The 144,179-nt window shown below is 41.0% G+C and overlaps 6 protein-coding genes across 8 annotated transcripts in view; 3 read left to right on the plus strand and 3 right to left on the minus strand.

Annotated features, from left to right (window-relative positions):
- Positions 1–20,995: 20,995 nt before the first annotated feature.
- Positions 20,996–80,833, minus strand: LOC134823987 (uncharacterized). The gene is made up of 64 exons (XM_063835588.1): positions 80,763–80,833; positions 79,721–79,816; positions 79,443–79,568; positions 79,175–79,281; positions 78,576–78,714; positions 76,873–76,989; positions 76,665–76,749; positions 76,270–76,432; positions 75,977–76,078; positions 73,895–74,669; positions 73,504–73,771; positions 73,131–73,262; positions 72,254–72,380; positions 71,926–72,056; positions 71,652–71,782; positions 71,259–71,394; positions 70,587–70,724; positions 70,308–70,376; positions 69,799–70,181; positions 69,424–69,584; positions 69,147–69,273; positions 67,053–67,153; positions 66,591–66,698; positions 66,099–66,203; positions 65,852–65,987; positions 65,542–65,649; positions 65,272–65,358; positions 64,662–64,814; positions 59,453–59,572; positions 58,925–59,101; positions 58,699–58,810; positions 54,888–55,003; positions 53,906–54,008; positions 53,693–53,766; positions 53,399–53,536; positions 52,916–53,224; positions 52,498–52,652; positions 51,768–51,883; positions 51,464–51,587; positions 51,060–51,191; positions 50,655–50,845; positions 49,659–49,795; positions 48,072–48,206; positions 47,053–47,140; positions 46,723–46,838; positions 41,896–42,005; positions 40,974–41,124; positions 39,686–40,041; positions 39,126–39,418; positions 38,895–38,991; positions 32,840–32,996; positions 31,915–32,129; positions 30,184–30,326; positions 29,937–30,009; positions 29,464–29,764; positions 27,498–27,676; positions 26,557–26,658; positions 25,753–25,856; positions 24,128–24,302; positions 23,856–24,017; positions 23,550–23,669; positions 21,721–21,851; positions 21,477–21,562; positions 20,996–21,288 (listed from the first exon to the last, which is right to left on the minus strand). Exons 1-58 carry the CDS (start codon positions 80,806–80,808, stop codon positions 25,818–25,820), a joined length of 8,916 nt encoding a protein of 2,971 aa, XP_063691658.1. The 5' UTR covers positions 80,809–80,833; the 3' UTR covers positions 20,996–21,288; positions 21,477–21,562; positions 21,721–21,851; positions 23,550–23,669; positions 23,856–24,017; positions 24,128–24,302; positions 25,753–25,817.
- LOC134823989 (uncharacterized) lies at positions 44,615–46,309 on the plus strand. The gene is made up of 5 exons (XM_063835591.1): positions 44,615–44,656; positions 44,824–44,880; positions 45,043–45,097; positions 45,324–45,425; positions 45,851–46,309. Exons 2-5 carry the CDS (start codon positions 44,830–44,832, stop codon positions 46,162–46,164), a joined length of 522 nt encoding a protein of 173 aa, XP_063691661.1. The 5' UTR covers positions 44,615–44,656; positions 44,824–44,829; the 3' UTR covers positions 46,165–46,309.
- LOC134823988 (hemicentin-2-like) lies at positions 60,643–63,814 on the plus strand. 2 transcript variants are annotated; one of them, XM_063835590.1, is made up of 4 exons: positions 60,643–60,844; positions 61,178–62,497; positions 62,659–63,251; positions 63,724–63,814. In XM_063835590.1, exons 1-4 carry the CDS (start codon positions 60,787–60,789, stop codon positions 63,808–63,810), a joined length of 2,058 nt encoding a protein of 685 aa, XP_063691660.1. In that variant the 5' UTR covers positions 60,643–60,786; the 3' UTR covers positions 63,811–63,814. The 2 variants fall into 2 exon arrangements, with proteins under 2 accessions (XP_063691660.1, XP_063691659.1); XM_063835589.1 differs by lacking the exon at positions 63,724–63,814 and having other exon boundaries at positions 60,695–60,844; positions 62,659–63,460.
- A 13,443-nt stretch (positions 80,834–94,276) lies between the features above and the next one.
- Positions 94,277–122,030, minus strand: LOC134824392 (uncharacterized). The gene is made up of 20 exons (XM_063836291.1): positions 121,962–122,030; positions 114,667–114,823; positions 111,801–111,886; positions 111,525–111,620; positions 111,185–111,274; positions 110,616–110,729; positions 109,256–109,429; positions 108,967–109,083; positions 105,963–106,094; positions 105,568–105,682; positions 101,953–102,045; positions 99,542–99,640; positions 98,757–98,897; positions 98,519–98,612; positions 97,580–97,675; positions 97,201–97,339; positions 96,122–96,310; positions 95,462–95,971; positions 95,233–95,290; positions 94,277–95,129 (listed from the first exon to the last, which is right to left on the minus strand). The coding sequence occupies exons 1-20, from the start codon at positions 122,028–122,030 to the stop codon at positions 94,810–94,812; spliced, it is 2,889 nt and encodes a 962-aa protein (XP_063692361.1). The 3' UTR covers positions 94,277–94,809.
- Positions 122,031–134,423: 12,393 nt separating this feature from the next.
- Positions 134,424–134,981, plus strand: LOC134823955 (bifunctional endo-1,4-beta-xylanase XylA-like). The gene has a single exon (XM_063835552.1). The coding sequence runs from the start codon at positions 134,424–134,426 to the stop codon at positions 134,979–134,981; it is 558 nt and encodes a 185-aa protein (XP_063691622.1).
- Positions 134,982–139,779: 4,798 nt separating this feature from the next.
- Positions 139,780–144,179, minus strand: part of LOC134824393 (kinesin-II 95 kDa subunit-like) — an 86,953-nt gene continuing 82,553 nt past the window's right edge. For both annotated transcript variants that reach the window (XM_063836293.1, XM_063836292.1), the window contains exons 16-19: positions 143,269–143,331; positions 142,972–143,078; positions 141,206–141,318; positions 139,780–140,819 (exon numbers count right to left, since the gene is read on the minus strand). In XM_063836293.1, coding sequence (XP_063692363.1) covers positions 140,662–140,819; positions 141,206–141,318; positions 142,972–143,078; positions 143,269–143,331 — 441 coding nt within the window. In that variant the 3' untranslated portion in view covers positions 139,780–140,661. The remainder of the gene's footprint in view (positions 140,820–141,205; positions 141,319–142,971; positions 143,079–143,268; positions 143,332–144,179) is intronic.

Consider the following 144,179-nt stretch of genomic DNA (forward strand, 5'->3'; position numbering starts at 1 on the left):
CGGGGATACTCGCGGCCAACAAACGTTCGGTGACGTACTTGTACTTCCTTTATATCCATCACTGGGCTACTAATGTCCATCCCAGCGACATGACCCCGTCCAAGGGGAAGTGGAGCCCCCTATTTATTCAAGGTAATGGCTGATCTGCCGACCGATGCGGGGGGACACTCTGCTGTCCACGAAAAGAGCTGGTGCTTCACCGGGGAGCGGTATTGAACGTGGTGACCTTCGTCGGGGTAGATCACCTCTTCTTCTGCAGGCCGACCAAACCAACAATGTCTTTATCGAACTTTCCGCGGGCTCGCCAATCTCGGGAAAAGCAGGATGGGACCCAACTCGGGGGGGGCAGGGCCCCACCTGACGTCTTCATCCGATCCTTTACTAAGAAGAATAGAGTGTCGCATCCTTCCCCCGAAAAGGATCAACCACGAAGTCATTTTAATCCGGGCTGCACGGGAAAACGTCCAAAAACTCCGTCCGGCTCCAAAATGCTGGAGGACTTGTGCTTTTTGGTGGGGTTGTTGGACGATGATAGGAGGGGGTTTCTCGTATGACGGAACCAAAAGGAAATCCCCTTTATCACGGCGGACAACTTGAACTAGAATAAATCGTCGAGACGACAAAAGGATATGTGGTTGACCGGGACGAGGAGACCGACAGCCAACAAACTTTCGGTGCGTATTTTGACTCCCCTTATACCACCTCGGCCACAATGCTCCATCGCCTAGCGACAGTGACTCCCCCTTCCAAGGAATGGAGTCCCCTAGTGATAAAGGGTAAGGGCTGATTCTGCCGACCGATCGTGCCGGAACCGCGCCACGAAATAAGGGGTGCTGTCACTGAGCAGGGATTGAACTGGTGCCCTTTCGTCGAGGTAGATCCCTCTTCTTCGCATGTGCCGACCAACCGACAAGTTTTTATCGAACTTTCCGCAGCTGCCACTCGGGAAAAGACAGGAGGGACCACTCGGGGAGAAAACGGACCACCTATCGCTTACCGGATCCTTTACCGAGAAGGAACTGAGAGTGTCAGCACCTTGCCCTGCAAAGGAAAACTCAGGAAGTCAGTTTTTATCCTGCTGCAAGGGAGAACGTCCAATAAACTCCTTTTGGGCCGGTTCCGAAATGGCGGGAGACTTGTCCTTTGTCGTGGTTTTGAGACGAATATGGATGGGTTCTCGAGCGGGAACCGAAGAATCGCCTTACACTGCGGCGAACTTGAACAGAAGTAGAATCGTGGGATGAGACGAAAAGGATGATTGGTTACCAGACAGGATGATCTCACGGCCCAAACAAACGTGCCCGGGACAATTGAACTTTGCCTTATATCCATCACTCGGCTCACTAAGTCCCCCTCGCCTAGCACATGACCCCCGTCCAAGGAAGGGAGCCCCTAGTGATTAAAGGGAATGGCTGTTTTCTGCCGACCGATGCTGCCGGACACCTTGCTGTCCACGAAATAGACGGTGCTGTCCCCCTGGGGGGCGGGTGATTGAACGGGTGACCTTCTCAGAATCACCTCTTCTTCGCGTCCGACCAACCAGACAATGTCTTTATCGAACTTTTTCCGCCTCCGCCAATCTGGGGAAAAAAAAGCAGGAGACACAACTCGGGAGCACGGACCACCTGATCGTTTTCATCCGGATTTTTTACTAGAAAAGGGAAACTGAATGTCAGCTCCTTGCCCGCAAAGATCAACCCCAGGGGAAAGTCAGTTTATCCGTGCTGCAGCGGGAAACGTCCAGATAAACTCCTGTGCCGTCTCCGAAATGGCGGAGGATTTTGTGCTTTTTTTGTCGTGGTTGTTGATGGAGATGAGGAGTGGGTTCTCGTATGACGGGAACCGAAGGAATCGCCTTATCCGGCTGGACGAATTTAAACAGAAGTAAAACGCGGTACGACGAAAAAGGGATAGGTGGTTGACCAGGACGAGGATGATCCGACAGGCAGACAAACGGTCGGTGACGTATTTGTACTTCTTAAACCATCCTCGGCTCACAATGCTCCATCGCCTAGCGACGTGACTCCCTTTCCGAAGTGGATCCCCAAGGATTCAAGGTAATGGCGATTCTGCCGACCGTTTCGGCCGACACTCTTGCTGTCCAGCAAATAGAGCGGGTGCGTCACCGGGAGCAGGTGATTGAACGTGGTGACCTTCCGAGGTAGATCACCCTTCTTCTGAGTGCCGCCCAAACCCAAAAATTCTTTATCGAACTTTCCGCAGGCCGCCAATCTGGGTAAAAAATAAAGGGATCGACAAAAACTCGGGGAGCACGGACCACCTGATCGCCCTTCATCCGGATCCTTTACATCAAGAAGGGGAACTGAGAGTGTCAGCATCCTTGCCCGCAAAGGATCAAAACCAGGCGAAGTCTTTTTTATCCGGCTGCAGCGGGAGAACGTCCAGATGAAACCCGGTCCGGCTCCGAAATGGCTGGAGGATTTTGTCTCTTTGCGTGGTTTTGAGACGATGATGAGGATGGGTTCCGTATACGGGGACCGAAAAAATCCCCTTATCACTGCGGGACGAACTTAAAACGAAGTAGAATCGCGATGACGACAAAAAGGGTGGTGGTTGCCAACGAGGAGACCGAGGCCAGACAAACGGTCGGGACGTACTTGTACGCCTTATACCCACTGGGCCACAAATGTCTCCATCGCCTAGCGAAAAGGCTCCCTGCCAAGGAAGTGGAGTCCCCAGTGATTCAAGGTAATGGCTGATTCTGCCGACCAAATCTCCCGGGACACTCTTGCTGTCCAGCAAAAAGCGGGGTGCTGTCCCGGGAGCAGTGTTTGAACGTGGTGACCTCGTCGGGGTAGATCCCCTCTTCTCTGCGTGCCGCCCAAACCAACAAGTTTTCTTTATCGAACTTTCGGCAGGCTCGCCAACTCGGTGAAATGACGGATCGGACAAAACCCGGGGGAGCACGGACCACCTATCGTTTCACCCGGGGATCCTTTACTTCAAGAAGGAACTGAGAGTGTCAGCATCCTTGCCCGAAAAGGTCAGACCAGGAAGCAGTTTTACCGTGTGCTACTGGAAACGTCCAGATGAAACTCCTGTGCCGGTCTCCCAAAAGGGTGGAGGACTTTGTGCTCTTTGTCGTGGTGTTGATGGACGATAGGAGGGGATGGGTTCCGTAGACGGGAACCGAAGGAAATCGCCTTACACGCGGGGAGAACTTAAAACTAGAATAGAATCGTCGGATAAACGACAAAAGGGATGTTGGTTGACCAGGGGAGGAGACTCGACAGGCCAGACAAACGTGGGGTGACGTTTTTTGACTTGCCCTTATATCCATCCCCGGGGGCTCACAAATGCCCCCATCGCCTAACCTACGTTCCCCTTCCCAAAGGAAGGGGGGAAGGGGGGGGGGTCCCATGATTCAAGGTTGGCTGATTCGCGACAGAAATGGGGGTGCCGGAACATCTGGCCGTAGCGAAAGGCGGGGGGGCGGGGCAGGGAGGTGATTGAAACTGGTGACCTTCGCGAGGTAATCCCTCTTCTTCTGCTGTCCCGCCAACCAACAATGTCTTTATCGAACTTTTCCGCAGGCCGCCAATTCGGTAAAATGCGGATCGACACAAGGGGAGACGGACCATGGGGGGGCTTCAAGGATTTCATAAGAAGGAACTGGAGGTAGAGTTGCCCTGAAGGATCAATGGGTATTTTAGTGTGTAGGGAAGGGCTCCTGGGGGGAATGTGGAGGACTGTGCTTTTGTCGGGGTTGTTGGGCGAAGGATGGGGGGGGTTTCTCGTATGATGGAACCAAAAGGGGGATCGCCTTATACTGTCTGGAGGAACGAAAGAGTGAATGTTCTGGGAGACGAGGATGGTGGGTTGACCAGGAGGATGATTCGACAGGCCAGAAAACGGTCGGGGTGATTTATTTACTTGTGACATATCGGTGCTAAGCTATCGCTAGGAAGTTGACCCTGTCAAGATGTGGAGGCCCTATATTAAAAGGAATGGTGATCTGGAGATGCGTCCAAATTGCGCAGCGAAAAGAGCTGGTGCTGTCACCTGGAGCAGGTGATTGAACGTGGTGACCTTCGTCGAGGTAGACACCTCTTCTTCTGCATGTGCCGACCAACCAGACAATGTCTTTATCGAACTTTCCGCAGGCTCGCCAATCTCGGTGAAAATGACAGGATCGGACACAACTCGGGGAGCACGGACCACCTGATCGTCTTCATCCGGATCCTTTACATCAGAGAAGGAACTGAGAGTGTCAGCATCCTTGCCCTGCAAAGGATCAGACTCCAGCGAAGTCAGTTTTATCCGTGCTGCTAGCTGGAGAACGTCCAGATGAAACCCCTGTGCCGTCTCCGAAATGGCGGGAGGACTTGTGCTCTTGTCGTGGTTGTTGATGACGATGATGAGGAGTGGGTTCTCGTATACTGGAACCGAAGGAATCGCCTTATCACTGCTGACGAACTTGAACTAGAAGTAGAATCGTCGGAGACGACGAAAAGGATATGTGGTTGACCAGACGAGGATGATCTCGACAGGCCAGACAAACGTGTCGGTGACGTACTTGTACTTGCCTTATATCCATCACTGGGCTCACTAATGTCTCCATCGCCTAGCGACAGTGACTCACATGCCAAGGAAGTGGAGTCCCCCTAGTGGGATTCATGGAATGGCTGATTCTGGCCGACCGATGCGGCCGGACACCTCTTGCTAGTCCAGCGTAATAGAGCTGGTGCTGTCACCTGGAGCAGGTGATTGTATACGTGGTGACCTCGTGTCGTGCGAGGTAGATCACCATCTTCTTCTCTCTGCATGTGCCGACCAACCAGACAATGTCTTTATCGACTTTCCGCAGGCCTCGCCAATCTCGTGAAAATGACAGGATCGGACACAACTCGGGGAGCACGGACCACCTGATCGTCTTCATCCGGATCCTTTACATCAGAGAAGGAACTGAGAGGGTCAGCATCCTTGCCCTGCAAAGGATCAGACTCAGCGAAGTCAGTTTTATCCGTGCTGCTAGCTGGAGAACGTCAGATGAAACTCCTGTGCCGGTCTCCGAAATGGCTGGAAGGACTTGTGCTCTTTGTCGTGGGTTGTTGATGACGATGATGATGGAGTGGGTTCTCGTATGACTGGAACCGAAGGGAATCGCCTATCACTGCTGGAGACGAACTTGAACTAGAAGTAGAAATCGTCGGATGACGACGAAAAGGATGATGTGGTTGACCAGGACGAGGATGATCTCGACAGGCCAGACAAACGTGTCGGTGACGTACTTGTACTGCCTTATATCCATCACTCGGCTCACTAATGTCCTCCATCGCCTAGCGACAGTGACTTCCCTGTCCAAGGAAGTGGAGTCCCCTAGTGATTCAAGGTAATGGTTTGATTCTGCCGACCGAGGGCGTGCCGGACACTCTTGCTGTCCAGCGAAATAAGCTGGTGCGTCACCTGGAGCAGGTGTTTGAACGTGGTGACCTTCGTCGAGGTAGATCACCTCTTCTTCTGCATGTGCCGACCAACCAGACAATGTCTTTATCGAACTTTCCGCAGGCTCGCCAATCTCGGTGAAAATGACGGGAAACGGACACAACTCGGGGGGGCACGGACCACCTGATCGTCTTCAACCGGATCCTTTACATCAGAGAAGGGAACGGGAGAGTGTCACATCCTTGCCCTGCAAAGGATCAGACTCAGGCGAAGTCATTTTAATCCTGCTGCTAGCTGGAGAACGTCCAGATGAAAACCTCCTGGGGCCGGTCTCCGAAATGGCTGGAGGACTTGTGCTCTTTGTCGTGGTTGTTGATGACGATGATGATGGAGTGGGTTCTCGTATGACGGAACCGAAGGAACCCGCCTTATCACTGCTGGACGAACTTGAACTAGAAGTAGAATCGTCGGATGACGACGAAAAGGATGATGGGGTTTTGACCAGGAGGGAGGATGATCTCGACAGGCAGACAAACGTGTCGGTGACGTACTTGTACTTGCCTTATATCCATCACCGGCTCACTAATGTCTCCATCGCCTAGCGAAAAGTGACTCCCTGTCCAAGGAAGTGGAGTCCCCTAGTGATTAAAGGGTAATGGCTGATTCTGCCGACCGATGCGTGCCGGACACTCTTGCTGTCCAGCGAAATAGAGCTGGTGCTGTCACCTGGAGCAGGTGATTGAACGTGGTGACCTTCGTCGAGGTAGATCACCTCTTCTTCTGCATGTGCCGACCAACCAGACAATGTCTTTATCGAACTTTCCGCAGGCTCGCCAATCTCGGTGAAAATGACAGGATCGGACACAACTCGGGAGCACGGACCACCTGATCGTCTTAAATCCGGATCCTTTACATCAGAGAAGGAACTGAGATGTCAGCACCCTTTGCCCTGCAAAGGATCAGACTCAGCGAAGTCAGTTTTATCCGTGCTGCTAGCTGGAGAACGTCCAGATAAACTCCTGTCCCGGGTCTCCGAAAGGCTGGAGGACTTGTGCTCTTTGTCGTGGTTGTTGATGACGAGATGATGGAGTGGTTCTCGTATGACTGGAACCGAAGGAATCGCCTTATCACTGCGGGAAACGAACTTGAACTAGAAGTAGAATCGCGGATGACGACGAAAAGGATGATGTGGTTACCCAGGACGAGGATGATCTCGACAGGCCAGACAAACGGTCGGTGACGTACTTGTACTTGCCTTATACCTCCACTGGGCTCACTAATGTCCCCCATCGCCTAGCGACAGTGACTCCCTGTCCAAGGAAGTGGAGTCCCTAGTGATTCAAGGTAATGGCTGATTCTGCCCGACCGATGCGTGCCGGACACTCTTGCTGTCCAGCGAAATAGAGCTGGTGGCGGGTCACCTGGAGCGGGTGATTGAACGTGGTGACCTCGTCCCGAGGTAGAAATCACCTCTTCTTCTGCATGTGCCGACCAACCAGACAATGTCTTTATCGCACTTTCCGCAGGCTCGCCAATCTCGGTGAAATGACAGGATCGGACACAACTCGGGGAGCCCGGACCACCTGATCGTCTTCATCCGGATCCTTTACATCAGAGAAGGAACTGAGAGTGTCAGCATCCTTGCCTGCAAAGGATCAGACTCAGCGAAGTCAGTTTTATCCGTGCTGCTAGCTGGAGAACGTCAGATGAAACTCCTGTGCCGGTCTCCGAAATGGCTGGAGGACTTGTGCTCTTTGTCGTGGTTGTTGATGACGATGATGATGGAGTGGGTTCTCGTATGACTGGAACCGAAGGAATCGCCTTAATCACTGCCTGGACGAACTTGAACTAGAAGTAGAATCGTCGGATGACGACGAAAAGGATGATGTGGTTGACCAGGACGAGGATGATCTCGCAGGCCAGACAAACGTGTCGGTGACGTACTTGTACTTGCCTTATATCCATCACTCGGCTCACTAATGTCTCATCGCCTAGCGACAGTGACTCCCTGTCCAAGGAAGTGGAGTCCCCTAGTGCTTCAGGTAAATGGCTGATTCTGCCGACCGATGCGTGCCGGACACTCTTGCTGTCCAGCGAAATAGAGCTGGTGCTGTCACCTGGAGCAGGTGATTGAACGTGGTGACCTTCGTCGAGGTAGATCACCTCTTCTTCTGCATGTGCCGACCAACAGACAATGTCTTTATCGAACTTTCCGCAGGCTCGCCAATCTCGGTGAAAATGACAGGATCGGGACCAACTCGGGAGCACGGACCCCTGATCGTCTTCATCCGGATCCTTTCATCAGAGAAGGAACTGAGAGTGTCAGCATCTTGCCTGCAAAGGATCAGACTCAGCGAATTCAGTTTTATCCGTGCTGCTAGCTGGAGAACGTCCAGATGAAACTCCTGTGCCGGTCTCCGAATGGCTGGAGGCTTGTGCTCTTTGTCGTGGTTGTTGATGACGAGATGATGGAGTGGGTTTCTCGTAGACTGGAACCGAAGGAATCGCCTTATCACTGCTGGACGAACTTGAACTAGAAGTAGAATCGTCGGATGACGACGAAAAGATGATGTGGTTGACCAGGACGAGGATGATCTCGACAGGCCAGACAAACGTGTCGGTGACGTACTTGTACTTGCCTTATATCCATCAATCGGCTCACTAATGTCTCCATCGCCTAGCGACAGTGACTCCCTGTCCAAGGAAGTGGAGTCCCCTAGTGATTCAAGGTAATGGCAGATTCTGCCGACCGATGCGTGCCGGACACTCTTGCTGTCCAGCGAAAATAGAGCTGGTGCTGTCACCTGGAGCAGGTGATTGAACGTGGTGACCTTCGTCGAGGTAGATCACCTCTTCTTCTGCATGTGCCGACCAACCAGACAATGTCTTTATCGAACTTTCCGCAGGCTCGCCAATCTCGGTGAAAATGACAGGATCGGACACAACTCGGGGAGCACGGACCACCTGATCGTCTTCATCCGGATCCTTTACATCAGAGAAGGAACTGAGAGTGTCAGCATCCTTGCCCTGCAAAGGATCAGACTCAGCGAAGTCAGTTTTATCCGTGCTGCTAGCTGGAGAACGTCCAGATGAAACTCCTGTGCCGGTCTCCGAAATGGCTGGAGGACTTGTGCTCTTTGTCGTGGTTGTTGATGACGATGATGATGGAGTGGGTTCTCGTATGACTGGAACCGAAGGAATCGCCTTATCACTGCTGGACGAAACTTGAACTAGAAGTAGAATCGTCGGATGACGACGAAAAGGATGATGTGGTTGACCAGGACGAGGATGATCTCGACAGGCCAGACAAACGTGTCGGTGACGTACTTGTACTTGCCTTATATCCACTCACTCGGCTCACTAATGTCTCCATCGCCTAGCGACAGTGACTCCCTGTCCAAGGAAGTGGAGTCCCCTAGTGATTCAAGGTAATGGCTGATTCTGCCGACCGATGCGTGCCGGACACTCTTGCTGTCCAGCGAAATAGAGCTGGTGCTGTCACCTGGAGCAGGTGATTGAACGTGGTGACCTTCGTCGAGGTAGATCACCTCTTCTTCTGCATGTGCCGACCAACCAGACAATGTCTTTATCGAACTTTCCGCAGGCTCGCCAATCTCGGTGAAATGACAGGATCGGACACAACTCGGGGAGCACGACCACCTGATCGTCTTCATCCGGATCCTTTACATCAGAGAAGGAACTGAGAGTGTCAGCATCCTTGCCCTGCAAAGGATCAGACTCAGCGAAGTCAGTTTTATCCGTGCTGCTAGCTGAGAACGTCCAGATGAAACTCCTGTGCCGGTCTCCGAAATGGCTGGAGGACTTGTGCTCTTTGTCGTGGTTGTTGATGGACGATGATGATGGAGTGGGTTCTCGTATGACTGGAACCGAAGGAATCGCCTTATCAACTGCTGGACGAACTTGAACTAGAAGTAGAATCGTCGGATGACGACGAAAAGGATGATGTGGTTGACCAGGACGAGGATGATCTCGACAGGCCAGACAAACGTGTCGGTGACGTACTTGTACTTGCCTTATATCCATCACTCGGCTCACTATGTCTCCATCGCCTAGCGACAGTGACTCCCTGTCCAAGGAAGTGGAGTCCCCTAGTGATTCAAGGTAATGGCTGATTCTGCCGACCGATGCGTGCCGGACACTCTTGCTGTCCAGCGAAATAGAGCTGGTGCTGTCACCTGGAGCAGGTGATTGAACGTGGTGACCTTCGTCGAGGTAGATCACCTCTTCTTCTGCATGTGCCGACCAACCAGACAATGTCTTTATCGAACTTTCCGCAGGCTCGCCAATCTCGGTGAAAATGACAGGATCGGACACAACTCGGGGAGCACGGACCACCTGATCGTCTTCATCCGGATCCTTTACATCAGAGAAGGAACTGAGAGTGTCAGCATCCTTGCCCTGCAAAGGATCAGACTCAGCGAAGTCAGTTTTATCCGTGCTGCTAGCTGGAGAACGTCCAGATGAAACTCCTGTGCCGGTCTCCGAAATGGCTGGAGGACTTGTGCTCTTTGTCGTGGTTGTTGATGACGATGATGATGGAGTGGGTTCTCGTATGACCTGGAACCGAAGGAATCGCCTTATCACTGCTGGACGAACTTGAACTAGAAGTAGAATCGTCGGATGACGACGAAAAGGATGATGTGGTTGACCAGGACGAGGATGATCTCGAAGGCCAGACAAACGTGTCGGTGACGTACTTGTACTTGCCTTATATCCATCACTCGGCTCACTAATGTCTCCATCGCCTAGCGACAGTGACTCCCTGTCCAAGGAAGTGGAGTCCCCTAGTGATTCAAGGTAATGGCTGATTCTGCCGACCGATGCGTGCCGGACACTCTTGCTGTCCAGCGAAATAGAGGCTGGTGCTGTCACCTGGAGCAGGTGATTGAACGTGGGACCTTCGTCGAGGTAGATCACCTCTTCTTCTGCATGTGCCGACCAACCAGACAATGTCTTTATCGAACTTTCCGCAGGCTCGCCAATCTCGGTGAAAATGACAGGATCGGACACAACTCGGGGAGCACGGACCACCTGATCGTCTTCATCCGGATCCTTTACATCAGAGAGGAACTGAGAGTGTCAGCATCCTTGCCTGCAAAGGATCAGACTCAGCGAAGTCAGTTTTATCCGTGCTGCTGAGCTGGAGAACGTCCAGATGAAACTCCTGTGCCGGTCTCCGAAATGGCTGGAGGACTTGTGCTCTTTGTCGTGGTTGTTGATGACGATGATGGATGGAGTGGGTTCTCGTATGACTGGAACCGAAGGAATCGCCTTATCACTGCTGGACGAACTTGAACTAGAAGTAGAATCGTCGGATGACGACGAAAAGGATGATGTGGTTGACCAGGACGAGGATGATCTCGACAGGCCAGACAAACGTGTCGGTGACGTACTTGTACTTGCCTTATATCCATCACTCGGCTCACTAATGTCTCCATCGCCTAGCGACAGTGACTCCCTGTCCAAGGAAGTGGAGTCCCCTAGTGATTCAAGTAATGGCTGATTCTGCCGACCGATGCGTGCCGGACACTCTTGCTGTCCAGCGAAATAGAGCTGGTGCTGTCACCTGGAGCAGGTGATTGAACGTGGTGACCTTCGTCGAGGTAGATCACCTCTTCTTCTGCATGTGCCGACCAACCAGACAATGTCTTTATCGAACTTTCCGCAGGCTCGCCAATCTCGGTGAAAATGACAGGATCGGACACAACTCGGGGAGCACGGACCACCTGATCGTCTTCATCCGGATCCTTTACATCAGAGAAGGAACTGAGAGTGTCAGCATCCTTGCCCTGCAAAGGATCAGACTCAGCGAAGTCAGTTTTATCCGTGCTGCTAGCTGGAGAACGTCCAGATGAAACTCCTGTGCCGGTCTCCGAAATGGCTGGAGGGACTTGTGCTCTTTGTCGTGGTTGTTGATGACGATGATGATGGAGTGGGTTCTCGTATGACTGGAACCGAAGGAATCGCCTTATCACTGCTGGACGAACTTGAACTAGAAGTAGAATCGTCGGATGACGACGAAAAGGATGATGTGGTTGACCAGACGAGGATGATCTCGACAGGCCAGACAAACGTGTCGGTGACGTACTTGTACTTGCCTTATATCCATCACTCGGCTCACTAATGTCTCCATCGCCTAGCGACAGTGACTCCCTGTCCAAGGAAGTGGAGTCCCCTAGTGATCAAGGTAATGGCTGATTCTGCCGACCGATGCGTGCCGGACACTCTTGCTGTCCAGCGAAATAGAGCTGGTGCTGTCACCTGGAGCAGGTGATTGAACGTGGTGACCTTCGTCGAGGTAGATCACCTCTTCTTCTGCATGTGCCGACCAAACCAGACAATGTCTTTATCGAACTTTCCGCAGGCTCGCCAATCTCGGTGAAAATGACAGGATCGGACACAACTCGGGAGCACGGACCACCTGATCGTCTTCATCCGGATCCTTTACATCAGAGAAGGAACTGAGAGTGTCAGCATCCTTGCCCTGCAAAGGATCAGACTCAGCGAAGTCAGTTATATCCGTGCTGCTAGCTGGAGAACGTCCAGATGAAACTCCTGTGCCGGTCTCCGAAATGGCTGGAGGACTTGTGCTCTTTGTCGTGGTTGTTGATGACGATGATGATGGAGTGGGTTCTCGTATGACTGGAACCGAAGGAATCGCCTTATCACTGCTGGACGAACTTGAACTAGAAGTAGAATCGTCGGATGACGACGAAAAGGATGATGTGGTTGACCAGGACGAGGATGATCTCGACAGGCCAGACAAACGTGTCGGTGACGTACTTGTACTTGCCTTATATCCATCACTCGGCTCACTAATGTCTCCATCGCCTAGCGACAGTGACTCCCTGTCCAAGGAAGTGGAGTCCCCTAGTGATTCAAGGTAATGGCTGATTCTGCCGACCGATGCGTGCCGGACACTCTTGCTGTCCAGCGAAATAGAGCTGGTGCTGTCACCTGGAGCAGGTGATTGAACGTGGTGACCTTCGTCGAGGTAGATCACCTCTTCTTCTGCATGTGCCGACCAACCAGACAATGTCTTTATCGAACTTTCCGCAGGCTCGCCAATCTCGGTGAAAATGACAGGGATCGGACACAACTCGGGAGCACGGACCACCTGATCGTCTTCATCCGGATCCTTTACATCAGAGAAGGAACTGAGAGTGTCAGCATCCTTGCCCTGCAAAGGATCAGACTCAGCGAAGTCAGTTTTATCCGTGCTGCAGCTGGAGAACGTCCAGATGAAACTCCTGTGCCGGTCTCCGAAATGGCTGGAGGACTTGTGCTCTTTGTCGTGGTTGTTGATGACGATGATGATGGAGTGGGTTCTCGTATGACTGGAACCGAAGGAATCGCCTTATCACTGCTGGACGAACTTGAACTAGAAGTAGAATCGTCGGATGACGACGAAAAGGATGATGTGGTTGACCAGGACGAGGATGATCTCGACAGGCCAGACAAACGTGTCGGTGACGTACTTGTACTTGCCTTATATCCATCACTCGGCCCCCCCCCCCCCCCCCCCCCCCCCCCCCCCCCCCCCCCCCCCCCCCCCCCCCCCCCCCCCCCCCCCCCCCCCCCCCCCCCCCCCCCCCCCCCCCCCCCCCCCCCCCCCCCCCCCCCCCCCCCCCCCCCCCCCCCCCCCCCCCCCCCCCCCCCCCCCCCCCCCCCCCCCCCCCCCCCCCCCCCCCCCCCCCCCCCCCCCCCCCCCCCCCCCCCCCCCCCCCCCCCCCCCCCCCCCCCCCCCCCCCCCCCCCCCCCCCCCCCCCCCCCCCCCCCCCCCCCCCCCCCCCCCCCCCCCCCCCCCCCCCCCCCCCCCCCCCCCCCCCCCCCCCCCCCCCCCCCCCCCCCCCCCCCCCCCCCCCCCCCCCCCCCCCCCCCCCCCCCCCCCCCCCCCCCCCCCCCCCCCCCCCCCCCCCCCCCCCCCCCCCCCCCCCCCCCCCCCCCCCCCCCCCCCCCCCCCCCCCCCCCCCCCCCCCCCCCCCCCCCCCCCCCCCCCCCCCCCCCCCCCCCCCCCCCCCCCCCCCCCCCCCCCCCCCCCCCCCCCCCCCCCCCCCCCCCCCCCCCCCCCCCCCCCCCCCCCCCCCCCCCCCCCCCCCCCCCCCCCCCCCCCCCCCCCCCCCCCCCCCCCCCCCCCCCCCCCCCCCCCCCCCCCCCCCCCCCCCCCCCCCCCCCCCCCCCCCCCCCCCCCCCCCCCCCCCCCCCCCCCCCCCCCCCCCCCCCCCCCCCCCCCCCCCCCCCCCCCCCCCCCCCCCCCCCCCCCCCCCCCCCCCCCCCCCCCCCCCCCCCCCCCCCCCCCCCCCCCCCCCCCCCCCCCCCCCCCCCCCCCCCCCCCCCCCCCCCCCCCCCCCCCCCCCCCCCCCCCCCCCCCCCCCCCCCCCCCCCCCCCCCCCCCCCCCCCCCCCCCCCCCCCCCCCCCCCCCCCCCCCCCCCCCCCCCCCCCCCCCCCCCCCCCCCCCCCCCCCCCCCCCCCCCCCCCCCCCCCCCCCCCCCCCCCCCCCCCCCCCCCCCCCCCCCCCCCCCCCCCCCCCCCCCCCCCCCCCCCCCCCCCCCCCCCCCCCCCCCCCCCCCTAATCCCACTAAGGACATTGCCCCTGCCAAGGATGGACCCCCTGGGAAATCAAAATTGGGTGCTGCCCCTGAGCGTCCGGAAACTCCTTCCGGTCCAAAGGCGGAGACTTGGTGCTTTCCGGGATGGTGGTTTAAAGTGGGCTCGTGAGGAGACAGTCCCTTTGCATTCCCGCCCAACCAAAAAATTTTGAATCGTCCGAGCGCGAAAATTGGTAAATGACAGGATGGGCACAACCTCGGGAAACTTTTCCCCTTTGTCTTCCTTAATCCTACATGGGAAAAACTAGAGGCAGACCCCTGCCGAAAAGGGTTTAGCCCAGGAAGAAATTTATGGCTGTTCTGCGGACTCCGGAACTCGGGCCGGTCCCCGAAATGGCTGGGGTTTGCCCTTGCGTGGTTTTGATGACGTGGGGTTGTGGGTATCCCTTTTTTCCGTGCCCCCAAAATTCTTTATCAACTTTTCGGCGACTTGAACTAGAAGAAATGGAAACCGGAAAAGGGGACAGGCCCCCATGTTTTCAGGGGCCACAAGGGGTGAGATGTCCCCCCTTCCTAAAATCAGCTCCAAGTCTTTTACCGGCTCTGCGGAAAGTCCAATAAAAGGGGGCCCGGTTCCAAAGGTGGGGACCTCTTTGTCGGGGTTTTGATGGGGGGGAAGGAGTGTTTGGACTGGCCAAAGGAACCCTTTTCAAGGAAAACAAATGCCCATGAACGGGGGGGGTTTGCCAACGGTATTGACGGCAAAAACAAACTGGGGGACATTTGACCCAAAATTCCATCCCGGCCCTAATTTTCCCCCGGGGGGCCCCTTCCCCCCGGGGGGAAAGCCCCAAAAGGGTTGGTTTTCCCCGCTCCCGGAACCGGTCCAGGAAAAACTGGTGCGTCCCAAAAGCAGGTTTTTGCTTGTCGTGGGTGATCCCTTTTTCGCTTGGCCGAAACCCGAACAAGAACGTTTTCCCGCGGCCCCAACTGGGAAAATGCAGAAAAAAATGGGGGGGCCCAATGATCGTCCACCGGCCCTTTACATCGGGGGGGGTTACATCCTTGCCCTAAGGGGCCCAGGGGGTTTTATCCGGCCAAATGGGCTGATTTAAAAAACCCTGTGCGCCCAAAAGGCGGAGGTTTTGGCCTTGGTCGGGGTTTTGATGGTGGGGGGGGTTTTTGTGACTGGCCAAAGGAACCCTTTCTGCTGGCAAACAACAGAAAAAATGTCTCGACGGGAAGGGGGGGACCGGAAAAGGGAAACGGCCAAAAAAAACTGTGGTGGTTTTTCCCCATTCCATCCCGGGACTAATGTCCCATCCTCGCAGGCCCCCCCTTAAAAGGAAGTAGTTAGTTTTTGGTAGGGGGCCCCGAGGGGGACCCTTGCGTCCCGAAAAAAGCGGGTTTTGGCCCCGGGAAAGCAGGTGTTTAAACGGGTCCTTTCGCCGGGGGAATCCCCTTCTTCGGGCCCGACCAAAAAAGGGGTTTTATCGAAGAGGTCCCCAAACCGGGAAAATGACAGGGCAAAAGGGGGGGGAACGCCCCCTTTTCCTTATCCATTTTTCCAAAAGGAAGGTCGCCCCCTTCCCCCCAAAAGGATAGCCGCAATCAGTTTTTCCCGTCTGGGGGAAAAGCCGTGAAACCCTGGGCCGTCCCGAAAGGCTGGGCGTCCCTCTTTTGGGGTTTGTAAAGGGGAGGAGTTTTCTTTGATGGAACCGAAAAATCCCTTATCATTTTGGGAAAAAAAGGGAATCTCGGTGAAAAAGGGAAAAGGGACCAAACGGGATAACCCCAAAAACCGTTTCGGATCTTTAGTTTAATCCATCCTGCCCTAAGTCCAGCCTAGCAAATAACCCCCTGTCCGGAAGGGTCCCCAGATTAAAGGGGGCGTTCTCCGAATGGGTGGGCCCTCTTGTGTACGAAATGAGTGGTCTGTCCCCGGACGGGAAGAACGGGTCCCTTCGCGATGAAAAAATTTTCTGTTTTGCCGAAAAAAATGTTTTACGAACTTTCCCCGGCACCCGTCGAATTTTTAAAATACACAAACTGGGGGCCCAACCCCCATCGCTCATGGATCCTTTTCAAAAGGGAATGGGTGCCCAAAACCCCCCGAAAGCGACTCACAAAGTCTTTTTTACCTCTGCAGCGGAAATGTGCCCCTTGGGCGGTTAAATGGGGGGGTTTGGCCTTTTCTGTTTTTGGACGAAGAAGAGGGGGTCTTAATTTCCGAAGGTCGCCATCCTGGGGTTTGAAAAAATTTCGGGAACGACAAAAGGTTTTTGACCAACGGGGAAAAAGGGCCAGAAAAAACCGGCGGGACGTTTTGATTGTTACCCCCTTGCCCAAAAGTCTCCACCCTGGGCGGCTCCCCGAAAGTGGACCCCCTGTGTTCGGTTTTTTTGGGCCGAGATGGGGGCCTCTTTTCCCAAAAAAAAGACGGTCTTCACCTGGGGGGGTTTAAGGGGGACCTTCGCGAAGATATTTTTTCCCGGGAGGGCCCGACCAACCAGACAATGTCTTTATCGAACTTTCCGCAGGCTCGCCAATCTCGGTGAAAATGACAGGATCGGACACAACTCGGGGAGCACGGACCACCTGATCGTCTTCATCCGGATCCTTTACATCAGAGAAGGAACTGAGAGTGTCAGCATCCTTGCCCTGCAAAGGATCAGACTCAGCGAAGTCAGTTTTATCCGTGCTGCTAGCTGGAGAACGTCCAGATGAAACTCCTGTGCCGGGTCTCCGAAATGGCTGGAGGACTTGTGCTCTTTGTCGTGGTTGTTGATGACGATGATGATGGAGTGGGTTCTCGTATGACTGGAACCGAAGGAATCGCCTTATCACTGCTGGACGAACTTGAACTAGAAGTAGAATCGTCGGATGACGACGAAAAGGATGATGTGGTTGACCAGGACGAGGATGATCTCGACAGGCCAGACAAACGTGTCGGTGACGTACTTGTACTTGCCTTATATCCATCACTCGGCTCACTAATGTCTCCATCGCCTAGCGACAGTGACTCCCTGTCCAAGGAAGTGGAGTCCCCTAGTGATTCAAGGTAATGGCTGATTCTGCCGACCGATGCGTGCCGGACACTCTTGCTGTCCAGCGAAATAGAGCTGGTGCTGTCACCTGGAGCAGGTGATTGAACGTGGTGACCTTCGTCGAGGTAGATCACCTCTTCTTCTGCATGTGCCGACCAACCAGACAATGTCTTTATCGAACTTTCCGCAGGCTCGCCAATCTCGGTGAAAATGACAGGATCGGACACAACTCGGGGAGCACGGACCACCTGATCGTCTTCATCCGGATCCTTTACATCAGAGAAGGAACTGAGAGTGTCAGCATCCTTGCCCTGCAAAGGATCAGACTCAGCGAAGTCAGTTTTATCCGTGCTGCTAGCTGGAGAACGTCCAGATGAAACTCCTGTGCCGGTCTCCGAAATGGCTGGAGGACTTGTGCTCTTTGTCGTGGTTGTTGATGACGATGATGATGGAGTGGGTTCTCGTATGACTGGAACCGAAGGAATCGCCTTATCACTGCTGGACGAACTTGAACTAGAAGTAGAATCGTCTGATGACGACGAAAAGGATGATGTGGTTGACCAGGACGAGGATGATCTCGACAGGCCAGACAAACGTGTCGGTGACGTACTTGTACTTGCCTTATATCCATCACTCGGCTCACTAATGTCTCCATCGCCTAGCGACAGTGACTCCCTGTCCAAGGAAGTGGAGTCCCCTAGTGATTCAAGGTAATGGCTGATTCTGCCGACCGATGCGTGCCGGACACTCTTGCTGTCCAGCGAAATAGAGCTGGTGCTGTCACCTGGAGCAGGTGATTGAACGTGGTGACCTTCGTCGAGGTAGATCACCTCTTCTTCTGCATGTGCCGACCAACCAGACAATGTCTTTATCGAACTTTCCGCAGGCTCGCCAATCTCGGTGAAAATGACAGGATCGGACACAACTCGGGGAGCACGGACCACCTGATCGTCTTCATCCGGATCCTTTACATCAGAGAAGGAACTGAGAGTGTCAGCATCCTTGCCCTGCAAAGGATCAGACTCAGCGAAGTCAGTTTTATCCGTGCTGCTAGCTGGAGAACGTCCAGATGAAACTCCTGTGCCGGTCTCCGAAATGGCTGGAGGACTTGTGCTCTTTGTCGTGGTTGTTGATGACGATGATGATGGAGTGGGTTCTCGTATGACTGGAACCGAAGGAATCGCCTTATCACCAGGACCAACTTTGTTCTGGCTGTCTTTAGTCACTGAAGAACTAGATGAACTATAAATAGTGTTAGCAGTGCTTTTTTCTATAATTTCGAATTCTTCATCATCACTACTTCTCGACGAACTTAGATATTCTTTTTCCACGCTATCTGGTACCCAATAGCTCTCAAATGAACTCTCGCTCTCATATGATGTGTCTTCTAAAAGCATTGCTTCATAATCAGTTATTTCTGAGTCTTGATCTATTGTATTTGCTTCGTCGTATGAACTATTGTAATATGTTGAATATTTTTCCAGTGATGAGGTGGAACTGCTTGAACTTACACTTCTTGATTTTAAGCTAAATCTTCTTTTCGAGACAGGTGTGATATGGTCTCTTGACCAGTCTTCTAGGGTGTGGAGAGTTGCTTCACTTTTAGATCTGAAGGTCAGGTTCCCTGGGCTGATCCTTCTGAAGTCCCTCCCTCTGGACCGCAGTGCTACCTCTCTGCCTTCTTCATTCCCTGATCAAGTAGTTACCATGGTTACTGATCAGTAAGTCTTAGGAAATATTTGATAGCAACACTGGTGGGAATAGATTTATGTTTTTATTACATATTTAATGGTATTACTATCTCGAGAGGTCAAGTACAGCTTATTTAATAAAGGTTCTTATTAAGAATGAGGTATATTTACATTTGTCACAGACAGCACAGCTTCTACCGTCCATAACGCCTTTAATGTAACAAGGATGGCACATCACGTGACCACACACGTTAGTTTTCAGTAGTTGTCCCCAAGGGAGCTCTTTGAAGTGTCGTTCACATATTCCACATATTTCTTCTGAAAATAAGATTCAAAAGATTGTTTACTAAATTCATTGTATATTAAATTCATTCGGATAAATTTTAAGTGTCTAAACTTTAACGTTTGCTATTTGAGGATACCCCGAAACAGCTTCTTAGCACATCAAAACATTTACGCATGTAATAATATTTGTTTCACTCATTTTTCCCGTGATTTTAATCTTCCTCATTTTTTGATTGTCATTATCGTTTCAGAATATTTTGAAATTGGTATTGTATAAAATGTTAATTTCCAGTAAAGTCCGAAATGGAGATACACTAACCAGGGTCTCTAGAAGAGACTGATAACGAAACATTGCTGACTCTATCAGGATCTCTTAACTCCTCTTCTTCATCTCCTTGTGTGCTTACCTGATGATTAATGGAGTAGATATTTAGAATGCAATCAGTCAAACCAGGTAAAGTTAACATATCTTACTGTTATACCAGGTAAAGTTAACATATCTTACTGTAATACCAGGTAAAGTTAACATATCTTACTGTTATACCAGGTAAAGTTAACATATCTTACTGTTATACCAGGTCTTTGTTCCCCCCAATCTCCCCACTGATTACTCCGCTGAGGCTGCGACTGAAAATACCACACTTATAACTAAACGGTTATTTTGTAGTTTGTAACTAAAGGATTATTTAGTGAATGTTCTAAACTATTTGATATATGCGGAATTGTAGTTTTACTGGTAAAGTACTCTTATAATAACTTAATAATATTATTATTTATAATTTAATCTTATAATAATATTAATCACGTGATACAGTATGGTCGCCCATACTGTATCACGTGACATACCTGTGGTCTTTGGGGCACCGAGAGAAGAGTAAAAGTTTTCCAGAACTTTCTGCTGTTTTTATCAGGCATATCTTGGGTTATGACCAAAGAGAAACTACACCCTGCTACTAGAGTAAAAGAGAAACATCCAATATAAACATCCAATATAAACCTGCCCTGCTATTAGTTATATTGCAGTCTTGTTTTGGGCGGATTTTACTATTGAGTACACTAAAATAAATAAGTAACTGAAAATAAAAAGGCAAAGAATTGTTTATAAGTTTATAATTGCACTCAGCACGATAAGAGTTTCGTATTTTCCTTGGTCTAATGATTTATAAACAACTATCAAGTAAAAGGATAAACCACACTAATCAGTAGAGATAAAGACGAAAGGTCCGTTTTTTCAATTGTTTAAATCAAAACATAGTTTTGAAGTTCATTTAGATCTTGGATTTAAATTAACGATACTGAGCGAAAAATGTAAAACAAAAGTTTGAAAACTAAAAGTTAAATATTAATCAACACGAATACAAGGTGTACATTGCGGGTGTTACTGCATGTTTGTTTATATTGCAGTTATTAACCGTTCACACAGTGCCAAGCCTGCAATAACATTGTCATTACCTTAAATATAAACATATGATAATCTACACGGTGTTACGGTTTCTGGTTCACTAGAGATAAGCCATCGTATCAGCTGTACATGAACATAATATATCATACAAAATAAAATGAACTTGTTGGTTTCACTGGCATGCTTGTATCTTTGTATCAAAAAGGGAAGGATACTTTCTGTCCTTACACAGGGCCAACAACATGTTATGAAATGCTGTCTGCTACATGCCCAGCTTCTACACAAAAATGTGTATCAGTCTACATGACTATCAGTCTACATGACTATCAGTCACTAATAGTATATATATACTAATAGTATACGGTGATTTTAGTTTTATTCACATGTTTTTATTTTTGCCCCATTTTCGGTCAATTTTTGCCCGATTGACCGGTTATTTGCACTTAGGATTTATGAGCGTTTATTTGTTGAGAAGTCGAAGAAGGATTGTAAATTAGTAAGTTACTGATAAAAATTAGTTTCAATTGAAGCAAATGGCAATTTAATTTAAAATGCTTTCTGTTTGTTGTTGGTTAAACAGGAATTACGAAACGTTTTTGAATTGCTTTTGAAAATGAGTGAGAATTGATCTTAACACAACGAAAATAAATTTATGTAAATGCTTGTCTAAAAATAATCTAAAAGTTCAATTGCATATGTATCTAAATATGATATTTTAAAAACAGTGTTAAATCTCTCCCAAATGTGTCAAATGTTCAGAAATGTCCATAAAAATGTTTACATGACAAGGCCGGATTCTTCCTCCTCCTCCTCTTCTTCTAGTTGAACAATAACGTCTGAGGATTTGTTGAACTTCTTACCACCCACTTCGAACTTCACCGACACTCTGAAACGGAATGTCTTTTATCAAGATTGATCATGTTACATAATTATTATGGCCAGTTGGTAATCTAGCTAGGCACACTTGGGGCACACTTGGGGCACAAAATTGAAATTCCTGGGGCACACTTCATTTCATCTATTATCATTAAATGAAATGAAAGTCATCAACTGCATTTATAATGAGTAACCTACCTGTATGTTCCAGCCTCCTTGGCAGTAACTCCCGTGATAGTTAGTGATGTCTTGTCCTCGCTCAGCGAGTATCTGTCTCCGTTCAACTGAGGGTAGATGAGGATTGTTAGAACAAGCACATAATTTTATTGTCTTAAAACGTTCCACTATTTAATTCACTATTTAATTCACTATTTATTTCACTATTTCCTTGTAAGTGTGAGTGGAAATAATTAATTATTTATGATTCCCATTAATTAATTACCTTCTTGTTGGGCACTTTAACCCAGGTAATCTTATCCGCAGCTGGTGTTGGTACAACGTTAATCTCAACATTTATAGTAACATCTCCTCCCTCTTTAACTGTGTAGAACTTCTTACCAGCTTCAACAGCACCTGCACAATAACCAGCTTAGTTAACAACTGAATAATTAGCTTAGTTAACAACTGAATAACCAGCTTAGTTAACAACTGAATAACCAGCTTCAACAGCACCTGCACAATAACCAGCTTAGTTAACAACTGAATAACCAGCTTCAACAGCACCTGCACAATAACAAGCTTAGTTAACAACTGAATAACCAGCTTAGTTAACAACTGAATAACCAGCTTAGTTAACAACTGAATAACCAGCTTAGTTAACAACTGAATAACCAGCTTAATTAACAACTGAATAACCAGCTTAGTTAACAACTGAATAACCAGCTTAATTAACAACTGAATAACCAGCTTAGTTAACAACTGAATAATTAGCTTAGTTAACAACTGAATAACCAGCTTAGTTAACAACTGAATAACCAGCTTAATTAACAACTGAATAACCAGCTTAATTAACAACTGAATAACCAGCTTAATTAACAACTGAATAACCAGCTTAGTTAACAACTGAATAACCAGCTTAATTAACAACTGAATAACCAGCTTAGTTAACAACTGAATAATTAGCTTAGTTAACAACTGAATAACCAGCTTAGTTAACAACTGAATAATTAGCTTAGTTAACAACTGAATAACCAGCTTAATTAACAACTGAATAACCAGCTTAGTTAACAACTGAATAACCAGCTTAATTAACAACTGAATAACCAGCTTAGTTAACAACTGAATAACCAGCTTAGTTAACAACTGAATAACCAGCTTAGTTAACAACTGAATAACCAGCTTAGTTAACAACTGAATAACCAGCTTAGTTAACAACTGAATAACCAGCTTAGTTAACAACTGAATAATTAGCTTAATTAACAACTGAATAACCAGCTTAGTTAACAACTGAATAATTAGCTTAGTTAACAACTGAATAACCAGCTTAATTAACAACTGAATAACCAGCTTAGTTAACAACTGAATAACCAGCTTAGTTAACAACTGAATAACCAGCTTAGTTAACAACTGAATAACCAGCTTAGTTAACAACTGAATAACCAGCTTAGTTAACAACTGAATAATTAGCTTAGTTAACAACTGAATAACCAGCTTAGTTAACAACTGAATAACCAGCTTAGTTAACAACTGAATAACCAGCTTAATTAACAACTGAATAACCAGCTTAGTTAACAACTGAATAACCAGCTTAGTTAACAACTGAATAACCAGCTTAGTTAACAACTGAATAACCAGCTTAGTTAACAACTGAATAACCAGCTTAGTTAACAACTGAATAATTAGCTTAGTTAACAACTGAATAACCAGCTTAGTTAACAACTGAATAATTAGCTTAGTTAACAACTGAATAACCAGCTTAATTAACAACTGAATAACCAGCTTAGTTAACAACTGAATAACCAGCTTAGTTAACAACTGAATAACCAGCTTAGTTAACAACTGAATAACCAGCTTAGTTAACAACTGAATAACCAGCTTAGTTAACAACTGAATAATTAGCTTAGTTAACAACTGAATAACCAGCTTAGTTAACAACTGAATAACCAGCTTAGTTAACAACTGAATAACCAGCTTAATTAACAACTGAATAATTAGCTGGATAATTAGCTGGATAATTAGCTGGCTAATTAGCAATGATTAGCATGTTATTAATTTGAGTCATTACCTTCAATTAAAAGGAAAGATAATGAATATGCTGAATAGTGTACTCACTGTACAAGATGACCTCTACTAGTTCGCTGGTTTCAGTGCTGGGTATAAACAAAGCGTACACTCCCGCGTTCTGATCAGCAATATTATTGATGTTCAGCAACATTTTGTCGTCTGACATTTCTGAAAATAGGGTAAATTTTAGGTGAATGTTAGGTGTATTGTGGGCATCAAGGTATATGCTTTGCCTTGTTGGCTACATGGTAGTGTGAATCCATTAACTCGGATACAGAATCACAATCTAACATAAATTACTGAATCGGTCTTCTGATAGAATAAATAGTAAAATAAGATGAAAATAGTGTGTACCTATGTTACTGAGACCGTCAGCAGGCAGTTTAACCGAGTTTAACTTGGTCCACTCCACCTCGCTGGAATCGAAATCTTTCTCCGAGTTGAGGGTACAGTTGACCACGGCCAGTTCTCCGTATTTAGCGTGGACTACTTTAGGCTCACACGAGGTCTTTCGGTCTGAACAGAGCTTCAATTAGATTGACAGGAAAAATAGAATTCTTGGTAGTAAGTTGTGGTTGAGGCCGAGAAAGTGAACTAAATAAAGTGGCGTATGTTTGATAACTCACTATATACACAGTATGCCATGTCCTGGACCACAGGGTTAAGCTGGTAAGCGTAGTAATCTCCACAGTTCTTCACCCGTATATTCTCCTTACTAGTACACGCCTGGTTAAGCCCCTCGCTGTCAGTCTTTATGCACACTTCTCTGGTAACCACTCCCTCCTCGACGTTAGGGTGACCCTAGAAATAGTGTTAACTTTAGTGAGGAGACAGTGTTAACTTAAGTGTGGTCACAGTGTTAACTTCAGTGTGGACACAGTGTTAACTTTAGTGTGGACACAGTGTTAACTTTAGTGTGGACACAGTGTTAACTTTAGCGTGGTCACAGTGTTAACTTTAGTGTGGACACAGTGTTAACTTTAGTGTGGTCACAGTGTTAACTTTAGTGTCGACACATTGTTAACTTTAGTGTGGTCACAGTGTTAACTTTAGTGTGGTCACAGTGTTAACTTTAGTGTGGTCACAGTGTTAACTTTAGTGTCGACACATTGTTAACTTTAGTGTGGTCACAGTGTTAACTTTAGTGTCGACACATTGTTAACTTTAGTGTGGTCACAGTGTTAACTTTAGTGTGGTCACAGTGTTAACTTTAGTGTGGTCACAGTGTTAACTTTAGTGTGGTCACAGTGTTAACTTTAGTGTGGTCACAGTGTTAACTTTAGTGTGGACACAGTGTTAACTTTAGTGTGGTCGGACATATAGTTTATTGAGATAAAAGAATTAAAAGTCTAACCAACTAATTAAAAGAAGTAAATTAACCAGTGTTACCTGGTTACCTGGTTACATGGTTACCTGGTTACCTTGTTACCTGGTTACCTGGTTACCTGGTTACCTGGTTACCTGGTTACCTGGTTACCTGGTTACCTGGTTACCTGGTTACCTGGTTACCTGGTTACCTGGTTACCTGGTTACCTGGTTACCTGGTTACCTGGTTACCTGGTTACCTGGTTACCTGGTTACCTGGTTACCTGGTTACCTGGTTACCTGGTTACCTGGTTACCTGGTTACCTGGTTACCTGGTTACCTGGTTACCTGGTTACCTGGTTACCTGGTTACCTGGTTACCTGGTTACCTGGTTACCTGGTTACCTGGTTACCTGGTTACCTGGTTACCTGGTTACCTGGTTACCTGGTTACCTGGTTACCTGGTTACCTGGTTACCTGGTTACCTGGTTACCTGGTTACCTGGTTACCTGGTTACCTGGTTACCTGGTTACCTGGTTACCTGGTTACCTGGTTACCTGGTTACCTGGTTACCTGGTTACCTGGTTACCTGGTTACCTGGTTACCTGGTTACCTGGTTACCTGGTTACCTGTTTACCTGGTTACCTGGTTACCTGGTTACCTGGTTACCTGGTTACCTGGTTACCTGGTTACCTGGTTACCTGGTTACCTGGTTACCTGGTTACCTGGTTACCTGGTTACCTGGTTACCTGGTTACCTGGTTACCCCTGGTTACCTGGTTACCCTTGGTTACCTGGTTACCTGGTTACCTGGTTACCTGGTTACCTGGTTACCTGGTTACCTGGTTACCTGGTTACCTGGTTACCTGGTTACCTGGTTACCTGGTTACCTGGTTACCTGGTTACCTGGTTACCTGGTTACCTGGTTACCTGGTTACCCTTGGTTACCTGGTTGATGTAAGCAGCACGCTTGGCACCACACGAGTACTGAGGGGCAGGAGGCTTCTCAGCCATCATCTGGAATCCAGTAGTGAATCTGTACCAATCCTTACCTGGTGTATTCACACATCAATAATCAGTATCACTAAAACGTTCTTCAATGTTCAGTTATAACGTTAATCCAAGCAACAGAAGGCGATTGTAATAATTTAAATTATAAGAGTGTTACAGTGTTACAGTATTACAGTGTTACAGTATTACAGTGTTACAGTATTACAGTGTTACAGTGTTACAGTGTTACAGTGTTACAGTGTTACAGTGTTACAGTGTTACAGTGTTACAGTGTTACAGTGTTACGGTGTTACAGTGTTACAGTGTTACGGTGTTACAGTGTTACAGTGTTACAGTGTTACAGTGTTACAGTGTTACGGTGTTACAGTGTTACAGTGTTACGGTGTTACAGTGTTACAGTGTTACAGTGTTACAGTGTTACAGTGTTACAGTGTTACAGTGTTACAGTGTTACAGTGTTACAGTGTTACAGTGTTACAGTGTTACAGTGTTACAGTGTTACAGTGTTACAGTGTTACAGTGTTACAGTGTTACAGTGTTACAGTGTTACAGTGTTACAGTGTTACAGTGTTACAGTGTTACAGTGTTACAGTGTTACAGTGTTACAGTGTTACAGTGTTACAGTGTTACAGTGTTACATTGTTACAGTGTTACAGTGTTACAGTGTTACAGTGTTACAGTGTTACAGTGTTACAGTGTTACAGTGTTACAGTGTTACAGTGTTACAGTGTTACAGTGTTACCCTTGTTGTAGTCGGTGTGTAGGTCGTCTTGTGACTCGGACACGTAAAACTGGTTCCTCCACTCCTCTGATAGTGGGTTAGCGTGCAAGCACACATCAGTATCTGCCAGGGAGGATTTCATCAACATGGGTACAGTTTCATTAACAATAGTCTAGTTGTATATTTAATTTTAATTCAAGGAAATTTATTTGTGAAGAATAGCCTTATTGTAAATTTCAACACACAAGTTCTTTTTCTGCGTAACTCCTAGCAGATCGAACTTGTTTAACATTACTTACGTTATTAAGATAACACTCCAAAGGTAACAGATTTATTGCAGGGTTAAACTTAATGGGTAATTAAGATAACGTACCAACACTCCAAAGGTAACAGATTTATTGCAGGGTTAAACTTAATGGGTAATTAAGATAACGTACCAACACTCCAAACGTAGTGGTAGTTAGGAGTAGGCTGGAGCCAGTATACGTAGTGTACTAATTAAGATAACGTACCAACACTCCAAACGTAGTGGTAGTTAGGAGTAGGCTGGAGCCAGTATACGTAGTGTACTAATTAAGATAACGTACCAACACTCCAAACGTAGTGGTAGTTAGGAGTAGGCTGGAGCCAGTATACGTAGTGTACTAATTAAGATAACGTACCAACACTCCAAACGTAGTGGTAGTTAGGAGTAGGCTGGAGCCAGTATACGTAGTGTACTAATTAAGATAACGTACCAACACTCCAAACGTAGTGGTAGTTAGGAGTAGGCTGGAGCCAGTATACGTAGTGTACTAATTAAGATAACGTACCAACACTCCAAACGTAGTGGTAGTTAGGAGTAGGCTGGAGCCAGTATACGTAGTGTACTAATTAAGATAACGTACCAACACTCCACACGTAGTGGTAGTTAGGAGTAGGCTGGAGCCAGTATACGTAGTGTACTAATTAAGATAACGTACCAACACTCCACACGTAGTGGTAGTTAGGAGTAGGCTGGAGCCAGTATACGTAGTGTCTCCGCAGTCCTTTACTCTGATCTTGATGACGTGTGTAGTTGAGCCAAACTTAGCTGTCCTCTCCACCTCACCATCTTCAGGTGCTGGCAGATCTCCCTCCATCCAGGACGGGTACGCTCCACCTGGAACAAATTGTTAATCTACTGAGGGTACGTGGAACCTGGGACATATTGTTAATCTACTGACGGGTACGTGGAACCTGGGACAAATTGTTAATCTAGTGACGGGTACGCGGCATCTGGGACATATAGTTAATCTACTGACGGGTACGTGGAACCTGGGACAAATTGTTAATTTAGTGACGGGTAGGCGGAACCTGGGACAAATTGTTAATCTACTGACGGGTACGCGGCACCTGGGACAAATTGTTAATCTACTGACGGGTACGCGGCACCTGGGACAAATTGTTAATCTAGTGACGGGTACGCGGCATCTGGGACAAATTGTTAATCTACTGACGGGTACGCGCGGCACCTGGGACAAATTGTTAATCTAGTGACGGGTACGCGGCACATGGGACAAAATTGTTAATCTAGTGACGGGTACGCGGAACCTGGGACAAATTGTTAATCTAGTGACGGGTGGGCACTCGGTAAAAAACCTCATTTTTATAACAAATGGATATAAGGATGCATTGTATCACGTGGTGACCCCCTAGTAGTAGGCAGTGCGCCATCGACAATAAGACGCGCGCGCTGACCATTGAATGTTTTTTTTGCTCTTATTTCGGCCAGCACATTATTTTGGAAACAATCGAAAAGTTATTATACTTCCCATATAACAATTTTGTTGAAATTTGGTCAGCTTACGTAAACACTTATGTTCTACTGAACCTAATTTAGTTTGAGCAATTTCGATGCTCAGAATTTGAGTTATCAACGAATTTATACCTATTTTGTCATTTTTAGACCTCTTAATCAAGGCCAATCTCTCCCAACTAAATTAGGTTCGGTAATTAAGTATGATTGGAAGGTTCTAACAAATTTTCAGCATGATTTATGTTCAGGAACCGAAGATATGACAGAATAATACGACAAAAATCAACGAATTTCGTCAAATTACGCGACTTTTACACCTAATTTTGCTCCAAAAGCCGCGCACCATCAAATATGGCACCTAGGCGAAATTTACTGATCATTCCGAAAAGGTATGATAAATTTGCTACTGTGAAAATTCTCACAGTCTCTAGAAAACGATGGTACAAAAATTTTGAAAATCCGAGCAAGTTTATTTTTATCGTGCACCGCCTACTAGTAGAGGGCTCTTACTAAATCGCTCGCCCAAAAATTTCACGTGACTTTGGTTTTTTTGGTTTTGCAGCCGTACAAAACGGTTTTACATAAACCCTAATCCCAACCCTAACCCTAACCATAACCCCGAAGCTATCCATAATCTTAACCACAACCCTAACCCTAACCCGAGCCCTAAATAATCGAATTCACGATTTACTAGCCTGTCACGTGACCAAAACGGTTTTTTGCCCATAACTCTCCAGGGAAGCATTTTAACCTTACGTCATGGGGGGTGATTCGGAATCAGCGTCCAAAAATACACCGATCTAGATCACTTCCATGCCTAAAGGGCCTTTTCACAAGAATTTTCTTAAAATTTGGGCGAGCGATTTAGTAGGAGCGCTAGTAGAGTTTCGGCGATACAGGGGGAGCCGCGCACGCGTGCGCGGCGGGTCATACAACGTATGACAAAGGATGCATAGATTTCTAAGTAATTAATGGCTTGGCTGGTAACAACAGCACCGATGATCTTGAAGTTAGACTACAACTAAAGAGCATAGTAATATTGAAGGTAGACTACAACTAAAGATCATAGTAATATTGATTAACCAGGTAACCTGGTAACCAGGTAACCAGGTAACCAGGTAACCAGGTAACCAGGTAATATTGCTGCTCACCTCCGTAGTTATTGTCAGGCTGGTAGGTGGGCATAGTACCGTGTCCAACAGTAAGTCTGTACCAGCCCTTCTTAACGGTATTATCGTTAGAGTTACTCTGAGATCTGATTGTAGGATTAATAATAAGTCTCCACCTATCATCCAACTCTCTAGCGTCCTTGCACTGGTCCTGGGCTACACAGAAACCGTAATTATAGTTGGCTGGTTTCTGCATCTGGTAAACGTAGTAACTACCACAGTTCCTAACTCTGGCAAACTTGCAGGCCTGCCCTTCGTTTGTCATACTCGTCGAGAAACAGATCTGCAGAGAGTTGGTCACTTTCACTTTCACTTTCACTATAAACACTATAATCACTTTGGTTCAGTTTGGTGTGCGATACTTTGACATATTAATAGTCAAACTCATGCATATTTATCAAAAATATTAAAACGACACAAGCTTGATAATTATGTAATCAAGTGTAATTTCATACATTGTAGTTTTTGATTCCTTCTTGTCGGGTAGGGTGAGTTCCTTGCAGATAACCAGGATAGACGAACCCACAGCTGGAGATATGGTTACTTAGCTAACAAACGAAAAAGTAACCAGATATATTATTATCTTTCTTAAATCGAGGAAGATCAGTTTCGCAAAGCGATCTCATGAACATATCAGTAAGGAAGAGAGAACTAGCAGTGTACGTGACAGAAAGAGCAACAAAGCAGCAGTGAAAAGTTTACCTGTTGATAGACATGGAGTATTCCGGCATTTTACCCAGGAATGCAGTGAAGCGGTACCAGTTTCCTGGTGTTAGCTGGGTGTCGTCATGTCTAGCAGTGGCATCGTACACATTAGTCTCACCTCTCCACTCCTCGTCCAGCTCCTGATAACAAGTACACATTAGTCTCACCTCTCCACTCCTCGTCCAGCTCCTGATAACAAGTACACATTAGTCTCACCTCTCCACTCCTCGTCCAGCTCCTGATAACAAGTACACATTAGTCTCACCTCTCCACTCCTCGTCCAGCTCCTGATAACAAGTACACATTAGTCTCACCTCTCCACTCCTCGTCCAGCTCCTGATAACAAGTACACATTAGTCTCACCTCTCCACTCCTCGTCCAGCTCCTGATAACAAGTACACATTAGTCTCACCTCTCCACTCCTCGTCCAGCTCCTGATAACAAGTACACATTAGTCTCACCTCTCCACTCCTCGTCCAGCTCCTGATAACAAGTACACATTAGTCTCACCTCTCCACTCCTCGTCCAGCTCCTGATAACAAGTACACATTAGTCTCACCTCTCCACTCCTCGTCCAGCTCCTGATAACAAGTACACATTAGTCTCACCTCTCCACTCCTCGTCCAGCTCCTGATAACAAGTACACATTAGTCTCACCTCTCCACTCCTCGTCCAGCTCCTGATAACAAGTACACATTAGTCTCACCTCTCCACTCCTCGTCCAGCTCCTGATAACAAGTACACATTAGTCTCACCTCTCCACTCCTCGTCCAGCTCCTGATATCAAGTATACGTCAAATTAGAATTATTTAAATTTTCTTGTGAGATTGATATGAAGTGACATGACATAATTTAATCAGATAACTATCGTGTCTCAACACTGAAATCCATAATTCTAGAACAATTCCAAATCAGTTACAACTTCGAGCTGCGGACTTTCAACCGCGGACTAAATTAAACCCGGTAACTAACAGTGTAATGAACTAATAATGTAACTAACAGTGTAATGATCTAATAATGTAACTAACAGTGTAATGAACTAATAATGGAACTAACACTGTAATGAACTAATAATGTAACTAACAGTGTAATGAACTAATAATGTAACTAACAGTGTAATGAACTAATAATGTAACTAACAGTGTAATGAACTAATAATGTAACTAACAGTGTAATGAACTAATAATGTAACTAACAGTGTAATGAACTAATAATGTAACTAACAGTGTAATGAACTAATAATGTAACTAACAGTGTAATGAACTAATAATGTAACTAACAGTGTAATGAACTAATAATGTAACTAACAGTGTAATGAACTAATAATGTAACTAACAGTGTAATGAACTAATAATGTAACTAACAGTGTAATGAACTAATAATGTAACTAACAGTGTAATGAACTAATAATGTAACTAACAGTGTAATGAACTAATAATGTGACTAACACTGTAATGAACTAATAATGTAACTAACAGTGTAATGAACTAATAATGTAACTAACAGTGTAATGAACTAATAATGTAACTAACAGTGTAATGAACTAATAATGTAACTAACAGTGTAATGAACTAATAATGTAACTAACAGTGTAATGAACTAATAATGTAACTAACAGTGTAATGAACTAATAATGTAACTAACAGTGTAATGAACTAATAATGTAACTAACAGTGTAATGAACTAATAATGGAACTAACAGTGTAATGAACTAATAAGGGAACTAACAGTGTATAAGTCAGCGTTACACATGGAAGTAACGCCCTCCTGCACGCAGTATTTCTCATAGGTAGTAGTAGGGTAGAGCCTGTAGACGAAGTGAGCACCACAGTTCTTGACCAGCACATCTCTAGAGGTGGAGCAGCACTGATCAGCATCTCCGAAACACACCTTCCTCTCCACTATACCCTCTCCTACATCAGGATGTGGTTGGGACAGGTAACCTGGGGGATAGTCCGGCAAATAAGACATTGTAAGACTTTACAAAGTTGTAGTGTATAGTTTAGAACGGCTGATTGAGGAGCACTACCCGGAGGCATTACCCGGCACTAGCGCCTTAAAATCTTTTATTACATTCAAAAATTAATGTATGCACACATGTATAAATATGATAACGCTATTAGCGTATAAATATGATAACGCTATTAGCAAATTTAGATAGTACTATTACAAAGTTTCTGGTATCTGGATTAGCAAGTTAGTTTAGTGAAACTAACCTGGTTTGACTAAACTAACCTGGTTTGACTAAACTAACCTGGTTTGACTAAACTAACCTGGTTTGACTAAACTAACCTGGTTTGACTAAACTAACCTGGTTTGACTAAACTAACCTGGTTTGACTAAACTAACCTGGTTTGACTAAACTAACCTGGTTTGACTAAACTAACCTGGTTTGACTAAACTAACCTGGTTTGACTAAACTAACCTGGTTTGACTAAACTAACCTGGTTTGACTAAACTAACCTGGTTTGACTAAACTAACCTGGTTTGACTAAACTAACCTGGTTTGACTAAACTAACCTGGTTTGACTAAACTAACCTGGTTTGACTAAACTAACCTGGTTTGACTAAACTAACCTGGTTTGACTAAACTAACCTGGTTTGACTAAACTAACCTGGTTTGACTAAACTAACCTGGTTTGACTAAACTAACCTGGTTTGAGAGATCCACAAGATTCAGCAATAGGGCACTTCTCAGGCATCTTCTCGAATCCGTTTGTGAACCTGTACCACCCACGGGGCAGGGAGCGGTCATCTGTTTGGGCGATCTTGCCCCAAGCGTTCACAAGTCGGTGACCCTCGTCGAGTTCCTGAATAGTGTGCTGTTATTGTCAACCTTTTTCAAAACTAGTTCCTGAATAGTGTGCTGTTATTGTTAACCTTTTCAAAACTAGTTCCTAAAGAGTGTGCTGTTATTGTTAACCTTTTCAAAACTAGTTCCTAAAGAGTGTGCTGTTATTGTTAACCTTTTCAAAACTAGTTCCTAAAGAGTGTGCTGTTATTGTTAATCTTTTCAAAACTAGTTCCTAAAGAGTGTGCTGTTATTGTTAACCTTTTCAAAACTAGTTCCTAAAGAGTGTGCTGTTATTGTTAACCTTTTCAAAACTAGTTCCTAAAGAGTGTGCTGTTATTGTTAACCTTTTCAAAACTAGTTCCTGAATACTGAATAGTGTGCTGTTATTGTTAACCTTTTCAAAACTAGTTCCTGAAGAGTGTGCTGTTATTGTTAACCTTTTCAAAACTAGTTCCTAAAGAGTGTGCTGTTATTGTTAACCTTTTCAAAACTAGTTCCTGAATAGTGTGCTGTTATTGTTAACCTTTTCAAAACTAGTTCCTAAAGAGTGTGCTGTTATTGTTAACCTTTTCAAAACTAGTTCCTGAATAGTGTGCTGTTATTGTTAACCTTTTCAAAACTAGTTCCTAAAGAGTGTGCTGTTATTGTTAACCTTTTCAAAACTAGTTCCTAAAGAGTGTGCTGTTATTGTTAACCTTTTCAAAACTAGTTCCTAAAGAGTGTGCTGTTATTGTTAACCTTTTCAAAACTAGTTCCTAAAGAGTGTGCTGTTATTGTTAACCTTTTCAAAACTAGTTCCTGAATAGTGTGCTGTTATTGTTAACCTTTTCAAAACTAGTTCCTAAAGAGTGTGCTGTTATTGTTAACCTTTTCAAAACTAGTTCCTGAATAGTGTGCTGTTATTGTTAACCTTTTCAAAACTAGTTCCTAAAGAGTGTGCTGTTATTGTTAACCTTTTCAAAACTAGTTCCTAAAGAGTGTGCTGTTATTGTTAACCTTTTCAAAACTAGTTCCTAAAGAGTGTGCTGTTATTGTTAACCTTTTCAAAACTAGTTCCTGAATAGTGTGCTGTTATTGTTAACCTTTTCAAAACTAGTTCCTGAATAGTGTGCTGTTATTGTTAACCTTTTCAAAACTAGTTCCTAAAGAGTGTGCTGTTATTGTTAACCTTTTCAAAACTAGTTCCTAAAGAGTGTGCTGTTATTGTTAACCTTTTCAAAACTAGTTCCTAAAGAGTGTGCTGTTATTGTTAACCTTTTCAAAACTAGTTCCTGAATAGTGTGCTGTTATTGTTAACCTTTTCAAAACTAGTTCCTAAAGAGTGTGCTGTTATTGTTAACCTTTTCAAAACTAGTTCCTGAATAGTGTGCTGTTATTGTTAACCTTTTCAAAACTAGTTCCTAAAGAGTGTGCTGTTATTGTTAACCTTTTCAAAACTAGTTCCTGAATAGTGTGCTGTTATTGTTAACCCCATTTGCTCCCCATTGCATCTGGTCCGAGTCTGTTAGCACAGATCACCTGGGAGTGGTAACACCATAAAACCGTTAATTGCCTGTCAGTGCTATATCACTGGGGGGTCGGTTGCTGTGGTGGCGAGAGGATGCAATTGCTGGGTGGTGCTCGGTGATGCTGTCTTGTGGCAGGGTCATCTGTGTGTCACTCACGGTTCACCATTTTGTCCAAGTCTTGGTTGCCCTGTGTAATCGAGCATTTGCTTGGTGATCTTGTCTCTGACATGATCACTTACGGTTTAATTTTGATTCCCTATGGGCTTCAGAAGCTCTTCATGCTTTAATTTAACGTATCGAACCTAACCACCAGCTTGCTGGTGTCTGGACGGAGCGCTAACTTCTTGATGTCGGTGCTGCCTCTGGATCGGGTGCGAAGGTCCGGCAAACCATCCACCTTAAATCAAACCGCTACAGAAACGTCTACAGTGTCATTCAATAGTATTATACGTGGAGGCGCAGGTGGAGTGATGACGGCGACTAGGCAAAGCCGAAAGGACCCTAGTAGCTTGATGTCTGTTTGCAACTCCCGTAAGAGCCGACGTAAACACTGTAAATACAGAATTCCTTCATCAGATTTGTCATTTGTAAACAGACAGTCAAGTATGTCTAATCCTGTAAATATTGTAAAGAATCCTCTCTGTATCAGTACATGGAATGTTACTTCTCTTGTCAGTAATTCCAGTAAGATGTATCAATTAGGAAAAGGTGTTGATGATTATGGACTAGAGCTCCTTGGGGTAACTGAAACACATATGGCTGGATCAGGAACTCAGACTTTGAGCAATGGGGCTGTTTTGGTTTATTCTGGCAGGAGCGATGGAGTACGGAGAGAAGGAGTTGGTGTTGTTCTTTCCAAAAAGATGAAGAATACTCTCATATCATACACCCCTGTATCAGGACGGGTTATGACTGCCCGTTTACATAGCAAACACATCAACATTAGTGTTACAGTTGTGTATGCTCCAACTGAGGATGCAGAAATCAGTTTAAAAGACTCATTCTACAAGGAATTGAATGATGTTCAATCGGGACTACCTGCCCATGATATAAAAATAGTTTTAGGAGATTTTAATGCTCGTGTTGGAAGGGATACTGATGCTCACCCTGGTGTTATAGGAAAACACTCATATCACACAGAATCAAATGATAACGGAAAACGGATGCTAGATTTCTGTACTATGCACCAGCTGACGATTGGAGGCACACTCTTTGAACACAAGGATATCCACAAGACAACATGGAGATCCCCAAATGGTAACACCGTCACTCAAATTGACCATATGTGTATTTCGACGAGATGGAGCCATTCTTTGCTTGATGTCAGGAGCATGAGAGGAGCAGATATAAATACTACTCACTATCTGGTTAGAGGATATGTATCTATTAAACTTAAGTGTCCTCAGAAAAGAAAGAAGCGTGTAAGACAGCCTGCTTTAGAGCACCTGCGTGATAGATCTAAGAGCCAGGAATATAGTAACAGAATAGCTGAAGAGTACTATAACAACGATCAGGAGCATGGAAACTCTCCTTTAGAAGAACAGTGGCAAAATTTAAGAGATATAATAACTGATGTTTCATTTGAAGTTCTGGGTGAAAGGGGCCGGAAAAAGAGAACAGAACATCTCTCAAGGGATACTAAGAATCTCCTAAAAGAACGAGGGGAGATTAAAAAGAAACCCAGTACTGCTGAGAACCGTGCTAAGTACTCGCGGATTAACGGTCTTGTTAGGCAGAACTGTAAAAGAGATGATAATGCTTGGGCTGTTAGAATAGCTGAGGAATTAGAAGATGCTGCCAAGCAGGGTCAACAAAGAGATGTTTGGCAGAAAATAAAATCCCTAACAAACAAGAGAGTAAACAGATCTGCGGCAGTGCGGGATAAGAATGGGACGCTTATATCAGATCCCGAAGCTCAATCACATCGCTGGGCCGAATATTTTGAAGAACTCTTGACGCCAGCAGCAAATGCGGTGGATTTCTCTATATTGGATCAGGATGAAAAGTTACTTTCTTTTGAATACCTTAGTAATGATGATGAACCACCGTCCTTGTTTGAAATTGAGGAAGCTATCAAGAAGTTGAAGAACTACAAGAGTGCTGGAATTGATGAAATTTCAAATGAGCAGTTAAAGTACGGTTCTCCTGGACTTCTGCCTTGGTTAAAGGATCTTTTTGAAACTGTGTGGAAAAGTGAGGATATTCCTAATGATTGGAGAAAAGGAATAATCACCATCATCCCAAAGAAAGGGGACCTCACATATTGCAACAATAACAGAGGTATAACTTTACGCTCAACTATATCAAAGTTATTCCAAATTGTGTTGTTAAAAAGACTGAGTAATGGGCTTGAAAAATTACTCAGAGAGAATCAGTGTGGTTTCAGGAGAAACCGTTCTTGTATAGATCAGCTGTACTCACTTCATTGTATAATACACAATTGTATAGAATTCAACGTCCCTTTGTACATAAACTTTATTGATTTTAAAGCTGCTTTTGATTCAATCAATCGTGACTTTATTTGGAAAGCTTTTGAACATTATGGTCTTCCGACAAAATATATCAATGTTTTCAAAGCGTTCTTTAGAGCAACTGAAAGTGCAGTTCGTGTCAATGGAGAATTGACAAGATGGTTTGATGTCGATTCGGGGACTGGACAAGGTGATGTGCAAGGGCCCCCTATTTTTAATCTTGTACTTAACTGGGGATTAGAACTTGCAGAGAAGTTTAAGAATATATCCCGTGGTTTTACACTTCAGTACAGACAAAGTTCCAGACAACCGGAAAAATGTGTCATTGATCTTGACTATGCTGATGACATCGCAGGAATGGATGACACTGTTGAAGGACTGCAAGAAACTACGGACAATATTGCGAAATACTGTGGACTTGGGGGTTTAAAGATGAACGCAAAGAAAACAGAGATCATGGTCATTGGGAAAGATACATCGCAGCACCCACTCCCAGAGAATAGGACCATAGATATAACTGTCGATGGAAACTCTGCAAAGCAGGTCACTCAATTCACTTATTTGGGTGCCAAAATTACATCAGATGGCAAGATTGATAAAGAAATAAGTGTCAGGATTGGAAAAGCAACCGGAGCTTTTAACCAACTCAACAACATTTGGAAGAATAAGAACATAAGCATTAACAACAAAGTGCGAATCTACATCGCAGCTGTTCTTACCATTCTGACCTATGGATGTGAGATATGGAACACGACTCAAGTGCAGACAAGAAGATTGGAGTCTTTCCATCAGTACTGCTTAAGAAGAATCCTGAGAGTGAGGTGGTTCCATCGAGTAAGTAATGAGGATGTTTTAAGAAGGGCATCGATAACTGCCCTTGCTGACATAATAACAACAAAACGGCTGCGTTGGTTTGGACATGTCAGTAGAATGCCTGAAGATCGGTTGCCCAACTATTTACTTGAATGGAAACCCAAGCATGGGAAGAGATCAAGAGGCAGGCCTAGGAAGAGCTTAAATGATGTATTCATTGAGGATGCTGAGCAGAGATTGGATCGTAATGGACTCACGATTGATTGTATGAGAAGATTAGCTGCAGACCGAAAGGGATGGAGAAATGTTACCCGCCGAAGTTGTATAATACAAAGTAATGACGCAGTCGACGCAGACTAATCCTTTTGGATGGAGATCTCGCCATGTAACATGTATGTATTGTTAACCTTTTCAAAACTAGTTCCTAAAGAGTGTGCTGTTATTGTTAACCTTTTCAAAACTAGTTCCTGAATAGTGTGCTGTTATTGTTAACCTTTTCAAAACTAGTTCCTAAAGAGTGTGCTGTTATTGTTAACCTTTTCAAAACTAGTTCCTAAAGAGTGTGCTGTTATTGTTAACCTTTTCAAAACTAGTTCCTAAAGAGTGTGCTGTTATTGTTAACCTTTTCAAAACTAGTTCCTAAAGAGTGTGCTGTTATTGTTAATCTTTTCAAAACTAGTTCCTAAAGAGTGTGCTGTTATTGTTAACCTTTTCAAAACTAGTTCCTGAATAGTGTGCTGTTATTGTTAACCTTTTCAAAACTAGTTCCTAAAGAGTGTGCTGTTATTGTTAACCTTTTCAAAACTAGTTCCTGAATAGTGTGCTGTTATTGTTAACCTTTTCAAAACTCCATCTTTAAATTTAGAAGTAACGGACTTGTAATTAAACTAGAATAATACGGATATTTAATGATAAATGTAGCTGTAAATACACTGTACACTGTACACTGTACACTGTACACTGTACACTGTACACTGTACACTGTACACTGTACACTGTACACTGTACACTGTACACTGTACACTGTACACTGTACACTGTACACTGTACACTGTACACTGTACACTGTACACTGTACACTGTACACTGTACACTGTACACTGTACCCTCCGCTCTACTTACAGCAACGTCGGCCTTGCATACATCAGTATCAATACACAGTCCCCAATTATTCCACCAGTTAAAGTTCATGTTATAAACCATGTAGCTACCACAGTTCCTGCAATTTAAATACATAGTATCACAATTACAAGTTAAAACAAATAAAGAAGATGTACCTTCAAAAACGGGCAATTCAAACTCCCGAATCATAAATCATTTTGCAAGGTTTTAAAATAGCAATAAGAAACTAACTTGACGTATATGTCAGCCCGCTGGCCATTATAATTAGTGGCAGTAGTAGTGAAGGCAATAGTCCTCTTAACAACCCCATCCTCAGCAGAAGGGTGCGCTGTCAACATCCATCCTGGGTATTGGGTACCACAGGACTGGTACTCCTGCTGTATCTCCGTTATCTTGTTGTCTCCCACTCCTGTGAATCTGAACCATCCTCTGTAGGGAGAGATTTCCATTTTCCTGTAATCCTTCTTGTAGTCAGTTCCTTCTGTCTTTGTGTAGGCTAGTCTCCATGTTTCTCCGTCAAATACCTAGCATGTTGTATTATTAATGGGGTATTATTATGGGGTATTATGGGGTATTATGGGGTATTATTAATGGGTATTATGGGGTAGTATTATGGGGTGTTATTAATGGGTATTCAGCTTAAAGTTTACTTAGATACTCATTCGCCAAATCACCAAGTTTGAGTGTCCCCAATACTAACTTATTAGTTGCCAGGTTACTATGCTTAGTAACCAAGTGACAGACAATATGTTGCCAGGTTACTATTATGCTAAGTAACCATAATAACTTACCTCGTGGCTGTTAGCATCGCATACGTCCTCCTCTACACACATTTTCCTATTATCATGACGTACTGGAGCGTACAGGTACCTCATCTTACCATTGCAGTTCTTCATCTTGAGAGGCATGGGCTGGTAACACTGTTCATTAGCCATAGAGTCCCTGTAGCAGGCCCTACTGTCAATAACTCCCTCATTAGGTCCAGGAGCAGGATCCTCAACCCAACCAGCGTAGATAGCTCCACAGAAGTACTGAACAGGGGGCTGGTGAACAAGTATATTCTTGTGGATGTTCACTTCCATCCATGAGGGGATCGTGTAAACTCGGTAGTCAGCAAGGAATGATGCGTCGTTATAGTGACCGGTTCCTAAGGAATGATGCGTCGTTATAGTGACCGGTTCCTAAGGAATGATGCGTTGTTATAGTGACCGGTTCCTAAGGAATGATGCGTTGTTATAGTGACCGGTTCCTAAGGAATGATGCGTTGTTATAGTGACCGGTTCCTAAGGAATGATGCGTTGTTATAGTGACCGGTTCCTAAGGAATGATGCGTCGTTATAGTGACCGGTTCCTAAGGAATGATGCGTCGTTATAGTGACCGGTTCCTAAGGAATGATGCGTTGTTATAGTGACCGGTTCCTAAGGAATGATGCGTTGTTATAGTGACCGGTTCCTAAGGAATGATGCGTTGTTATAGTGACCGGTTCCTAAGGAATGATGCGTTGTTATAGTGACCGGTTCCTAAGGAATGATGCGTTGTTATAGTGACCGGTTCCTAAGGAATGATGCGTCGTTATAGTGACCGGTTCCTAAGGAATGATGCGTCGTTATAGTGACCGGTTCCTAAGGAATGATGCGTCGTTATAGTGACCGGTTCCTAAGGAATGATGCGTCGTTATAGTGACCGGTTCCTGACCAGAGGATTGATTTTATTAAATCACTTTGTTACGTTAACTGTTACATTTATTCAGGTTTACCAACTTCTCTTTTCTTATCAGTTCAATTTGTTTCTGGAATTTCGTGCAATTGAGGATTCCACTAAAGGTTTCATTTTAGCACATTGCTTGTCTAATTAAAAAAAGATAATAGTCAGCTTGAAGTTGAACTAAGTAATGAGAGTATCGGGTAAGTATTATCTAAACATTGAACTTGTAACGAAAGACAGCTCCGAGTGGGAATGTTGAGATCTAATTACAACACTACAAATCTATTATATTTATTAAGGACGTTACAGAAGGAATTAATTTAATGTAGTTGGAGGAGTCCTAACTCTCCTCATGTCTGAAAATTGCCACTAACCGTGTCTCTGGTCAGTGAAGTGCTTTATAGAGGAATCAGGGATATTACACACATCATCTGGTGACTCGTCAATACAGTAGCCATAAAGGTGAGTCGTGGTGACTAGTCTGTAGAGGTAGAACTGTTTGTTGTTCCTTTCACAAGATACCACCTGTGAGTTAGTTAGTTAGTTAGTTAGTTAGTTAGTTAGTTAGTTAGTTAGTTAGTTAGTTAGTTAGTTAGTTAGTTAGTTAGTTAGTTAGTTAGTTAGTTAGTTAGTTAGTTAGTTAGTTAGTTAGTTAGTTAGTTAGTTAGTTAGTTAGTTAGTTAGTTAGTTAGTTAGTTAGTTAGTTAGTTAGTTAGTTAGTTAGTTAGTTAGTTAGTTAGTTAGTTAGTTAGTTAGTTAGTTAGTTAGTTAGTTAGTTAGTTAGTTAGTTAGTTAGTTAGTTAGTTAGTTAGTTAGTTAGTTAGTTAGTTAGTTAGTTAGTTAGTTAGTTAGTTAGTTAGTTAGTTAGTTAGTTAGTTAGTTAGTTAGTTAGTTAGTTAGTTAGTTAGTTAGTTAGTTAGTTAGTTAGTTAGTTAGTTAGTTAGTTAGTTAGTTAGTTAGTTAGTTAGTTAGTTAGTTAGTTAGTTAGTTAGTTAGTTAGTTAGTTAGTTAGTTAGTTAGTTAGTTAGTTAGTTAGTTAGTTAGTTAGTTAGTTAGTTAGTTAGTTAGTTAGTTAGTTAGTTAGTTAGTTAGTTAGTTAGTTAGTTAGTTAGTTAGTTAGTTAGTTAGTTAGTTAGTTAGTTAGTTAGTTAGTTAGTTATTTAGTTAGTTAGTTAGTTAGTTAGTTAGTTAGTGGTGGAGATACTGAGATGACAGCTATATTTTAGTTCGTCATATGTTTTATTTAATACAACATTTCTGAATGTTTTTATTTAGACTCAGTGAGTTGTCATGTACCTTGATATTCTTGGAAGCAGCACAACAGTTTCCTTTAGTGCTGGTTAAGAAGCAAACCTTCCTGTCCACCACTCTGTCAGCGGGGACGGGGTGTTCTCCCTCCATCCAACCTGGAGGGATTGTTAATGTTAGCGGGGTGTTCTCCCTCCATCCAACCTGGAGGGATTGTTAATGTTAGCGGGGTGTTCTTCCTCCATCCAACCTGGAGGGATTGTTAACGTTAGCGGGGTGTTCTCCCTCCATCCAACCTGGAGGGATTGTTAATGTTAGCGGGATGTTCTTCCTCCATCCAACCTGGAGGGATTGTTAATGTTAGCGGGGTGTTCTCCCTCCATCCAACCTGGAGGGATTGTTAATGTTAGCGGGGTGTTCTTCCTCCATCCAACCTGGAGGGATTGTTAATGTTAGCGGGGTGTTCTCCCTCCATCCAACCTGGAGGGATTGTTAATGTTAGCGGGGTGTTCTTCCTCCATCCAACCTGGAGGGATTGTTAATGTTAGCGGGGTGTTCTCCCTCCATCCAACCTGGAGGGATTGTTAATGTTAGCGGGGTGTTCTCCCTCCATCCAACCTGGAGGGATTGTTAATGTTAGCGGGGTGTTCTTCCTCCATCCAACCTGGAGGGATTGTTAATGTTAGCGGGGTGTTCTCCCTCCATCCAACCTGGAGGGATTGTTAATGTTAGCGGGGTGTTCTTCCTCCATCCAACCTGGAGGGATTGTTAATGTTAGCGGGATGTTCTTCCTCCATCCAACCTGGAGGGATTGTTAATGTTAGCGGGGTGTTCTCCCTCCATCCAACCTGGAGGGATTGTTAATGTTAGCGGGGTGTTCTCCCTCCATCCAACCTGGAGGGATTGTTAATGTTAGCGGGGTGTTCTTCCTCCATCCAACCTGGAGGGATTGTTAATGTTAGCGGGGTGTTCTCCCTCCATCCAACCTGGAGGGATTGTTAACGTTAGCGGGGTGTTCTCCCTCCATCCAACCTGGAGGGATTGTTAATGTTAGCGGGATGTTCTTCCTCCATCCAACCTGGAGGGATTGTTAATGTTAGCGGGGTGTTCTCCCTCCATCCAACCTGGAGGGATTGTTAATGTTAGCGGGGTGTTCTTCCTCCATCCAACCTGGAGGGATTGTTAATGTTAGCGGGGTGTTCTCCCTCCATCCAACCTGGAGGGATTGTTAATGTTAGCGGGGTGTTCTTCCTCCATCCAACCTGGAGGGATTGTTAACGTTAGCGGGATGTTCTTCCTCCATCCAACCTGGAGGGATTGTTAATGTTAGCGGGGTGTTCTCCCTCCATCCAACCTGGAGGGATTGTTAATGTTAGCGGGGTGTTCTTCCTCCATCCAACCTGGAGGGATTGTTAATGTTAGCGGGGTGTTCTCCCTCCATCCAACCTGGAGGGATTGTTAATGTTAGCGGGGTGTTCTTCCTCCATCCAACCTGGAGGGATTGTTAATGTTAGCGGGATGTTCTTCCTCCATCCAACCTGGAGGGATTGTTAATGTTAGCGGGGTGTTCTCCCTCCATCCAACCTGGAGGGATTGTTAATGTTAGCGGGGTGTTCTCCCTCCATCCAACCTGGAGGGATTGTTAATGTTAGCGGGGTGTTCTTCCTCCATCCAACCTGGAGGGATTGTTAATGTTAGCGGGGTGTTCTCCCTCCATCCAACCTGGAGGGATTGTTAACGTTAGCGGGGTGTTCTCCCTCCATCCAACCTGGAGGGATTGTTAATGTTAGCGGGGTGTTCTTCCTCCATCCAACCTGGAGGGATTGTTAATGTTAGCGGGGTGTTCTTCCTCCATCCAACCTGGAGGGATTGTTAATGTTAGCGGGATGTTCTCCCTCCATCCAACCTGGAGGGATTGTTAATGTTAGCGGGGTGTTCTTCCTCCATCCAACCTGGAGGGATTGTTAATGTTAGCGGGGTGTTCTCCCTCCATCCAACCTGGAGGGATTGTTAACGTTAGCGGGGTGTTCTTCCTCCATCCAACCTGGAGGGATTGTTAATGTTAGCGGGGTGTTCTCCCTCCATCCAACCTGGAGGGATTGTTAATGTTAGCGGGGTGTTCTTCCTCCATCCAACCTGGAGGGATTGTTAATGTTAGCGGGGTGTTCTCCCTCCATCCAACCTGGAGGGATTGTTAATGTTAGCGGGGTGTTCTCCCTCCATCCAACCTGGAGGGATTGTTAACGTTAGCGGGGTGTTCTCCCTCCATCCAACCTGGAGGGATTGTTAATGTTAGCGGGGTGTTCTCCCTCCATCCAACCTGGAGGGATTGTTAATGTTAGCGGGGTGTTCTCCCTCCATCCAACCTGGAGGGATTGTTAATGTTAGCGGGGTGTTCTCCCTCCATCCAACCTGGAGGGATTGTTAACGTTAGTGGGGAGTTCTTCCTCCCCCTCGGTCTGAGAGAATTATTCTATAATGAGAATAACTAATCAACTTTGTTTTATAATCACACAACGTAGAAAGATGGGGATTGATTGATATCAGTTTGATGATGGGTAGGGTGGGAAGGGGACGCGGCATTTTTTCCGAATTGTAAGACGTATTCTTAAAAGAAAAAACGTATTTCATTCCATATTGAAGTAGCCTGAATCCAGAGTTGTAACTTTGTGGGTATATAAAATTACATATCTGAAGTGTGTTATCCTCATTGGATACCTGGTGCTGGTAAATGTGGTGTATACTGTATAGTGGGTACTATGATGTGGGGCACGTGTACAGGGTATTATAGTCACTGCTCCTGTCTTCAGTTAGTTGTACAGTTATATACATTTGGTTTGTGTTTTTTTGCAGTGGTTGGCACGTGGTTATTTGCCCCTTCTATGCTAATTTCCAGTGATGTTAACAATGATTTATGTGTATTAACATATTTATCTAATTAATTAATTATTTAATTAATTAAACCTCCTCCTCCAGACCTGTATGGTGGAGAGTATAACCCCTACAACCCCTAACAGAGGACCCGTCACCCAGGTCACATTATCTAGTTGTTATCTAGTTATATCTAGATATTATTTAGTTGTTTCTTTCTCATTGTCATTAAAAATCAAGTTAGACTGTATTGCACCTCATTTAATTCTAATTTTAAAATATTTTGATTTTGTAATCAATTTGTTAAATTTAAAACGAAACTAGGAGTGGACACTGACAAAAGTAGAGTATGAGCTGGAGAAGCAGGAACTAAAGATAGGTCACTATTTTAGAGTTAGGTTTTAAAGATAGGTCACTATTTTAGAGTTAGGTTTTAAAGATAGGTCACTATTTTAGAGTTACGTTTTAAAGATAGGTCAATATTTTAGAGTTCTTTATTATTATGGAGGGTCAGAATTCATATTAAATTTTAGGGTTACAGTCATTTATTAGGTAACTATAACTTTAATAATAGAATACTTGTACTAAGTACTATATACCTCCAGTGCGACATGATATTGGAGGTGTTACAGTGAGCAATGGCGGTAGTGGCAGTTTCGCTGCCTCAGGGAGCAATGTCCAGTCAACAGAGTTAACTGTTAACTCTGGTAATTACACCTAATTAGTTACACCTAATTAATTACACCTAATTAATTACACCTAATTAATTACACCTAATTAATTACACCTAATTAATTACACCTAATTAATTACACCTAATTAATTACACCTAATTAATTACACCTAATTAATTACACCTAATTAATTACACCTAATTAATTACACCTAATTAATTACACCTAATTAATTACACCTAATTAATTACACCTAATTAATTACACCTAATTAATTACACCTAATTAATTGCACCTAATTAATTGCACCTAATTAATTACACCTAATTAATTACACCTAATTAATTACACCTAATTAATTACACCTATCACTTTTACTTGTAACATGGTACTGTCTGTAGTTCTCGGTTTTACAATTCTTATGACCGAGTAAAAGTAGTAAATATAACACTGCTCAGGATTAGAAGTAGTATACGGAGTGTCCATGAAGATGGTGGTGCCAGTTGTATCTGATGACGGCGTACCCTCTATCTCTAACACACCAGACACCCTGTTAGCCGGGCAATCCAACCAGAGTTACAGCAGTTACAAAGGTTCTTGGAACTGTAGAGCCGACCCAGGGCAGACAAAGACTTGCAGGGCTTACATTAACGAGTTCAAGGTGACCACACCTTACAAACAAACCTGGCGAGAACCAGGACAAGAGAGTTACTCTGAAAGTACTGGGGTGCTGGTTCAGCAGCTGTGGGGACAACCCATCCTCATAAACTAGATCTGGTGGCCAACCAATAACCGTCTACATAACACTGGGCTATTCTAAATCTAAAGATTGGATGCAGGGCGCAGGCCATACAAATTAGTTTAGTCTAAGTTTTTTCTTTGTTTTTTTTTCAAGATACATATTGTATTTGCAATTATCTACGTGTTTTAGTTGTACCAATATTTAGTTGTACAAGATGGGATTATTATTGCCTTCTTAAAGTACTGTAATAATAATTGATCAGTATGAAGAAATTTAAAATCGGCTAAGAAATAAGAGCTTTAGGACCTGAATGTTGGACCCCGAAGTGGGGTCAAAATCACTAAATAAATAAACATTGATAGCAGGATTAAAACGGTTCCTGCTAGTAATTATAAACCTTCGGCACAATTTAATGTATCGCTAAAAATGAAGCACTGTTATGAACAATTCGGTAAGCTGGGCTGGCAGTTGATAGGTATGACAAATTCGGAAACGTTAGACAGTCTAACACATAGTTTTCCCGGAAGGATATTAAAAAGTTAAGACTATTGATCAGATAAGTGAAAGTGAAAGTGAAAGTGAACTTACCTGGATTCCGTGTACCACACGACATGTAACCAGGACATTCAGTTGGCAAGCGACCAAGTCCTGTTGTGATCTTGACCCATTTGCTTCCCAAAGTATTATCGGTTTTCTGTGTTGTGCTGTAAGGAAAATACAAAATTTTCTTTTAGTTAAGCAATAATCAATATGTGTGCTGTTTCGCGGAAAAGGGTAGGAGTAATTGATAAAAAGTAATTGATTGTAATTGATAAAAAGTAATTGATTGTAATTGATAAAAAGTGGGTTACACTGACTTGACTTTCTGGCTAACTATTAAGTAACAGCCTGGAAAGAAGAGTTCTGTAATATTGGTACCTGTAGTAACCGGTGGTGGATGTGTGTTGGAGCCGGTGGTTCTCTTCCCTTCCCCACTCTTCTGCCGCTATATCACATACGTCAGCATCTGGAGAACAGAAAACCCGTTATTTACATTTTAAATGTATCTGTTGGTTAGAGGAATAAGTTTTGAATATCTTCCACTTTTGGGTGGGCCAAAAGTCAGTACCCATATGTTGGCCTTAGTAGCTCAGTCACTGAGTGCCCAATTGAAATAATTCTTTCTGGTATGACTTACTACCACCACTGGTTCGAGGAATTTGTCAAATTGAAAAATATTGGTGTTCATTTTAAAAAAATTAAGGTTCATTTTCGCATTTATTTGATAGTTTGGATAGTCGGATCGAGCCAAATTTTATTGAATAGTGTTTGGCAATTCGAATTACGTTTGTCTTGAAAAATGAGAGCTGTAGCTTCTCAGATCACCGAGATACGAAGCATAACGAGTTTATTCATTACGTGTGATCAGGTGATTGGCTTACCTAATCACGTGATAAGGTGACCCCGTTAACCACCCGTTAAACATTATGGGAATCGTTAAGGATGCCCAATTAAGGTGTCGTGTCTCGGTGTCACATAATCACCCAGTCAATTTTGTTAACGAGATACACAAAATGCTTGATAACTTCGTCATTTCAAATCCGTTTCACATCATTTTTTCAGATCAGATGCAACATTTAATAATCTACCGTCTTTGAAAAAATTAGGCGTCCAGCATGTTCAGAGAGAACAATATAGATGTTTTAATATTGAATGGGCTGGGTTTAAAATATTCGAATTTTCAAATTTTGGCGACCGAATCCTCGAACAAGTGTGTACAGTATGCCATCTGCAAAGCAACAACTCTCAAATATAAAACACAGCGGAGGTATAAGACCCAACGTATGGGTACTGACTTTTGGCCCACCCTGTATATATTGTATACCAGTTTAATGAGTCATCAGAGTGTAATTATAATAGTGCTAGCTATCATGGTGTTAGCTGATAATAATAATTACCTGCACAATATCCGTAATGATAGTTGGGGGTAGGTAGAAGATGATAGACGTAGAATCCACCAGGACACTTCTTAACTTTCGCGGGTTTCTCATAGTTACACGTAGAAGCTTCACTATGTACGAAACAATATTTTCCTGAATAAAGGGGTTCCTTATTTAAAAAATGTTTTTCTAGGAGTGAAAGAGTAATATACAAAATTTTCATCTGAATTAGTCTTAAAGTTTATAACTTAAGTGGATTTACCAAATCGTTAAGGAAATATTTAATATAACTTGTTTTAATCGTGATTCAAAGGTAGTTTTAAGAGAACTGGTAAACTAATATAAGAGAACTGATAGACTAATATAAGAGAACTGATAGACTAATATAAGAGAACTGATAGACTAATATAAGAGAACTGATAGATTAATATAAGAGAACTGACAGACTAATATCAGAGAACTGATAGACTAATATAAGAGAAATGATAGACTAATATAGGAGAACTGATAGACTAATATAAGAGAACTGATAGACTAATATAAGAGAACTGATAGACTAATATAAGAGAACTGATAGACTAATATAAGAGAACTGATAGACTAATATAAGAGAACTGGTAGACTAATATAAGAGAACTGATAGACTAATATAAGAGAACTGATAGACTAATATAAGAGAACTGATAGACTAATATAAGAGAACTGGTAGACTAATATAAGAGAACTGATAGACTAATATAAGAGAACTGATAGACTAATATAAGAGAACTGATAGACTAATATAAGAGAACTGATAGACTAATATAGAGAACTGATAGACTAATATAAGAGAACTGATAGACTAATATAGAGAACTGATAGACTAATATAAGAGAACTGATAGACTAATATAAGAGAACTGATAGACTAATATAAGAGAACTGATAGACTAATATAAGAGAACTGATAGACTAATATAAGAGAACTGATAGACTAATATAAGAGAACTGATAGACTAATATAAGAGAACTGACAGACTAATATAAGAGAACTGTTAGACTTATATCAGAGAACTAATAGACTAATATCAGAGAACTGATACACTAATATAAGATAACTAATAGACTAATATCAGAGAACTGATACACAAATATAAGAGAACTAATAGACTAATATAAGAGAACTGACAGACTAATATAAGAGAACTGATAGACTAATATATGAGAACTGATAGACTAATATCAGAGAACTGATAGACTAATATAAGAGAACTGACAGACTAATATAAGAGAACTGATAGTCTAATATCAGAGAACTGATAGAATAATATAAGAGAACTGATAGACTAATATCAGAGAACTGATAGACTAATATAAGAGAACTGATAGACTAATATAAGAGAACTGATAGACTAATATAGAAGAACTGATAGACTAATATAAGAGAACTGATAGACTAATATAAGAGAACTAATAGACTAATATAAGAGAACTGATAGACTAATATAAGAGAACTGATAGACTAATATCAGAGAACTGATAGACTAATATCAGAGAACTAATAGACTAATATCAGAGAACTGATAGACTAATATTACATTTTTGAAGAGTAATATGAATGTCTAACCATTAACAATGTCCCCGGCTTCAGCAGGCATCTCCCCGTTGTACCATCCAGAGTTTCTGTTTCCACAGCTGGTCGCATCTGGTGCAAATCTAGGCATAACTCCAAGTCCTGACTCTATCCTAACCCATCTTGGACCGCTGGATAGAGATTTGGATTAGGTCAAAATTAGAAGGTGGTCCAAATTAACACAATGTTAATTTCTGTGTGTGCTTCCTACTAGTTATTTGAGGTTCACCTTCTCTTGAGATTTAACCTTATATCTACTAAATGTTACGACGTAACCCACTCAAGACATGTTCTTATGACCCGGTTTTGTCGTTGTAGTTAATAACTCACCCTGTGTGGTCGTTGTTGTTGATAACTCACCCTGTGTGGTCGTTGTTGTTGATAACTCACCCTGTGTGGTTGTTGTCGTTGATAACTCACCCTGTGTGGTCGTTGTTGTTGATAACTCACCCTGTGTGGTCGTTGTCGTTGATAACTCACCCTGTGTGGTTGTTGTCGTTGATAACTCACCCTGTGTGGTCGTTGTCGTTGATAACTCACCCTGTGTGGTCGTTGTCGTTGATAACTCACCCTGTGTGGTTGTTGTCGTTGATAACTCACCCTGTGTGGCCGTTGTCGTTGATAACTCACCCTGTGTGGTCGTTGTCGTTGATAACTCACCCTGTGTGGTCGTTGTCGTTGATAACTCACCCTGTGTGGTTGTTGTCGTTGATAACTCACCCTGTGTGGTCGTTGTCGTTGATAACTCACCCTGTGTGGTCGTTGTTGTTGATAACTCACCCTGTGTGGTCGTTGTCGTTGATAACTCACCCTGTGTGGTTGTTGTCGTTGATAACTCACCCTGTGTGGTCGTTGTCGTTGATAACTCACCCTGTGTGGTCGTTGTCGTTGATAACTCACCCTGTGTGGTCGTTGTCGTTGATAACTCACCCTGTGTGGTCGTTGTCGTTGATAACTCACCCTGTGTGGTCGTTGTCGTTGATAACTCACCCTGTGTGGTCGTTGTTGTTGATAATGGTGGTATACCACGGACTCCTCGTGTCTCCAGTCATCCTATCGTGGTTGTTACAGGGATCCTCCTCCACACAGTAGACCCCGTTGTAGGACGTCAGAGGTACTACGTTGGGAACGTGGTAGTAAATGTAATCATCGTTCATACAATGACATTCCATAATAGTACCCTGAGATATGGGTGTTTAGTCAGGGAGTTGAGGTACCTGACAACAACCTGAACAATAATTAAGTACAAAATAAATACTTATCACTTTCACTTTCACTTTCACTTTCACTTTCACTTTCACTTTCAATTTCAATTTCAATTTCACTTTCACTTTCACTTTCAATTTCACTTTCATTTTCACTTTCAATTTCAATTTCAATTTCACTTTCACTTACGGATCTCCCATTCCAGCGGTAGGTGATGTCTGAGTGGACTTGTTCAAGCCCTTGTTGCGAACAGGTTCCCTTCTCAACGTGTTCTCCAACCATGTAGATAGGGTAATCAGCACCACACACGTTCTTTTTTACCTGTGTGTTGTTTTATTTGTAAAGATGTGTTACAGAGGAACACAATAATCTTAGTTCACATCTACAAATATTATTATTATTATTAAATCTAAATTTAAATTTTAATTGAGCCAGAAGATATGTTAACAAATATGTTAACAAATATGTTAACAAATATGTTAACAAATATGTTAACAAATATGTTAACAAATATGTTAACAAATATGTTAACAAATATGTTAACAAATATGTTAACAAATATGTTAACAAATATGTTAACAATGTGGCAGTACCGGGTGGTTAGCCATCCTCTTAGCGTGAGCGGTAAACTTGTACCAGCCCTCCGGAAGGTTCCTGTCAGCTTTACCGGTTCCAGCCTGGCGTTCTCCTCTCCATTCATCATCCAGTGGTTTTGCTCTGATACGAGGGAGGGAGTTAAATCTATTTTAAATAAACAAACTATTCTAAATCTTGAAGTATTATTAAATGTATATTTAATTAATCCAAGACTACTCGACCGCATGAGAAGTGTGGAAACACAAATAAAAGTTGCATTGGTTCACGTTGAGGTTCCTTTGTGACTCTGATTTTACTAACGATTTGCAGACGTTGTCCATTGAATCTTCAACACAATATCTAGCGTAAACGTAAGGAGGGGAGGTTGTGAGGTAGTACAACATCTTATTGTTTCCGCAGTTTCTCACATTGATTTCCTGAAGTATATCACCATTTAGAGAAAAGGACTACCAATCATAATAACATTGTTTTACTGATACTGGATACAAATCACACTATAATGTATAATGTATAATGTGTAATGTATAATGTATAATGTATAATGTATAATGTATAATGTATAATGTATAATGTATAATGTATATTGTATAATGTGTAATGTATAATGTATAATGTATAATGTATAATGTATAATGTATAATGTATAATGTATAATGTATAATGTATAATGTATAATGTATAATGTATAATGTATAATGTATAATGTATAATGTATAATGTATAATGTATAATGTATAATGTATAATGTATAATGTATAATGTATAATGTATAATGTATAATGTATAATGTATAATGTATAATGTATAATGTATAATGTATAATGTATAATGTATAATGTATAATGTATAATGTATAATGTATAATGTATAATGTATAATGTATAATGTATAATGTATAATGTATAATGTATAATGTATAATGTATAATGTATAATGTATAATGTATAATGTATAATGTATAATGTATAATGTATAATGTATAATGTATAATGTACATTATACAATGTAAAATGTAAATTAGCAGTCCCACCTTCTGCCACTGACAAGTGTTGACACCGTTAACCACACAAAGTGTTCTCTGTACGACTCCCTCTCCCGGGCTAGGATCAGCCCCGTTTAGCCATGTTGGGTATGTTGTCCTGCAGGACTTGGGCATTGGTGCAGTCTTGGGCATCACCCCGTTACCTACCAGGTTTTATTTATTAGACTCGTTATTTCTAGCTACCAGTATTTGTTACTGAAGGTAACAGAATATTATTGAAACACTTAATGAGAGCTATTTTTCCTTTTTTTTCTTTTTTTTTATAAATTTTTCCTTGATGAAACATCAAAACTCCCATTAAATCTTTGAACCACTTTGTTATTTTACTGGGATGTAACATTACACAAGGCGTATAATGTAATTAATAACTAACTAATGTAACTGATAACTAACTAATAAAACTAACCGACAGTAAACTGGTACCACCCCTCAGTCAGCCCATTATCGTTAATCATAGACACACTACGAGTGTAAACACTCCTGTCGTCCTGGTCAAACTCCCTGGGATCAGAGCCACAAGGGTCACTGGCCACAGTGTATGCCCGGCTTGCTAGTGTTGGAACCAGTTTGTAGATATAGTAGGCTCCACAGTTCTTTACTTTAATAGACTTGGAGGTCTGTTTGCAGTTGGCGCCTGCTCTGAAATATACGTTCCTAGTTGCTGTCTCCCCAACATCAGGATGTCCTCCTTCCATCCAACCAGGATATTCCGTACCTGATAAATAATAAACATCAGCCTTCTTCCATCCAACCAGGATATTCCGTACCTGATAAATAATAAACATCAGCCTTCTTCAGGATTAGTGATTGGGTAGTCGGTATTAGATTTATATAAATGCTCCAGGGACACACGTTATAAACAAAACTATTTAGTTAAATAAAATGTTACCTCCGTATTTCTGGGGAGTGCACTCTTCGTTTATCTTTTTGAGTCCGTTGTTGAACCTGTACCAACCAATCGCGAGGGAGCTGTCGGACTGGCTGTCGGTTGTTGCCTTCCAGGCTAGTCTATTGTCATCCTCAATCACTGCAATAGTTCAACACTATGATGCTTATTATATAACCAGGAAATAGGGGTCATATCTTAACTAGTGGATACGCAAAGTGTCATATCTGAAGGTTTAGTGGATACGCAAAGTATATATAATGTATGATGTATAATGTATAATGTATGTATACGTACCCTCGTATGATGAAGAATCGCACACTTCTGTCTCAACGTTGTAAGTAGTACGGCCGGCACCTTGATACGGCAACCTGAAACAACGAAATGGTCATACCGTACTCACGTTAATCTATTTGATTGTTTACAATCAAGTAAACTTGATGAAGGAATGCTGAGTAACTAAATCACATGTGCTGCAAGTTTGTGAGTAGTTGGATGAGTAATGCTCACCAGTACACAAGGTAATCTCCACAGTTCTTCACTTGACCCTTTTGATTTATCCATGCGCAGTTATTACCAGTGTATCTCCACATTATCGTGAACTCTTTCGGTCCTGTAAACATTACATAAATCAACCGTTTCATTAGTCACACATTGAATATTGGAGTTGCAAATGTTGAAAGTGTTGTAGTACCACTTGTAAACACTGAACAAGATCACGTGATAGTACCACTTGTAAACACTGAACAAGATCACGTGATAGTACCACTTGTAAACACTGAACAAGATCACGTGATAGTACCACTTGTAAACACTGAACAAGATCACGTGATAGTACCACTTGTAAACACTGAACAAGATCACGTGATAGTACCACTTGTAAACACTGAACAAGATCACGTGATAGTACCACTTGTAAACACTGAACAAGATCACGTGATAGTACCACTTGTAAACACTGAACAAGATCACGTGATAGTACCACTTGTAAACACTGAACAAGATCACGTGATAGTACCACTTGTAAACACTGAACAAGATCACGTGATATTACCACTTGTAAACACTGAACAAGATCACGTGATAGTACCACTTGTAAACACTGAACAAGATCACGTGATAGTACCACTTGTAAACACTGAACAAGATCACGTGATAGTACCACTTGTAAACACTGAACAAGATCACGTGATAGTACCACTTGTAAACACTGAACAAGATCACGTGATAGTACCACTTGTAAACACTGAACAAGATCACGTGATAGTACCACTTGTAAACACTGAACAAGATCACGTGATAGTACCACTTGTAAACACTGAACAAGATCACGTGATATTACCACTTGTAAACACTGAATAACCAGTATTGGTTGCTAGGTAACAGAATTGGTTGCTAGGTAACAGTATTGGTTACTAGGTAACAGTATTGGTTACTAGGTAACAGTATTAGTTGCTAGGTAACAGATCACGTGATAGTTTAAATAACGCACCTTCATCAGGAGTGGGCTCCACCAGATCCAGAGCGTATGAAGGATAGTAACCACCTCCGTGCAGGTAGTCAGGACAGTGAGAAGCCATCCTGCCCCGACCTGTCGTGAATCTGTACCTGTAGGTTAAATAACGGTTAGTTACTGGTAATGGGAGGGGGCTTAGAGTAATCAAGAGCAAGATGTTTTAAAGTGTTAATATTTGTCCTGCGCTTGTTACTTTGTGATGTGCTGGTGATATTCCTTATCTGGAGGCCCTAGCGTTCATTTTAATGTCCGTCCAAATAAATTCCGACAAGGTAGTTAAATCAAAGTATATTAAATGAATGCCTTTGAGCGTTCATTTTAATGTCCGTTCAAAATTATGTCCGTTCAAATAACGTCCAATGAGCTAGTTAATTGCTGAAAGGTTGAACTTACCAGCCAGGAAGGATATGCGTGTCTGTATTAGTATGAGTAAAGGTTGAACTTACCAGCCAGGAAGGATACTCGTGTCTGTATTAGTATGAGTAAAGGTTGAACTTACCAGCCAGGAAGGATATGCGTGTCTGCATTAGTATGAGTAAAGGTTGAACTTACCAGCCAGGAAGGATATGCGTGTCTGTATTAGTATGAGTAAAGGTTGAACTTACCAGCCAGGAAGGATACTCGTGTCTGTATTAGTATGAGTAAAGGTTGAACTTACCAGCCAGGAAGGATATGCGTGTCTGTATTAGTATGAGTAAAGGTTCAACTTACCAGCCAGGAAGGATATGCGTGTCTGTATTAGTATGAGTAAAGGTTGAACTTACCAGCCAGGAAGGATATGCGTGTCTGTATTAGTATGAGTAAAGGTTGAACTTACCAGCCAGGAAGGATATGCGTGTCTGTATTAGTATGAGTAAAGGTTGAACTTACCAGCCAGGAAGGATACTCGTGTCTGTATTAGTATGAGTAAAGGTTGAACTTACCAGCCAGGAAGGATATGCGTGTCTGTATTAGTATGAGTAAAGGTTGAACTTACCAGCCAGGAAGGATATGCGTGTCTGTATTAGTATGAGTAAAGGTTGAACTTACCAGCCAGGAAGGATATGCGTGTCTGTATTAGTATGAGTAAAGGTTGAACTTACCAGCCAGGAAGGATATGCGTGTCTGTATTAGTATGAGTAAAGGTTGAACTTACCAGCCAGGAAGGATATGCGTGTCTGTATTAGTATGAGTAAAGGTTGAACTTACCAGCCAGGAAGGATATGCGTGTCTGTATTAGTATGAGTAAAGGTTGAACTTACCAGCCAGGAAGGATATGCGTGTCTGTATTAGTATGAGTAAAGGTTGAACTTACCAGCCAGGAAGGATATGCGTGTCTGTATTAGTATGAGTAAAGGTTGAACTTACCAGCCAGGAAGGATATGCGTGTCTGTATTAGTATGAGTAAAGGTTGAACTTACCAGCCAGGAAGGATATGCGTGTCTGTATTAGTATGAGTAAAGGTTGAACTTACCAGCCAGGAAGGATACTCGTGTCTGTATTAGTATGAGTAAAGGTTGAACTTACCAGCCAGGAAGGATATGCGTGTCTGTATTAGTATGAGTAAAGGTTGAACTTACCAGCCAGGAAGGATATGCGTGTCTGTATTAGTATGAGTAAAGGTTGAACTTACCAGCCAGGAAGGATATGCGTGTCTGTATTAGTATGAGTAAAGGTTGAACTTACCAGCCAGGAAGGATACTGCGTGTCTGTATTAGTATGAGTAAAGGTTGAACTTACCAGCCAGGAAGGATATGCGTGTCTGTATTAGTATGAGTAAAGGTTGAACTTACCAGCCAGGAAGGATATGCGTGTCTGTATTAGTATGAGTAAAGGTTGAACTTACCAGCCAGGAAGGATATGCGTGTCTGTATTAGTATGAGTAAAGGTTGAACTTACCAGCCAGGAAGGATATGCGTGTCTGTATTAGTATGAGTAAAGGTTGAACTTACCAGCCAGGAAGGATATGCGTGTCTGTATTAGTATGAGTAAAGGTTGAACTTACCAGCCAGGAAGGATATGCGTGTCTGTATTAGTATGAGTAAAGGTTGAACTTACCAGCCAGGAAGGATATGCGTGTCTGTATTAGTATGAGTAAAGGTTGAACTTACCAGCCAGGAAGGATATGCGTGTCTGTATTAGTATGAGTAAAGGTTGAACTTACCAGCCAGGAAGGATATGCGTGTCTGTATTAGTATGAGTAAAGGTTGAACTTACCAGCCAGGAAGGATATGCGTGTCTGTATTAGTATGAGTAAAGGTTGAACTTACCAGCCAGGAAGGATATGCGTGTCTGTATTAGTATGAGTAAAGGTTGAACTTACCAGCCAGGAAGGATATGCGTGTCTGTATTAGTATGAGTAAAGGTTGAACTTACCAGCCAGGAAGGATACTCGTGTCTGTATTAGTATGAGTAAAGGTTGAACTTACCAGCCAGGAAGGATATGCGTGTCTGTATTAGTATGAGTAAAGGTTGAACTTACCAGCCAGGAAGGATACTCGTGTCTGTATTAGTATGAGTAAAGGTTGAACTTACCAGCCAGGAAGGATACTCGTGTCTGTATTAGTATGAGTAAAGGTTGAACTTACCAGCCAGGAAGGATACTGCGTGTCTGTATTAGTATGAGTAAAGGTTGAACTTACCAGCCAGGAAGGATATGCGTGTCTGTATTAGTATGAGTAAAGGTTGAACTTACCAGCCAGGAAGGATACTCGTGTCTGTATTAGTATGAGTAAAGGTTGAACTTACCAGCCAGGAAGGATATGCGTGTCTGTATTAGTATGAGTAAAGGTTGAACTTACCAGCCAGGAAGGATATGCGTGTCTGTATTAGTATGAGTAAAGGTTGAACTTACCAGCCAGGAAGGATATGCGTGTCTGTATTAGTATGAGTAAAGGTTGAACTTACCAGCCAGGAAGGATATGCGTGTCTGTATTAGTATGAGTAAAGGTTGAACTTACCAGCCAGGAAGGATACTCGTGTCTGTATTAGTATGAGTAAAGGTTGAACTTATCAGCCAGGAAGGATATGCGTGTCTGTATTAGTATGAGTAAAGGTTGAACTTACCAGCCAGGAAGGATATGCGTGTCTGTATTAGTATGAGTAAAGGTTGAACTTACCAGCCAGGAAGGATATGCGTGTCTGTATTAGTATGAGTAAAGGTTGAACTTACCAGCCAGGAAGGATACTCGTGTCTGTATTAGTATGAGTAAAGGTTGAACTTATCAGCCAGGAAGGATATGCGTGTCTGTATTAGTATGAGTAAAGGTTGAACTTACCAGCCAGGAAGGATATGCGTGTCTGTATTAGTATGAGTAAAGGTTGAACTTACCAGCCAGGAAGGATATGCGTGTCTGTATTAGTATGAGTAAAGGTTGAACTTACCAGCCAGGAAGGATACTCGTGTCTGTATTAGTATGAGTAAAGGTTGAACTTATCAGCCAGGAAGGATACTCGTGTCTGTATTAGTATGAGTAAAGGTTCAACTTATCAGCCAGGAAGGATATGCGTGTCTGTATTAGTATGAGTAAAGGTTGAACTTACCAGCCAGGAAGGATATGCGTGTCTGTATTAGTATGAGTAAAGGTTGAACTTACCAGCCAGGAAGGATATGCGTGTCTGCATTAGTATGAGTAAAGGTTGAACTTACCAGCCAGGAAGGATATGCGTGTCTGTATTAGTATGAGTAAAGGTTGAACTTATCAGCCAGGAAGGATATGCGTGTCTGTATTAGTATGAGTAAAGGTTGAACTTATCAGCCAGGAAGGATATGCGTGTCTGTATTAGTATGAGTAAAGGTTGAACTTACCAGCCAGGAAGGATACTCGTGTCTGTATTAGTATGAGTGGCACTGTAGTCTGTACTCCTCCATTCCTCCCCTAGTTCTTCATAGTCCTCACACATTGCGTTAGCACCGCTTACTGTCAAGATATTAGTGTAAGATCACGTGACTGTTCACTTGCTCAGTTAGGTCCACGTGAGAGCAGCAACTTATTTGTTAAGCAATATTACAAGTAACTGAGTGATGAACTAACCCACACAGGCTCCGTAGTAAGTAGTTGCTGGTTCCAGATGGTACAAGTAGTGACCACCGCAGTTCACCACCTGAGCCTTCTTGCAGTTGCTCTCAGCGCCGTTGCCGGTGTCGTAGCATATTTTAGTGTTTACTGTGCCCTCTGAGGCGGCAGGGTGTCGACCAAGTGTCATCCAGCCTGGGATGGTATTATGTTAGTACTACTAGCATCACTGTGCTTAATTGTTGGGGAGAGCGGTAATATGACATGTAAAATACTGCGTTTTTTTAGGCCCCTTATTGTAATCTTTAGTTGGTAACTTTTGTAAAAAACCTTCCTGATTTTGTCAAAAGTTGGAAAGTGTTACTGAAGGTGTTACTGGAGGTGTTACTGAAGGTGTTACTGGAAGGTGTTACTGTGCAGTAGGGTGTCCACTAGGTAGGTTCACGAAACCACTTTTCGTTCAAATAATTAGAGATCACCTTTAATTAGCAGCTAATTAGCAGCTAATTAGCAGCTAATTAGCAGCTAATTAGCTGTACCACTTACCTTGATATTTAGCTCCACATGTAGCCTCCTCTCTGGTGTGGGCCAGCCTCTCGTTGCCAATGGTTACCTTGTACCAACCAATAGCCTGGTTGTCTGTTCCGCCCGATGTCACTGGTGCACCTGATCAGCATCGCTATTAATAATCTACCAGAAATAAGTTATCATTAGAAGCTACCAACTTTTCTTTGGCATGTCTTTACTGTATATTTATAAGTTTTACACGATTGATATCAACGTGCAACTATGATGAACCTCGCTGCAAACAGATTTTAAACTTTACTTAGTTACGACGTTCATAAAACACGCAGGCTGTAGCTTCTAACAATTATGTAGCTTCTAACAATTATGGACACACTCACATAATACAATAAAACCCACATTTACCGCGAAATTTGGGGAAAGGAAATAGTCGCGGTAAATCGGGATTTTACTGCACATATATTGCCTCAGAGTAGGAGCAGTGGCATACGGTGGCTGGATTCTAAAGATTTTATACTTTTGCTGTAAGATACTGAGTTTTAAAATTAATGTGATCTAGAGTTGGTCGGAGCGGGCTAAGTTTCACGGTCTTTAAATTTTAACCAAAAGTAAAGAAATAAGAACAAATTATATTTTACATCTAACTGATAACGATCATGCTACTCATATAATATGATTCGGCGGTTCCCCATGCGTCTTAAAATAGATCCTGATATCCTCCAGATTTGTTGCTAGCCATAATTCCTTGTGACCAGAAATATAATACCAGGTTGTAACACATTACAACACATTACAACACATTACAATACATAACAACACATTACAACACATTACAACACATTACAACACATTACAACACATTACAACACATTACAACACATAACAACACATTACAGCACATTAAAACACCTTACAATACATAACAACACATTACAACACATTACAACACATTACAACACATTGCACATGATGGAGGAGATCAGGCAGCTTACCACAAATAAAACAAGTCCTTTATAAAAGGACTCTTAAAATATGTTGCCCACGTGAATTGGTATGTAACTGTAAGTATGTAGATTATAAAGTTTTTCAAACTGTCGCCAGTTAATATTCTAGCCATTGTACATGTGACTTGCATTAAAATTTGCAGCTATCCGCAACTGTAACGCAACCGATTTAAAATAAGTGCAGTCATGTCCAACTAGTGAGCGTGCATGTTAGATCTTCTGTTACAAGCATTGCTTTGAAAACTGGTTGGAGATGTTTCGCTGAGCAAGAATACTCCAATAGCTGTTATTCATACACTTGATTATTTGTTAGCTTTACTCTGTTGGGTGTTGTATTTGTTAATTCATGTTATGTTAGTACTGGTGCTTATATTGCTGACCGGGCTCCGAGTCGAAGCTGAAGATGGAGGTAAGTTGGTAATATCATGAAGTAGCTTTATCAAAATAACTTCGCAACAAATGACGTCACCGCGGTCGCACCTTACTTAAATTCACAAAACAACCTCTAAAAGTCTAAACACCCTCTAAATACCCTCTAAATACCCTCTAAATACCTCTAAATACCCTCTACACACCCTCTACACACCCTCTAAACACCCTCTACACACACTCTACACACCCTCTACACACCCTCTAAACACCCTCTACACACCCTCTATACACCCTCTAAACACCCTCTAAACACCCTCTAAATACCCTCTATACACCCTCTAAACACCCTCTAAATACCCTTTCTCTGCAGGTAGCGTGGCGTTTTACTTTAAATCAGAGCCGGCTGACTCGTGGGTTGCTCTAGGAGGTGCCCTGACCCTCTCCTGTGGTACCAGTACCACGGTAGAGAAGACTTGGACCTGGACCCTCTACTCGTCCACCTCACACGATACCGGGACAGTACTGGAAGGAAGTGGGGACACTCTGGAATACGGACCCGCTGATATGGAGCTAGATAACACCTTCGTTACTTGTTCAGCTGATGTGTTCGGAACACAGCTTATCAGCAGATACGCGCTCATTAGAGTTTCCTTTCTTGAGACAGAGTTTCAGGAGGAGCCGTCTGACCTGACAGCACAGGCCAGTAGCGACCATATTAGGTTGGATTGTAGTCCTCCTAAAGGGAGCCCCTCTCCTTATATCACCTGGCAGAAGGATGGAGAAGATATGGATCTAGGGAACACTTACGTGGACCCTCTTGGAGGTCTCAACATTCTGAATGTGGATGAGAGCTTTGGTGGAAGTTACACTTGTGTAGCTAACTCCCATCAGGGCCACGAACCAGTTACAAGCAGAGCTGGGGTCCTCACCATAGAAGGAACAGCTACTACCAGCCTCCTCCCCGTTACTTACGATCTTTCCTTTGCTAAGTCTCGATATAGAATATCTGCTAGGAAGGGCGACACTGTGAGAGTTCTCTGTGGGTTTATTGGTAACCCGACACCCTCTTTTGCTATCATGGTAGGTTCTGAGGAGCTGAGTGGAGCGGGAGTAGGTGCTCACGGCACGTGGGGTACCCTGCAAAGTTTAGGTGAAATATCAGCCGTAAAGTGTGAAGGGTCCTCTCAGGGGATTAGCCAGACGATGAATATACCTATTGACGTAACTGGAACCCTTCAAGTAGCAGGTGGAATAGCGGTCAACAACTTGGAAGGAGAAGAGACTACGATGGTGTGCTCAGAGTCAGGAGCTAACGGAGATCCTACCTTTTCCTGGTACAAGAACGGAGCCAAATTAGTAGGGGAAACAGCTCGCTATCTGGAAATACTAAACCCCTCCAGAGCTGATAGCGGCATGTATCAGTGCTTTGCTGCAACTGTCTATTCCAAGGAACAGTCGACCTTCGCTGTAACCATCAGTGCTCTGGACCCTGTTCCAGTTAAAGTGACAGTCACATCTGATGAATACGGACTACTAGGAGAGAACGCACAGCTAAGTTGTGTGGGACAAGGAAACCCAGTTCCCTCCGTCACGTGGCATAGAAAAGAAGCTAACAGTGTTAACGCTATTGCTATAGACAATGTCGTCTACAAGGAAACCTTTACTGAGGTCTTGGCTCTACTCAATATTGGTTTGTACTAAACATCAAGATCATTTTTCTGACTTGCACTTTTGACTGTCTTGAAACAATTTTGATTATTTTAGCTGATCTTCAAATTTTTCAATGACTGGAAATATTACTACTCAGTATCAGCTATAAATACTTATAAAACTTACGTAACATCATTTCAGAGAACCTGAGCATGGCAGAGGATGGGATAGAGTACATCTGCAAAGGAGGGAACACTGATCTGTACGACTCGAGTATAATCTACAAAGCTGACTCTAGTATTACCCTACAAGTGGTACAAGCAGTAGAGCCCAGTATTAGTCTGCCCAGCACTAGTGTCATTAAAGGCGGCACCCCTCTAACTCTGATTTGCAGTGTAGAGGGTTCCCCTCCTCCCACTATTGAGTGGTTCATGAACGGGGACAAGATTGAGGAAGCGGTGGAGGAAACCTATGTGACAGATGGACTCGGTGGAGTGTACGTGTGTAAAGCAACAAACATGCTGGGTACTGTGGAGCAGGAGGTGATAGTGGAGTCTAAACCAGAGTTTAGTGGAGGAGAAATATTCCTCATCTTGCTTATCGTGGCGTTCCTGTTGTTGGTCCTGATTGTTTTACTCCTCATCTTGGTCAGGAGAAACGAGCTGGAACGTAGAATGAAGGAGGCTCGCGCCAGAGACGAGCTGCTAATTGAGAACGAGAAGAGGGCAGGATTGACTCCTTCACTCCCTCCAACTCCTAGATCTGAGATACACCCCTCAGCTGCCGTAGCAGAGGTTCCACCCTTCACATTCCCTGCTGAGGGGCTAGATGGGCCGGCAATGAGTGAGGTGGAGTGCCAGACTCCTCGCAGTATCCTCTCACCTCGTCCTGCCACACCACAATCTCAATTACCTCCAGTCTGATAACCTCTCTTCTTAATTGACTCAATCATATACGCTTAATGAGTTATTGTCCTACCGGACTTATTGACTCTTGAAAATGGACTTTTAAATATTGAAGAAGAAGCTTTATATTGGGAAAGTATTCAAGCTTAATCATAATAGTTTGATTATATGAAGCCATATTTAGTACGCTTACTCTTGCTGCCATATAGTCAGTTAATTTAGATTTAGTGTTAAAAATAAAACCTGTTTAGCATAACAGGTCAAGGTTTGTTATTGAAGGGAACATATTTTCCTATTAAGATTCCAATGATTATTTGATATAATAATAATAGAAGATGAAGTTGCAACTTCTTGCGAGGAGTTGCACTCCACCTCACTCTTAGTTACCGAGCGCAGATTTAATTCGTCTTTTCAAGTACGATTTCATTTGAAGTATTCTTTAGGTTAAGTTGTTCAATTGCTGTAATTTTTCAATTTATTAATAAACTGTTATCAAAGTGGTTTCTTTAGTTAAAATAGAGAGCCACTACTTGCTGCCCACGACAAACTGTAAAGTGTAAACTTATAAACTACTATCACGTTCTTAAGATGTAACAAGATGTGTGAAACATCTTTCCAAAAGCCGCTATTTATAGCCGTACTAAGATGCATGTACAGTGTGCATTGTGCAAGAACAGCACAATTCAGATAAGTAGATTAAAGTTGCTTGTTGAATGGGCAGGATAAACTACAGATGGTGTTATTAACTAATATGGTAACACAACTAAACACCTGTAATCTATTAATAACCAGTACCTGCTAGTCTCCAGGTATCATCTAGAGGAGTGCCCTCTACACTACCGCACAACTAAACACCTGTAATCTATTAATAACCAGTACCTGCTAGTCTCCAGGTATCATCTAGAGGAGTGCCCTCTACACTACCGCACAACTAAACACCTGTAATCTATTAATAACCAGTACCTGCTAGTCTCCAGGTATCATCTAGAGGAGTGCCCTCTACACTACCGCACAACTAAACACCTGTAATCTATTAATAACCAGTACCTGCTAGTCTCCAGGTATCATCTAGAGGAGTGCCCTCTACACTACCGCACAACTAAACACCTGTAATCTATTAATAACCAGTACCTGCTAGTCTCCAGGTATCATCTAGAGGAGTGCCCTCTACACTACCGCACAACTAAACACCTGTAATCTATTAATAACCAGTACCTGCTAGTCTCCAGGTATCATCTAGAGGAGTGCCCTCTACACTAGCGCACAACTAAACACCTGTAATCTATTAATAACCAGTACCTGCTAGTCTCCAGGTATCATCTAGAGGAGTGCCCTCTACACTAGCGCACACGTCAGTCTCCACACACATAGCGTAGTGAAGATTTGGTGATCTGTTCAGATAGTAGATTTCCTTGTTAGCGCACTTCTTCATTGAGATTACTTGACAAGAACCTGAGGGAAGAGTGGTCAGGAGATCAGGGCCAGGTTTGCGCGCCGAGTTGGACTTGTCGGCGTCTTATATCTTTAAGTTGTATGTGTTATTATATACACGGTCTTACAATATTTGACACAAATATCACCCGTTAATACTCATTGTTCACCCGTTAATACTCATTGTTCGTTAAATTTCCGGGCTTAGTTAGTTAGCTGGACAGTACGTGGCGTATACCTTACCAAGAGGGTCAACAGTTTATTTATTAAGGAACAAATAGTCTAACTACAAGTTAAGACAATAGTTTGTAGCAGCTATAAGTTACAAAGGAACGGGCTGTTGTTCTATGTGGATGTTTGACTGTAACTAATGTAAGGAGGTGAAGGTATGTAAGGAGATGAAGGAATGTAAGGAGGTGAAGGAATGTAAGGAGGTGAAGGAATGTAAGGAGGTGATGTGAACACCAAGTTAACGTACTCTGGTCAGCTGTAGCGCTGGTCCTGTAGCAAACTTTACCAGGTACAATACCATCCTCTTCCTTGGGCTCGACAGAGTTTATGTAACCTGAGGGGGAGTTATCAGTAAAGTTAAAAGTTGTAGTCAACACAAGTTTGAAGTCGTTATCCACCGGTTTGGGCCAACATTTCACGTGCATAAATGAATACTGTAAATCATCGCATGTATTAATAAAAGCGCTGTAGCTTAAAATTTGTAGTTATAAAGAGTAAATAAGCTAAATATTGTAACCTGGGTAAGTAGCTCCACAATCGTACAGATCTGAGGGAGAGTAAGCAAGACGCTTGTTACCGACCTTCACCTCGTACCATCCGGAGGTCAGAGATTGCCATTCGTTCCCTGCAGTACAGATATACGTTTAATTTAATTGTAATTAATATTATTCGTTCCCTGCAGTGCAGATACGTTTAATTTAATTGTAATTAATTATTCGTTCCCTGCAGTGCAGATATACGTTTAATCTAATTGTAATTAATTATTTGTTTCTTAGAAAAACATCTTAGAAACACTCGTAATGTGTAGATAAGAGTGCTCTACTGACCAGTCCTTTCTCCAGCCCACTGCAGAGCGTTGGTGGAGTAGATATTCTTTATTTCACTAGACGTGCACACATCCTCCTCTACGCAGTAAGCTAGTTGGTTATAGTTTATTTTGAACAGTCTGTATACCCAGTATCCCTGAGAAAGTGGTATTGTTAGCGCCCTGTCCGCTTTCACGGCAACTTCTCACATACCAGTAAAATGGAAATATCATAGTTAAAGGAAATGCTTTGGCTCCAGTTTACTCACGTCACATTTAAGTGCTAAGTTCCTGTAGGTAGTGCCAGTAAATCCTGTTGTATGCATTCTCAGAGCGAACAGAGCGTCACCACTCTCCTCATCTTTCTCCAGAACCTGCATACCAGTCAGTGGTTACTAGTGGTTACCAGTCAGTGGTTACTAGTGGTTACCAATCAGTGGTTACTAGTGGTTACCAGTCAGTGGTTACTAGTGATTACCAGTCAGTGGTTACTAGTGGTTACCAGTCAGTGGCTACTATAAGTGGTTACCAGTCAGGGGTTACTAGTGGTTACCAGTCAGTGGTTACTAGTGGTTACCGGTCAGTGGTTACTAGTGGTTACCAGTCAGTGGTTACTAGTTTGTTAAGAACATATTAGATTATTAACAATCCATCCAAATATTTAATACAGATCTTCAACCTAGTTGGTAATTACAATTTATATTTCCGCTACATAGATGAGCTGAAATTACTTACTACTACTACTACACGCTACTACTTACGTCACTGATAAGAACTTTGTATGTTCCACCACAATTGTTATCCTTGACTTGGAACGCAGTGAGACGACCCAATCCACTCATGAATCTGTAGTAACCATCTTCCACCACCTAGGGTAAATCAGTGTTAATTTTTTTAATCAACACTTTCTGGATTACATAATTTTCCATTTTCTACATTGGTGAATTGGTGATAGACCTTCTATCAAGTACACAGTTGGTTTGTATTATTTTATATTTCAGAAGAGCTTAGTATATACTATATATATATATAGTAGTATATGTAGTATATATAGTATAGCGTAGTAACTATGGTAACTAGTAGTGTAACTATGGTAACTAGTATAGCGTACCGTGAGCTGCTTAGTATATACTATATATATATAGTAGTATATGTAGTATATATAGTATAGCGTAGTAACTATGGTAACTAGTAGTGTAACTATGGTAACTAGTATAGCGTACCGTGAGCTGATCGTTAACGTATGAAGTGGTAGGAGTTAGCATTCCTCTCTTGGGGTTGTTTAATTTGGTGGCTGCCTCGCATACCTCGGTCTTGTCTTGTTCTGTTCAAGTAGTTGTACATTAGATAACAAGATTTAATTTAGAAGCTAGAATAAGTAGCCTGGCCTGAAATCTGAATGAAATTCCTCTTCCAATAGTTGAGATATAAACATTTGTCCTTGTCTCTTTCAACCGGATATTATCCAACTATCAGTATTTCATCGTGAGACTAATAAACAGCGAACTACTCCAACATTTGATATTCCTAAATCCCGACCAGGAGATATAAACGACTGACTATTTGAAAGATAAGACCATTTGAAAGACTATTTGAAAGACTATTTGACTGACTATTTGAAAGACTGCACTTACCGACACAATGACCGTACTAAAGACTGCACTTACCGACACAATGACCGTACTAAAGACTGCACTTACCGACACAATGACCGTACTAAAGACTGCACTTACCGACACAATGACCGTACTAAAGACTGCACTTACCGACACAATGACCGTACTAAAAACTGCACTTACCGACACAATGACCGTACTAAAGACTGCACTTACCGACACAATGACCGTACTAAAGACTGCACTTACCGACACAATGACCGTACTAAAGACTGCACTTACCGACACAATGACCGTACTAAAGACTGCACTTACCGACACAATGACCGTACTAAAAACTGCACTTACCGACACAATGACCGTACTAAAGACTGCACTTACCGACACAATGACCGTACTAAAGACTGCACTTACCGACACAATGACCGTACTAAAGACTGCACTTACCGACACAATGACCGTACTAAAGACTGCACTTACCGACACAATGACCGTACTAAAGACTGCACTTACCGACACAATGACCGTACTAAAGACTGCACTTACCGACACAATGACCGTACTAAAGACTGCACTTACCGACACAATGACCGTACTAAAGACTGCACTTACCGACACAATGACCGTACTAAAGACTGCACTTACCGACACAATGACCGTACTAAAGACTGCACTTACCGACACAATGACCGTACTAAAGACTGCACTTACCGACACAATGACCGTACTAAAGACTGCACTTACCGACACAATGACTGTACTAAAGACTGCACTTACAGACACAATGACCGTACTAAAGACTGCACTTACCGACACAATGACCGTACTAAAGACTGCACTTACCGACACAATGACCGTACTAAAGACTGCACTTACCGACACAATGACCGTACTAAAGACTGCACTTACCGACACAATGACCGTACTAAAGACTGCACTTACCGACACAATGACCGTACTAAAGACTGCACTTACCGACACAATGACCGTACTAAAGACTGCACTTACCGACACAATGACCGTACTAAAGACTGCACTTACCGACACAATGACCGTACTAAAGACTGCACTTACCGACACAATGACCGTACTAAAGACTGCACTTACCGACACAATGACCGTACTAAAGACTGCACTTACCGACACAATGACCGTACTAAAGACTGCACTTATCGACACAATGACCGTACTAAAGACTGCACTTACCGACACAATGACCGTACTAAAGACTGCACTTACAGACACAATGACCGTACTAAAGACTGCACTTACCGACACAATGACCGTACTAAAGACTGCACTTACCGACACAATGACCGTACTAAAGACTGCACTTACCGACACAATGACCGTACTAAAGACTGCACTTACCGACACAATGACCGTACTAAAGACTGCACTTACCGACACAATGACCGTACTAAAGACTGCACTTACCGACACAATGACCGTACTAAAGACTGCACTTACCGACACAATGACCGTACTAAAGACTGCACTTACCGACACAATGACCGTACTAAAGACTGCACTTACCGACACAATGACCGTACTAAAGACTGCACTTACCGACACAATGACCGTACTAAAGCTTGCACTTACCGACACAATGACCGTACTAAAGACTGCACTTACCGACACAATGACCGTACTAAAGACTGCACTTACCGACACAATGACCGTACTAAAGACTGCACTTACCGACACAATGACCGTACTGGTTGTTGGGAGGCGGTTTAACAATACCGTACACGTAGTACTTCCCACAGTTCTTCACAGAGATCTCGTTACTAGAGTGACAGTCGTTACCGTTATACTTCCAGCACACCTGCCACCAAGACACATGTTAGTTTAATCACATATCATTACTTTTACTTCAGTTATATAATTAATTAATTAATAATTAATTAATAAAATTACAAGGTTTATCAATTAATATTTGAGCACATTAAAGTGGGTAGATAACAAATTCTCCTACCTTCCTCTGTACAACCCCCTCGTTATCCCGGGGATGTTCCCCATCTATCCAACCCTGGTACTCAGTGGTACACATGTTAGTCACTGCTGGAGGTTCCTCCATCATCCTTCCTGTTCCTATTGTGTATCTTATCCAGCCGTTGAACAGATTGTCAAGGTTAACTGAGGAAGTATTCTGTTGTTACTTATCAGGTTACGTGTGGGTTATTAAACATTTGTTAAACAAGTGCATCGGAAGAAATTGTCAGCATTTAAATGATAAAGTGGTTTTTCCCTTGAATTTGGTTCGAGGAGACCCTTAAAACCCTCACTCCAATATCCAAAACAATAAACTAAGCTGGCAACTCTGTGGCCTAACCCTAAGTGTCAAACTCACATCTAGTGAAGCCAGTTCCGTATTTGTGGGAGTATTTTAGTCTCCGCACATCGTCCACCTCCTTGTACACGTTATCAGAGCATACGTCCGTATCCGCTACGTAACAGTAGTCGTTTTGAATGGTCCTTGTTAGGAAGTACACGTATTTATCTCCACAGTTCTCTACCTCGATATTTTGCGTTTTATCAACACCAGGGAATCTCATAACCCTTGTTACGGCTCCCTCACCCTCATTAGGATGAGAGTCTATGTAACCGTTATAATTACAACCTCCTACTGCTTTGGGAGGGGGTGACTCTGGGATCCTCTTCAGACCTTGGGTGAAGTAGACCCAGCCGTCGTTACCGAAATATCTACTCTCGTATCTTCCTGTCAGCATTTTCCTGGTGGAGTGGTACATCTTTCAAAATATAATGCGGGCTTTAATGATATCAAACCGTGAGTCAGCATGCTGGATCTAGTTATTAATATTAGAGTCATAGAGTGTTATATTAACATGTAATCCCTACCTGCTGTTGACTCTCCAATCATCATTAATTTCTCTGGCGTTCTTACATCCAGGTGTCGCCTCGCAATACCTAACAAAGCAACAAGCAGGTTAAACAAGCGTTATCTAATTTATAACTACTTAATTTATTGTTATTTAATGTATAACTAGCAACTACTTGATTAACTATTATCTAGTTTATAACTACTTTATTTATTGTTATCTAATTTATAACTACTTTATTTATTGTTATTTAATTTATAACTACTTGATTTACTGTTATCTATTAAGTGATATGAACCTGGTTGCAGCAGTAGGGGTATTCTTGAGACGGTACAGATAGAAGCCGTCACAGGCCTTTACCCAGTTCTTCACGTTGTAAGTTACCCCAGCATGGGTACTCATAAATTTCACATTGTTCTGTACAATCCCTTCTTCCCTGTAGATGATGTGGTTTAGTTGGGGAGCTAATAATTAATAGGCATCAGTAATCAGTTATAGGCATCAGTAATCAGTCACTCCTCATTAGAGGTAGGGAGGTAGGCATCAGTAATCAGTCACTCCTCATTAGAGGTAGGGAGGTAGGCATCAGTAATCAGTCACTCCTCATTAGAGGTAGGGAGGTAGGCATCAGTAATCAGTCACTCCTCATTAGAGGTAGGGAGGTAGGCATCAGTAATCAGTCACTCCTCATTAGAGGTAGGGAGGTAGGCATCAGTAATCAGTCACTCCTCATTAGAGGTAGGGAGGTAGGCATCAGTAATCAGTCACTCCTCATTAGAGGTAGGGAGGTAGGCATCAGTAATCAGTCACTCCTCATTAGAGGTAGGGAGGTAGGCATCAGTAATCAGTCACTCCTCATTAGAGGTAGGCAATTAGTTCCCGATTACTTTTTTGATGTGATAGAGAATAAAGCAGCCTGACCAACTGTTTGACAATGATTAAGCTGTAAATAAACTTTAATTCTTCTTACTTTGTTGGATGAGGAAACTGTAGGTGGCCGTGGTAAGTGGTGGAACACTGTGTACCCACGAATGTAGAGGTTGGCATGTAGCCAAGGCCAGCTGTTAAACGGTACCATCCTTCAGCCAGAGTGTAGTCAGAGGTCCCTGTCGTGAAATGTGAGAATTTTAACATTGTTATTGTAACGTTATTGTACCGTTATTGTAACGTTATTGTAACGTCAGCTGTCTATGACAAAGGCGTGTTGCCGAAACGTCGACAACTAATTGTTTTGAATCACTGAGTGGAGACTCTCACTTCGTCACCAACTATCAAACTTTATCACAAGCCTATAGAATAGTAAAACATTATAGCCGTGCAGTGTAACAGCAGACTTGTTAAAATAAGGTTCTTAGTAACGCACCCGTTGTGGTATCGGTAGATGAGACAAGTCGCTTTTCGTCGTCACTTTCTGTGTATCTGCCGGCTTCACATACGCTCTCTTCATTGTCATCAACTACGAGACCAGTTCTACTATAACCAGTCGGCGGGATCCTGCAAGCATAAATTAGCATAAATTAGCATAAATTAGCATAAATTACTTTTTTGTTTTACAAATTGCAAATAATTTGTAAAATTTGTCTGACGGTGTTACTCATTGTTTGTATGAGGAATTATGTAACAATATATTCTCATACTTGTAAATATAGTAACCACCGCAGTTCTTGATGGTAAGCTTCCATGTCCAGGCGATATACCGGTCAACGCCTCCTCTTATTCCGGTACCAGGACTTCTGTAGTGCTCCATAATCAGCTCCTCGCTTATATCCTGGTAGGAGTTACTGTTGGGACTGGTTTACTTTTTATTGGCTATTTTAGTTGTGTCCTGAGATTTCATAAAGAAAGTAGCAACGAGGTGAATGTACATCGAATGTATTAACACTACTAAACTGATCATACTTAGTACTTATAAACATGCGATAAGTTAGAGTTATATTTTTAACATTTATTTATCTATGAGCTCACCCCAGGATTGGGAACTGAAGCATGAGAGCCCTCCTCGAACTGATAAGGATACTGGAATCCTCCCCACCAATTTCCTTTTATCTTGGGGTACTCTGCGAGTCTACCATTACCGTTCATGAATCTGTACCTGTTAGTTACCATGGTTACCATTAGTTACTTAATCTGTACCTGGTTAGTAGATGCGTTACTTAATCTACCTGGTTAGTAGATGCGTTACTTAATCTACCTGGTTAGTAGATGCGTTACTTAATCTGTACCTGGTTAGTAGATGCGTTACTTAATCTGTACCTGGTTAGTAGATGCGTTACTTAATCTGTACCTGGTTAGTAGATGCGTTACTCAATCTGTACCTGGTTAGTAGATGCGTTACTTAATCTACCTGGTTAGTAGATGTGTTACTTAATCTGTACCTGGTTAGTAGATGCGTTACTTAATCTGTACCTGGTTAGTAGATGCGTTACTTAATATGTACCTGGTTAGTAGATGCGTTACTTAATTTACCTGGTTAGTAGATGCGTTACTTAATCTGTACCTGGTTAGTAGATGCGTTACTTAATCTACCTGGTTAGTAGATGCGTTACTTAATCTACCTGGTTAGTAGATGCGTTACTTAATCTACCTGGTTAGTAGATGCGTTACTTAATCTGTACCTGGTTAGTAGATGCGTTACTTAATCTGTACCTGGTTAGTAGATGCGTTACTTAATCTGTACCTGGTTAGTAGATGCGTTATTTAATCTGTACCTGGTTAGTAGATGCGTTACTTAAAGTCTTAGTGCTGAGTATATTGTTAGGATATTATAGAACTATGTTAAATATATATAAGTATTACAGTTGTGTAGCTACTATTATTATGGAGAAGTTATTAATTGACCTACCATGCTGTGTACGTTTTGAAGAAATTCCTGTCGCTATTGGCGGGGAGGTTGAGTTCTGAAGGGTTAGAGTAGAGTCTGTTAGCCTGATCTACCTCCTGGTAGCTTCCCTGTTGGCACACGTTATCTGCGATCCTGAATGTTTGTTTAGTGATGCAACCCTTGTATGGCAATATGTAAGCCATTAATTAGCTCCCGCAAATATGATGGACATGTTTAGGACGTATGTTTAGAGCTTTTAGTGTATTTTCAAAAGCATTTTTATTGTATTTGGCTTCATAAGATGAAATAAAAAGTGATAGTAATTAGTAGTAATAGTTATAGTATTACTTATAGTAGTATTTATATTAGTACTTATAGTAGAAGTAGAACTAACGCGTAGAAGTAGTTGTTGGAGTAAGGTCGGAGATAGTAGATATATTTAGATCCACAGTTCCTGATGTAAACTTTAGTGCTCGCTCCCTTGGTGTTCGCATCAGTCGTTGTGAACCACACTGTCCTCTCAACGATTCCTTCAGCCTCAGAAGGGTGCTCTCCCTCAATCCAGCCAGGGTGTTTGCCAGTTCCTCCGTGTTTATAGAGGGTTTTCTCTGTAGCTAGCTGCTTTTGTCCAATTGTTACCTCGTACCAACCAGCCGTCAGTGCTGCAGAGTTGGTGTCTTATTAAAGCGAACAAATGGAATGTGCGCGAGTCAAAACTTGTATGTTCCGTAAGCAATGTTCAGAGATTAGGAATAAAATTATTTTCAGATAAATTAGAGACTTACTACTGTCGGTCATAGCAATAGCATCCAGGTTGTACTGAAGTCTCCACTCCTGATCCAGCTTGACGGTGTCCTTCTTACAGACGTCCTGCTCAAAGGTATAACCATAGTTAGCAGCAGTCTGTTGTAGATGGTACACGTAGAAGTTCTTACAGTTTCTCACAGTCACAGGTCTGATATGATGTGGATAGCAGTGGTTACCGTTGACAGTGAAACAGGCTCTTCCGGTCTTTTCCTCGTCTTCTTCCAGAGGATATTCTCCATCATACCATCCAGGGTAGGTGATACCACTGTGTCCAGGCAGGACAGGGGACCTAGCCATGATACCTTCATCCCGGGGGAATCTGTACCAGCCGTGCTCCAGAGTATTGTCACTGATCCTATCAGTACTGGGGCCCCTGGCAGCTCTAAAATCTTCCTCCAGCTTCTTATACACAGTGCTGGAGCAGGGATCCTGCTCTGCACAGAACACACGGTCACATCCCGAGGGTTTGGTCCACTTGTAGACGTAATCGTCTCCGTCATCTTTGTTACCACAGTTGAGGATGTGTCCAGTAAGAGAGTTGGCTTTGCAGTTGGTGGCTGAGGCGTAGTGGAATGTTCTACCTACAATTCCCTCGCCTGGAACTGGGTGACCGAGATCCCCGACATAGTAACCTGTGTCTCCACCACATTTGTTGGGAGCCACACAGTGATCCGGCATCTTCTTCTCGTACACTTTCATACGGTACCAGCTCTCATAGTCATTGAGTCCCAGTGTGTCACAGTGGTCACGTGTCTGAGAGAGGTAAGTTTTAGCAGTGGTCACGTGTCTGAGAGAGGTAAGTTTTAGCAGTGGTCACGTGTCTGAGAGAGGTAAGTATTAGCAGTGGTCACGTGTCTGAGAGAGGTAAGTTTTAGCAGTGGTCACGTGTCTGAGAGAGGTAAGTTTTAGCAGTGGTCACGTGTCTGAGAGAGGTAAGTTTTAGCAGTGGTCACGTGTCTGAGAGAGGTAAGTTTTAGCAGTGGTCACGTGTCTGAGAGAGGTAAGTTTTAGCAGTGGTCACGTGTCTGAGAGAGGTAAGTTTTAGCAGTGGTCACGTGTCTGAGAGAGGTAAGTTTTAGCAGTGGTCACGTGTCTGAGAGAGGTAAGTTTTAGCAGTGGTCACGTGTCTGAGAGAGGTAAGTTTTAGCAGTGGTCACGTGTCTGAGAGAGGTAAGTTTTAGCAGTGGTCACGTGTCTGAGAGTGGTAAGTTTTAGCAGTGGTCACGTGTCTGAGAGAGGTAAGTTTTAGCAGTGGTCACGTGTCTGAGAGAGGTTAGTTTTAGCAGTGGTCACGTGTCTGAGAGAGGTAAGTTTTAGCAGTGGTCACGTGTCTGAGAGAGGTAAGTTTTAGCAGTGGTCACGTGTCTGAGAGAGGTAAGTTTTAGCAGTGGTCACGTGTCTGAGAGAGGTAAGTTTTAGCAGTGGTCACGTGTCTGAGAGAGGTAAGTTTTAGCAGTGGTCACGTGTCTGAGAGAGGTAAGTTTTAGCAGTGGTCACGTGTTTGAGAGAGGTAAGTTTTAGCAGTGGTCACGTGTCTGAGAGAGGTAAGTTTTAGCAGTGGTCACGTGTCTGAGAGAGGTAAGTTTTAGCAGTGGTCACGTGTCTGAGAGAGGTAAGTTTTAGCAGTGGTCGAGTGTCTGAGAGAGGTAAGTTTTAGCAGTGGTCACGTGTTTGAGAGAGGTAAGTTTTAGCAGTGGTCACGTGTCTGAGAGAGGTAAGTTGTAGCAGTGGTCACGTGTCTGAGAGAGGTAAGTTTTAGCAGTGGTCACGTGTCTGAGAGAGGTAAGTTTTAGCAGTGGTCACGTGTCTGAGAGAGGTAAGTTTTAGCAGTGGTCACGTGTCTGAGAGAGGTAAGTTTTAGCAGTGGTCACGTGTTTGAGAGAGGTAAGTTTTAGCAGTGGTCACGTGTCTGAGAGAGGTAAGTTTTAGCAGTGGTCACGTGTCTGAGAGAGGTAAGTTTTAGCATTCTATAGAGCTGGTTCAGGTATCATTTGTTGGTTTTTCTAAATAAAATTGATAAAACAAGCTGTCCGTTGTGACGATTTTATTTTAATAGTTACCTTCTCGATAGTTGTACCACGCCATTCCTCAGCAAGGTCCACAGCATTCTCACATACATCGGAGAAGTCTTCCTCTATGCAATAACCAGCGTAATTTGTGGACTGTTAAAAGTCACTGTTAATAAGTTTACACATTATCAAGTTTACAAGCATGAATGAGTAAGTTAGTCTTTCTAGTATGTTTAACGAAAGGTTTGGGGGGAGGTTGGGGGCCGGGGGAAGGTGGGGGCCGGGGGAGGTGGGGGGAGGTTGGTGGCCGGGGGAAGGTGGGGGATGGGTGTAATTCAACATACCTTTTGAAATTTGTGGTAGTATTTTAATCCACACTTGACGATATAGACTGGAGCAGATTGGGTGATGGCGCAGATGTTAGCGGCAGTAGCGGCAACATGCCCCATCGACATAGTTATTTTACCTTCTTCTGTCGGATACTCTCCTCCCAGCCACATTGGGTATCTGGTAAAACAAAAAAGAGGTTGAAGAAAGAGGTTGAATTTAAGTAATGCTGGAAGAGAGTCTGTATAAAATAAAGAGGTTGAATTTAAGTAATGCTGGAAGAGAGTCTGTATAAAATAAAGAGGTTGAATTTAAGTAATGCTGGAAGAGAGTCTGTATAAAAGAAAGAGGTTGAATTTAAGTAATGCTGGAAGAGAGTCTGTATAAAAGAAGTGTAGAACAGGAGACTCACCTAAAACCACAATGATGCAGCCCTGGGCAGCTTTTCTTTATAGTCCCTTTACCAGCCGTGAAAGAGAACCAGTTGTCGGTATTATCTGGATGAATCGTTATTTAACTATGCATAATGGAAAACCAAAATAATAATAGCAGTTTCACTAAAGAAATTTGATTTTTGACTCTTTGTTAGTTAATAAGTTAATAAACTGAAATAATTTAACCTGTTACGATGGGCTCGTGAAGATTAGAAGTAGCAGTTTGGAGCTCCCCCCTTGCCATTGTGTCTTCCTTCAGGGTAAAGGTACTATCATTACACACGTCTGGCTGTTCAGTCGGAGCTGTGGGAGTAATTAATTAATGTCATTACTTTTATTCAAACTTAATAGCATTTATTTGCCCCCCATGAACGGCCAGAAAAAAAGAACTTTGATAAGTGGTTGGGTGCTTTAGTTACAGCTATAGTATATATAATATATATATCTATATTATTAGTCAGCCACAACTATCAGTACAACAACGCCTTGACTTCAAATGTCGGTAAAATGTACCTTTACAGTCATCCTCAAATTATTTGTTATATAGTAGTGTTGAAAGTATTATTATATATCATAAACTTTAGTTACAGCTATAAGAATAAGATAGAGTTAAAGTTATAGCTACCTTATCGGACGTTATTCGAACGGACATTGCGTGTCTACGTGAACGGACATAATTTTGAACGGACATTAAAATGAACGCTTGAAGGCATTAATTTGTATTTTATCTTGTCAAACTTTATTTGAACGGACATTAAAATGAACGCTAGGGCCTCGAGTGTCCAATTAATGTCCGTTCAAATAAAATCCGATAAGCTATAAGATAGTGTTGAAGTGTTTAAGTTAGAACTATAAGATAGTGTTTTAGTTAGAGCTATAAGATAGTGTTTTAGTAAGAGCTATAAGATAATGTTTTAGTTAGCACTATGAAATAGTGTTTTAGTTAGAGCTATAAGATAATGTTTTAGTTAGAACTATGAAATAGTGTTTTAGTTAGAGCTATAAGATAATGTTTTAGTTAGAACTATAAGATAGTGTTTTAGTTAGAGCTATAAGATAGTGTTTTAGTTAGAACTATAAGATAATGTTTTAGTTAGAACTATAAGATAGTGTTTTAGTTAGAGCTATAAGATAGTGTTTTAGTTAGAACTATAAGATAGTGTTTTAGTTAGAGCTATAAGATAGTGTTTTAGTTAGAACTATAAGATAGTGTTTTAGTTAGAGCTATAAGATAGTGTTTTAGTTAGAACTATAAGATAGTGTTTTAGTTAGAACTATAAGATAGTGTTTAGTTAGAACTATAAGATAGTGTTTTAGTTAGAACTATAAGATAGTGTTTTAGTTAGAGCTATAAGATAGTGTTTTAGTTAGAGCTATAAGATAGTGTTTTAGTTTGAACTATAAGATAGTGTTTTAGTTAGAACTATGAAATAGTGTTTTAGTTAGAACTATAAGATAGTGTTTTAGTTAGAGCTATAAGATAGTGTTTTAGTTAGAACTATAAGATAATGTTTTAGTAAGAACTATAAGATAGTGTTTTAGTTAGAGCTATAAGATAGTGTTTTAGTTAGAACTATAAGATAGTGTTTTAGTTAGAGCTATAAGATAGTGTTTTAGTTAGAGCTATAAGATAGTGTTTTAGTTAGAGCTATAAGATAGTGTTTTAGTTAGAACTATAAGATAGTGTTTAAGTTAGAGCTATAAGATAGTGTTTTAGTTAGAGCTATAAGATAGTGTTTTAGTTAGAACTATAAGATAGTGTTTTAGTTAGAACTATAAGATAGTGTTTTAGTTAGAACTATAAGATAGTGTTTTAGTTAGAACTATAAGATAGTGTTTTAGTTAGAGCTATAAGATAGTGTTTTAGTAACTATGAAATAGTAACATACCAACACAGTAAGCGCCGTTATAAGAGCTGGATACTGGAGAGTTGTAAGTCAGGAGATAGACCATGTAACTGCCACAGTTCTTTATACGGATAGCTCTTTTCCAGGTACAACAGTTACCACTAGTGAAATGTGCACACACCTACAAATATTTAGTATCAGAAGAAAAAGCATTGAAAGAATTTATTGTTATGTCAAATTGAAACTCGAGAACAGTTTCTAAGCTTTTTTTAAAAAGAGAGGCTGGGCCAAGATAGCCCACGAGAGGATAGCATTGAAATGCTCTGCCTACCTCTGGGGTGTGGCAACCCTGGGGAAGGTTGCCGGTGAAATCAGAGTGAATGGTGGACGATGGTGTAAATGGTGACATGAGTCAAAATGATACGTTTAAGTGCCAGCTGGGTTTGGAAAAGTAAAACGAGACGAGACAGCATATGAGATAATACTTTAAGTCGCCCCGGTCTGATCCAGCTCCTCCAGTTTCTAAGCTGAAGAACTGCGGCTTTATAAATGAGATTTAACTAAGATTTAAAATTATATCTTAGTTAATTAACCTCTATAAAGGATCAATTAAAGATTTAAAATGATAATTAATAAATAACCTCTCCGTCAGTGATACCAGCATCCTCCTCAGGGTGCTCTGAGTTGAGCCAGATAGGGTAGATACCTCCACAACTGTACCTCAGGGGGCAAGTGGTCAGCAGCTTACCTGGGGAGTACACAGGTTGGCAGGTGGAACAAGGCCCAAATTAGGGTGGTTTATTCAACTCATACTAATACTATTAGATATAATAATAATATGCAGTTTTAAAGTATCTTATAGTGTTTTATTGAATATCCAGCAGATTTAGAAGATAAAGCTAATCTTACCTGTGCCGCTCATAAACCGAGTCCAGCCCTTCAGATTATAGTTTCTAAGTAAAGGGCCAGTTGCTTTCTGATACACCTCTGTGTTGAGCGGGTTGGCGTACTCTACGTAGACTTTAGGAGAGCACGCTAGAAGAGGGGGGTGTTAGAATGGTAACATGGGGGGGGGGGGGGGGGTGTTCGAATATTAACACGGGAAACATAGCTTGTGAGACTGAATGAAATGATATAAGCTAGATTGACTATTTGCTACGCTATCATTGCACTAGAGATGTACTTACGATCGCACAGGGGGTTGATTGCTGTCTTATCAGCAGCAGCAGAATCGCACTCCGGCCATTCCTTCTCTGCAGCTCCCTCTTCCTGGGCTCTCAGTCCTGAAAACATAATGAACATGTTTACATATTATACATAGAAATTCCAGGCCTCTGAGTTGTCATCATGTTTACTATAATTATTGAAGCAGTGTATTCCCACTTCCCATGTGGTAGCTCCACAATTTCAGCCACTGTCCACTGTCCAGGTACTATAAAAGTAGTAACCAGATGGTAGTAACCGGATGGTAGTAACCGGATGGTACTGTTAGTTGATAAGGTACCTTTATCTGAACCAATTGACAATCTGATTTTTTACTATGAATGAATAGCTAAATATAAAGATTTTTACGAAATTTGCACAAAATACGCGCCAGCATTGCTATACGAAATTCAGTTAAGAAACCCCTGAAATCGTCATATTATATGTTTCAAATTATATAAAAACAGCACACAGACCAAAATGATTCAAAATTGGATGAGTATAAAGTGCCATATTCAGTCAGTGATCGAGAGATATGCGAACTCAAACACAAGGAAATGTTTTAATAAATAAGATTTCGAAATCGTTAAAATTACCTCAGTTTTACTACTCAATAGAAGTTTCCAGTTTTACAACTTTAATTTTTTTTAAAACCCTTATGACTTACATTTACCAAAAGGGGATGGTTTTTTAACCAAAACTCAAAACATGACTACAATGAACCGTCGCCAATGTCTCCTTTTTCCAAAAAAAATGTTCAATTGATGATGGAAGGCAGTACTCGGCACTAACAATGCGTTAGGGTCACATGCCGTGAATGAATAGGAAAAGCGTCTAGGACCGATTTCATTCTCAGTATCACTATCACTTTGCGTTTTAGAACGGTCATTTAAATTGATATCATTTCCTTTTGTTTGGAAAAAGAAAACTCTGGCGACGGACCACTTTACCCAATATTGGGTTTTAGTTTAAAAATAACGAATTTTGATATAGTAAGATAATGAGAAAAAACAAGTTTGTTCTCACCTGTAACTGCTGCAAGAAACAGCACACAAAGACTTGACAACCTCATAACATTTGCTTTATACGCTCTTATTTTTGCTTTCAAAAGAAGGGCGTTAAATTTATAATAAATTTAAAAAATTATTGAACAGAAATCTCTTGAAAAATAATCGTGTGGGCGACACGTAAATAGTAATGAATGATCACTGTGATTGCGAGAATATTGCTAACTAATACCGTAGTAAGTTAGCAATCGTGTAAATATGAGCGTCAATACAAAAGAAGAAAAGTTTGAAAATTATATTCTTATAACCAGCTTGATTAATTATATACGTATTCGTCAATTCTGGTCACGACCATGCGAACAGTATAAAACCTAGAATTGTATTAATGAGTGGTTGAAGAGAGGTCATCAGGTTAGGTCATCAGTTGTGCCCTATTTGACGAAAACAACATTTAATTCATCACCGGGCAAGAAGACCGTTAAAAGGACTTAAAGAATAATTTAGCAGAATAACTACATTTAGCGGTCAGTTCATTGGGATTTGGTGATTTGTCACTGAGGACGGAGAACTAGACGTTTGCCGGTGAGGACGGAGAACTAGACGTTTGCCGGTGAGGACGGAGAACTAGAAGTTTACCGGTTTTCTATGTGATACGATTAAGCGACACCATCATCAGCCTGTTATTCTCCAAGTATGTTTTAAGGCTGTGAAATATAACAAACCACATCATGGTCGCAGTTATAGATTTTAATTATATATTTCAATGTTGCCATGGGGTGGCAAGTCCCTATTCATCGCAGTCCGATAATTTTACTGCCTATCAACAAGGTCAAAAGGAAATCGCGGCACGTCCCATTCTCCACGACAAATTTGTTAAGTGAAATTTGGAACGATGATAACATTGATCAATTGTTAAGACAATTAATCTATATTATAATTTTATAACATACCTTTGCGAACACAATATTTATATGGATAAAAACTCATGAGGGTAAAGGAAATATTTCTACGAACATAGTGATGCCGCAACCTCTATAGTAGCCATCTTTAAGTCGTACACACAAACCAACAAACCAGTCTACCCCTAAAATTCATAATTCTATTCGTGCAAATACATTATATTTCCTAATCCTCTTATCTGATCCCTCGACCCTCATCCCAACCCTAACCCTAACCCAATCCCTAACAAAAGCATATGCTGAAATCCTAACCTTAACGATAAATTCGACCAACTTCCTTATTTTTATACGGTCATATCACGTGATCGAGACAGTTTTTCGCCAATATCTCGACAGGTAAGCATTTATGATTTATTTTTAACCCTATGTCATGGGGGTGATTCGGAATCAGCGTCCGAAAACACATCAATTCAAGTTGGTTTCAACTGTCGGGGGCCCTTTTAGAAAAATCTCGAAGATCGACTCATGTAGAGTGATTTAGCACGCTGATCGGCATATTCCAGCAATTAAGCAGGTACTAAGAGAGCCTGGTGTCTGGGCCATGGCCAAAGTCAGTTGTTTCTTTAATAAGTAAAACTGACTAAAAGTTTCGGTAAAACTAACAACTCACAACTAAGATAGCAACTTCTAAACAAACTTTCTAATAAGACTATTGATAATAATCAGTTTATAGTCTATAAAATTGTGACTCGTAGTTGTCGACGTAAGGGGCACATGATAACAATTATCATTGTAGTAGTTATCTTTAGCAAGTTGCCCAATGCCCATTCAATATGGAGTGAGAGACACATCTTGATGAGTACGTTCTTTTGTTAGATTAATCTCGTTCTATTTGCCCTTAATAAAACATCGTCAGATTTGAAAAACAATATATAATTGTATTCCTCAAACTACATTCTCAACTAGTTTGATGATGGTTCCATGACTGCTAGTTCCCCTAATTCATCTTGTAACTGTTGTTTCAAAATGTACGATATTGATATACGTCTTTTCCTAAAATGAAACATTAGAGTCACAAGTTACTAAACGGACATTGCGTGAACGAACATTAAAATGAACGCTCGTAACACTTTCAACATGTGCAACTCCAATATTCAATGTGTGACTTATGAACCGGTTGATTTATGTAATGTTAACAGGACCGAAAGAGTTCACGGTAATGTGGAGATACAGTAATACCTGCACATTGTCTACTGGTGAGCATTACTCACAGGACCGTTATTTTACAGGACCGTTATTTTACAGGACCGTTACTTTACAGGACCGTTACTTTACAGGACCGTTATTTTACAGGACCGTTATTTTACAGGACCGTTATTTTACAGGACCGTTATTTTACAGGACCGTTATTTTACAGGACCGTTACTTTACAGGACCGTTATTTTACAGGACCGTTATTTTACAAGACCGTTATTTTACAGGACCGTTATTTTACAGGACCGTTACTTTACAGGACCGTTATTTTACAGGACCGTTATTTTACAGGACCGTTATTTTACAGGACCGTTATTTTACAGGACCGTTACTTTACAAGACCGTTATTTTACAGGACCGTTATTTTACAGGACCGTTACTTTATAGGACCGTTATTTTACAGGACCGTTATTTTACAGGACCGTTATTTTACAGGACCGTTATTTTACAGGACCGTTACTTTACAGGACCGTTATTTTACAGGACCGTTATTTTACAGGACCGTTATTTTACAGGACCGTTATTTTACAGGACCGTTATTTTACAGGACCGTTATTTTACAGGACCGTTATTTTACAGGACCGTTATTTTACAGGACCGTTATTTTACAGGACCGTTACTTTACAGGACCGTTATTTTACAGGACCGTTATTTTACAGGACCGTTATTTTACAGGACCGTTATTTTACAGGACCGTTATTTTACAGGACCGTTATTTTACAGGACCGTTATTTTACAGGACCGTTATTTTACAGGACCGTTATTTTACAGGACCGTTATTTTACAGGACCGTTATTTTACAGGACCGTTATTTTACAGGACCGTTATTTTACAGCACCGTTATTTTACAGGACCGTTATTTTACAGCACCGTTACTTTACCGGACATAATTTAAAACGGACATTAAAAGTCCGTTCTTATGGACAGTTATCCACAAACATCTTATGACATCATATGACCGCATAACAGTACACAGACACTGGATCAAGCAGGGTTCACGTCATCGCAAGCACGGGTGAAGCACAGTTGGTTCACATCATCGCACTTGAATTTCAATCAACATTGAATGGTTATATGTATGATTGAGACAATTGATAATATGATAACTAATTTACAATATGGTGCATAACTGCAACCTCAGACTCAATTGTTAGTAAGCACAATTGTAGACTTAGCGGTGCCCCAGGTAACTCGTACTCCGTTTCATAGATCTAGATTGTAGAGTACGCTTGTAAACTAGGAGAATTACAATTAATATTATTGATTATACTGAATGGTTCTGAAATTTCCAACCGCTGGTTGCTTGATATCAGAAAATAGTTTTTAAGATTACCTAAACATTTTGAAATTTCTGATCTCGTGCACCTGCCATTGAACCATGCTTGGATCACAAGCAGAAACTATTTGTCGAACTAGAGTATGCTACCTAAACTCTAGTTCGACACGTACCGAAGTTCGACAGGGGTGATTTCTGGCGAACTTAAGTTGTCGAACTAGAGTGCGTGTCGAGCTAGAGTACGTGAATCTTGGATCTTCATGGTTGCTCTCGGTAGGCTGCCATTGTTGGTTTTGCACTGCTTCCAGTCTACATCCTAAGCATTCTAGTGTAGCAGACATCAATATCCAATGCGCTTCAATGACTCTGTCAACGTCCACGTGTCAGAACCGTGTAATAGTATTGACTCCACAGTACAACAAATAGACGGATCTTTACTCTTTAGTCCTCTTTTAAGGTCAGAATTCCACATATTTTTTAGTTTGTGACAAGCTTCCCAAGCCTTAGCTTTTCTGACCCCTCTCTGTTGTTGCTATCCATGCTCCAAGGTAAACAAAGTCTATCACCTTTTCCAGCTGGTTTCCAGAACAGCTTTCAAGACTACACTCCTCATTTGTCATGTTTAGAGTCATGAACTTAAAGTTAATGTTAGTTCAATTCCTCCTGTTATGTACAATTGATGGAGTCAGGATGTCAACTTGTTATACATTGATGAAACAAGTTGCCCATTCATTATGGAGTGAGAGACACATCTTGATGAGTGCATTCTCTTGTTAGATGAATCTCGTTCTATTTGCCCTTAATCGAACATCACAGTCGTCACTTACAATTAATACAATATATAGTTGAACACTGGCCCAGAAGTAACTACCCACACGCAACCCTTTAATAACTCACGTAATTCGTATCAGAATTGCTTAAAAACTTCAGAGAATATAGATATGGGCCAAACTTAGAATTCCTGAAAATGTCGTAAAATTTCATCGATTACAGAGGGTGTGGCACGCCACTCCCTCTTTTTCTTTATTGTCGCCATAAAGTGAGAACTTTTTGAGTTAGGAACTCCAAAATTTTCAGGACACATTTGGTTTGATAATTGAACTTGGAGTGCTTTCCTAAAATTTCAAGTTAGTTGTTTTGAACTAAGCCGAGTTATGACCATTTTAAGATCTGGCGGATACATGATCCCGGCACTCATTGTAATTTTGAATTTGTAATTGCATTCCTCAAACTAAATGCTGAATTACATGTCTGACTTAATTTGATGAGGGTTCAGTGACTGTGTGGTTTTTCATCGGAATCATCCGGAGTCATCCGTATGAATGATACCGGCCGTAATTATTTCTTTCAAATATTTATATTACCCGGCGACGGGACTTGTTTTGTGAAGCTGGACCTTATCTTATCTTATGGGTATCTTATCTAGGTGACCTTATCTAGGTGGCGCACTTATCTAGGTATCTTATCTAGGTGACCTTATCTAGGTGGCGCACTTATCTAGGTGACCTTATCTAGGTGGCGCACTTATCTAGGTGACCTTATCTAGGTGGCGCACTTATCTAAGTGACCTTATCTAGGTGGCGCACTTATCTAGGTATCTTATCTAGGTGGCGCACTTATCTAGGTGACCTTATCTAGGTGGCGCACTTATCTAGGTGACCTTATCTAGGTGGCGCACTTTTCTAGGTGACCTTATCTAGGTGGCGCACTTATCTAGGTATCTTATCTAGGTGGCGCACTTATCTAGGTGACCTTATCTAGGTGGCGCACTTATCTAGGTATCTTATCTAGGTGGCGCACTTATCTAGGTGACCTTATCTAGGTGGCGCACTTATCTAGGTGACCTTATCTAGGTGGCGCACTTTTCTAGGTGGCGCACTTATCTAGGTGGCGCACTTATCTAGGTGGCGCACTTATCTAGGTGACCTTATCTAGGTGGCGCACTTATCTAGGTGGCGCACTTATCTAGGTGGCGCACTTATCTAGGTGGCGCACTTATCTAGGTGGCGCACTTATCTAGGTGACCTTATCTAGGTGGCGCACTTATCTAGGTATATTATCTAGGTGGCGCACTTATCTAGGTGACCTTATCTAGGTGGCGCACTTATCTATGTGACCTTATCTAGGTGGCGCACTTATCTAGGTGACCTTATCTAGGTGGCGCACTTATCTAGGTGGCGCACTTATCTAGGTGGCGCACTTATTTAGGTGGCGCACTTATCTAGGTGGCGCACTTATCTAGGTGGCGAACTTATCTAGGTGGCGCACTTATCTAGGTGACATTATCTAGGTGGCGCACTTATCTAGGTATCTTATCTAGGTGGCGCACTTATCTAGGTGACCTTATCTAGGTGGCGCACTTATCTAGGTGACCTTATCTAGGTGGCGCACTTATCTAGGTGGCGCACTTATCTAGGTGGCGCACTTATCTAGGTGGCGCACTTATCTAGGTGACCTTATCTAGGTGGCGCACTTATCTATGTGGCGCACTTATCTAGATGGCGCACTTATCTAGGTGGCGCACTTATCTAGGTGGCGCACTTATCTAGGTGGCGCACTTATCTAGGTGGCGCACTTATCTAGGTGGTGCACTTATCTAGGTGGCGCACTTATCTAGGTGGCGCACTTATCTAGGTGGCGCACTTATCTAGGTGACCTTATCTAGGTGGTGCACTTATCTAGGTATATTATCTAGGTGGCGCACTTATCTAGGTGGCGCACTTATCTAGGTGGCGCACTTATCTAGGTGGTGCACTTATCTAGGTGGCGCACTTATCTAGGTGGCGCACTTATCTAGGTGGCGCACTTATCTAGGTGGCGCACTTATCTAGGTGGCGCACTTATCTAGGTGGCGCACTTATCTATGTGACCTTATCTAGGTGGTGCACTTATCTAGGTGACATTATCTAGGTGGCGCACTTATCTATGTGGCGCACTTATCTAGGTGGCGCACTTATCTAGGTGGCGCACTTATCTAGGTGGCGCACTTATCTAGGTGGCGCACTTATCTAGGTGGCGCACTTAAAGATAGCTGATAGCATAAAGGTGCTCTGACTGCCTATGGGGTATGGCAGAGTTATTTATGAAGTTACGAAGAGATGATGATAGTAACTATATAGAGATGATGAAGGTCAAGCGAAGTGAAGGGGGTTGAGTAAATGTTTTAGTGCCGAATGGACGATGACCAGAGATATTGATAATGAACTAAGCCAGCATGAGTGTAGGCTCTAGGTCACTCGGTCCAGTTCCTCGGGCACGATTAGGCGCTTAGTGCGATTAGCAAAGTTGACAATAGTGACGACATGTTGGTTGTCAGAAAAGTCGTTGACAGCGAGGTAATGTGATATCCGGATCAGAATAATCGTTAATAATCCTCAATCCTGCCCTCTTAGTTGTGAAATAGCTGGGCACTGTCCAGCTATTGTGGGACAGTTTCCTCTTCATCGCCGCACATACTGACATAGGCCATGCGCTCGTGTTTGATTTGCAAATGGAGGTGTCCTGTATACTGTTACTGGACGTTAAATTAGACGATATAATTATACACAAATTGGCGTTTTTGATTTGAAAAATACTTGTATCACGTCGTGACCCCCATTTTCAATTGACTTAGTGGGGCGTATCGGGGCAAAAGCGGCGGGCCTACAACGTGAGGCAAAAAAATGCCTGAACTTCGGAAAAATGCCGCGTTTCGGTCACGGCCCTCTCGGTGCAGCTTTTACTGCAGCATAGCCATAGGTGGGCGTAACCCCAAATCCGTATGCACTCGTGTCATGTCATTTTCGAAGCTCCAATGTAATACCATGCCATTCTCACCATGGTTTGGTGGCTAACCTGCATCTACCTGGCCCAATTTTACCGCTAAACTTCGCTAGCCATGCGCGGCTACTTTATCCGCACGTGCAAAATGACCAATTTGTGTACCAAAATACACATTGTCATCAATTTTGAGCTGGGGAACCTTGTCATACCTTGTCATACGTTGTATGACCCGCCGCGCACGAGTGCGCGGCTCCCACTGTATCGTCGAAACTCTACAGGTAGTGAAGTAAACGACCGTGGGGGTCGCCACGTGATACAAGGGGAACCCAGGCTATAATTTTCATAAACATAAAGCTGCGGCGAAATGACAAGCTTAGCGCCGCCCAGTAAACCTGCATCCGACCAAACAGGTCCCCACTGGGAATCGAACCCCAGTCGTCTGCGTGGGAGGCAAAAGTATTAACGTCCAGTACCACTACACCACCCGGCATGAACATGAAAAGATCCGCTCCTAGTCCTACTAAATCGCTCGCCAAAATTTTAAGAAAATTCTTTCGAAAATGCCCTTTGGTTGTGAAATTGATCATAATCGGTGTATTTTTGGACACTGATTCCGAATCACTTCCCATGACGTAAAGTAAAAATGCTTCCCTGGAGAGTTATGGGCAAAAAACCGTTTTGGTCACGTGACAGGCTAGTAAAACATGAATTCGATTGTTTAGGGCTCGGGTTAGGGTTAGGGTTGTGTTGTAGCGCGATGCGTTACTGTGCCGCGCCGCGCACTTAATAAGGCTTCTCACAGTAATAAGGCTTCTCACAATAAGGCTTCTCACAGATCGGCGAGATGCGCTACTGTGCCGCGCCGAGCTGCCATGAATTGACATCGTCAATTAAGGGTTGTGGTAAGCGTAATGGATAGCTTCGGGGTTACGGTTAGGGTTAGGGTTAGGGTTAAGGGATTTGGGTCTTGTAAAACCGTTTTGTATGGTTGCAAAACCATTAATTGACGATTTCAATTCATGGCAGCTCGGCGCGGCACAGAAGCGCATCTCGCCGATCTCGCTGTGAAAAGCCTCATTGAGTGCGCGGCGCGGCACAGTAACGCATCGCGCTACAAGTACAACAAAACCATAAAAACCAAAGTCACGTGAAATTTTTGGGCGAGCGAATTAGTAAAAGCCGAAAAGATCACCCCAAATAAAAAAACGTGCTGCTCAGCAATGGCCAGTACTGTGATTACCTTTGCTCTAACCAGAGCCCTCTCGCTTGCAGTAGCGCGCGACCGCCGGAGGCAGTACGCGTAGGCACATGGCTATGTGAATGATTACCTTATCGGAACTTATTTGACCGGACATTAAATGAACGGACATAATTATGAACGGACATTGTCATTATTAAAATGAACGCTCGAAGGCATTCAAAACCATCAAAAATCCAAATTTGTTCATCTTTTTTTTGGCATTTTTAAAGTTTTAGCAGATAATTTGTAAATTAATTTATCATACAATGAGCAAGAAAGGCAGTCGTTACGGTTAAGCAGTAAAGAATTTCAAAATATCTGTAGATCGGTGTCTATGATTATGAAAGTTGTGTAAAAACAACAGATACGAAATATGACCAGATTTGATGATCATAATCATATCACATGTCATCTTCCTCAAATGGGTTATCGTGCATTAAAACATTAAATATTCCATGCTAAAAGCATCATATCAGTAATACCTGCTTTTTTAAAACAATTTTTATTTGACCACCTCGGTCAGCTGCATTTCAGTGCATGTAAACTTCTTTTACAAGATGTGGAGGTAAATAAAAAATAAAAAAAAGAAGTGAATGCAGAATAGAACGAGGAAGCCAAAGATCAAGAAAGTGATCATGCCATAATGTGATACTTAGAATATTTAAATTGTATAATAACTCGTTTTTCATTGATCCAATGATATAGTTTAGTCTTGTAGCGCGATGCGTTACTGTGTCGCGCCGCGCACTCAATGAGGCTTCTCTAGATCGGCGAGATGCGCTACTGTGCCGCGCCGAGCTGAGATGAATTGACATCGTCAATTAAAGTTTAGTCCGAATCTGATGATAAAAATTACAATTGACTGAAATTAAAAAGTTATCATATCCTAAACAATAACATGAGTTCGCAGTGGAATAATTTTGGAAAAAATCTCAACGGACTTTAACTTGGACGACATACCTTGAACGAACGGACTTTATTTGAACGGACATAAAAATGAACGCTAGGACCTATAGCGTTCAATTTATGTCCGTTCAAATAAGGTCCGATAAGAATATCAATAACAATAAGTGGTAGTGCAGTTAGGTATGACAATAAAGTTGCAGTGGAGAACGGAGAACAGGTGTACGGGAAAGTTTGAGCCGCACCCGATAATGGGTTTGGGAGTTTGGACAAAGGAAGCGGTGATAAAGATTGAAACAACGATAAGCGTGAGTGGTTTGGGAGCTGAAGGTTATTACAGTAGTCGAGGGAATAGTAATTCAAGATCACAGATCAGTTATAATTAGAAGCAGAAGGTAATCAATAATGGGCTGACGATATGAAATTTAAAAAACAGAATGAGCCATTTCCCCTTCCAGTTTTCCGCTGATAGTGATAGCTCAAAAAGTAAGCATTTTAGAATTTAGGGTATATGTTATTTCATAAGTTATGAATAAACATGGCTTTTGTAGGAAATTTTTCGAGCGTGCTGAATCACTCTACAGTCGATCTTCGAGATTGTTCTAAAACTAAAAGGGCCCCCACGGTTGTAACCAACTTCATTCGATGTATTTTTGGACGATGATCGATTCCGAATCACCCCCGTCCCCCATGACATAGGGTTAAAATGCTCCCCTGACGACTTGACGAGATATTGGCGAAAAACTGTCTCGATCACGTGATATGACCGTATAAGGAAGTTAGTCTAATTTCTCGTTAGGGTTAGGGCTTCAGCATATATTTCTGTTAAGGATTGGGTTAGGGTTAGGGTTGGAATCAGATTAGGGGGTTAGGGTTTCGAAAAGTCGTTGAGAACCAGCTAGAGAACGGGTTAAAAAAGTCACGTGACAGTCGAGTGTAGAGTTTGCTCTAACCATGAACCAGAGCCCTCTCGCTTGCAGTAGCGCGCGACCGCCGCTACTTTTGAAACAAGCGCGTCACGCAGTACGCGTAGACACGTGGCTATGTGAAAGCGCCGCCCAGTAATAAGGTTTCGAATAGTCGTTCAGGGCCAGCTAGAGAACGGGTTGAAAAAGTCACGTGACAGTCGAGTGTAGAGTGATTAATCGTCATCCGATCAGATTAGGGTTTCAAATAGTCATTTAGAGCCACCTAGAGAAAGTGTTTAAAAAGTCACGTGACAGTCGAGTGTGGAGTGATTAATCATCATCCGTTATTGCATACATACACAAATATGTTTTTACTGGGCGGCGCTCAGCCTGTCATTCCGCCGAAGCTCTATGTTTATATATTATGAACATTATAGCCTGAGGTCCCCAGTACAGGTAAATATGTTTTTGAAGTTTTATTTATAAACTCGATCGACACTCATATCAGTTCATTAACAATGGACAGTTCAACGCATAGCTGCAGTTCAGGAAACGCTGAAAAAGATTAAATTTCATTAACGAATTTTAAAAGAAGCTACTGCAATGCGCCAATTACCATTGTAGTAGTACACTTGTTTTGCTGTCTCATGCATGATATAGGGGATCAAATTTACTTGTAGGTTTATAACCTACCAGGATAGCCCCACGAAAAACCTCACCGAACCTCCACGCGGTGTGGGGTGGGTGGCTCGAACGGGAGGTGCATGGGTGTTTCTAACCTATGCAAAGGAAGGGACTAGCCATCTCTACAACAAGGAAAGGCTCTAATAGCCTCTACTAACCTTAGAACCGCAGCATAACCGCTTTTCCCACCGCTTTTCCCACAGGCAAATAACACCTTCCGCAGGAAACTAACACGCTCACAGGCCCCCACATGACGTGTAACCCCAGGATTTGGTTTTGGATCGGACGCTGAAAACAACAATAGAGGAGCGGTCTACACGCTCACAGGCTACCATGTCTCGTGTAACCCCAGGATTTGGTTTTGGATCGGACACTCAAAACAACGATAGAGGAGCGGTCTACGCGCTCACAGACTACCACGTCTCGTGTAACCCCAGGATTTAACACGCTCACAGGCTACCAAGTCTCGTGTAACCTTAGGATTTAACACGCTCACAGGCTACCACGTCTCGTGTAACCCTAGGACTCTAACACTTAACAGACTCTAACACGCTCACAGGCTTCCACGTCTCGTGTACCCTAGGATTTGGTTTTGGATCGGACACTCAAAACAACGATAGAGGAGCGGTCTACACTGTACACGCTCACAGGCTACCATGTCTCGTGTAACCCCAGGATTTTACACGATCACAGGCTACCACGCCTCGTGTACCCTAGGATTTTGTTTTTGGATCGGACACTCAAAACAACGATAGAGGAGCGGTCTACACGCTGACAGACTACCACGTCTCGTGTAACCTTAGGATTTAACACGCTCACAGGCTACCACGCCTCGTGTAACCCTAGGATTTGGTTTTGGATCGGACACACAAAACAACGATAGAGGAGCGGTCTACACGCTCACAGGCTACCATGTCTCGTGTAACCCCAGGATTTTACACGTCCAAAGGCTACCACGCCTCGTGTACCCTAGGATTTGGTTTTGGATCGGACACACAAAACAACGATAGAGGAGCGGTCTACACGCTCACAGGCTACCATGTCTCGTGTAACCCTAGGATTTAACACGCTCACCGGCTACCACGTCTCGTGTAACCCTAGGACTCTAACACTTAACAGACTCTAACACGCTCACAGGCTACCACGCCTCGTGTACCCTAGGATTTGGTTTTGGATCGGACACTCAAAACAACGATAGAGGAGCGGTCTACACGCTCACTGGCTACCATGTCTCGTGTAACCCTAGGATTTAACACGCTCAGAGGCTACGACGTCTTGTGTAGCCCTAGGACTCTAACACTTACATACATGTTACATGGCGAGATCTCCATCCAAAAGGATTAGTCTGCGTCGACTGCGTCATTACTTTGTATTATACAACTTCGGCGGGTAACATTTCTCCATCCCTTTCGGTCTGCAGCTAATCTTCTCATACAATCAATCGTGAGTCCATTACGATCCAATCTCTGCTCAGCATCCTCAATGAATACATCATTTAAGCTCTTCCTAGGCCTGCCTCTTGATCTCTTCCCATGCTTGGGTTTCCATTCAAGTAAATAGTTGGGCAACCGATCTTCAGGCATTCTACTGACATGTCCAAACCAACGCAGCCGTTTTGTTGTTATTATGTCAGCAAGGGCAGTTATTGATGCCCTTCTTAAAACATCCTCATTACTTACTCGATGGAACCACCTCACTCTCAGGATTCTTCTTAAGCAGTACTGATGGAAAGACTCCAATCTTCTTGTCTGCACTTGAGTCGTGTTCCATATCTCACATCCATAGGTCAGAATGGTAAGAACAGCTGCGATGTAGATTCGCACTTTGTTGTTAATGCTTATGTTCTTATTCTTCCAAATGTTGTTGAGTTGGTTAAAAGCTCTAACACTTAACAGACTCTAACACGCTCACAGGCTTCCATGTCTCGTGTACCCTAGGATTTGGTTTTTTGGATCGGACACTCAAAACAACGACAGAGGAGTGGTCTACAGTGACGTTACAGGAACATTGCATACTCCTACGAGTTGCATGTAGCAGGCCATGACCGTCCCTGGAAGTCCCTGTCTCCTCATCGTTAACCCGTAAGGGGTTGCACCAGGGGCGGTGGTAACAGAACTTCAAGACTCTCGGAGTCTGTTGTCGATATCTATGTATAATATAATTATGGTATATAAGTTATATACCATAATTATATTATACATAGATATCGACAACAGACTCCGAGAGTCTTGAAGTTATATTATAACTTGGGAGTCTCTCTCTCTAGCAGCAGGAGTTGGAGAATGGGGACGCGTTGTGAAAGCCACCGCAAGGAAGGCTTACAGTCGACGCCGACCAATCAAAAGAAGAACCTACCAGGACGCGCGCCGAGTTGGAACAGATATTTTACGAGTATCACCCGTTAAAAATTTACCCGGTTAGCTGGTATGTGGTTAGCTCCTCAGCTCTGATATCTGAGAAAGTGAAACGAATGCGCAAGGAGGGAATGGCGCGCCGGGTAAGACTGCTTAACTACTCTCTGCTACTAGAGTATAAGACTGAAAACAAGTCGCTGAGTGCTGACAAAGGACTGCAATGAGTCAAGCCTGACAAAATAAACGCTTAACCTATTGAATAAATGATCTAAAAACGTTCCGATTGAGTTACATAATTTGTAATCGTTGCTCAAAATGGCCAAAAACTACCGCAGTTTGTTTAAATCGATGCCACTCCTTGATAGAGGCCTTGCCAGTTTGTTTTACCGCTATTACTAACGTTTGCAATGCGGAGAAAGTAACAACACAACACACCACAGTGTCGCTCAATATGATAATCAAATATTAAAACCTGCTTTGCAAGCGAATAAAATAAAATATTTAAAGGGTTGCTCCCTATCTGAAAACATCTTAATATTCTCTTCTCGTAATTAAGTCAGTCACTTACTGAATAACTCGATAATTAGATCATAAATTACGCTCATGAAAATATGGACTGAATAGGGAAATATTGCGCTCATAGCTCACTTTCTTTAAATTCTTCACACGATCGACGACTGTTTCATGATATTATCTTAAAATCAATCGACTAAATAATAATTAATAAACATCTCTTAATTTCTGACGACCAAACGAAATATTCATTACACATTAACAGTCCCCTCTTCAGTCCTCCTGGATAACGAGCAAATCTTCGCCTTGTGACCTGGAATCATCTGCAGTGTCCCCCAAGGCAGGATCCTGGGTCCCCTCCTGCCCCGCAGTACTCGTGGTCTGATCGCTCTCGCTTCCCATCACTTGGCCCACGTCTGTAGATGAGGGTTGATCGCTGCTCTGGAACTGTTTCAGGAGGTTTCTTATACCCTCGTCCACGGAATTAGAGTCGGAACCCACCAACTCGGGAACGTTTTTCTGTAGCTCGTTCAGGGAAGCCAGGATGTCGTCAATTTTGGAGTTGGTCGAATGAGGAGGCACAGTTGTAGGCGCTGCGGGGTCAACATTTTATTCTGGATATCCAGTACTTAATATCGTATGATGATGATACATCTAATAGTTCTTAGATTTATAATTTAAAACCATAAATCTTACCCGAGCTGGAGGGCTGAGTGGATGGACTCTGTTGAAGGACGTTGCCGTTCGCCATCATCTGAAATATACATGAATCACTCGTTTAAATTAAGTGGACAAGAAAGACATTGAGCAATGAGAGTGAATGAGCATGACTAGGAATACATGTGAAATAAAGATAGGATATAATTATAAGAGACAATCATATAAAAGATAATCAAGTAAGAGATACAGGTAAAGAAAGACTCACAAATGAGGGCTGGGTGGTGGTGGTAGAGATAGCCCTGATATTTGGTGGAATAGTTGCTACAGGAGTAACTGTAGATACCATGCTACTGAGAGCCTCCACGTTAGGAGACAATGCTCTGTTGTCTCCCAATAACATCGCTGAAGAGGAGTTTAAAACGTTTGCGGAGGAGTTCAAATAGTTTGCTGAGTTGAGAATGTTTGCGGAGGGAGGTGCTGGTATGATAGCTGGAGAAGAGCTGATAAGACCGTGAGGTGCAAGGGATGTGGTTGAGGTAACTCGGAGGTTTGCAAGGGCGGTGGGAAGAGTGGGTTGAGCGGCTGCTGAGTTGAAGAGGGCTGACATAGTGGTGGTGTTGAAGATGTTGTTAACTGAAGCACCAGGGTTGACGGTAAAGTTGGAGAGCTGGTTAACAAGCCCAGTTGAGCTGAGAGAGGGAGGGGTAATGCTGTCTGGTCCACTATCCTCGCCTAGCACGTCTACTAGATCATCTCCCTCACTCTCCTTGTTCATCTGATAAGGAAAACCTCTTTAGTAACATTCAACCAAATCAACATTATTCAACCAGCCCTGACTTTACTTATAAATACCGAAATTTCAAGATTCAATAACCAGTCCATAGGAAATTATTGCAGGTACCTCTCTCCAAATAACGACGCTCACCTGAACAACCCGGCTGTTGACAAGGTTTGAGAGTACAGCTTTGAGCTGCTGCTCGGTAATACCGCCAGTACTCGTAGTGGTCACGTGTGAAGTGTTGCTAACACTGCTGTTAATTGTGTTGCTAACAGCGTTGCTAGGGGAGAGGGCAGAGTTGGGCGCGTACTGTAGCTGACCGTTCTGTAACTTCGGCTGAAGAATTGGGTATTAGGTATTTAATTAAGTACAATTGTAATTATCAATCATAATTAAAGAGGGCAGGCAGAACACCCAATATATTATCTACTCACTTTATTAGCGGCCTGGTTGCTCTAATATCTACTCACTTTATTAGCGGCCTGGTTGCTCTAATATCTACTCACTTTATTAGCGGCCTGGTTGCTCTAATATCTACTCACTTTATTAGCGGCCTGGTTGTTCTAATATCTACTCACTTTATTAGCGGCCTGGTTGTTCTAATATCTACTCACTTTATTAGCGGCCTGGTTGCTCTAATATCTATTTACTTTATTAGCGGCCTGGTTGTTCTAATATCTACTCACTTTATTAACGGCCTGGTTGCTCTAATATCTATTTACTTTATTAGCGGCCTGGTTGTTCTAATATCTACTCACTTTATTAGCGGCCTGGTTGCTCTAATATCTACTCACTTTATTAGCGGCCTGGTTGTTCTAATATCTACTCACTTTATTAGCGGCCTGGTTGTTCTAATATCTACTCACTTTATTAGCGGCCTGGTTGCTCTAATATCTATTTACTTTATTAGCGGCCTGGTTGTTCTAATATCTACTCACTTTATTAACGGCCTGGTTGCTCTAATATCTATTTACTTTCTTAGCGGCCTGGTTGCTCTAATATCTACTCACTTTCTTAGCGGCCTGGTTACTCTAATATCTACTCACTTTATTAGCGGCCTGGTTGCTCTAATATCTATTTACTTTATTAGCGGCCTGGTTGCTCTAATATCTATTTACTTTATTAGCGGCCTGGTTGCTCTAATATCTATTTACTTTCTTAGCGGCCTGGTTGCTCTAATATCTACTCACTTTCTTAGCGGCCTGGTTACTCTGATATCTACTTACTTTCTTAGCGGCCTGGTTGCTAGGTATCACATGTTCCTGTTCCCTTTTGTGAGGTGTTCCACCACTGACTGGTGGCCCGGGCCAGGTTGTCTGCTGTTGTTGTTTTAACTTGGTGTGAGAGTAAGTCTTGAATTGTAGCCTGGGGAGTGTTGTTGTCAAGTCATGTCAAGCAATGCGGTTAAGCATCTAAAATTAACCAAAGTCTATGCTTTGTAGAGTTACATGTATATTGGAGGGAGAATCAAAAGAAAGCTGTAAATAATATAAAATCTTGTTAAAACCGAAGTTTATTATGAACAGAAATGGAACTAACGTTTCCTTGCCGTTTAATACATAATATAAATTGTAAAACAAGGTAATAATAATTCGCATTAAATACCTGTGGTAAAGATCAAGACACTCGCAACACAGGTCCCTTGTGTGGTAGTTCCTGCGCTGTCCTGGCTTACTGTCCTTCTGGTGCCACACTGTACATCTGGGGGAGTGGTGTCAGTAACCTCAAACACAAGGATATATTTTAGCTTTCTTTTATCCGTCCCGGATACATTTCAATAGCGAGTAAACATTTTAACGAGGAATAAATTGCAATAGCACAGTTTGGGCAGATTATATTTGTGATTTTTGCATGCGATAATGAGACTTGATTTTAAGCTAATTAGTAATAAGCTAATTAGCAATAAGCTAATTAGTATTATGCTAATTAGTAATAAGCTAATTAGCAATACGCTAATTATTGATACGCTAATTATTAATAAGCTAATTAGTAATACGCTAAATAGTAATAAGCTAATTAGTATTATGCTAATTAGTAATAAGCTAAATAGTAATAAGCTGATTAATAATAAGCTAATTAGTAATAAGCTAATTAGTAATAAGCTAATAAGTTATAAGCTAATTAGTAATAAGCTAATTAGTAATAAGCTAATTAGTAATAAGCTAATTAGTAATACGCTAATTAGAAATAAGCTAATTAGTAATAAGCTAATTAGTAATAAGCTAATTAGTAATAAGCTAATTAGAAATAAGCTAATTAGTAATAAGCTAATTAGAAATAAGCTAATTAGTAATAAGCTAATTAGTAATAAGCTAATTAGTAATAAGCTGATTAGTAATAAGCTAATTAGTAATAAGCTAATTAGTAATACTCTAATTAGTAATACGCTAATTAGTTATACGCTAATTAGTAATACTCTAATTAGTAATAAGCTAATTAGTAATAAGCTAATTAGTAATAAGCTAATTAGTAATAAGCTAATTAGTAATAAGCTAATTAGTAATAAGCTTATTAGTAATAAGCTAATATGAATATTATCCTCACAGTTTAGCAGTGAGTCGGCAGTAAGAGGAGGTTATATCGTCCACTTTTTCGCCTAAAGTTTGTTCCACTTTCGAAATGTACCGTTGGTTGAATCCTGAAGATGAAATATATAATTACAAATATAAGAGTCCTTGATATTAATAATATTTATCATGTGTTGATATCATCTCCCAGAAAAACAAAATACTCTTTCGTTTAACACGTCTCATCTCGAATAACAACAAAAGTATCCGCCAACCTGGACAGAGCAGATGTTGGGACACTTCACTCAACTTCCAGAATACTTCCGATATCTGTTTAGCGTCCACCTGACCACTGTTTACCACTTTGTCCAGCACAAAGAACTTGTAGTAAAGTTTGTTTGTAATAACCACACGTGCTGTTAAATAAGTTACTTTATTTTACTACATCTCCCAGGGGCTAGGACACCGCGTTTATTTTGTTGGAAGATAATTATAAAAAGTCTCTAAATTTACAAGATGATTGGTAGGATATGGTAGAAATGTTACTACTACTACTATGTTGTGTACTAATGTTACTACTACTACTATGTTGTGTACTAATGTTACTACTACTACTATGTTGTGTACTAATGTTACTGCTACTACTATGTTGTGTACTAATGTTACTACTACTACTATGTTGTGTACTAATGTTACTGCTACTACTATGTTGTGTACTAATGTTACTACTACTACTATGTTGTGTACTAATGTTACTACTACTACTATGTTGTGTACTAATGTTACTACTACTACTATGTTGTGTACTAATGTTACTACTACTACTATGTTGTGTACTAATGTTACTACTACTACTATGTTGTGTACTAATGTTACTACTACTACTATGTTGTGTACTAATGTTACTACTACTACTATGTTGTGTACTAATGTTACTACTACTACTATGTTGTGTACTAATGTTACTACTACTACTATGTTGTGTACTAATGTTACTACTACTACTATGTTGTGTACTAATGTTACTGCTACTACTATGTTGTGTACTAATGTTACTGACCGACGTGAATAGGTCCGAACTGAGGGTGAATATCTATCTTGTTCCGTGTGACCACCAGTATTAGTCCCTCACTCTCATTTGAAGTCTGGTGTATCGTGGCTGGATATTGTAACTCGGTTAACAGTAATTAACAGTAATTAACAGTAACTAACAGTAACTAACAGTAACTAACAGTAATTAACAGTAATTAACAGTAACTAACAGTAATTAACAGTATTTAACAGTAATTGACAGTAACTAACAGTAACTAACAGTAATTAACAGTAATTAACAGTAATTAACAGTAACTAACAGTAATTAACAGTAATTAACAGTAATTAACAGTAACTAACAGTAATTAACAGTAATTAACAGTAATTAACAGTAACTAACAGTAATTAACAGTAACTAACAGTAATTAACAGTAATTAACAGTAACTAACAGTAATTAACAGTAATTAACAGTAACTAACTATAACAGTAACTAACAGTAACTAACAGTAACCAACAGTAACTAACAGTAATTAACAGTAATTAACAGTAATTAACAGTAACTAACAGTAACTAACAGTAATTAACAGTAATTAACAGTAACTAACAGTAATTAACAGTAATTAACAGTAACTAACAGTAACTAACAGTAATTAACAGTAATTAACAGTAACTAACAGTAATTAACAGTAATTAACAGTAATTAACAGCAACTAACAGTAATTAACAGTAACTAACAGTAATTAACAGTAATTAACAGTAATTAACAGTAACCAACAGTAACTAACAGTAATTAACAGTAACTAACAGTAACTAACAGTAACTAACAGTAATTAACAGTAATTAACAGTAACTAACAGTAATTAACAGTAACTAACAGTAACTAACAGTAATTAACAGTAACTAACAGTAATTAACAGTAACTAACAGTAATTAACAGTAACTAACAGTAATTAACAGTAACTAACAGTAATTAACAGTAATTAACAGTAATTAACAGTAATTAACAGTAATTAACAGTAACTAACAGTAACTAACAGTAATTAACAGTAATTAACAGTAATTAACAGTAACTAACAGTAACTAACAGTAATTAACAGTAACTAACAGTAACTAACAGTAACTAACAGTAATTAACAGTAATTAACAGTAATTAACAGTAACTAACAGTAATTAACAGTAATTAACAGTAATTAACAGTAACCAACAGTAACTAACAGTAACCAACAGTAACTAACAGTAATTAACAGTAATTAACAGTAACTAACAGTAACTAACAGTAACTAACAGTAATTAACAGTAATTAACAGTAACTAACAGTAATTAACAGTAACTAACAGTAACTAACAGTAACTAACAGTAATTAACAGTAACTAACAGTAACTAACAGTAATTAACAGTAATTAACAGTAACTAACAGTAACTAACAGTAATTAACAGTAACTAACAGTAATTAACAGTAACTAACAGTAACTAACAGTAACTAACAGTAATTAACAGTAATTAACAGTAATTAACAGTAATTGACAGTAACTAACAGTAACTAACTATAACAGTAACTAACAGTAACTAACAGTAACTAACAGTAATTAACAGTAATTAACAGTAACTAACAGTAATTAACAGTAATTAACAGTAATTAACAGTAATTAACAGTAATTAACAGTAACTAACAGTAATTAACAGTAACTAACAGTAATTAACAGTAACTAACAGTAATTAACAGTAATTAACAGTAACTAACAGTAACTAACAGTAACTAACAGTAAGTAACAGTAACTAACAGTAATTAACAGTAACCAACAGTAACTAACAGTAATTAACAGTAATTAACAGTAACTAGAAGTAACTAACAGTAACTAACAGTAATTAACAGTAATTAACAGTAATTAACAGTAACTAACAGTAATTAACAGTAACTAACAGTAACTAACAGTAATTAACAGTAACTAACAGTAACTAACAGTAACTAACAGTAATTAACAGTAATTAACAGTAACTAACAGTAACTAACAGTAATTAACAGTAACTAACAGTAACTAACAGTAACTAACAGTAACTAACAGTAACTAACAGTAACTAACAGTAATTAACAGTAACTAACAGTAATTAACAGTAATTAACAGTAAGTAACAGTAACTAACAGTAACTAACAGTAACTAACAGTAATTAACAGTAATTAACAGTAATTAACAGTAACTAACAGTAATTAACAGTAACTAACAGTAACTAACAGTAACTGACAGTAACTAACAGTAATTAACAGTAATTAACAGTAACTAACAGTAATTAACAGTAATTAACAGTAATTAACAGTAACTAACAGTAATTAACAGTAACTAACAGTAATCAATAGAAATAAACGTTCACTTGAGACCACCCAGAAGAAGTTAAACTAAGCCTACTGAAGAACTGTATCTATGTGATATTAGCAAACTTACCGGTCAGGTTAAACACGCTCTGATCGCTGATTTGTTTTTTTATGTTCTGGAACATTTCCAAGCACTTCTCGTTATCCATCACAACCGCTCCCCCTGCAAGACAATAGATTAACTTATAGTGAATTAATTATTGCACAACTTCTCGCTCCTTCACATTGATCATTACCTCATTATTGTGAATGGGTTTACAATTAATGATGAGGTCCTGAACACAATGGATATTACTACTACTACTAACACAATGGATATTGTTAACAATTAAAGGCGTGAAATTGGTACAACCGTTTAATACTGTAACAGCTTTATACTATAGTGCTAAGTGCAATTGAGGGTATTTCCATGGAAACGAATAATTCCTCCTACAAAGATGCCCATCTCGGATACTAAATAAACTCGTTATAAAGAGGGGGAGCAGTCACACAGCAGTCACACAGCAGTCACACAGCAGTCACACAGCAGTCACACAGCAGTCAAACAGCAGTCACACAGCAGTCACACAGCAGTCACACAGCAGTCACACAGCAGTCACACAGCAGTCACACAGCAGTCACACAGACGAGAATGATAGATTGAGTTTATCATTAAGGGGGGGGGGGGGTTCACCCTGATTTTTTTGTGAAACTTGGTTTCGAGATAGCAGTTGACCAACAAACTAGAACCGGTGACCGAACTTTTGAGGGGGTCCCCGACCCCAACCGCCAAACGGTGCCCGCGGGGCAGCCACGCCCATATTTGGTTCAAATTAGGCCCAATTTAGCCAAATACCCTGAACATGCCCAAAATCCAGATTTAATGTGCTCTACTTGTAGCTAGTGGTCCCCTGAACAAGTATATGCATTTTCATCAAGATTGGGCCAAAAATGACTGAGTTATGAGCCAAAAACCATATGACCATATTTGGGCATACGCACCAAATTTGATCGATTTTGGCCCATAAATTGGTCAAATATCAATATTTTTGAATGAAACCAACTTTATATGAAAGGTAAGTTTATACTACACATTCTCTATGATTGTCAGCTCAGTATCTACCTAACTGTGGATTCTGTGTTCAAATAATTACAAAAAATGAACAAAATCGTACATATCTCAGTTCGCAATATTTGCAAAACTGATTTGAGCGAAATCAGTTTTGCAAATATCGCGTACTGAGATATGGACGATTTTGTTCATTTTTTGTGATTATTTGAACACAGAATCCACAGTTAGGTAGATACTGAGCTGATAATCACAGAGAATGTGTAGTATAAGCTCACCGTTTGGCGGTTGGGGTCGGGGACCCCCTCAAAATTTCGGTCACCGGTTCTAGTTTGTTGGTCAACTGCTATCTCGAAACCAAGTTTCACAAAAAAATCAGGGTGAACCCCCCCCCCCCCCCCCCCCCCCCCCCCCCCCCCTTAATACCATCAACTTACTAACAATCTTCAAGATGTTATACAATCATTAAGTTTGGCAGTGTCTCAAGAGATATTCAGTTTACCAAGAATTAAGTAAAACATAATGGTAATCTTTATTCGCTCTTATGAGTGGGTCGATCATATATTTTGATGGTTTTAAACTAATTACAACACTACAAATCTTTGGGGGGGGGGGGCCAACCATATTAAAGTATATTAAAATGTAGGATTTTTCCCGATTTTGACCCGGGGATATACTTTAATATACTTTAATATACTTTAATATACTTTAATATATCCCTATCTCCTTGGAGGCCTACATCAAAAATTGTTGCCCAAAATAAGCTTGAAATGCAATTCTTAATCGATTCCAAAAAGTTCTTGAAAAAATATTGAAAACTGATGGAGTTATTTCAATTTTAATGAAGTCATTTTGGGTAGTATTCTGAACCGAGATATTATGTGCAATTTTCCCAATTTTGTTCATGGAGGTCTTTTTACATAGTATCCACTATATTCAACAAACACTGAGTTATATCTTTCACATAGAGTTAGTCTCATTAAAAAATATTGAAATTTTATCGAATTTGGGCAAAAACGAATTTGGGCAAAAGCGTATGCCCAAATATGGGCATATTTTTTTAAGCTCATAGCTCAGCCAATTTTTGACCAATCTGGATGGAAATTCATGTGCTAGTCCTAAAACAGGCTTATCTTGCGAATCTGAGTGAAAAATATAGTTCATCATGTAAATCTTAACGAAGAATATAAATCTTCTAATTGTAGGTATATTAAAGTATATTAAAATGTAGGATTTTTTCCGATTTTGACCCGGGGATATACTTTAATATACTTTAATATGGTTGGCCCCCCCCCCCAATCTTTACATTTATTGAACTATGTAAGTTATTGTAACGTCCTGTCTATGACAAAGGCGTGTTGCCGAAACGTCGACAACTAATTGTTTTGAAACACTGAGTGGAGACTCTCACTTCGTCACCAACTATGAAAAGATTAGGTAAAACGTTTGAGTATTATTGTACTGAACCAGACTTATCTCCGACTAGAGTTGGGACAGTATCATAATTAATTAGTGTGGAATCAAAACACCCATTGTTAATACTTTAAGAGATTAATTAGCAACTGATTATTATCTATTTCGATACCTTGAATTGACCTGAGTAATGTTCCATTGCTATATTGTATGATAGAAAATGAAGATAGATCATAGATAACAAGGACCCACAAGCTTAGATAACTTGAGATAGGAGAAACTCAAGCAGAGACCAATTAGCAACCAATTAGCAACCAATTAGCAAAAAATAGCCACGCCCAACATGAGTACAGTTAAGCTAATTGTCTACTGCAATGTATGTTTTTAATGCAAAACACCAATCAACTAATTACTGATAAATTATGTACTTTGCCAATGATCTCTTCCAATCATAGCTTGTTTTATCTGCAGATCATTACCCTAACAACATAAGATACCAACTGATTAATTGTTGGATCTTTTAAGTTTCTTAAGTTTTTATGCAAATAATGGCCCATGTGCGGGCTCACGTGGCTCACGAAGCTAAATCAGTACTGCAAACAGATCTGGGAACATATTGGGGCACACTTTTATCAGTTTAAGCGAGCATGCCCGGGCACGTGGGAAGCAAGGGGGACCGTGTTACAGGCATCTCACAACTCTCGTTACTTTATACCGCTTGGTTCGAAACAGTCTCCTATTTGGAGTAGGCATTATGAGGCGAGCTAATTTTCCATTGTCATTGTTTAGCGAGGTGTCTGTATTTATTATCCCATATATAATAACCGGTTACAGATTTACAGATTTAGCTTGCTTTTATTTAGGGGGACCTTTAAATACGGGGTTAAGTAAGAGAACTAAACAGTGTGGTACATAAGGGGTAGGTTACACCAGACAGAGCAGTACGTAGTTCAGAGTAACCAGTGTGGTACATGAGGGGTAGGTAACACCAGACAGAGCAGTACGTAGTTCAGAGAACTGTCTTAAGTAGCATTAGCTCGCACTGTTAAGGTGTACCCAGTCCGTAATCAGTAAAGTCACCTTGTTAAGGTGTACCCTGCGGTTGTGGCTGAACCACATAAGACTGTCTCAGTCCGTAATCAGTAAACTCATCTTGTTTAGGTGTATTCTGCAGTTGTGGCTGAACCGCATAAGACTGTCTCAGTCCGTAATCAGTAAACTCACCTTGTTTAGGTTTAGTCTGCGGTTGTGGTTGAACCGCATGAATCTGTCCCATTCCGTTGGGTGCGTTCGTGTATGCAGTGTTGCTCTGAACGGTAGATGCGGCCCCCGCGGTTACCTGAATGCAGTAGAAGGTTCAATTAGAACCGTGAAACAAATTGTAAAATAAACTGAGAAACATACTGTGGAGCAAACTGCGAAATAAAATGTTTGTAAACCGTGAAAAAAGAGAAACAAACATCACTATCAGTTTAATAAGGTACTAGTTTTTAAAATGTAAGTTTTCACCGCGCCAAGATAAAATTCACGCATCATTTTGCAGTTATGTTATTTAGTATTATAATTTAATTGAGGAACGTTTCATTAAATAAATAATTAATCACTAATCTGCTAATTACCTTGTTGGAAACCTGATTAACAGGGACAGCAGTGTAGTTAGGAGGTGGAGCGCCGCCCGACTGTGAGAAGTTGGGTATGAGAAGTCTGAGGAGTCTGATATTGTCGCTATCTAGAGACGTCACATCCTTCATCTGAGGGAAGTTAGAGGGTTTTAGAGCGTTTTTAGAGGGTGTCTACTAAGTGTTTAGGAGCTGAATAGAGGATTGTTAGAGGATCATTAAGATAAGTTAAGAAGAGTGTTTAGAGGTAATATCAGAGGTAATATTAGAGGTAATATTAGAGGTAATATTAGAGGTAATATTAGAGGTAATATTAGAGGTAATATTAGAGGTAATATTAGAGGTAATATTAGAGGTAATATTAGAGGTAATATTAGAGGTAATATTAGAGGTAATATTAGAGATAATATTAGAGGTAATATTAGAGGTAATATTAAAAATAATATTAGAGGTAATATTAGAGGTAATATTAGAGGTAATATTAGAGGTAATATTAGAGGTAATATTAGAGGTAATATTAGAGGTCATTGGTTACTGGTGTGATATCATCAATGGTATTGTTCACTTCTAAAAGGATGATTTTCACGTTTAACTAAGATGGCATTTTAAGACATATTTCTGATAACATTAATTTAAAATCTTATATTTTATCCAGTTTTAGGAGAGACTGTTAAGCTGACTTCGATAGTGGTTTTTCTAACAACCTCTATAGTCTATAGGTAGTTTTGAGATGTATAGCTCAAACTTCAATACTCAAACTTCAATCTCCAATACTTATACTAAAGGATGTTTTACAAAATAAACCGCGCAACTGACTAGCACTAAGTTTACTCATGGCTGATCAGATAAGGAACACTTTTCAGGTGGGAATAGAATTTGTAAAGCGAAATAGAAAGTAAAAGAGAAAGTAAAAGAGAAAGTAAAAGAGAAAGTGAATGAAGCCACTGACCCTCCAAAGTCTCAAGCCGAGAAAATGAACTCCTCTACTCAAGGACCGGCCCACTCGGAACTGATGACTTAAAACTACACACATCACCCCGATAATATCAGAAATAACCAACTACAAAACTGTGAAACTGAGGAACATGTGGCTACTAGTGGGGAGCATGCACAAACAGCTTATTGCAACTATTGTCGCGCCACTCGGCTCACGCTAATGAGCAATTGAGCGGGCCTACCCTGCACGTGAAAACATCACAAACTACACGTGCTCTGGAATGAATAAAATGTGAGGGAATGTGACTAAGAATTAGAGGGAGGAGCCTGTGTGGAGGAGCAGGGGGCTGGAGAGGACACGTGACAGAGACCACTCTCAGGACAACCCTGTAAAACTCTCCGGAGAGGAGGGCAGTGGAGTGTGAAGTAGATCTTCACGTGGGAATGTTCCAGAATGATCACCTCCAGGCTGTCCAGTGTAGTGGGGTAGTGGGGTACAATTACAGGACCAGAGGACCAGTAGTAGAGGTGTCGTGTTTCAATATCAGGTGCCAGGATACCAGGGGGGGGGGTCAGGTGCGCGGCTCTTCTGGGCACGTGATATTTACACTTCGGTAGTAGGAGTTCCCAGGAGAAAATAGCAATCACAACACAGCTCTTCTGGTTTGTAACGTGAGGGAATGCCAGGTGTTGCCGCACGAAGTTAAGATAAGATTTAAATCCAGATATGATACAGGTCAGGTTAGTTAGAGCGCAAGTCACGTGACTTCACATGACCTTCAGTAACTATCAAACAGACTAAGATGAATTTTCATAACCACTAGTGGCGGCTAAATTGATCATGATGTTTCTTGAGATAGAGCCAGTCTGTCGGATTAATATTTCTAGTGTATGTTGATTAATATTGCTGATTAGATAGTCTTTGTTCGGATCTATGAACTAGACGGGTTTTCGAATATCAAAAGAAGCTGCGTCAAACTTGTCTAGCTCATAGTTTTAATAAAACCTATCTGAACAATACTTACAAGAAAAACCTATCAAATCTGAACAATATTTACGAGAAAAATCTATGAAAAAGGAAAAGAGATTTAATCTTGTTTATGAGAACATAATATGACGTAACACATGTACTCCCACGCAGTGGATTGGTAAACCAAAAGAGTATGTGCAAATAAAGTACCAACCATACTTCATAGACATCATATACATTATACAGTATACACCCATTTAACATGAAATAACGTCTAACAAGTACCATCTACAACGGGAAAACATGAAAATAACGCTGACATTACAAAAAGGTTCCTTGAAATATCAGTTCAAACCAAAGTGGTAGGATGTGTAAGATTAGAGAGCATGGTAGGATATCGGATATGGTAGGATTATGGATTCACGAAGGATAATTAGTGGTTGATGTTATCTTATTGCATTGTTCTTTATAATTCGGTTTATTACGTCTACAATGAAAACAATTTCTCGGATTGCCATTTCGATCGTTTTGTTCGTTTAGGTGAAATTATTTTGATTTGATATACAATCATGTGTCTAATAGTGACATTAACAAGGTTACGGGTATATGTGAGGCATATACCCGTATCTCTATCAAATCTAATGAAGGAATTTTAAATTTGGTGAACATAATAAACATGAATATTTAAATTTTGACTTACAATAAGTTTTCATTCCAAAAATAGCGGTGACTTATATTAAGAGTTTTATGAAAATGTTTGCATTTAATCATCACCAATATTGCACTAAATTTGTATGTCTTTCAACATAAATTCAAAGAATGAAAATACTGAGTAGGCTTAGAGTGAGTGTGAAATGTGGTAATACTGAATAGCTTTAGAGTAAGTGTAGTAAGTATAGAGTAAGTGTGAAATGTAGCTGTAAGTATAGAGTAAGTGTGAAATGTAGCTGTAAGTATAGAGTAAGTGTGAAATGTAGCTGTAAGTATAGAGTAAGTGTGAAATGTAGCTGTAAGTATAGAGTAAGTGTGAAATGTAGCTGTAAGTATAGAGTAAGTGTGAAATGTAGCTGTAAGTGCCGAGTATAAGTAAGTGTGTACCTGTAAGCCGGTTTTGGGAGAGGGCTCCAGTCTGACAGCTGGAATGGGGCTGATATAGGGGGAGTTAGTGAGAGTAGTGACTGCTGCAGGTTGTTGATGTGATACTGACACAGCCCCCTGTCGTTAACATGGTTAATATCGTGCACTCAGACAACATCAATATTAGTAAGAGAACTATCTGAATATTTGAGTGTTACCTAGTTAGAAACATTGAGAAACTGAACAATAACATAGTACATGTTACACCATAGTACACCAACGGACTTATAAAATAAAAGGGACTAGCTACCTTGATCCTATCTATGAGACGTTGCTGAAGGAGTTGTTTCTGAGCCTCTGAGCTGGCCTCTGAGCTGGTAGTAATAGTCTGAGAGGAGGTCACTGATCCTCCTCCATTAGAGTTAGGTTGTAACAGTGAGGCCAGGGGGAAGGGGTTTACATTGGGACACTGTTCGTTGGGCTGCTGAAATTAGTTAGTTAGTTAGTTAGTTAGTTAGTTAGTTAGTTAGTTAGTTAGTTAGTTAATTAGTTGGTTAGTTGGTTAGTTAGTTAGTTAGTTAGTTAGTTAGTTAGTTAGTTAGTTAGTTAGTTAGTTAGTTAATTAGTTGGTTAGTTGGTTAGTTAGTTAGTTAGTTAGTTAGTTAGTTATTTAGTTAGTTAGTTAGTTAGTTAGTTAGTTAGTTAGTTAGTTAGTTAGTTAGTTAGTTAGTTAGTTAGTTAGTTAGTTAGTTAGTTAGTCAGTTAGTTAGTCAACTTTATCTCTTTCCGTGTCGAACTTTCTTCGGCTTTTTGTAAAGCTGCCGTTTAGGCTCATTATCTTACTATATTTGAAGCGAGACGATATATATCTGTGCCATTTTACTGACACCACGGCATCAACTTTGAAGCGACTTTCTGCAAAAACCGTAAAAGATATACAACTGAAACTTTTTTGGCTGGGTAAAATGCTTTAATGGCCTCCAAATCAGCATGAAAAAATAAAAAATTGGCCAAGGAATAATGATTTTAGAGCTGAAAATTTGGACCCCCAAGTGGTGTCAAAAACGCGAATTAAATAGGTAATAATTATTTTAGTCTCTACTCTCTTGAGTCTTGACACCATTTTAGGGTTATACGGGGTCCTGCTAGTATAATATAATGATTATATAAGTAAATAATAATCAATAAATGTAAGATAAAGTGCGGCTCTACCTGCTAGTATAATATAATGATTATATAAGTAAATAATAATCAATAAATGTAAGATAAAGTGCGGCTCTACCTGCTGGTATAATATAATCATTATATAAGTAAATAATAATGAATGTAAGATAAAGTGCGGCTCTACCTGCTAGTATAATATAATCATTATATAAGTAAATAATAATGAATGAATGTAAGATAAAGTGTGGCTCTACCTGCTAGTATAATATAATCATTATATAAGTAAATAATAATGAATGTAAGATAAAGTGCGGCTCTACCTGCTAGTATAATATAATCATTATATAAGTAAATAATAATGAATGAATGTAAGATAAAGTGCGGCTCTACCTGCTAGTATAATATAATCATTATATAATGAATGTAAGATAAAGTGCGGCTCTACCTGCTAGTATAATATAATCATTATATAAGTAAATAATAATCAATGTAAGATAAAGTGCTACCTTGTTCTCAGAGAACAGTTTCTCTAGTAGTTCCAGCTGATCAGCAGCCTTGTTGTCGAGTGCAGCTACAGCGGGGGTGGCGGGGGTCGTGTGTTGCGACGTTATTATCTCCCCCTACAAAGGAAGCAGCGCTCAGCAATAATCGGACAGAGTCACGTGGTTTATTGAAATTATCAGGCGCTTAATCGTTGAGTATGCAGAGGAAAATGGTTTATTTTATAGAAGGTGGCAAAAAGTTGTTCAATCTAACAATAATAATAGACATGTAAACATTTGGTTTATTCTGGACATCAAGGTTGTAGGACTAATAGCAAACAGCCTAAAAAATAACTCACAAACAAAATCTACCAGCGTTACACGTGCAGCGCTTATAGCAGTTTATAACACGTGCACTGTGCAACGCTTATAGCAGTTTATAACACGTGCACTGTGCAGCGCTTATAGCAGTTTATAACGAGGTTTATCACAACTTGTAAGTTTTGTCTTTCGGGCATTTTCCACCGGTTCAACTCGTTTTAAATTACTGGTTTGGTTGTTTATAGTTGGGTTATTTATACAGCATAACTTACCTCTATAGCGCGCCTCTGCTGTTTTAGATGGTTTATCTGCTTTATCAAACTCGCAAGAGGGTCGTTAGGATCTACTGTCTCATTTTCGTCCTGAACAGTAAATAATACGTTACTTTCAAGTTTCGTGAGAGAAGGAAGGAACTGCTATATTAAACAAAATTAATGTACATAATATCATAATCCCCATAATTTCAAGTCTTTCAAGTTTTGGGGGCTATTTTCTTTAATTTATGGTCCTTTTTTTTATTTGTTTATTTAAAAAAAATTTATATCATGGTCCCTTATTTCGTTTAATAAGAAACAAGGAATTGTAAGAATGTGGACTATAAAACTAGCCAACCTGAAGCGTAGTGACAGTAGCAGGCTGTTCGTTTGCTTGTAGGAACTGTTTGTAGTCCTCCACCTCCTTCACTCCTACACCACTCTTCAATTCACTCTGACACAAAGAGAAAGTCATACATTGCAACAGAGGGGAGGTAATAGTGAAACACTGTGCTCCCACCAATGATACACTTGCCCTAGGGTCTCGAATCAATCTAAAATTAATAGTGTAGGATCGTGCAGAATATGTCACTGGAACCTCACAATATAAACAGTTAATGACAAGTAACAATACCATTATTTTCTTGAGAGAAGGAGTGTCGCTAAGAGAGGGGGCAGAGTTAGAACCAGTCCCGGCCTGATCTGGTGTCGTCTTTATACCTGTAAAATTGTTAGTTAGCAGTCGGTAGTTAGCAGGTGGTAGCTAGCAGTCAGTAATAGGCAGGTGGTCTTTCAATACACTTGGCTACTGGCTAGGTTAACCATACTTTAATGCGGTCATTACTTTTTGTTTTTCGATATATCACTGCCACATGTAACCTTATCTACACAAATATCTACACACTTCAAATGTTTGGATTTCTACCGCCTTGAGTATATAAACTATAAAGATTATTATTGATCTGTAATTGAAAATAAACAGGAGAGGAGAAATGAGAAAATTAATTAATATAATTTTGATTAATATAATTTTGATTAATATAATTTTGATTAATATAATTTTGATTAATATAATTTTGATTAATATAATTTTGATTATTGATTCTTTAGTGTAGATTAATTTTATTTTTATATTTAGTATGAGCGATCAATCATAATATTTATTGATAATGTTTCAATGTATGATTATTGCATGAGATTGTACTGAAGTGACTACTATACTACTACTATACTACTACTATAATGTATGATTATTGCATGAGATTGTACTGAAGTGACTACTATACTACTACTATACTACTACTATAATGTATGATTATTGCATGAGATTGTACTGAAGTGACTACTATACTACTACTATACTACTACTATAATGTATGATTATTGCATGAGATTGTACTGAAGTGACTACTAGACGAAAAGAAAGGAACCTGCAGGAAGTGAGAAAGGTGAGCAGCAAGTATCGAGGAGGATGGTATTAAAGCTGACAGTAACAGAGCAGTGGTCTATTCTATTCCTGTGTTTAGTTCTACTGGTCTCTAGTAATACAGCGTGGCAATGCGAGCACTGCATGAGCCGCTTCTTTCTTCTAGTTACTGGCATCTTGTTTCAAATAGCACTTTAACATTCTCAAGGCGGGAAATGCTAAGATGATCAACTTTACGACTAGCAGGAACCCGTCTAATGTAACTCTAGAGTGGTTTAATACAATTAATACCGCTATATATCATTAACAACCCATGTCAAATAATGGAGAAGTAGGACAATTCTGATAACTTATTAGTGTAAGGTTTTACTTACAATTAAAACTTATTTTATCAAGGTTCAGTTAAGATAACAAAAATGTAAAATTCTCTACAATTCAACACAAAACAAGGAAGACGTGAGACGACCGATAAACCCATAATATGTTTCGTTACATTCTAAGTTACATATAATAACAGTCCGTATAACTGGGGTGTCGAAGCGTTTTAGGGACCGCATTGTAATACGATCGTGGGAATACAGACCTCCTATTGGCTGTTATTCCTTACTAATTTACTTGCTCAGCCAATCACAACCCTTTATTTAAACATCCCTTTTTGTCACAATATCTCCTACTCCTATGTGGCTATAGATCTACTTTCTATGTGAATATGAAACATGGAAATGGGCCTCACATCCATGAATCTAACAAAACAAACTGTACAGACCCGTTCATAAGGGCTAAAAGTGGGCTAAAAGCTAGATGAACAATGTTGTTACACTGACCAGCACTTTAGTAATCATGGTTGCTATACATTGTACAAGCTGACATGGTTTATACACTATACATTGTACAAGCTGACATGGTTTATACACTATACATTGTACAAGCTGACATGGTTTATACACTATACATTGTACAAGCTGACATGGTTATACACTATACATTGTACAAGCTGACATGGTTTATACACTATACATTGTACAAGCTGACATGGTTTATACACTATACATTGTACAAGCTGACATGGTTTATACACTATACATTGTACAAGCTGAAATGGTTTATACACTATACATTGTACAAGCTGACATGGTTTATACACTATACATTGTACAAGCTGACATGGTTTATACACTATACATTGTACAAGCTGAAATGGTTTATACACTATACATTGTACAAGCTGACATGGTTTATACACTATACATTGCACAAGCTGACATGGTTTATACACTATACATTGTACAAGCTGACATGGTTTATACACTATACATTGTACAAGCTGACCTAAAGTATTAAACACAGTAAAGGCTTTACAGCTAATATTCATTACATTTACTAATATTACTGGTACTACTACTAATACTACTGACCAGAACGGAGTGCGAATAGAAACAAGGTATTCTCTGATCACCACACCAACAAACATTTCCCCGATAAAATTGACGCAAACAGTTTTGAGTAAACAAAGAAATTCTGGGAATTATTGCATGCAGATTTTATTGCCCTTTTTTCAAATAAAAACGACAGCAGGTGTTCAAACCGTAGATAAAATAGAAGGCAAGTCGATAGAATCAAAAAAGCTGGCAGCAACTCACAAAGTTTTTTAAACTTGACAATTGTCGACATTTCTCACAATCAATAAGACGTGCTATTAAAGATGAAAGAGCGGGTGTTTGCTGTATTGTTCAGGTTGTTTCTAATCAATGTTCATTTTCCGCGTGAATAAGCACGTGTATCTGAATACCAGAAATGTTTACTGTTTAAAATTAATTATATCAGTCAAACTGAAAGTAATCTATAGTGCGATCAGTTATTTAGATATGAATTTATTATAAATACAAATTTTCGATGTGGGCAGATTTAAACACCGTCTTTCATTTCACCTTATTTGTTTTACTTTATAGCATTAAAAGAATTTGAGTATCACGTAAATAAATTTAATTCTAATAAAATTGAACCTAAAAATAGATTTATTATAGTGTAGATGTGCCAACACAGCGATATTATTCAGGTGAAAATAACAACTAACCCATGGTACCAGGAATCATGGACCCCTGGACAAGAGAGTTCCCAAAGTCTGTTCTGAGAGGGGTTGTGTTCCCGGGCTGCTCTAGGCTGATCTGCTTAGTGCTGTTCAGGTTGAAGAGATGAAACTTTCCGAAACCTTTTTCGTCTACAAACGGTTCCTGGGGTTAGTCTGTTAAGGAGATATTATTAATTAGACATTACGAATAAGGTGCTTAAAGCATGAACAGTTAGTCTGTTAAGGAGATATTATTAATTAGACATTACGAATAAGGTGCTTAAAGCATGAACAGTTAGTCTGTTAAGGAGATATTATTAATTAGACATTACGAATAAGGTGCTTAAAGCATGAACAGTTAGTCTGTTAAGGAGATATTATTAATTAGACATTACGAATAAGGTGCTTAAAGCATGAACAGTTAGTCTGTTAAGGAGATATTATTAATTAGACATTACGAATAAGGTGCTTAAAGCATGAACAGTTAGTCTGTTAAGGAGATATTATTAATTAGACATTACGAATAAGGTGCTTAAAGTTAGTCTGTTAAGGAGATATTATTAATTAGACATTACGAATAAGGTGCTTAAAGCATGAACAGTTAGAGACGGAAAAAAAAGCTTGCGCAAAAACATAAATATCAGAATTTCTGAGTTGGTCAGACCACAACTAATAATACATGCTGATATGCTGTGGCCTGTGATGCAGATTAACGTTCTAATGTGTGCATGATAGAGCTACATAAATATAATATTATAGTAAGTATAACCCCTTACTTTAGTTACAGTGATCAGATCTAATATAATACTATAGTAAGTATAACCCCTTACTTTAGTTACAGTGATCAGATCTAATATAATATTATAGTAAGTATAACCCCTTACTTTAGTTACAGTGATCAGATCTAATATAATATTATAGTAAGTATAACCCCCTTACTTTAGTTACAGTGATCAGATCTAATATAATATTATAGTAAGTATAACCCCTTACTTTAGTTACAGTGATCAGATCTAATATAATATTATAGTAAGTATAACCCCCTTACTTTAGTTACAGTGATCAGATCTAATATAATATTATAGTAAGTATAACCCCTTACTTTAGTTACAGTGATCAGATCTAATATAATATTATAGTAAGTATACCATCTTACTTTAGTTACAGTGATCAGATCTAATAAATATAATATCATAGTAAGTATAACCCCTTACTTTAGTTACAGTGATCAGATCTAATAAATATAATATCATAGTAAGTATAACCCCTTACTTTAGTTACAGTGATCAGATCTAATTTTCATCGATGGTTCTGAAGTAGTTAAATGTGTATTACTATTAGAACGACGAAACCCATGATTTTAAATGAAAGCCTAACACAATCATCCTGAAATTAAGCCAATCTTGACACGACATAGGTCGCGTGTAATGGTATGTAGGTATGTAGTACTTCAAACGTTTGCACTACCAATAAATACCAAAAGTGACGCAAATGACACAGCACAGTGGCTGTACGTAAGCAGGGTTCGAACACTGTGGCTGAGGAGTGAGGACGGATTATACTGTATAGATGATACAGTAATTGTTAGTCATGGTCGTTTGTCTTCTACCCAAATGTTCTTAAGTGGACAAACTATAGTTCAAGTTGTCTTATAAGTTAGGTGAAGTAGTTTGAAGTACACTTAGAAGTCCACCAATATAACCTTGAATAGTATATTACATGTAGTATATTGTTAAGATATTATACTGTTTAGACTGCTATCTAAACTGAGAGTATCAGACCGTGTAGACAACATTAACTTCAGGCTGCCTCCAGAGAAAAAGAAGTGTGGTTATTATTTCTAGGTTTGTAGGGTTGAAGAAGTGTGGTTATTATTTCTAGGTTTGTAGGGTTGAAGAAGTGTGGTTATTATTTCTAGGTTTGTAGGGTTGAAGAAGTGTGGTTATTATTTCTAGGTTTGTAGGGTTGAAGAAGTGTGGTTATTATTTCTAGGTTTGTAGGGTTGAAGAAGTGTGGTTATTATTTCTAGGTTTGTAGGGTTGAAGAAGTGTGGTTATTATTTCTAGGTTTAAGTTTGTAGGGTTGAAGAAGTGTGGTTATTATTTCTAGGTTTAAGTTTGTAGGGTTGAAGAAGTGTGGTTATTATTTCTAGGTTTGTAGGGTTGAAGAAGTGTGGTTATTATTTCTAGGTTTAAGTTTGTAGGGTTGAAGAAGTGTGGTTATTATTTCTAGGTTTAAGTTTGTAGGGTTGAAGAAGTGTGGTTATTATTTCTAGGTTTAAGTTTGTAGGGTTGAAGGGGTGTGCTTTTAGACGATAATGTATTAATAATGTATTAATATGGCCCCCAAATTTTTAAGCATTGTAAATACCAAAGTAGTTAAATAAATTTACTTTCTCAAATAACCAAACGGGAAATGTCTACACATCTGATAAACAGAGTTTCTTTCAATTCGGATGAATAAAATAAGTACCCTGAGTATTGATAACACTCCTGATAACAACACTCTACAGTCTACAGTCTACAGTCTACAGTCTACAGTCTACACTCTACACTCTACAGTCTACAGTCTACAGTCTGCACTCTACACTCTACACTCTACACTCTACAGTCTACAGTCTACAGTCTACACTCTACACTCTACAGTATACAGTCTACAGTCTGCACTCTACACTCTACACTCTACACTCTACACTCTACACTCTACAGTCTACAGTCTACAGTCTACAGTCTACAGTCTACACTCTACACTCTACAGTCTACAGTCTACAGTCTACACTCTACACTCTACAGTATACAGTCTACAGTCTGCACTCTACACTCTACACTCTACACTCTACACTCTACACTCTACACTCTACACTCTACAGTGTAGAGTCCCTCTGAAACGAGATAATGCTTAGGACTAGGAGGAACTTAGTTAAGTTCTCGTAGGATTCGCTAAGAGGAAAATTCCTTAGTAAGCTAACAGTCTTTTGTAGGATGTTACCACTTATCATATCTGTTATCCAGCATAATCCCACAACTAGACCCTCTTATTCTTGAGTCTTGACAATGACAGCAGCAATGTACACTATTTTAATGCTCGGTCCAGGTCGTCTCCAAGAAAACCTTCCTTTTTATATTCTCATATTGTGTGTTAGTTTGGTGTGAAGTATTATTTTCTTTTTTAAAGCTATCAGTGTTAAACTAAATTGATATCAGTTAAAGATGATTATATATTTTAACAGGTAAAATTCATATAATTGACGATTAAGTGATATAGGAGTTTGTTCAGGACTCTGAAAGTGTCATTCTCTTAAAGTAATGGTATAAAATGGTTAACGTTAGTCAGGGTCTCATGTCTCTACGACCTTCTCTTTTGGCGCAGTGAATCTTACGCTTCAGCGCAATGCGCAAACTCCTGCAGGAACTTCCCGACATTGTAGAGACCTGAGACCTCGACTAAAGTTAGCCATTTTCTACTGTTTATATTAGAGGAGCACACATTTAGAACTCCTTCCATACTCCTTCATGACTAAATTGACGATTTAGAGAATTTTACCTGTTAAAAATTGGTGAAAAATATGGGCGTGGCCCAAGTCAACATTATCCGAAACATTAGAGTCAAACAATCTTTTTTGGTTGTTCCTGACCCTATAGAGCAACCAATAAGATATGATCTCTAATTATTTGAATAACTTATGGTAAAATGAACCGCCCTACTCTACACTTTACACTTTACACTTTACACTCTACACTCTACACTCTACACTCTACACTCTACACTCTACACTCTACCCTCTACCCTCTACACTCTACACTCTACACTCTACACTCTACACTCTACACTCTACACTCTACACTTTACACTCTACACTCTACACTCTACCCTCTACACTCTACACTCTACACTCTACACTCTACACTCTACACTCTACACTCTACACTCTACACTCTACACTCTACACTCTACACTCTACACTCTACACTCAGAATCACTCAGCAAGAGACGATGAACACTTGAATTCGGATAAACTTCGGTTGTCAACGAAAATAAGCGAACTAGTTACCATTACATACGGACAGCTTTGAAAAGTCTGAAACAATATGAGGACCGTTTTGTTGAGTAGAAGTAGATGTAAGTAGAGTAGAAGCAGAGTAGATGTAAGTAGAGTAGAAGCAGAGTAGAGTAGAAGCAGAGTAGATGTAATTGATTTACCAGAGTATTTAGAAAGCAGGTATATTTTAAAATACTGTGGTTTAATCGCAGAACGTATGATCGTAATCTAAGAAGACCTCTGTTATGATCTGATTTACAATCTAATTACATCCTTACTGTATGATGTGGACGAAAAATGAACTGTACACCAAATTTACAGACTCTCAGTGATTCTGTTGAGGACCAGAATAACAGAGGAGCTGAACAGTTCCAGTACACTCTGCTGCTCCTTGATTTACTCTACACCTCTTCTTAACTCCTTAACTTACTCTACACCTCTTTTTAACTCCTTAACTTACCCTACACCTCTTCTTAACTCCTTAACTTACTCTACACCTCTTCTTAACTCCTTAAATTACTCTACACCTCTTCTTAACTCCTTAACTTACTCTACACCTCTTCTTAACTCCTTAACTTACTCTACACCTCTTCTTAACTCCTTAACTTACTCTACACCTCTTCTTAACTCCTTAAATTACTCTACACCTCTTCTTAACTCCTTAACTTACTCTACACCTCTTCTTAACTCCTTAACTTACTCTACACCTCTTCTTAACTCCTTAACTTACTCTACACCTCTTCTTAACTCCTTAACTTACTCTACACCTCTTCTTAACTCCTTAACTTACTCTACACCTCTTCTTAACTCCTTAACTTACCCTACACCTCTTCTTAACTCCTTAACTTACTCTACACCTCTTCTTAACTCCTTAACTTACTCTACACCTCTTCTTAACTCCTTAACTTACTCTACACCTCTTCTTAACTCCTTAACTTACCCTACACCTCTTCTTAACTCCTTAACTTACTCTACACCTCTTCTTAACTCCTTAACTTACTCTACACCTCTTCTTAACTCCTTAACTTACTCTACACCTCTTCTTAACTCCTTAACTTACTCTAAACCTCTTCTTAACTCCTTAACTTACTCTACACCTCTTCTTAACTCCTTAACTTACTCTACACCTCTTCTTAACTCCTTAACTTACTCTACACCTCTTCTTAACTCCTTAACTTACTCTACACCTCTTCTTAACTCCTTAACTTACTCTACACCTCTTCTTAACTCCTTAACTTACTCTACACCTCTTCTTAACTCCTTAACTTACTCTACACCTCTTCTTAACTCCTTAACTTACTCTACACCTCTTCTTAACTCCTTAACTTACTCTACACCTCTTCTTAACTCCTTAACTTACTCTACACCTCTTCTTAACTCCTTAACTTACTCTACACCTCTTCTTAACTCCTTAACTTACTCTACACCTCTTCTTAACTCCTTAACTTACTCTACACCTCTTCTTAACTCCTTAACTTACTCCTACACCTCTTCTTAACTCCTTAACTTACTCTACACCTCTTCTTAACTCCTTAACTTACTCTACACCTCTTCTTAACTCCTTAACTTACTCTACACCTCTTCTTAACTCCTTAACTTACTCTACACCTCTTCTTAACTCCTTAACTTACTCTACACCTCTTCTTAACTCCTTAACTTACTCTACACCTCTTCTTAACTCCTTAACTTACTCTACACCTCTTCTTAACTCCTTAACTTACTCTACACCTCTTCTTAACTCCTTAACTTACTCTACACCTCTTCTTAACTCCTTAACTTACTCTACACCTCTTCTTAACTCCTTAACTTACTCTACACCTCTTCTTAACTCCTTAACTTACTCTACACCTCTTCTTAACTCCTTAACTTACTCTACACCTCTTCTTAACTCCTTAACTTACTCTACACCTCTTCTTAACTCCTTAACTTACTCTACACCTCTTCTTAACTCCTTAACTTACTCTACACCTCTTCTTAACTCCTTAACTTACTCTACACCTCTTCTTAACTCCTTAACTTACTCTACACCTCTTCTTAACTCCTTAACTTACTCTACACCTCTTCTTAACTCCTTAACTTACTCTACACCTCTTCTTAACTCCTTAACTTACTCTACACCTCTTCTTAACTCCTTAACTTACTCTACACCTCTTCTTAACTCCTTAACTTACTCTACACCTCTTCTTAACTCCTTAACTTACTCTACACCTCTTCTTAACTCCTTAACTTACTCTACACCTCTTCTTAACTCCTTAACTTACTCTACACCTCTTCTTAACTCCTTAACTTACTCTACACCTCTTCTTAACTCCTTAACTTACTCTACACCTCTTCTTAACTCCTTAACTTACTCTACACCTCTTCTTAACTCCTTAACTTACTCTACACCTCTTCTTAACTCCTTAACTTACTCTACACCTCTTCTTAACTCCTTAACTTACTCTACACCTCTTCTTAACTCCTTAACTTACTCTACACCTCTTCTTAACTCCTTAACTTACTCTACACCTCTTCTTAACTCCTTAACTTACTCTACACCTCTTCTTAACTCCTTAACTTACTCTACACCTCTTCTTAACTCCTTAACTTACTCTACACCTCTTCTTAACTCCTTAACTTACTCTACACCTCTTATTAACTCCTTAACTTACTCTACACCTCTAGTGGTAGTGTAGTGGTAGTGTAGTGGTAGTGTAGTGGTAGTGTAGTGGGTTACTGTACTGGTGGTGGTTACTATGGTTACTGTATACAGCACAGCTACCCACCAATCAGGTGTTTAGAGCAGGTACTTCTATTTTAAATTACTACTAGTAGGGTCGTCACTCCTCTACTTATCATAGTAAAACTTTACTCATATTGTATTGTATCAGATGCCATCGTGGGGTAGATGGTCTCCTGCACCTTTTCCCCCTCGACATAAAAGAAAAAACATAGACATGCAACCTGCAATCTGAAGGTGATTGCAGCCCTTACGGAAGACTATAAGGTCTTCATGCTTTACTCATTCAAACTTTGTTTATAGCTTAATAATACAGTAAATACAGTAAATACGGTGCTAAGTGCAAAGCAGCTTAGTAAAAATAAATCAGTAAAATTATAGATATATATAGTGGAGTTCACAGCCATGCTAGAAAAAGTAGGTGTGTTAACGGTTACCATGCCAATGTGATCGAGCATGCTGCAAGGCGTAAATAAACAGACAGTGAAAGTGAAAGAGAAAGAGAAAGCGTGCAGCTGAGTACGAGCACGACTTACAACTTACATAACGCCCACTGAAAGGATTGGACCACGTGTTCTCGCTCTTTTTCACCGACTTCTCTTCTACTGCCATAAACTAGGTTAAAAACGCGGTTAGTTTTATCGTCTAAAACTTTTGAAAAAATCCGGGAAATTACTGATGATAACATTTCAAAAACAAAAACCATGAGGAAATATTAACTTAAGTAAATTACGATCAGTATAATAATAGAAAATCTAAATATTTAACGTGATCTCAGGGCCGAATTCCATAAGACAACATTATATTACACTTCATCAATGTAGTACGGCCCCATTTTTAGTTCCTGTTATAAATATGTATACGGGAAGAATACATTTATTTTCCTCCTAAAATCAATATACGAAACAAATTCAAAAATCAGAAAATATATAGCAATTCAAGGATAAAATACAGAAATAAAGCAGAAAAAGCAGTGACAAAGCACCCAAAATTACATTCTACAATTATTAATATTATCAAACACTTTACACCTCTCACTGTTTACCATGTGTACCATCCAGTACTACAAGAACACAACATCTCACTGTTTACCATGTGTACCAGTACTACAAGAACACAACATCTCACTGTGTACCATGTGTACCATCCAGTACTACAAGAACACAACATCTTACCCCTGAAGTAACCGACAGATATTTAAAACAGCTGTAAAATGTCCCAGTGAACAGGCAGGATGTAGGAGACACTAAATTACAAGGTTGCACCACAGCGAGCAATATATGAGCAGATTGCGCAAGATATCTGTAGTAATGTACTGTAGCGTAGGGTATTAGACGAAGTGCAAGGTACACAGAGGGACAGTAGATATTTACAAACGGACTGATATGACGCTATTGTTAGGGAGGACTACACCTAATTATAAACACTGTCATGAGCAGTACCGTAATAGGGTACAGCTATATAAACACTGTCATGAGCAGTACCGTAATAGGGTACCGCTATATATACAGGGTACCTTTTAGCATAGATACATTATCAAAGCAAGCTTCTAAATTCGGAATAGCCTGTGGCAGGCAACGCCCGATTCTAATGCTTCTACAGACCTACACAAGTGCAAGTAAGTAGGTAAATATTTCATGCTAGGCATGTGGCACCCATTAAGGTAACTGTCAACTGACGTTTATTTTCTTATATAGATACAGAGTACCGTAATAGAGCACAGGTTATCTAGATACAGAGTACCGTAATAGAGCACAGGTTGTAGTAGGTACCTTATATAGATACAGAGTACCGTAATAGAGCACAGGTTGTAGTAGGTACCTTATCTAGATACAGAGTACCGTAATAGAGCACAGGTTGTAGTAGGTACCTTATATAGATACAGAGTACCGTAATAGAGCACAGGTTGTAGTAGGTACCTTGTATAGATACAGAGTACCGTAATAGAGCACAGGTTGTAATAGGTACCTTATCTAGATACAGAGTACCGTAATAGAGCACAGGTTGTAGTAGGTATATAGATACAGAGTACCGTAATAGAGCACAGGTTGTAGTAGGTACCTTATATAGATACAGAGTACCGTAATAGAGCACAGGTTGTAGTAGGTACCTTATATAGATACAGAGTACCGTAATATAGCACAGGTTGTAGTAGGTACCTTATATAGATACAGAGTACCGTAATAGAGCACAGGTTGTAGTAGGTACCTTGTATAGATACAGAGTACCGTAATAGAGCACAGGTTGTAATAGGTACCTTATCTAGATACAGAGTACCGTAATAGAGCACAGGTTGTAGTAGGTATATAGATACAGAGTACCGTAATAGATCACAGGTTGTAGTAGGTACCTTATATAGATACAGAGTACCGTAATAGAGCACAGGTTGTAGTAGGTACCTTATATAGATACAGAGTACCGTAATAGAGCACAGGTTGTAGTAGGTACCTTATATAGATACAGAGTACCGTAATAGAGCACAGGTTGTAGTAGGTACCTTGTATAGATACAGAGTACCGTAATAGAGCACAGGTTGTAATAGGTACCTTATCTAGATACAGAGTACCGTAATAGAGCACAGGTTGTAGTAGGTATATAGATACAGAGTACCGTAATAGATCACAGGTTGTAGTAGGTACCTTATATAGATACAGAGTACCGTAATAGAGCACAGGTTGTAGTAGGTACCTTATATAGATACAGAGTACCGTAATAGAGCACAGGTTGTAGTAGGTACCTTATATAGATACAGAGTACCGTAATAGAGCACAGGTTGTAGTAGGTACCTTGTATAGATACAGAGTACCGTAATAGAGCACAGGTTGTAGTAGGTACCTTATATAGATACAGAGTACCGTAATAGAGCACAGGTTGTAGTAGGTACCTTATCTAGATACAGAGTACCGTAATAGAGCACAGGTTGTAGTAGGTATATAGATACAGAGTACCGTAATAGAGCACAGGTTGTAGTAGGTATATAGATACAGAGTACCGTAATAGAGCACAGGTTGTAGTAGGTACCTTGTAGGTTCTGCTTTTATAGAATATATGGAGTAATAGAGCTGCAGAGTATAACAGCTAGTACAAACTACTCGACTCACAAGCGGGTCACCTCCAGATACATTGTTTCGTATTTTCATAATATTACACATTATTTTCCACACTGAATTGGGGCGACTGTGGCTTTATAACACTAGTGCTGACCAGTCAGTTTTTAACTGAACGTTAGTGAAAGCTTATTGTATACATTGTAAACAGTATATATTGTACACGATGTATAATGTATTAAATATTGAATTCAATGTACTGCACAACTTGGTATACCAGATTGAGGGAAGTGTTGTCATGGAACTAAGAGTAGGGGCGTACCTTTTACCTACTGTGTGCAAAATGTGTACCTCACACTATTGTTATTATTGGGGTAGATAAAGAGTAAAGTTATATTGTGTAATTAATCGTTTACAATATTGTATTATTATAAGCTGACAGAATGGTTTGATGTTAACTCAGGCACAGGTCAGGGTGACATTCAAGCACCTCCTGTCTTTAATTTCTGCCTAAACTTTTCTGCATTTCTGGCTGAGACCAACAAGATCATCAGTCAAGGCGCAGTGCTGCAGAAAGAGATGAAGACGGTCGAGGAAAAGGTCATTCTGGAGACCGATTATGCTGATGACATGGCTATTATGGACAACTCAGGGGAAGGCCTACAGGAATCAACTGATCTATTAGTTCATTACAGCTCCTACGCTGGGCTCAGAATAAATGCAAAGAAGACCCAATGCATGGCTGTAAGCAAGTGCGCCTCCCAGCGACCTTTCATCAAGGATGATTGTATTGAGCTGTCGGTTGAGGGTGAACCCGTCGAGCAGGTTAGCAACTTTGTCTACCTGGGTGCAACTATCAGTGGGGATGGGACAATCAACAGAGACCTGGATGTCCGTATCCAGAAGACTAATGGCGCCTTTCATCAGCTCTGGAACATTTGGAATAGCAGAACTATAAAGACTCCAACCAAGATCAGGATCTATAAGGCTGCTGTCCTCACCATCTTGTTGTATGGAGCTGAAGTCTGGAACACCACCAAAAAGCAGATGAAACGCTTCGAGGTTTTCCACCAAACCTCCTTGAGAAGGATCCTTAGGATTAAATGGTTCTTTCATGTGACCAACGACGAAGTTCTTAGGAGGGCTGGCATCAAGTCAGTTGAGACTTTCATCAGTGCTGCCAGGCTACGTTGGTATGGACATGTAGTTAGAATGCCAGACTCTAGACTACCGAGGTTTCTGTTGAACTGGAAGCCAAATTATGGAAAGAGGTCAAGGGGCAGACCCCGTAAGAACTGGAAGTCCTGCGTACTCGAAGATGCTGCTAAGTTTACAGGTGTTAAAAAGATCGACAACGACACAACAGAAGCTTTGGCTATCAACCGAGTACAGTGGAGACATATGTTACGCCGCCAACGCGATGTGTGTGATGCAGGCCACTCCAACGACTAGGAGGAGACCTTACCATGTAACATGTGTGTATGTATTATTATAACTAGACAGAAGTATCACAATACACAGTAAACGTAAGGTAATGTGATGGTATCAACTATAAACATTCAACATTCAACATTCAACATTCAACATTCAACATTCAACATTCAACATTCAGCTGTCTCAACACACACATGGCTCCGCTCCACACGTGATATACTTCAACTAAACCACTCAAATGCTATTATAATATTGTATCCTAGACAGACGGAAAAATAAGGCAATCTTTACTTTATACAAATTCAACTTTACAAGAGCGAGGAGATAAAGATAAGATATAGATAAGATCGAGGAGCAGCCGAACAAAGGTGAAATGTAGCAGAGTGATAGGATCTACCGTTATAATACAGGCTGTGTAACAGGGAGGATAATACAGGCTGTGTAACAGGGAGGATAATACAGGCTGTGTAACAGGGAGGATAATACAGGCTGTGTAACAGGGAGGATAATACAGGCTGTGTAACAGGGAGGATAATACAGGCTGTGTAACAGGGAGGATAATACAGGCTGTGTAACAGGGAGGATAATACAGGCTGTGTAACAGGGAGGATAATACAGGCTGTGTAACAGGGAGGATAATACAGGCTGTGTAACAGGGAGGATAATTGTGTCATTAACAAGTTGGAGGTGTGGATAATGATAAAGATAAGGTTACAATTACATTTCCTAAAATAGTGTTACAGCCGCATTCAGCTCCGATTGCTTACTGAAGTTCCTTGTGCAATATAAAATATGACCAATATTAGACAATAGACACTGAATTAGACATTACATTTTCACTTTAAATTGGCCGCTAAAGAAAGGAGCAGAACTAAAAGTAGAGCGCACAAATTAGGGAAAGTTCTTCATTTTCTATAATCTCAGGAGCCAATTTTAACTGACACTACTTAAGTAAAACTCTATGTAGTGTTTAGCAACATCTCCAATGATAAGTATAAGATCGTACATAGCTCTGTGAGTTTAAACATTATAATGTAACTTATATCAAGTCAGTTTGCAATTGAGGCATTCAAAAGCGAAAGTAAGATATCTTGCAAAACGGTTAGCTCTCCCACGAAGGATATAATACTGTAATAGTACATTAATATTAATATTAATGACATAGTCGTATAATTTTGTACGTTTCTAATACCGACCTTTCTAGTACCATCGTCAACTTCATCATTCTCAATAGGATAATATAAACGTAGTCCTATTTTAAACCTGATGTCTCATCTAAAATCATGCAAAAGTCAGTGTTTCAGTATCCTCGTTGGAACTGAAAGTCAGTATAACGGTATTCTCTTTGCCGTATACATTAAAAGGGTTCACTCTGATTACTGATATTTTACAAGTTATACAATCTCTTTCCATGAACATTTCAGATTCTATGCCATATTTTCCTGATTTTAATCTTATCACTAAGCCACAATGAAATAAATTACCACAACCTTAATTCGTGAATACAACTAACAGGCCGTGTTGCTAATTGTAACGAAGACGAAATTTAAAATAGCAAAACTGGCGAACGTCAATCCGACGTCAGTTCAATTTATAGAGTGGTGACGACAAGCAAGCTTCTACTCCAAATACCACTAACTTAATTGACGTCACGATCTCACGAGCCGTGACGTCACGATGTGCGTTATGACGTCACGATAACTGCATCGTGACGTCACTGTACCTCCAAGCAGGCTGCTACACAAAGCATAACATCTGTACTGTGATTTAAGAGATAACAAGTACATTACACTATTGACTACTCAAAGCAATTTTATCAAAGCTAAGTTCAGGGAGGTAAACAAAGCACAATTCTAAATAATAATAATTCTAAAGGAGTGCAAAAGGAGGGAAACTTCCCGGAAACCGAGCAAGAGAGAAAAACAGAGATAAGAAATGGATTAGTAAAATGTATGTTTTTTAAGTTAACTGTAAGTTAATTGTAGTACAGTCAAGTCCATATATGGTAAAATGAATTATGTGATAAGAAAGTAGCATGGCATTTTGATCTTGAAAACCTAATATTATATTCGTATGCCCTAACATTTCGCTGATAAAACATTTTAACATTAGGGTTATAGCTCATGCCAGAGGACAAGTGTCAGATACGGAGTTTCGGCTAACGGATGTGAACTCTTATCCTCCAAGAATTATAAAAAGACATTAACAATGAAAATATTTCAGAAACAAAACTTTCCAAACTGTGCACTTGTACAATCCTGTTAAACATTTTCTGTTTGGCACCAAAAAGTAACTCCCGAACAACAATTGCCTCTGCTTAAGTGCGTGTTTCTGGATGTGGGACTTAACAACAGTTGTCACTTGCAGCAAAACATACAACAACATACAATGTTCCATTTGCACAAAAAAGGTTACAATGATAAATAAATAAATTCAAATACTTATAAAACAGTTCTTTAATCTAGTGGATTCGTGTAGTGTTATTGAGGTCTCATGATTTGATGTTTCTTTTATTCAAATTTCTGATTGTTTCTGAATAGACCCAGTGAATAATTTGAGAATATGAGTATGACGTGGAAATGTCGATACGTTATTCAGCTGTTCATTTACACTTGGTCAACTTAACAAAACATACTCCATCAAGAATAAAGATCTATCCCCTCAAGCGTGACCTGATGTTATTCGTAACACAGAACAACAAACAATTAATACTGTAACAGCAGCAGTCACGCACTCAAAGGAATGGCAGTGAAGACGAACACGTGACATTTTAGTACAATAATGTACGGAGAGTTGAGCGATCTACACATTTCTACAGATCCAAGATATAATTTGAGAATATAAACCTCGTATCTAGAGATTTGAAAATGTGCTCACTGTCTGGTTATTCGCTGATAGTACTGTTATCTACATAATATGTCACCACCACGTTAAAGACTATCGCAATTAGGAAACAACCGAAATTTCAGTTTGGTTCAGGTTTCAGCTGTTTTTGACCCCTCCACTCCAGCGAATATTTCGTTAACTTACCCTTTAATTAGTATAACTACTAAGTTACATGACACGTGCTACATGGCTACTTGTGTGATCTAACTCATTTGATCTAACTCATTTGATCTGACTTGTGAGTTGGTCTAACGAGTTAGTCTAACGATTCTGTACGTGAAACCCCATTACCAGATTACATTACCCCCCTCCCCTCCATTACCAGATTACTACAGTTTGATCGCTTACTCACGTTAAGATTATACAGCGTGTATTATCTAAATACTGTATTAGTTTTATGAACACCTGTGGTTACCTTACATTGGTCTACCTTACAACACACTATATACAGCCAATAGTAGACCCCCCCCCCCCTGCTATATAGTCCTGGTTAGCATGTATCAGCTCAATCAAATATATATCATGTATCACATCATTAACGTCAAAGTCCGTGCAATCAAAGGGTGGGAATTAATTGAAAGGAGTCAAAAACTCGCAGCAACTCGCAGCAGCACACATAAAAACACACTCAAAATACACAGGGTAGGTATAAAATCACCCACACACGCACACGCACTACACACTACACACGCAGTACCCAACACAAGCGGTATAATATTAACCGGAAGTATGAGGAACTCACGCGAGTACTGCATGTACCAGAGAGAGAGATGGTAACTCAGGGGGGCTCACTTTTGGGTGACCACCACAGCGGAAATATAGCGGATAGATTAGCTGTAATCGAACTTATAGTAGGGGGCACAACTAGCAATAGGGGGGGGGCACAACTAACAGTAAGGGGGGGCACAGCTAGTAGGAGGGGGGCACAGCTAGCAGTAAGGGGGGGGGCACAGCTAGCAGTAAGGGGGGGTACAGCTAACAGTAAGGGGGGGCACAGCTAATAGGAGGGGGGCACAACTAGCAGTAAGGGGGGGCACAGCTAGCAGTAAGGGGGGGGGGCACAGCTAGCAGTAAGGGGGGGGGGCACAGCTAGCAGTAAGGGGGGGGCACAGTTAGCAGTAAGGGGGGGGCACAGCTAATAGGAGGGGGGGCACAACTAGCAGTAATGGGGGGGGGGGCACAGCTAGCAGTAAGGGGGGGGGGGGCACAGCTAGTAGTAGGGGGGCACAGCTAGCAGGAGGGGGAGGGACAACTCTCTGTGTAAAGGGAGGGATGCAAACATCTGAATCAGAGCAAGACTTTGGGTATAATATCATGGCAGAATAAAGCAGATATTGTAGAGAAATAAGCTTACAATCATAAGTGGTCACTCTCCACACCTACCTTACCTTTGTTACCATGGTTACTATGCACTACCTTTGATCTGCTTCGTCGAAACTCGACAGCAATCAGAGTTGCTGACCACCCCAGAGAGCAGATGCCTCTCGATCGTTACGCCAGTCCAGTATAGAATTGGAGTTCGGTGAAGCCCCGGATTGGCGGTTTATCCGGCAAGGAAAGCATGAACGCCGTCCTATGATGCTTGAAGCCATCATGCTTGGAGACTGCACGTATGTGCCAAGGTATACAGTTCCAGAGTCTGGGACCCATTACACCAAATGATGTTTCATATAGAGTCTGGTGAGCAGCTGAGCTTTTACACACAAGATCAAGAATATGATAAGCAACAATTCTTAAACAGTCAGTTACAGCGAATCTCTATCCTTACTGTGGCTATAAGAACCATACAACTATTATCATATGGATATCAATTAATTAAGGCTCTTGAAGAAGAGCTGCAGTACAGCAGTATACGTAGTGTAGTAGTATGGTACCACACAGTATACGTCTATCTGTTGAAGAAGAGCTGCAGTACAGTATGGTAGTGTAGTAGTATGGTACCACACAGTATACGTCTATCCCCAGGCTAGCTGTATATTTAACTAAACTCTATGCAGTACAGCAGTATACGTCTATCCCCAGGCTAGCTGTATATTTAACTAAACTCTATGCGGCGGACAAGGTCGGTACTGGTGATGTGATGATATACATTTCCATGAGTAACAGCCATTATATCAGCTTTGTTCGAGGAAGATGGGCGTCTCTGAGCGTCCATATTTCTATACTACTGCTCTCTCACTTATATCTCCAGTCCTGTAATCTCACTTCTCAGCTAGGTTACAAGTGATTGTGAGAAGCTACAGGAAAACTTTATTATCATGTGGCTCGAACTGAACATTCGTTTGTAGTCAACAAAATAAAAACGAAATCTTCTTTTACTCTATTAGATAGGATGACTATGTTCACATAATAAACGCGGCTGGTATCACGAAGAGACGGTTTAGAACTAACTGCAGACAACACAGTACATGAGTCCTGGTCTAGTTCAATACCCGGTAACAATGCTAACCGTTCAATAAACATGCGGCCCACTGCAAGTTAGAGCATGTTTTCCTAGGGTGGAGGAGACAACTCAACAGCAGAGCACATTGTTTCTCGCTTTGTTATTACCTTAAACGATCAGCTAGTTTGAAGTGATTTGAATAAGAGAAAGAGCTTAACATTAGCTTTAACTTTGTTCAAGAGGTACTCTTACCTATCTGCTACCAGTCAAGTAGCGACACATTATTAGTATTCAACTCTCAAGGTTAGTTATTATGTAATATATGGTTAACATCTAGAGAATACCTTGAGGGGGGTTGCAGGAGGTGTTGTCTCCGGGGTCCTATATAAAAGGTTTCTTACTCATTCGGAGGTTATAAACCACTAACCTGGACAGAGATGCTAAAATCACGCTCTCGCCACATTCCAAATCTAACTAAAAACAGAACCAGACACACTAATGGCTGGTACTCCCCGCTCTCCGTGGAAAAGAAGCTTAAAATCTTACAATACCATTAAAACTTTCAACCCGGAGAATGACCTCATTGCAGAACACGTTATCAGCAAGAGGTTCCTGTACCGATCTCTCTTGTAATCACGTGATCACTAACCTACAGGGTCACGTGATGGATACTGGCCCTGTTAATGTCTTAGTTCAGTTCCTCAACTCCAGGATCTGTTATATATAATACGGTGAAGCTATTATAAGTGAAGTGACAGATTAAAATTCTATTATAAGCCCTTATTCCTGAAAGCAGGGAGAGGTTCCAGAAGCTGCAATTCCTACTCTCTTAGTGTAATAACACTGCAGCTGACTTAAAATGGATCTCTTTAATAAACTACAATTTCCTACATTACGACAGTTAAACATCAGCCCACAATTATACACTTACACCAAAAGAAAACCAAACAACCGTTCAGTTAATTTCTAGGTATTCTGCGGAAAGCCCTAGATAACCCACCCTTATTGTTATTATATGTGGTGTAAAACACAATTATATCTGCTCAAATTTAAGTTCTTTTAGAGGGTACCTTTCAATGATATTTCATTAAATTCCTCTTTGCACATAATTTCACGGTGTGATGAGACGTGGACAAGAGTCTAAATAAAATCCTAATACCTTGAGTAGGTTTGCTCGTTCATTATTAGATTTACAAAAGAATGCCAGGTTATGACTTGAAGGGACGGTTAACGTTGTAACCTGCCGGTTAACGTTGTAACCTGCCGGTTAACGTTGTAACCTGCCGGTTAACGTTGTAACCTGCCGGTTAACGTTGTAACCTGCCGGTTAACGTTGTAACCTGCCGGTTAACGTTGTAACCTGCCGGTTAACGTTGTAACCTGCCGGTTAACGTTGTAACCTGCCGGTTAACGTTGTAACCGGTTGATCCTAGACATGTGAACACTCCTTACTCCTTAAAGTAATGGCATTGTGAGGGTGTTATAATAGCCCTCCATAACGTGAGAAGGTTACTAACGTTAATAGGTCAGGAAGATAATGGTTACTTCCTGTAGTTACATGGAGGTAGTTAGTGTGAAGTAGCGGTGTTGAGTGGGAGGATCCTGGAACTATTGGAGGATACTGTGTAACAACACTACAAATCTATTACATTTATTGAGGACGTTGCAGATGGAGGAGTCCTAACTCTCCTCACGTCCGAAAATGGCGTTTCTCTTGTAGCAAATATAAAGGAGTTTACATTAAGTAAAGGAGACGCAATTTAAAAAAATAAAGGAGTCGACTTCAGATTTAAGAGCCAAATTCCTATAGAAGTCAACATTAGATAACGAACTCAAAGTATAAAGAAAACTGAATCATTAGTCAAGTGAACAATTTAAAGACGTTGAGTGAAGAGATAATTAGACTTGAAATGTAATAAACAAAGAATATGTTTTGAAAGAAAGGATATTTAATGGTAAGTAACACAGAGATGTACAACTACAAGTGTAGTGACAATATACTGAGAGGTTTTACAGGTAAGATATAGTAGCCATTATCTGAAATACAATCTGCAAAGTTAGAAGAAGTAAAGAACTATAAACAGTACATTAAGGGTCTCAAGACAAGTTAATTAAACTACTGATCAGATGGCCCCCACAATTAGTAACCTCAGGGGCCTACACAGTACGACACTGTAATTATAGTGTTATATTTACTATACATACTGAGCTGTGGTGCTTAATCTAATTAAATACAGCAAGATAGCAGCTGTAGACAGAGTACAATGTGTATACACACGTTTACAATCATTTAATATCCATCACTTAGTAGAACAGAGGAACACAAGGTTTTACTGTGCGGCTAAAACATAAAAGCATCAGCTTCTTTTGTATAAATAAAATTAACAGAGTTTTACCCCCATAATAATATGAGCATTGAGCAACAATTAAAAACAGTGATATATAAGCAGCTGTTACAACTATACACTGAGTGTACTTATAAAATATACACATAACATAACAGTCATGCTCATATATACTACACACATTACAAACTGTACACAGAAATCAAAAGTCAAAAACGAAATGTAGGCTGTAGCCAGAACAAATATCCAATGTACACATTACTATACAACAAAAATATACAGTCAAACTGTACACATGAACAGTGCCACTCTCATAAAACCAAGGAAACCACACTTGTACCCCCATCAGAAGGAGGAGTGAATATAACCAGCACACTACACGACTAAAAGAACACACTAACTCGAGGCAGCCATACAATGCACTCAACAAACCCACCTGGAATGAGGAAGATGGCAATTGTCCGGTTGATATTGCGGAAGGCGCTGTGTTTACACCAGACATTGCCCGTGTGAGAACCATGAGAATTGGGAGAGATGGGGGGACGTTAAGTGTGAGAACCATGAGAATTGGGAGAGATGGGGGGACGTTAAGTGTGAGAACCATGAGAATTGGGAGAGATGGGGGACGTTAAGTGTGAGAACCATGAGAATTGGGAGAGATGGGGGGACGTTAAGTGTGAGAACCATGAGAATTGGGAGAGATGGGGGACGTTAAGTGTGAGAACCATGAGAATTGGGAGAGATGGGGGGACGTTAAGTGTGAGAACCATGAGAATTGGGAGAGATGGGGGGACGTTAAGTGTGAGAACCATGAGAATTGGGAGAGATGGGGGGACGTTAAGTGTGAGAACCATGAGAATTGGGAGAGATGGGGGGACGTTAAGTGTGAGAACCATGAGAATTGGGAGAGATGGGGGACGTTAAGTGTGAGAACCATGAGAATTGGGAGAGATGGGGGGACGTTAAGTGTGAGAACCATGAGAATTGGGAGAGATGGGGGGACGTTAAGTGTGAGAACCATGAGAATTGGGAGAGATGGGGGGACGTTAAGTGTGAGAACCATGAGAATTGGGAGAGATGGGGGGACGTTAAGTGTGAGAACCATGAGAATTGGGAGAGATGGGGGGACGTTAAGTGTGAGAACCATGAGAATTGGGAGAGATGGGGGGACGTTAAGTGTGAGAACCATGAGAATTGGGAGAGATGGGGGGACGTTAAGTGTGAGAACCATGAGAATTGGGAGAGATGGGGGGACGTTAAGTGTGAGAACCATGAGAATTGGGAGAGATGGGGGGACGTTAAGTGTGAGAACCATGAGAATTGGGAGAGATGGGGGGACGTTAAGTGTGAGAACCATGAGAATTGGGAGAGATGGGGGGACGTTAAGTGTGAGAACCATGAGAATTGGGAGAGATGGGGGACGTTAAGTGTGAGAACCATGAGAATTGGGAGAGATTGGGGACGTTAAGTCATGTCTATTAAAAGAAAGCAGTGTATCGAGCTAATGTAGATATAATAGAGATGAGATATGGATGTTGGTACGAAGGACTAGCTGACACTTGACAACGTGCTGAACCGACAGTTAGTACATTCAAACAAATTAGCCGCAACAAAATAATTATCATAATGGTGAGCGACCATCAATAAGAGAGCGTGGCATATACTCCCCAACACACACACAACACGGCCATGTCAAAGATCTCTCGACTGCACAACGCAGCTATCAAATAAAAGCCAAGGTCGGATTACAACCGAGCCGTTAGGTTGAGAAAATTCCAGTCTCCCGTCGCTGAGACGCCAGGGTGGGGCGACACGTGACGACTGCTCGGCCAATCGCAGTGCAGTAGCCATGGTAACGTGATCGGGCGCTGCCAATCAAAATACGGAAACGGCACAAAGGTGGATGGTAGGGGGTTAAAATGCGATGGGCGATCACAAAGTGAAATAAGTGATAGTCAACTAGGCGCCACATTAATTACACAACACACACATATACTGCGGAGAGAGAGCGCAGAGAGAGAGCAGCAACAATATAAAAGAAGGAGAGCCAGTGCCGTAAATGGACATCCGCTTAGATCATAGGCCGTACCTTATAAGGGCAGGCTCACCTAATAAGGACAAAGAAATATGTGTTTTACGCAACTCCAGCCGATTATTCCATATAAGGGAGGTCATCAGATAATGAAATAGCAAGAGGGGTCACGTGCGCGTCTCGCCTGGTCACGTGGCCTACGTCCTGCCCAGAAAAAGCGTCACGTGACTGACACGCGGCCCGCGGCCAGCTATATACTGACTCTCAACTTCCACCGTGGGAGGGAGTGTGCTGTAGAGTGGCGGGCCCTGCACCCGCGGCCCAGCTGATCAACAATTTGGGGATCCCGCTAATTATTATACCGCCTTGTCCTGATTACGGGTTAATGACAGTCGGGCTGGAGCCCCGTTGCATATTTTACCTGAGTTATGCTAAATATGCGCTATCGTGAGCCCAGATAGGGGTAGAGTTTGGTGCTATGTTTTCCGGCTCTCCCGCACCTGATGCCCTGAGTGTAACCAGCTGCACTACATTTTATACAATAACACACAAACTTTACCATATCGGTTAAAATTAAACTGAAACAGTGTTGCTTTGTTGTATGTGATTTTTTATGGAGAATTTCAGTAAAATGTCACGTACTAGGTTACATGACACGAGAAGGAAAATATGTGACGAAACTTGGAACTATGATCACAAAAACATCTTTTAATTTTTGATCGGTTAGGTTTTGATCGTCTGAACACTGAAATAAAGTGTGGTCCACTTCTCACTCACAGTATATCCTTTGAAATTGAATGTGATCATAACTCCACTCAGATACCAGGGATAACAGCTACAAGCCACAGTAAACACAAGCAACAAGGACTACTGATGAGTCACTCATTATAGCTCGCCCACCTACTAATCACTGTATATATTAGAAGGTCTAGAAGGTTTAATTAGATCACCTGTTATACGTCTACACAGGTTAATTAGATCAATTACCAACCAATTACTTATCAAATATTTAAAAATTATAAGCTGCTTAATACGCCCCAAAAATAAGGTAATTACAGCAAACTGTACTTGAACACTACCCAGTCAAAATTGAGACCACATTTTAGTCCTTACTTTTAAGTCAATAACTCCCGTTGTACAAAACAGTACAGAACATGAACTTTAAGATCTTCTAATAAAGTACTTCTGAGTGGAGTTGGGTTAAAAACATATAAGAGATACGATGATTTAACTTGTAGAAGCTTTCAATAAACATGTGTTAATCGTCGTCAGCTAATAAAGTACTTGTTTTACTTTCACTTAGACAGCTAAATGAGTTGTCAACTTGTCTCTTATGGAGGTGTCTTAAAAACCCCTAATTTTGAAAAGGATTGAATTAATGTTATCTATATACTAGTGTAACCCTGTACTGTTTTAATGTTAAAACATATTGATAGTCTTCAGGATCTTCCAACCCACTAGCTCCATTACATGAATATAATATGTACACTGCACACTGCACACTGCACACTGTACACTGTACAGTGTACAGTGTGCAGTGTGCAGTGTACAGTGTACAGTGTACAGTGTACAGTGTGCAGTGTGCAGTGTGCAGTGTACAGTGTGCAGTGTACAGTGTACAGTGTGCAGTGTACAGTGTACAGTGTGCAGTGTGCAGTGTACAGTGTGCAGTGTACAGTGTAGAGCTACTCGTTCTTATCTACGTTAATTTTCAATCATTACTCGTTTACTTGTTAGATTAGACTTGTTAGACCCAAGATTAACCATAATCTCTGTGTATAGTCCAACGGAATCCGCAACTGTCGAAGAAGCCGAAGAGTTTCACGACTGCTTGAGAGCAGCAGTAAGGGATGTCCCCTCTCATCATCTACTACTTGTAATAGGAGATCTTAATGCTCACCTCAGCAAGTTGAATGGTGTATCTCTCTTTAATCAATGAAGATCGTCCACAGTTTTTAAACAAAAAACAAAAATAAATACAAGTTTTGATAAAGATAGCTCATTAGCCGCCCTAGTGAATATACTTCAGTACACGGTACTATTATTCACAACAGCATTGAGTTTAACCTCCCCCTGTACATAAATTTTGTTGACTTTAAAGCTGCATTCGATTCACTTAATCGGGAGTTTATCTGGAAAGCTTTCAGTCATTATGGCTTGCCTTGTAAATACATTCGCATAATGCAAGCATTCTTTTGCGGCACCGTCAGCGCTGTCAGACATAATGGTGAGCTCTCAGATTGGTTTGACGTTACATCTGGTTCTGGGCAGGGGGATATTCAGGGTCCACCTATCTTTAATGTTTGCATCAACCTGCCTGCGCAGCGGGCTGAGGATAACAAAGTGTTGTCACACGGGGCAGTGCTGCAGAGAGCTACCACCAGCTTTGGTCAGGATACAGTCGTCTTGGATACTGACTATGCAGATGATTTGGCTATCATGGACAACACCAAGGACGGTCTCCAGGAGACGACTGATCTTTTATGCAAGTATGCGGCTCAGGCTGGCCTCAGAATCAATGCGAAGAAAACAGAGGTTATGGCCATCGGCAAGAATACATCACAGAGGCCGTATACTGAAGCATCAACGGTGGACATTACAGTAGGAGACACGGCTATCCAGCAAATCAGCAACTTCACTTACCTTGGGTCGATTATATCAAGTGATGGGACTATTGACCGGGACTTGTCTGCACGGATCCAGAAAGCCTCAGGCTCAGGAGCATTCAATCAGCTCGGTAATATTTGGAAGAATCGCAATATCCAAACTAACACCAAAATACGGATATATGTTGCAGCGGTTCTAACAATATTACTTTATGGAAGCGAAGTCTGGAACACTACTTCAAAGCAACTACATCGCTTCGAAGTTTTCCATCAAAACTGTTTGAGGAGAATCCTTCGAATTAAGTGGTTCCACCGGACGAGCAATTTTCAAGTGTTGGAGCGGGCAAGAATAAACCCGGTTATAACCTACATCAGTGCCAACCGTCTTCGCTGGTTTGGACATGTTTCTAGAATGCCGGACACCAGGCTACCAAAGTATCTACTTGACTGGACACCTGCTCACGGCCGAAGATCACGTGGGCGGCCAAGAAAGAATTGGCGAACCTGTGTCCTGGAAGACGCAGTAACATTTACAGGAGATCCAGACATTGTATTTGTATTTGATAAGGTCCGAGAATTGGCAGGAAATCGCAAGCACTGGAGAGAGATGATACGACATAAGCAGCAATTCCTTGGTGCAGGCCACTCGAATGATTGAGGAAACCTTACCAAGTATCAAGTAAGTACACGGCATGATGGAGAAGAGAAGAGTATAATTGTAAATTACCACAGTCAGCCCAGCCCTCACCAACGCTCGAAAACTTTGAACTATGTACGCTACTTTTCCTTAGAAACGTTTATCATGTTCTCAAATCTCAGGTAGATTTAGGAGTGGTCAGTGGTATATAAGAAGTTTCTAGAGTACTGTATCTAGAGCGAGTAAAAAGACATTAGCAATCAGACCGAGAGGGAACCACGGTTGGGTATTTCTGGAGATCCTACATCCTGAATTCTGTAGAAGTTAACACATACAAATAAACTCTGAAAACAAGAACAGAAGATTAGAAAATAAACGTTCTCATTTGTAGGACATGTAGGTATAATGTGGAGACACTGAATGAAAGGAGACACTAGAGAGAAGTAAAGTTAATATAAGTTAAGTTTAACGGGCGATACTCGTTAAATATTTGTTCCAAATATTAGAAGACCGTCGACGAGTCCAACTCGGCGCGCGTCTTGGTAGGTTATTATAAACCTACGTCCTACAAGAGTTAAGACTTAAGATGCAATGAAAAGAGACACTAGAGAAGTAGAGTTTGGAGGCGATGAAAGGCATTGTTTCAGACATCAGAACAACACGAACTCCACACTGTCGTGATTGAAGGACCGCTTGTTGTTTGAATAACCACACTTGAAGCAGACTGTCTATAGAGGTGATGTTATTACCCATTAATTACACGCTCAATACACACTAATTGCGTTGTTTCCGTACAGCGCATCTGCAATTTGCCAATAATAAATATTACCATCAAAGCCCTCTTTACCATTTTCCTATTGACTGGGTTCCCTCCATACAATCCAATGAACAACTATTCGATCCACAAGAATTTGTCGAAATGTCCCATTTAATTTTCTAACCGTATCTTTTGAAATTTTACAGTGTTTTCTAACAAAATAATAGACAAAAAGTTTCAGTAATACTAATAACTTGAAAACGCTGTACATATACAATATTTTACATTTTACAATTAAAATTGTGAGTAAAACCCGATTGAAACACGCTCATACAATTTCATTTTTACAGTCATAAATTACTACGTTCAATTTCTGAACTAGTCATTACCAATGTCCAAACCTCCGTAAGAATAATTCAATCAATGAAGAACTAGGGAAACATGGAGGGGAAGGGGGTGAGCGAAGTTAAACTTAAAATATATTATTTCTATATAATTGAGCGAAGTTAAAATCGACGGGTCCCCTCCAGAATTAATTTTCAGTTAAGTCTGTGTTGTCTTTAAATTCAAGTAAATTTAATTTCTCCTCGTACTTTCATACGAATAAGATTGACGAAGAAAATCTAGAACTATCTAACAGCTAAATTATGGCGGGAGGGGGGCTAAAGTCCAACATTAAGCAAGCCTGGTTCTTAACACGTTTTAGAATTATCAGGTTATCCTGAGATCACTGTATTGCACTGTCAATGCAAAACACCTATAGTCTATAATTTTAACAATCAGCATTCGAACAAAAACGTTTTACGTAAATAATCAGTTATCATCACAGAAAAATTATAAGGGAATATCTCAAAATCAATAGCGCCGCAGAAAACAAATCCACTACAAAATTTCGAGAATAACAGCTTAAGTTAACAATAAATTACTGCACATTTTCTGAATCACAGAATCTCTGATCTGCGGGTGAGGGATAAAATATTTACATAATATATTAACATTTCATAAATATACATGTTTATGGACATTGAACACCATACAATTATTATAAACACCTGTAAACCTTGTAAAGAGTTAAGTCTGTTATTCATGAAACTTCATGTTACGAAATTAACCGGACTAAAAGCCAGTACGTTTAGGGGTCACGCCTAGTAATCCTCGCGCTGAAGGGTACAATTCTTCTTCTCTCTTCCTCGATTTGGAGTAGATCTGATTATCGGAAGATTTGGACATCATGTTGTCAGTTCGAGAAGATTTCTTCTTCTTGCGCCTTTCTCCTGAAGTTGAGTTGTTGATATATTATTATTGTCTTAATAATTAATAAGAATAATGAGGTCTGATCGTCATCTTCTTACAGCGTTCGATGTCTGTGTGAAGGTAAAATGGTGATATCCTCTGGATCAGGCAGAGGTCGAGTGTTATCGGGATTATTTCTTTAGTAGTGGAACAGCAATCCCATTACCTTAGTATTGCTGTTCCACTACTAAAAAAATTAATAAGAATACTTATTTTGAGTATTATCTATTTTAAGGGGCTCAATATTTCTTTCTTTTTTAATTTAAAAAAAAAACTAATATCATGATTTGTATGCACACTATGGTATACTATACTATTTGTATGGTTTAAAGTTTATAATCTAAACAGTAAACATCCCACTCCTCACGTTTGTTGAGTTTAGCCGCGTCCACTACCAGTTCCTCTTCATCTTCCAGAGCAGCTTCCAGTGCTGCTTTAATGTGAGGTGCTACTGTGGGGCCTTCATAGTCACGTGTAGTCCTGAAATATACTATATACAGTCGGGAAATAGTTTACTGGTCAGTCGGGGAATAGTTTACTGTTCAGTCAGGAAATAGTTTAGTGCACTGGTCAGTCGGGGAGAGATGTTTCTAATAAAATAGATATTATGTTGTCTTCAAAACACACCTGTTCTCTGATCTACTGTTAACTATAACTACACTGTATGGACACCCACTAGTACGATCAATAAATCTCTTTGCAAAACGATTAACTCGACAGAAGCAACCGCTACTAACTTACTTAAAAAAATCAGCGCCTCTCTGCAAGAAAGAGTGCATATTTCATTCCTAAAATGGGCATTGGGAGTCCATCGTAAAGCATCAAATGTAGGTGTTTGGGGAGAAACAGGAAGAATTCCTCTGATTTATCAATCAATTCGCTTAACGTTAAATTACTTCAAAAGGCTAAATACAAAATCAAAGTCGAATTCGTTTGTCACTGCAGCCGTAAAAGAACAAAAATCACTAAACTTACCTTGGTATCGATACATAAAACCACTCCTTGAACTAGATGAAATTTACAAACTAGATCACGTAACTGCGCACCGAATTCTCAATACAAATGCAGCTAACAAAGCCGCGCCCAACCCTGTAAGTGATCACAAATTATTAAAAGACTCCCTCATAAATCAGTCAAATTCTAGTCAATCCACCAAACCACTATGCAGCAAAAAGTATAAAATTCCTAAAATCATCGAAGCTCTAACCAATCAATTCAAAAAATGTTGGCAATACCAAAAATCTACTTCTTCTAAACTCTCATTCTATCACTCAATCAAACACACCTTCAACCGAGAGCCCTACTTATACTTATGCAAAGGCTTTTCTCGTCGTTACAGCACCACAAAACTTAGAATCAGCGCCCATGATCTCCATATTGAAAGAGGCAGACACTCCAACACACCCCGTGAGCAAAGACTATGTGGTTGGTGCCAATCAAGTATGGGCGTTGAGACCATCGAAGACGAGTCGCATGTTCTTTACATATGTGACTTGTATTCAAAACAGAGGTCGAAATTAGTCAAAAATCTTTCTCAAATGCCAATCATTGAAATAAGCAATGAAATCACCGACTCCAGCAATATCAATGAAACAAATCTCAAAGATCATCTCATGGAAATTTTGTCTCCTTACTCAACTGTAATTCCTCAAAATCACCAGAGCCTCCATATTCACTGCCACCGCTCACTTGATATTCAACCAAACACCCCACAGTATATTCAATTTCAAGAAAGGCGCTCCTATGCTGTCAACTGTGTGTGCACTTATTTCCTTCGCTGCTCCGAAGAGCGAAATAGCTTCACCGAAGATATGCGTCAGCGTAATTCAAATGCACGAAACTTAAACAATTTTACTATCAATTTGGTGAGAACCTCGCGAATTAGTCATAATTAAGATTTAAGGATAACCCTGGCCTTGACTTCAAGCAAAGATGATTGTTTTCATTAATCTCTGTACAATTATGACGGTCCATGATAATGGATCTATAATTTAATTTTAATCCTGTGTAATCCTGTGTAATCCTGTGTAATCCTGTGTAATCCTGTGTAATCCTGTGTAATCCTGTCAGTGGATATACTATATACAGCTACTGTGGGTCAAGCCCGTGTAATTATTTAACAAATATAAGTACCGAGAGGGAAGATCGAGGTCCACCATTAAGATATTTTGGTGTTTGTATCTGAGGAATACCACAGGTTTCTCCGATGCATGTGCCGTCAACATTTGCACCTTCCCTACCTGCCGATCAAAATATTTTAACGTATTTGATATTGAAATAGAACATTTTATAAGTATTTAATGTTAAAATATTACATTCTAACGTATTTAATATTTTAATAGAATATTTTACAACTATTTGATGTTGAAATAGACATTTTATGAGTTATTTTGAGCCCGAAGTGAGGTAACTCCTATAAACTAATGTTACCTGGCAGGTGGCATGTCGTTGTGAAGGGATTGCTGATAGTGGCCTCTTTACCATCTCTTTCAACTGAGATACAGTACTAAAGTTAGTCAAGAACTTCCAATTAAAAAAAATACACATTGTTAAAATTTATACTACTTAATTTGTTTGGGTACATAAATAAATAAAGGTCCGAATGATAAAGTGAATTAGCGAATGACCAATTGGCACCAGGTCTAGACTCTAGATTCTCCTTGAATCTTGTTCGGGCACATTGAAGGGTTGCCACTTCAAGGTTGCCCCGTCAACGTGGCACAAAAGCCATAGTCTAACCTCTGAACATCTATTCCCAACGCTCAGTTATGAAAACTCCTTTTGAGTAAACGCAGCGAAGCCATGTTACTCTCCAAAAGTGAACAACATTACTGGTCTAAACTGAGTTACAACAAAGCAGCTCTAATAACGCGCACTGTAACTTTAATGCGTCACATTGTTCTGGTGAAATGGTGTCCACACACTTTTCTTCCGAAATTCCCAGTTTTCGATGACCTTAACGTAGATAAAAGTGATAAAAGCCTTTTTTTATTTTTTAAGACAACAAAATAAAGTGGGGCAGCAACAAATTAAGCGAGGGATGGCACCATTTAACCTGACCACTGAGTATCTCACAAATCGCTCGAGTTTGGCTGGATGCACAAGAGTGATGAGCAAGAGTCATTCGCACATCTCAGTGAAAATATCACCTCTGATGATATTTTCCTCCTCGACTCCAGGGTTTCATGTAGCCGTAAATGAAGACCGTGCGCGCACCGCCGCGCAAGAACAAGCTGCTAAATTTTGCACTTTAAATCACAGATTGTTTTTGCGCGCTACAAAGACGCTATATTCATACGTGACCAGCACAAAAATAGCGTTTAAAGCAATTGCGAGTTGAC

Source organism: Bolinopsis microptera, chromosome 12 (genome assembly GCF_026151205.1).
Source record: "Bolinopsis microptera isolate Bmic1 chromosome 12, MBARI_Bmic_1.0, whole genome shotgun sequence".
Lineage (NCBI taxonomy): Eukaryota > Metazoa > Ctenophora > Tentaculata > Lobata > Bolinopsidae > Bolinopsis > Bolinopsis microptera.

Excerpts from the sequence above, each read along its gene's own strand:
- LOC134823989 (XM_063835591.1), top strand. The coding sequence starts at position 44,830 with ATGGTGGAGAGTATAACCCCTACAACCCCTAACAGAGGACCCGTCACC. Across the intron at positions 45,098-45,323 it reads GAAGCAGGAACTAAAGATAG|TGCGACATGATATTGGAGGT; the intron begins GTCACTATTTTA and ends ATATACCTCCAG. Across the intron at positions 45,426-45,850 it reads AGAGTTAACTGTTAACTCTG|GATTAGAAGTAGTATACGGA; the intron begins GTAATTACACCT and ends AACACTGCTCAG.
- LOC134823988 (XM_063835589.1), top strand. The coding sequence starts at position 60,787 with ATGTTAGTACTGGTGCTTATATTGCTGACCGGGCTCCGAGTCGAAGCT. Across the intron at positions 60,845-61,177 it reads AGTCGAAGCTGAAGATGGAG|GTAGCGTGGCGTTTTACTTT; the intron begins GTAAGTTGGTAA and ends CTTTCTCTGCAG. Across the intron at positions 62,498-62,658 it reads CTTGGCTCTACTCAATATTG|AGAACCTGAGCATGGCAGAG; the intron begins GTTTGTACTAAA and ends ACATCATTTCAG.
- LOC134823987 (XM_063835588.1), bottom strand. The coding sequence starts at position 80,808 with ATGAGGTTGTCAAGTCTTTGTGTGCTGTTTCTTGCAGCAGTTACAG. Across the intron at positions 79,817-80,762 it reads GTTTCTTGCAGCAGTTACAG|GACTGAGAGCCCAGGAAGAG; the intron begins GTGAGAACAAAC and ends TTATGTTTTCAG. Across the intron at positions 38,992-39,125 it reads CGGGCTGACATATACGTCAA|GAACTGTGGTAGCTACATGG; the intron begins GTTAGTTTCTTA and ends TTTAAATTGCAG.
- LOC134824392 (XM_063836291.1), bottom strand. The coding sequence starts at position 122,030 with ATGGCAGTAGAAGAGAAGTCGGTGAAAAAGAGCGAGAACACGTGGTCC. Across the intron at positions 109,430-110,615 it reads AACTGTTCTCTGAGAACAAG|CAGCCCAACGAACAGTGTCC; the intron begins GTAGCACTTTAT and ends AACTAATTTCAG. Across the intron at positions 95,972-96,121 it reads TCAACAGCCGGGTTGTTCAG|ATGAACAAGGAGAGTGAGGG; the intron begins GTGAGCGTCGTT and ends TTTCCTTATCAG.
- LOC134823955 (XM_063835552.1), top strand. The coding sequence starts at position 134,424 with ATGGGGGACGTTAAGTGTGAGAACCATGAGAATTGGGAGAGATGGGGG.